This window comes from Cervus elaphus, chromosome 17, assembly GCF_910594005.1.
Source record: "Cervus elaphus chromosome 17, mCerEla1.1, whole genome shotgun sequence".
Taxonomy (NCBI): Eukaryota; Metazoa; Chordata; class Mammalia; order Artiodactyla; family Cervidae; genus Cervus; species Cervus elaphus.
This window is the reverse complement of record NC_057831.1, coordinates 749,168-893,346: the sequence shown is the minus strand read 5'-3', so window position 1 is coordinate 893,346 and position 144,179 is coordinate 749,168. Positions and strand designations below refer to the sequence as shown.

At 41.0% G+C, this 144,179-nt stretch overlaps 1 protein-coding gene and 1 pseudogene across 2 annotated transcripts; one reads left to right on the top strand and one right to left on the bottom strand.

Moving 5' to 3' along the window:
• The first annotated feature begins 43,992 nt into the window (after window positions 1–43,992).
• Window positions 43,993–68,218, top strand: APELA (apelin receptor early endogenous ligand). 2 transcript variants are annotated; one of them, XM_043871491.1, is made up of 3 exons: window positions 43,993–44,376; window positions 45,682–45,771; window positions 67,822–68,218. In XM_043871491.1, the coding sequence occupies exons 1-2, from the start codon at window positions 44,301–44,303 to the stop codon at window positions 45,768–45,770; spliced, it is 165 nt and encodes a 54-aa protein (XP_043727426.1). In that variant the 5' UTR covers window positions 43,993–44,300; the 3' UTR covers window position 45,771; window positions 67,822–68,218. The 2 variants fall into 2 exon arrangements, with proteins under 2 accessions (XP_043727426.1, XP_043727425.1); XM_043871490.1 differs by having other exon boundaries at window positions 43,997–44,376; window positions 67,827–68,218.
• Window positions 68,219–92,697: 24,479 nt separating this feature from the next.
• Window positions 92,698–119,914, bottom strand: LOC122673457 (annotated as a pseudogene).
• Window positions 119,915–144,179: the final 24,265 nt, after the last annotated feature.

Here is a 144,179-nt window from a genome sequence, read left to right as displayed (position 1 = left end):
TTTTGCAGCCAACGATGGAGAAGCTCTATACAGTCAGCAAAAACAAGGCTGGGAGCTGACTGTGGCTCAGATCATGAACTCCTTATTGCCAAATTCAGACTTAAATTGAAGAAAGTAGGGATAACCACTAGACCATTCAGGTATGACATAAATCAAATCCCTTATGAGTATGCAGTGGAAAAGAAAAACAGATTTAAGGGACTAGATCTGATAGACAGACTGTCTGATGAATTATGGACAGAGGTTCATGACATTGTACAGGAGACAGGAATCAAGACCATCCTCAAGAAAAAGAAATGCAAAAAAGCAAAACAGCTGTCTGAGGAGGCATACAAATAGCTGTGAAAAAAGAGAAGTGAAAAGCAAAAGAGAAAAGGAAAGATATTCTCATTTGAATGCAGAGTTCCAAAGAACAGCAAGGAGAGAAAAGAAAGCCTTCCTCAGCGAGAAATAAAGGAAAACAAAAGAATGGGAAAGACTAGAGGTATCTTCAAGAAAATTAGCGATACCAAGGGAACATTTCATGCAAAGATGGGCTCGGTAAAGGACAGAATTGGTATGGACCTAACAGAAGCAGAAGATATTAAGAAGCGGTGGCAAGAATACACAGAAGAACTGTACAAAAAAGATCTTCATGACTCAGATAATCACGATGGTGTGCTCACTCACCTTGAGCCAGAAACACTGGACTGAGAAGTCAAGTGGGCCTTAGAAAGCATCACTATGAACAAAGCTAGTGGAGGTGATGGAATTCCAGTTGAGTTATTTCAGATCTTGAAAGATGATGCTGTGAAAGTGCTACACTCAGTATGCCAGCAAATTTGGAAAACTCAGCAGTGGCCAAAAGACTGGAAACGGTCAGTTTCATTCGAATCCCAAAGAAAGGCAATGTCAAATAATGCTCAAACTACTGCACGATTGCACTCATCTCACATGCTAGTGAAGTAATGCTCAAAATTCTCCAAGCCAGGCTTCAGCAATACATGAACCATGAACTTCCAGATGTTCAAGCTGGTTTTCAGAAAGGCAGAGAAACCAGAGATCGACTTGCCAACATCCACTGGATCATTGAAAAAGCAAGATCGCTCCAGGAAAGCATCTATTTCTGCTTTATTGACTATGCCAAAGCCTTTGACTGTGTGGAGCACAATAAACTGTGGGAAATTCTGAAAGAGATGGGAATACCAGACCACCTGACCTGCCTCTTGAGAAACCTGTATGCAGGTCAGTAAGCACGAGTTAGAACTGGACATGGAACAACAGACTGGTTCCAAATAGGAAAAGGAGTATGTCAAGGCTGTATATTGTCACCCTGCTTATTTAATTTATATGCAGAGTACATCATGAGAAACACTGGACTAGAAGAAGCATAGGCTGGAATCAAGATTACTGGGAGAAATACCAATAACCTCAGATATTCAGATGACACCACCCTTATGGCAGAAAGTGAAGAGGAACTAAAAAGCTTCTTGATGAAAGTGAAAGAAGAGAGTGAAAAGTTGGCTTAAAGCTCAACATTCAGAAAACTAAGATCATGGCATCTGGTCCCATCACTTCATGAGAAATAGATGGAGAAAGAGTGGAAACAGTGTCAGACTTTATTTTTTGGGGCTCCAAAATCACTGCAGATGGTGATTGCAGCCATGAAGTTAAAAGACGCTTACTCCTTGGAAGGAAAGTTATGACCAACCTAGACAGCATATTATAAAGCAGAAACATTAGTTTGCCAACAAAGGTCCGTCTAGTCAAGGCTATGGTTTTTTCAGTGGTCATGTATGGATGTGAGAGTTGGACTGTGAAGAAAGCTGAGTGCTGAAGAATTGATGCTTTTGAAGTGTGGTGTTGGAAGAAACTCTTGAGAGTCCCTTGGACTGCAAGGAGATCCAACCAGTCCATCCTAGAGGAGATAAGTACTGCGGTTCATTGGGAGGACTGATGCTGAAGCTGAAACTCCAATACTTTGGCCACCTCATGTGAAGAGTTGACTCATTGAAAAAGACCCTGATGCTGGGAAAGATTGAGGGCAGGAGGAGAAGGGGACGACAGAGGATGAGATGGTTGGATGGCATCACTGACTCAATGGACATGAGTTTGAGTAAACTCCGGGAGTTGGTGATGGACAGGGAAGACTGACGTGATGTGATTCATGGGGTCAGAAAGAGTTGGACACCACTGAGTGACTGAACTGACAAAGTGCCTGAAGAACAATGGACAGAGGTTCATGACATTGAAGGGAGGCAGTGATCAAGACTATCCCCAAGAGAAAGAAATGCACAAAGGCAAAATGGTTTTCTTTTTTGTAAGGAGGCCAGACAAATAGCTGAGAAAAGAAGAGACGCTAAAGGCAAAGGAAAAAAGGAAAGATATACACATCTGAATGCAGAGTTTCAAAGAACAGCAAGGAGAGATAAGCATTCCTCAGTAATCAATGCAAAGAATTGAGGAAAACAATAGAATGGGAAGACGAGAGATCTCTTCAAGAAAAGTAGAGATACGAAGGGAATAGTTCATGCAAAGATGGACACAGTAATGACAAAAATCACATGGACCTAACAGAAGCTGAAGATATTAAGAAGAGGTGGCAAGGAAGAAGAAGAAGAGAAAACCCCAAAATTAGTAGAAAGAAAGAAATCATAAAGATCCAAGCAAAATAAATGAAAAAAAAAAAAGAAAAAAGAAAGAAAGAAAAGAAAAGAAACACTAGAAAAGATCAATACAAATAAAAGCTGGTTCTTTGAGAAGAGAGACAAAATTGACAAACTCTTAGCCAGATTGGTCAAGATGAAAAGAGACAAGAATCAAATAAACAAAATTAGAATTGAAAAAGAGAGGTTACAACAGACAATGCAGATACAAAGGATTACAGGAGACTATTATGAAAAACTATATGGTAATAAAAAAAGATAACTTGGAAGAACTCTGAGCCAGGAAGAAATAGAAATTGTGAACAACCCAATACAAGCACTGAAATTGAAGCTGTGACCAAAAATAACCCCAAAACAAAAGCCCAGGACCAGATGGCTTCACAGGAGAATTCTATCAAACATTTAGTGAAAAGCTAATGCCTATCCTTCTAAAACTCTTTCAAAAAATTGCAGAGGAAGGAACACTTCCAAACTCATTCTACAAGGCCGCCATCACTCTGATACCAAAGCCAGACAAAGACAACACACAAAAAAGAAAGCTACAGGCCCATATCACAGATGAACATAGATTCAAAAATCCTAAACAAAATTTTAGCAAACAGGATTCAGCAACACATCTAAAAGCTCATATATCATGATCAAGTTGGATTTATTCCAGGGATGCAAGGATTCTACAATATATGAAAACCAATCGATGTGATACACCATATTAACAAATTGAAAGATAACAGCCACACGATTATCTCCATAGATGTAGAAAAAGCCTTTGACAAAGTTCGGCACCTATTCAAGATTAAAACTCTTCAAAAAAATGTGCATAAAAGGAACCTACCTTAACATAGTAAAAGCCATAATTGATAAGCCTACAGCAAACATTATTCTCAATGGTGAAAAACTGCATTTCCCCTAAGATCAGGAACAAGACAAGGGTGTCCACTTTCACCACTATTATTCAACATAGTTCTGGAAGTCCTAGCTACAACAATCAGAGAAGAAAAAGAAAGAAAAGGAATCCAGATCAGAAAAGAAGAAGTAAAGTTTTCACTGCTTGCAGATGACACGATACTGTACATAGAAAACCTGAAAGAGAGTATCATCAAATTACTAGAGCTAATCACTGAACTTAGCAAAGTTGCAGGATACCAAATCAATACACAGAAACCATTTGCATTTCTATATACAAACAATGAAAAATCAGAAAGAGCAGTTAAGGAATCAATCCCACTCACCACTGCAGCAAAAAGAATTAAATATCTAGGAATAAACTTACCTAAGGAGACAACAGAACTGTACACAGAAAATTATAAGACACTAATGAAGGAAATCAAAGATGACATAAAGAGATGGAGAGATATTCCATGTTCCTGGGTAGGAAGAAGCAATACTGTGAAAATGACTATCCTACCAAATGCAATCTACAGGTTTAATGCAATCCCTATCAAATCACCAATGGCATTTTTCACAGAACTAGAACAAAAAGTTTCAGAATACATATGGAAACACAAAAGACTCCAAAGAGCCAAAGCAGTCTTGAGAAAGAAGAATGCAGCTGGAGGAATCAAGCTTCCCGACTTCAGGTTATGTTACAGAGCTGCAGCCATCAAGAAAGAATGGTGTTGGCACAAAAACAGAGATAGAGAGCAATGGAACAAGATAGAAAGCCCAGAAACAAGCCCATGCACCTATGGGTACCTTATTTTTGACAAAGGAGGCAGAATATACAATGGGGCAAATACAGGCTCTTCAATAAATGGTGCTGGGGAAACTGGACAGCTACATGTAAAAGAATGAAATTAGAACACTTTCTAACACCGTACACAAAGGTAAACTCAAAATGGATTAAAGACCTTAGTGTAAGACCAGAAACTATAAAACTCTGAGAGGAAGATATAGGCAGAACACTCGATGACATAAATCAAAGCAAGATCCTCTATGACCCACCTCCTAGAGTAATGGAATAAAATCAAAAGTAAACAAGTGAGACCTGATTGAACTTAAAAGCTTTTGCACAGCAAAGGAAACTATAAGCAAGGTGAAAAGACAACTTCAGAATGGGAGAAAATAATCGCAAATGAGACAACTGACGAAGGATTGATTTCCAAAATATACAAGCAGCTCATACAACTCAATACCAGAAAAACAAACAACCCAATCAAAAAGTGGGAAGAAGACTTAAACAGACATTTCTCCAAAGAAGACATGCAGATGGCTAACAAACGCATGAAAGATGCTCAACACCGCTCATTATTAGAGAAATGCAAATCAAAACTACAATGCGATATCACCTCACACCAGTCAGAATGGCCCTCACCAAGAAGTTTGCAAAGAATAAATGCTGGAAAGATTGTGAAGAAAATGGAGCACTCTGGCACAGTTTGTGGGAATGTAAGTTGATACAGCCGCTATGGAGGATGGTATGGAGATTCCTTGAAAAACTAGGAATAAAACCACCATTTGACCCAGCCATCCCATCCTAGGCATATACACTGAGGAAACCAAAATTGAAAGAGACCCATGTATCCCACTGTTCATTGCAGCACTATTTCCAATAGTTAAAACATGGAAGCAACCTAGATGTGTATCAACAGATGAATGGATAAAGAAGTGTGGTAAATATACACAGTGGAATATTACTCATCCATTAAAAGGAGTGAAATGCATTTGAGTCAGTTCTAATGAGGTTGATGAACCTAGAATGTTTTATACAGAGTGAAGTGAGTCAGAAAGAGAAAGATAAATACTGTATTCTAACACATATGTATGGAATCTAGAAAAATGGTAGAAGAATTTAGTTACAGGGCAACAATGGAGAAACAGACGTATAGAATAGACTTATGGACATTGGGAGAGGGGAGGAGAGGCTGAGATGTATGGAAAGAGTAACATGGAAAATTATATTACCATATGTAAAATAGATAGCCAAGAGGAATTTGCTGCATGGCTCAGGAAACTCAAACAGGGGCTCTGCATAAACCTAGAGGTTTGGGATGGGATGAGGAGGGAGATGGAAGGGAGGCTCAAAAGGGAGGGGACATATGTACACCTATGGCTGGTTCATGTTGAGGTTTGAGAGGAAACAGCAAAAGTTTGTAAAGCATTTATCCTTCAAAAAATTGATTTTAAAAAATAAAAATGTGGTAGAAATTAAAAAAAAAAAAGTGGCAAGAATACCCAGAAGAACTGTACAAAAAATATCTGCATTACCCAGGTAACCACAATGGTGTGATCACCCACCTAGAGCCAGACATCCTGGAATGTGAAGTCAGCTGGGCCTTAGGAAGCATCACTACGAACAAAGCTAATGGGGGTGATGGAATTCTAGTTGAGCTATTTCAAATCCTAAATGATGATGCTGTGAAAGTATTGCACTCAATATGCCAGCAAATTTGGAGAACTCAGCAGTAGCCACAAAACTGCATGAAGTTAGTTTTCCTTTTAGTCCCAAAGCAAGGCAATCCCAAAGAATGTCAAACTACTGCATAATTTCACTCATCTCACACACCAGTAAAGTGATGCTCAAAATTCCCCAAGCCAGGCTTCAACATTACATGAATGGTGAACTTCCAGATGTTCAAGCTGGATTTAGAAAAGGCAGAGGAACCAGAAATAAAATTGCCAGCATCCACTGGACTATTGAAATAACAAGAAAGTTCCAGAAAAACATCTATTTCTGCTTTATTGACTGCCCACAGCCTTTGACTGTGTGGATCACAGCAAACTGTGGAAAATTCGTAAGGAGATAGGAATACCAGACTATCATACCTGCCTCCTGAGAAATCTGTATGCAGGTCAGGAATAAACAGTTAGAACTGGACATGGAAAACAGACTGGTTCCAAACTGGGAAAGGAGTATGTCAAAGCTGTGTATTGTCATCCTACTTATTTAACTTACATTCAGAAAACTAAGATCATGGCATCCAGTCCCATCACTTCAAGGTAAATAGATTGGGAAACAATGGAGAAAGTGAGAGACTTTATGTTTTTGTGTTCCAAAATCATTGCAGATGTTGACTGCAGATATGAAATTAAAAGACACTTGTTCCTTGGAAGAAAAGCTATGACAATTCTTGACAGCATATTAAAAAGCAGACATTACTTTGCCAATAACAGTCCATCTGGTGAAAGCTATCGTTTTTCCAGTAGTCATTTATGGATGTGAGAGTTGGACCATAAAGAAAGCTGACCACCAAAGAACTGATGCTTTTTAACTGTGGTGTTGGAGAAAACTCTGTAGAGTCCCTTGGACTGCAAGGAGATCCAACCTGTCAATATTAAAGGAAGTCAGTCCTGAATATTCATCGGAAGGACTGATGCTGAAGTTGAATCCAGTACTCTGGCCATTTAATGCCAAGAACTGACTCATTGGCAAAGACCCTGATGCTGGGAAAGATTGAAGGCAGGAGGAGAAGGGGGTGACACTGGATGAGATAGTTGGATGACATTACTGGCTCTATGGACATGAGTTTGAGTAAGCTCTGGGAGTTGGTGATGGACAAGGATGCCTTGCGTGCTGCAATCCATGGGGTCGCAAATAGTTGGACACTACTGAGCAAATGAACTGAACTTAAAAGGGTAGACATTGAAATCTGTCCAAGTATAATTTACAAAAATTAAAAATATGACTCTCCACAGTGAGCTGTCACTTCACATCTTTCAGAAAGGCTGTCATCAAAAATAACAATAATAACATATATTGGTAAAGATGTAGAGAAATGGGAACCCTCCAATATTATTGGTGGAAATATAAATTAATGTTGCCATGACATTATGATGGCTTCAAAAAATTTAAAAAAAGAACTACCACATTATCCAGCAATTCCACTCTTGGGTATACATCTGAAAAAATAAAAACACTAATTTTAAAACATATAGGCACCCCATTGTCCATAACACTATTGCTTACCATTGCCAAGATATGGAAGCAACCTGAGTGTCCATCAACAGATGAATGGATAAAGAAGTTGGGATATATATATATATATATATATATATATATATATATATATATATATATATATAATGGAATATCACTCAGCTATAAGAAAGAATGAAATTTTGCCACTTGCAGAAACATATATGGTCTTGGAAGGCATTATTACTAAGTGAAATAATTCAGACAGAGAAAGAAGTACTGATGACATCACTTACGTGTGGAACTTAAAAAGTACAATGAATTTGAAGATATAGAAAAAAGAAGCAGGATCACGGGTACAGAAAACAAACTTATGGTTACTGTGTTGGGGACAGACATGTAATATAGGGGTGAGGAAGGAGACGCAAACTATTGAGTGTAAGATAGTCTCAAGAACATGTTAAACAACATGGGGAATATAGCGAATATTTCATAATAACTGTAAATGGAAAGTAACCTTTAAAATTTATAAAATCCTTAAATTAAAAAAAAAAAAAAAACTGAAAATTCCCATGCCTTTTACAAATTATAAAGTGAGCATGTTTCAAAAATTTATGTAACTCATTAATGAGAAAGCCAGAAGAATGGCAAAGCAGGTTCAAAGGACTATAGGGGAAAAAGAGTGTTCATAGTTTCTGAAAGGAAGCATGATGAAATAAGATTATTACATTAATTATACAACTGGTTAAGGTCCTACAGGACAATAAAAATGTAACCTTTGACTTATCTTTTTAATAGAAATTTTTCATATCACTACTGGACAAAATTCATATGGAATGCTCTTGGACAAGAATCTTTGCATTGTTACCGGTTTTCTACAATGTAGCATTATACCCCTAAAGAATAATAAAATAGTGTGATCAACAGTAAATAGTAAAACAAAAAAGGTAGATAGCTTTAGAAAATATGGTGATTCATGTGTGAGCCTGTTAGACAATGCTTCAATACAACTTTGTTTTCTTTCTTTTTTTTTTTTTCATTAATTTTTATTAGTTGGAGGCTAATTACTTTACAATATTGTAGCGGTTTTTTTTCATACATTGACATGAATCAGCTATGGATTTACATGTATTCCCCATCCTGATCCCCTCTCCCATCTCCCTCTCTATCCGATCCTTCTGGGTTTTCCCAGTGCACCAGGCCCGAGCACTTGTCTCATGCATCCAACCTGGGCTGGTGATCTCTTTCACCATAGATAATATACATGTTTCAAGGCTGTTCTCTCAAAACATCCCACCCTCGCCTTTTCCCACAGAGTCCAAAAGTCTGTTCTGTACATCTGTGTCTCATTTTCTGTTTTGCATATAGGGTTATCATTACCATCTTTCTAAATTCCATATATATGTGTTAGTATGCTGTAATGTTCTTTATCTTTCTGGTTTACTTCACTCTGTATAATGGGATCCTGTTTCATCCATCTCATTAGAACTGATTCAAATGAATTCTTTTTAATGGCTGAGTAATATTCCATGGTGTATATGTACCACAGCTTCCTTATCCATTCATCTGCAGATGGGCATCCAGGTTGCTTCCATGTCCTGGCTATTATAAACAGTGCTGTGATGAACATTGGGGTGCACGTGTCTCTTTCAGATCTGGTTTCCTCGGTGTGTATGCCCAGAAGTGGGATTGCTAGGTCATATGGCAGTTCTATTTCCAGTTTTTTAAGGAATCTCCACACTGTTCTCCATAGTGGCTGTATGAGTTTGCATTCCCACCAACAGTGTAAGAGGGTTCCCTTTTCTCCACACCCTCTCCAGCATTTATTGCTTTGTAGACTTTTGGATAGCAGCCATCCTGACTGGCATGTAATGGTACCTCATTGTGGTTTTGATTTGCATTTCTCTGATAATGAGTGATGTTGAGCATCTTTTCATGTGTTTGTTAGCCATCTGTATGTCTTCTTTGGAGAAATGTCTGTTTAGTTCTTTGGCCCATTTTTTGATTGGGTCATTTATTTTTCTGGAATTGAGCTTCAGGAGTTGCTTGTATATTTTTGAGATTAATCCTTTGTCTGTTGCTTCGTTTGCTATTATTTTCTCCCAATCTGAGGGCTGTCTTTTCACCTTGCTTATAGTGTCCTTTGTTGTGCAAAAGCTTTTAAGTTTCATTAGGTTCCATTTGTTTATTTTTGCTTTCATTTCCAATATTCTGGGAGGTGGGTCATAGAGGATCCTGCTGTGATTTATCTCAGAGAGTGTTTTGCCTATGTTCTCCTCTAGGAGTTTTATAGTTTCTGGTCTTACATATAGATCTTTAATCCATTTTGAGTTTATTTTTGTGTATGGTGTTAGAAAGTGTTCTAGTTTCATTCTTTTCCAAGTGGTTGACCAGTTTTCCCAGCACCACTTGTTAAAGAGGTTGTCTTTTTTCCATTGTATATCCTTGCCTCCTTTGTCGAAGATAAGGTGTCCATAGGTTCGTGGATTTATCTCTGGGCTTTCTATTCTGTTCCATTGATCTATATTTCTGTCTTTGTGCCAGTGCCATACTGTCTGATGACTGTGGCTTTGTAGTAGAGTCTGAAGTCAGGCAGATTGATTCCTCCAGTTCCATTCTTCTTTCTCAAGATTACTTTGGCTATTCGAGGTTTTTTGAATTTCCATACAAATTGTGAAATTATTTGTTCTACTTCTGTGAAAAATGCCGTTGGTAGCTTGATAGGGATTGCATTGAATCTATAGATTGCTTTGGGTAGTATAGCCATTTTGACAATATTCAATACAACTTTGAAAAGTCATGTGACATCCTTTAGCCCGCAGGCTTTGGATATTTATTTCTTAAATCAAAATAGCATAAAATCCCTTATGATTGTACAGTGGAAGTGACAAACAGATTCAAGGGATTAGATCTGATTGATAGAGTGCCTTCTCTTGTGTTGTTGGAAGAGGGTGTTTGCTATGATCAGTGTGTTCTCTTGGCAAAACTCTATTATTTATTTAAAAATATATTACAAGACTTTTTTTACATTGAAGTATAGTTGATTTGCAATGTTGTGTTAGTTTCAGGTGCACAAATATGTTCCATTAAAGGCTATTACAAGATACTGAATATAGTTTCCTGAGCTACACAGTTGGCCCTTTTAATTTTATATATAGTAGTGTGTATCTGTTAATCCCAGATTTCCAATTTACCCTCCTCCTCCTCTCGTCTTTGGTAACCATAAGCTTGTTTTCTGTGTCCATGAGTGTATTACAAGACTCCTCTTGAATGTAATAATTTACATTATTCTTTTTCCTCCTGGAAATAATATTTCTAGTTACCTTCCTCATATAGACATTATTCTAATTTAATATATATTTTTGATTCTTTTATTAATCACTGTTATTTTCTGCAACAACTAGTTTTAAATCAAAATGCTTGTCATAAGGCTCATAAATGTCTAAAAAATATTATTCTGCATTGAGTTTGCTAATCAGTATTAATAATACACAAGTGATAAAATCAACTAAGAATTCTTATCAACAGTTACAACATGTGAAGAGTTTTTCCCCCACATCAAGCATTTCTTGGATGTCCTCTACCCAGAGAGAGCATCAGATCACACAGGTTAAGGGTTCAGTCCTAAAACCTGGCCTGTCCCCCATCCCCCACCCTCTTTAGACTCAGCACAAGTCCAGGTTGTCACCTGTACTTCTGACCGACAAGCTTTAAATTACAGTTTTCAGGGACCCCATTCTTCAGGTTTGATTATTTTGCTGGACTAGCTCATAGAACTCAGAGAAACATTTATTTACTAGATCACCATTGTTGTTGTTGTTTTTTATTTATATTTATTTATTTATTTGGCTGCATTGGGTCTTAGCTGCCACACACAGGTTCTTATTTTGCAGCATGTGGGAATCTGGTTCCCTGACCAGGGATCAAACCTGGGGCCCCTGCATTGGGAACACAGTCTTAGACACTGGACACCAGGGAAGTCCCTATACTAGTTTTTTAACTGAAAGTTTATAACTTAGGAATAGCCAAATAGAAGAGATTCAAAGGGCAAGATATGAGGAAAGGACACTGAGTATGCATGGTCTCTGGGTGCCCTACTCTCCCCAAACCTCCAGTGCAGACGCTCTCCTTTTGAGTTTTTCTGGAGGCTTCATTACATATGCATGATTGGTTAAATTATTGACCATAGGTAATTGATTCAACCTCCCGTGGCTCTCCCCTCCCACTAAGTCAGAGGGTGGGACAGAAAGGTTCCAACCTTCTATTCTTGGTTGGCTTCTCTGGTAAGTGACTATCTTCAAGTGTTTTCTCAAAGTCACCTCATTAGCATAAATCCAGTAGTAATGGAAAGGGACTTGTTATAAATAATAAGATGCCCATTTCACCTTATAACTTTCAAGTGATGTTGGGAGCTGAGGACAAGAGACCAAATATTAATTTATTATTATTCTTATAGTTCAGGAAGCTCCAAGGATTTTGGAAGCTGTGAGACAAGAACAGTAGACAAAGGCTAAATATGTGTATGAAAAATATATTTTGTTCATCTAAATAATCAAATATGTATTTCTTATAGATCACAATATCACACAAAATATATTATAATTTTAATTAAAATTATTTAAAATAAAATATTTATTGGAAATGCATATCTGAATGCATTAAAATTGACAAGACAATTTTTATTGTCTTTTTAGTGGTAGTACATTAAAATAAGATTCTGAAAAGGAAAGAGAGATGCCTTTCCTTTGTAAATAGAAGAAAGATAATTTTGAAAAAGGAAAACCAGAAGGAAATTCTCATTCCTCTTTCATGGGAACATTTTGTAGAGATGAATTTTAGGAAACATATATATATGTAAATATCACATTTGCAATTTGTGCTCATGCTCAGTCATGCCTGACTTTTTGCATCCCCATGGACTGTAGCCCACTGGGTTCCTCTGTCTATGGGATTTTCCAGGCAGGAATACTAAAGTGGGTTGTCATTTTATCCTCCAGCATTATCTTCCCAACCCAACCCAGGGATCGAGCTAGTGTCTTTATTGGCAGGCAGATTCTTTACCACTAGTGCCACCTGGGAAGACCAACAAGATTAAACCAGTTGTCTGGTTTGTGTGTGTTATGTAGACTCTTTGTGACCCTTTGGAGTGTAGCTTGCCTGGCCCCTCTGTCCATGGGATTTTTAGTAAAAAATACTGGAGTTGGTTGTTGTTTCCTTGTCTAGGGAATCTTTTTGACCCGGGGATCAAACCTGTGTCTCCTGTGTCTTCTGCATTACAGGCAAATTCTTTGCCTGCTGAGCTATCAGGGAAGCCCCATTGATTCATAAGTGATTTATATTTTAAAGATAATAATCCTATAAATGACATACATTTAGCAAATACTTCTCAAGTTTGTTGATTGTCTTAACTTAGCATTGTATAGTGTTAGTCACTCAGTTGTGTCTGACTCTTTGTGACCCCATGGACTGTAGCCTCACCAGGCTCCTCTGTCCAAGGAATTCTCCAGGCAAGAATACTGGAGCGGGTTGCCATTTCATAAAAGGGTTTTTTTCAACATTTTATTATGAAAATTTACAAACACAGAAACATTACAAGAACAATATACGAAACAGATTTACCAAACAATTATGTTCAACAATATCTTAACAATTTGCCACCTTTCCTTTATTACATCCCTGTATTTTTGTTAAAACATTTCAAAATATGCTGTGAACAGCATTCCACTTCACATCTTCATGATTTAGCAGAGATATCCTATGATTTGAGACATTCTCATATCTCTAACACCAGCATCTTCATCACTTCAAATACGTACACCTAGTTTAGAGAAGTTTTTAGTTGTGTCACTAAAATTCTAAAAGTAAGTAAATAAATAATCCTGTTAGCCTTCAAAATCAAAGAAGATCTTTCAGCGACTAAGTTCTTCATTCTCATAAAATTTATAGCAAGCCTAGAAGAAATTATGGACATCACAAGTGAAAAATCATAAGATTTGTTCTTTTTTTCACCACAGCTGCAGGGAATAACAGGGCAACAGAGAACTCCCCCCAGGTTGTGAGAAGCCTAAGTCACCCTTGATCATCCCACTCCCTCTCTTTTTTCTAAATGTTCCTCATAAAGTAATTCAAATGGGCCCAACGGTTCAACAAAAGACCCCTGGGAATGAGGGCCTGAAAGGCGGCTTGAGAGTTGTTAACCTCATATAAACATGAGTAAACAGATCAAATAACAGCTTGAAATATTTAGTTCTACCCTCCTTGAATCATCTGGAAGTGCGAGTCACCTCTCTTCCAGTTGCCTGCCATCTCCTAGGCACAAAGGTGTCTGTGTCAAACATTGCCCAGCAGAGCAGTCCTCCTTTCAATATATCTTGGTGTAGTAAAAAAAAAAAAAAAAAAAAAAAAAAAAAAAAAAGCTTGTGTTCCCAGAGGGTTTTTTTTTTTTTTTTTTTTTTTTTTTTGGAACCACATATGTAATAAAGATAAATCTGTGTTCTTTTCCAATTTTTTATGTCTACTCAATATTCCACTAGAAGAGGAAAATTTTATCATTGAAATCTAAATTAAATGATGCACAATAGAGATTATAAAATGTGTGCTCATTTTAACCTTCTCATTAGTGTGGGTATTAAAGTTTGGGAGGAATTCAAGCATTTTATTTTTAACTGTGACTTAGAGGCTGGCAGTCGTTTAAGACTCAGCAGGTGCTCAATGACACTTAATGAAAAACAGAAGCATCTCCCTTTTGCCATGAATTCAAACAATTTAAAATTATTTCCAGTAATAAGCCTGAAACCCATTATGAAAACTGTGGGTTTTGTGCCCTGGAATTTACAACATTAGCAATTCCTTGGAACCAAGAACTTTGGCTGTATCAGCAGACAGGGAAGGAGGTGTCCACAATTCTGTTGCATCCAACAAGCCATCCACGTGGGCCCGATCCAGCCAGCCCAACTCACCAACTACACTGGTAGGTGTGGGTGGGTTTTCTCCTGTACTTGGCCACACTCCTTCCTGGCATTTAAGTTCAAATTCTATTTCAACATCCAGATGCTACTTTCCCACATCCTACTGACTCATAAAAAAGGCATGGATGATAAAAGTACTAGCTAATATTCATGTGTTTTGTTTTGTTTTCTTCCAGTTTATGGGCTCCCTTTCTGTAAACTGTCATGTTGCATGACATGTAAAAGACATGCAACCAAGTTCTGTGAATCTATTCTATCTTCTCGTTTTTCAGTATTTCACAGTGATCTTTCAAAAGACTATGAATAAGTAATAAAGCTATTTGACAGGTAATGAAAGTGGGGCATAAAGCAATTTCATTACTTTTTGAAGGTCATACAGGAAAATGATACTAGGTCTTATTACATATGTGAGAGAATTGAGACTATTACCAAAATTCTTGTTAATTTCATGTTTGAGCTGCTGAGTTCTTTAGGTTTGGTTCACGGGAAGGAGCAAGAGAACCCAGGTGACTCATGGAGCAGAAGACTGAGGAATGGAAGTCACACTGCTGAGTTTCAAGGCCATCACAATGTCTCTGGTGGAGGATGGAGGCAAAACTCTGGAAAGATGATCATTAGATAGTTGTAGTCAAAGTAGTGAGATTGGTAAGGACCCCTGGAATCACGAAAAGCTTAAGGCACGCAGTTCAGTGTATGATGCCATGTCCCCTAGATCTTCTCACCAGATGAGAATGCCTCTGTTTTGCTGCTTCCTCTGACTGCCAAATCTTCTGTTCCTCCTCACACACTGCACCCCAGGACAGGTGACACAGGTAGCAGCAGTGGGTTAATGGGTTGTGTCAACAGAAATAAAAGGGCTGCATGTCATACAGGTTTCACTCATGCTGACTATGCCATTCATCAGTCCTTATTAACTCAACTTGAATGCAATTTAAAATATAATTAATAGTAAAAGCTAGCATTTTTCTTACCAGGTTCTACACTGAGCACTTGCTATGCATTCTCATTTATGCCTCACTCTTTTCCTATTAGACTTGATCCCTTCTTGAAGCTTAAGAGCGCAGTAAACATTGGGGTGGAGCTAACTTTTGCACCAATCTTTCTGATGCCAGATTATAGAACTGTTTACTGTATTATACTGTCTTTACTGAAACAAATTGGCATATCTAAAAATTAAAATAAATGAGAGTGTAATAGAAAAGAAAGAAATGCATGAGGATATGTTATCCACATCTTTTGTAAAGGCAAATTCCATTCCCATGTGAAATATGCAGATTACGTTTCCTGCTGCTCACAGAAAATGTCACAATAAATGACATCAATAAAACGTTTTCTGCACTACATGCATGTACAGTCGGCCATTGGCTGAATGTGGCATCTAGCTGGTTCCACTGCTCCAGACGATCTGTAGGAGGTGAAGAGTCTTTAGAACTTTCCCCTGATTTGATCTCCCTTGGGAAATGGGTATTTGCCTTCCCACTGCAAATTACAGTCTCCTAATGCTGCTTGATTTAGTACCAAGAATCAAAATCAGTAACACATAAAGAAAGAATGAAAGATACAGGCAGCAGTTTCTTGGTGGAAATTATAATATATATTACTATCCACATTCCAAAGCTGGGAAGTGATGCTTTTTTCAAAGAGTATTTATGGGTAAGTCATCCTTGATGAAGATGACTTGAAGTCAGAGAGCATCAAAAGGACTTGTTGCCTTAAAATCAAAGGCAATTTGTTGAATTCCACGGACAGTATAATCTATGGGGTCACAAAGAGTTGGACACAACTGACGAACTTTCACTTTCTCTGTCTCTAACTTGACCACTATCATTGGGTAGCTAGGGGTTTCTAGATTGGCAGTTATAGCCCATTTAATCAAATGGGAAATTTGGAAATAAAACATAGACAAATAGTTAAACTTGTTTGGATTGTTCTATTATAAATCAGGAAATGCTAAAGTCTTTAAAACCCAAACTTTGAAGCACCTGATGCCAAAATACTGAAGGCAGCCTTAATAAGAGAGCTATAAAGTTACTAGTTGTTTTTTAAAGTTAATGTTTGCTGACTATTTTGTGACAATTGCAACATCTATTTCAAAATACTTTACTCAATACACTTACTGGAAGACACTTCTAAAAACTGTAGATCTATATCCTGGAGGAGGGCACAGCAACACACTCCAGTATTCTTGCCTACAGAATCCCATGGACAGAGGAGCCTGGCAGACTATATAGTCAACAGGGATGCAAAGAGTCAGACAGGACTGAAGTGATTTAGCATGCAGGCATGCACATAGATCTGCATGTTTAAGAACAACTCATGAAAACAGTGAAAAAGTACTGAGAGTCTCAATATGAAAACATCTTGAAACCTAGACGTTTATCTTTCTCTAGAGTGAGGAGTACCTGGAGAGATTTTAAAAACAAAGCAAAATTTCCCTTCTACATGAAAGTCTTGACTATAACTCCTCCTTCCCTTAAAATAATAGAAATAATATTGGTTCTTTTTCTTCTTGCATCTCTATAGATCCATATTAACCCCCCCAAAATGAAAAGCACTTTATACTTTAAAATTTGCCTAAGTTACAAATTGACTTTTCATATGTAAATTCTATAGAAGGAAATGGCTGAGAAGACTGATGGTCAGGAAAGAAGCAGGTAATTCAGTTAAGTCTGAATGTTTCTCTCCCACACACACACACACAAACACATATACACATTCTCATGTACTGTCTAAGCACTCCTGACTTGTCCATCTCACTATAGAATCAACATATTTTGATGAGATCAAGATAAAAGTTTTCTCTTTTAGAAGAGATGAAACTAATACCAACTACACTACAAGGCATACTTAGAATATGCTAGGACAGAGACAATTAGGAACAGTTTTGCAATTGAGTCATGTATGTGGAGTTGAGCTATTCTGGTAGATTCTTGTTCAATGATTTAAGGTTTAATTCACAATTTTTATGTTGTAAACACAAAAGAAATCAGTGAGTAGTCCAAGCACCAATGTTAATTAGATGGAGCCCATTGACTGCCCTTTCCTTTCTCTCACTGTATGTTCTACTCAAAATCTGGATTCTTTCCTAAAGCAACTCCATTAAGTAGGGGAAAGCTTTCTTAAGTTTGTTCCTTTCCATTCCTAAGTTTTTGTTTCTCTTTCTAAAAATGAATAAGAGCATATTTCCCTAGTTTGGAGTAATCCAACTTCATGCTGCTGCTGCTGCTGCTAAGTCGCTTCAGTCGTGTCCAACTCTGTGCGACCCCACAGACGGCAGCCCACCAGGCTCCCCCGTCCCTGGGATTTTCCAGGCAAGAACACTGGAGTGGGTTGCCATTTCTATCTCCAGTGCATGAAAGTGAAAAGTAAAAGTGAAATTGCTCAGTCATGTTTGACTCTTAGCGACCCCTTGGACTGCAGCCTACCAGGCTCCTCCTTCCACGGGATTTTCCAGGCAAGAGCACTGGAGTGGGTGCCATTGCCTTCTCTGAATCTAACCTCATAGCAGAATGTTATTTTTATAAATTATTCAGAGCTATCATTTAAAAAAAAAATCTCCCCCAAATCCAGATCTTAAATATCTTTTAAGGTTATCCATTACAGGGCAAAAGTTAGTGAGACCAGTTCTCTTATGTCTGACATGTTCTAAGTACAAAATGATAGAGCAAGTCAGTCATCAAACGTGTAGAATGACATATTCGTTAGAATATGGGGCAACATGAGAGTGAGAAGAATAGAGGAAAATATTTTTTAAAGAAAGGAAGAAAAATTCCAAAATTTTAATAGCAACTGCCTCTAAATGTAGGATTATGAGTTATATTTTCTTCTTTCTCATAATTTTCTACACTTACTAAGCTTAATGATATTTAGGGTGAGTGCAGAAGAACTATGATTCAAACTTCCAAAATCAAAAAGGAAGAGGCTCAGATGTTTTCAGTTGAAAGTCATAAGATAAGTTGCTATCAGACATCCTGTATTTGACATTTCTGTTGGAGTAGGCAGTTTCCGTGGAGAATGACAGGCAGTTTTGCCAACATCCATAAAATAATAACTGAATTAAAATACTTGCTAGTGTTTAAACACTAAGATTTCAGAGAAAGTAAAAAATAAAATGTAAGGGCCTTCCCAGTATCCCTCCTGCAGTTCTTGTCTGAAAACCTGGACACAGTTTTTAAACTAAAGTAATTGATTCCATCAGACCAAAGTGTTTCAGTTTCTCAGGGTTTACAAAAATCCCTAAAATAGGTACTATTAATCTAGTTTGTAAAGCACATAGACTGAAGCTTTACACATTTGCATAAATTAAACCTACCGTCATTGATCCAGGGCTGACCTTTGTCACTTAGCAGTTATTTTCTGATTCTCTGGACACAAAGGGAGGAGACAGTGTGTTTGAATGGGTCCTTGTGTCTTACATTTTGTGATCCACCAGACGGGTCTTCAGTGCACAATGAGTCGTCAGCCCTGGGGTGTATCCTCTGTTTTATGCAGATGGTGACAGAGTACTTTTGTGGGATTTCACCCTTAATTTTGTCTGCAGGCTGTGTAAATTAGGTGCTTTCATGAAGTAAGAAAAATAACTTCCTGACTACATTACAACACAAATATTTTCCCCTGAACTTAAAGTAGTTGAGTCAAAAAGGTGGTTTGTAGCCTGGGTGGTCAGAATACAAAAACATACACAAGAAAGATGAAGTTTATTCTGGAAAATATAATTTCCTAATCTGGAAAAGCCCTCAGAAATGTTAAATTATTATGATATGTTGTAGAAATGTTAAATTATATTCTGCTTGTTCTTTGTCCTTTTTTGCCTTATGATTATTAAAAATAAATTAGTTCTTTTAAAAACTTTTGAAGATTTTGTTACTTAGAGTTAGGCTTTTGGAACTTACAAAGGTTAGTGTATATGAACACAGGTGAAGGTACTTTCATGAAATATTATAGCAAAGTAGAGGATTTTCCTTCAGTAACAACAAAATCTTTAAATTCCTCTTCTCCACACCCATGATGCACCCTGGTATTCTTGTGGAGAAGCTTGGGTTTTCACATCTGATTGAAACAGCAAATACAGAGTGCAGATGCAGATCTCAGACAGAACCTCTTTGCAATTATTCAGTTATTCATCAAGTATCTATGGAGTGATGACCACGTACCATGCACTGCCCCAGGGTCTGTGAGTATAAAGTTTATTTTCTTGAGGCAAGAGACCCACTAAACAAACATATATTTAAAACATTTAAGACTGCATTGAATGTTCCAAAGATAAGAAAACAGGTAGTATAAGAGAGTATAACTAGAGGGAGAGCCAAGATCAAGAGGAAAAGCTATGTAGGGAGGAAACCTCCACCCTCTTAAGGTCCCTAGCTGGATCTGCAACTTAAACTGATGGAGTCTCAGGAGAAAAGCATTCACATTTATTTTATATGACAAAGGAGCCTGCTGAAGTAAATAGAGACCTGAAGAAACAGACTTGAGTATTTTGTGCTAAGTTTGATGAGGAGCTGGCACCAGTGGAAAAATACAATAGGTTTGAGAATGATGCTGAAAGCTCAGTTTCTCTTTATTTTTTTTTTTTCAATTATTTTTATTAGTTGGAGGCTAATTACTTCGCAACATTGCAGTGGGTTTTGTCATACATTGTCATGAATCAGCCATGGAGTTACATGTATTCCCCATCCCGATCCCACCTCCCACCTCCCCCCCCACCCCCCCACCCGATTCCCCTGGGTCCTCCCAGTGCACCAGGCCCGAGCACCTGTCTCATGCATCCCACCTGGGCCGGTGGTCTGTTTCACCATAGATAATATACATGCTGTTCTCTCGAAACATCCCACCCTCGCCTTCTCCCACAGAGTCCAAAAGTCTGTTCTGTACATCTGTGTCTCTTTTTCTGTTTTGCATATACGGTTATCATTACCATCTGAAAGCTCAGTTTCTCTTGTACCCCAGTGTCAAATCAAATCTCAGAGACAGAGTTTTGGGTGAAGTAGTAAAGGACCTCCTGGTGGCTCAGATGGTAAAGAATCTGCCTGCAATGAGGGAGACCTGGATTCGATCCCTGGGTCAGGAAGATCCCCTGGAGAAGGGAATGGCTCCCCACTCCAGTATTCTTGCCTGGGGAATTCCATGCACAGAGGAGCTTGGCAGGCAACAGTCCACAGAGTCGCCAAGAGTTGGACACAACTAAGCAACTTTCACTTGCACTTAGAAAAAGATAGCTTCATTGCTTTGCCAGGCAAAGGGGGACACATTGGGTTTGTGCCCTCAAAATCATGTGTCCCCACTTGGAGAAGATAGTGACAAGTTTTATAGTAAAAGAGGGCATGATCAGCTCGTGGGCATTCATTCTTCTGATGGATTGATAGTGAGATAAGTAGGAGTCAACATCATCAACCTTCAGGTTTAACTGGGCTGGGATCTACATGCTTGTGGGCCACATGCCATAACTTCTCTCACCTGGAAGGGGATTTAAGTATCTGCAAAATAGCCTAAGATATTGTTGTATGTGTCCTTTGATGGGGAAAAGCAACCTTGCCCCAAGTCTGCTCTTGCTGTTTCTTCTTTTCTCACATCCTCTTCCATCTCTAGTTAACGGCTGCGTGAACCTGCCCATTGGAACTTGGGGAAGGATGAATGAAGGCAGTTTCCTACAGTCAAAGAAATGGAGGACACAGAAAGTCCTTTTGCCCCGGAGCCTCACAGGGCTCCACAGTATTAGTCATGTGAGCTCAGTATAATAAACTGGGGGAATTGTCAAGGTCTGTTTTTCAGGATTCTTCCTGATGTTCCTTTGTCTTAGAAGATAAACATGTTCCTTTTCTCCAGATACAGGGAAGACACTTCTTGGATGAGAGTTTTATAACCTGTTTCATGGGAGATGGGAAGAGGGAAAGTTGCAGTGAACTTTTTCTTCTATCATCTTTTCAAATTCTTTCAACTTAAAATAGTCCATATGCCAGGTGCCATATTTTGGGGTATTGTGTCCAGAACTCTATCACTAGCCTTGTGAAGATCTGAGGAAGAGAATTCCAAGAAGGGGAAACGACAGGTGAAAGGACCCTGTAGCAGGAGAATGTGTGGATTTTATAAGCCATGAAACCCAGTAATGAAGAGGAGGAGTATGAAGTAAGGATAGACTGCAGGACACAGGATGTCGAAAGACCTGATAGATTTTCTTCTGAGAAAAATTTATGCAAATGTCTCTCACCATTTATGACTATGCTTTTGAGACTCAAAGTGATCTTTGTTCAAGAGGAGGCTCTTTTTAAAAAAACATATTCTAGGCTGTCGCTTTGGCCATTGATAAAAGAGAAATGAGAAATGGGGAAGTCATCCTTTCATATACCTGAGTTAACTTGAATTTTATTCAAACAAGAACAGCCTGTTTGTGGCCTATCAAACATACATTGCACTTCTTCTTTAATTATTAGAGAAAAGGGCACATTAACCAGAAGTAAAGAATGTCTATGTTAAAAACAAAGATTAAATGTTTCCCTGCCTGGGACACCAGTGCTAGTTATCCATGATAAGAGTCCCTTTCCAGGTGTCAAGGTCATCCTGACTCCGTGTTTGTGCTGGTATGGCTTTTTTTTGAAAATTTGAAGGCTGTCTTTCAGGTTATAGTCCTCAGTTTGGCTAAAAAAACAAAGCAACAACAACAACAACAAAAGACCTCTTTGCTTTTCCTATTATAGAGTTTTTTAATTAATTTATTATTTATTGAAGGATAATTGCTTTACAGAATTATTTTGCTCTATTCTGTCAAACCTCAACATGAATCAGCCACAGGTATACACATGTCCCCTCCCTCTTGATCTCCCTCCCATCTCCCTCCCCATCCCACCCCTCTAGGTTGATGCAGAGCCCCTCTTTGAGTTTCCTGAGCCAGGCGGCAAATTCCCCTTGGCTCTCTATTTTACATATGGTAATATAAGTTTCCATGTTACTCTTTCCATACATCTCACCCTCTCCTCCCCTCTGCCCATGTCCACAAGTCTATTCTCTATGTCTGTTTCTCCATTGTTGCCCTGTAAGTAATTTCTTCAGTACCATTTTTCTAGATTCCATACATACATGTTAGAATACAGTATTTATCTTTCTCTTTCTGACTGTATATATCTTCCCTCTGTATAAAACATTCTAGGTTCATCAACCTCATTAGAACTGACTCAAATGCATTCCTTTTTATGGGTGAGTAATATTCCACTGTGTATATTTACCACACTTCTTTACCAATCAATCTGTTGATGCACATCTAGGTTGCTTCCATGTTTTAACTATTGGAAATAGTGCTGCAGTGAACAATGGGATACATGGATCTCCTTTAATTTTGGTTTCCTCAGTGTATATGCCTAGGATGGGATTTCTGGGGCATGGTGGTTTTATTCCTAGTTTTTCAAGGAATCTCCATACCATCCTCCATAGCGGCTGTAACAATTTACATTCCCACAAACTGTGCAAGAGTGTTCCATTTTCTCCACAATCATTTCAGCATTTATTCTTTGTAAACTTCTTGGTGAGGGCCATTCTGACTGGTGTGAGGTGATATCGCATTGTAGTTTTGATTTGCATTTCTCTAATAATGAGCGATATTGAGCATCTTTCATGTGTTTGTTAGCCATCTGCATGTCTTCTTTGGAGAAATGTCTGTTTAAGTCTTCTTCCCACTTTTTGATTGGGTTGTTTGTTTTTCTGGTATTGAGTTGTATGAGCTGCTTGTATATTTTGGAAATCAATCCTTCGTCAGTTGTCTCATTTGCGATTATTTTCTCCCATTCTGAAGTTGTCTTTTCACCTTGCTTATAGTTTCCTTTGCTGTGCAAAAGCTTTTAAGTTCAATCAGGTCTCACTTGTTTACTTTTGATTTTATTCCATTACTCTAGGAGGTGGGTCATAGAGGATCTTGCTTTGATTTATGTCATCGAGTGTTCTGCCTATATCTTCCTCTCAGAGTTTTATAGTTTCTGGTCTTACACTAAGGTCTTTAATCCATTTTGAGTTTACCTTTGTGTACGGTGTTAGGAAGTGTTCTAATTTCATTCTTTTGCATGTAGCTGTCCAGTTTTCCCAGCACCATTTATTGAAGAGCCTGTATTTGCCCCATTGTGTATTCTGCCTCCTTTGTCAAAAATAAGGTACCCATAGGTGCATGGGCTTGTTTCTGGGCTTTCTATCTTGTTCCATTGCTCTCTATCTCTGTTTTTGTGCCAGCACCATTCTTTCTTGATGGCTGCAGCTCTGTAACATAACCTGAAGTCAGGAAGCTTGATTCCTCCAGCTCCATTCTTCTTTCTCAAGACTGCTTTGGCTCTTTGGGGTCTTTTGTGTTTCCATATGAATTCTGAAACTTTTTGTTCTAGTTCTGTGAAAAATGCCATTGGTGATTTGATAGGGATTGCATTAAACCTGTAGATTGCATTTGGTAGGATAGTCATTTTCACAGTATTGCTTCTTCCTACCCAGGAACATGGAATATCTCTCCATCTCTTTATGTCATCTTTGATTTCCTTCACTAGTGTCTTATAATTTTCTGCGTACAGTTCTTTTGTCTCCTTAGGTAAGTTTATTCCTAGATATTTAATTCTTTTTGCTGCAGTGGTGAGTGGGATTGATTCCTTAACTGCTCTTTCTGATTTTTCATTGTTTGTATAAAGAAATGCAAGTGGTTTCTGTGTATTGATTTGGTATCCTGCACCTTTGCTAAGTTCGCTGATTAGCTCTAGTAATTTGATGATACTCTCTTTCGGGTTTTCTATGTACAGTATCGTGTCATCTGCAAGCAGTGAGAACTTTACTTCTTCTTTTCTGATCTGGATTCCTTTTCTTTCTTTTTCTTCTCTGATTGTTGTAGCTAGGACTTCCAGAACTATGTTGAATAATAGTGGTGAAAGTGGACACCCTTGTCTTGTTCCTGATCTTAGGGGAAATGCTTTCAGTTTTTCACCATTGAGAATAATGTTTGCTGTAGGCTTATCACATATGGCTTTTACTATGTTGAGGTAGGTTCCTTTTATGCCCATTTTTTTGAAGAGTTTTAATCTTGAATAGGTGCTGAGCTTTGTCAAAGGCTTTTTCTACATCTATGGAGATAATCGTGTGGCTGTTATCTTTCAATTTGTTAATATGGTGTATCACATCGATTGATTTTGCATCCCTGGAATAAACCCAACTTGATCATGATATATGAGCTTTTAGATGTGTTGCTGAATCCTGTTTGCTAAAATTTTGTTTAGGATTTTTGAATCTATGTTCATCTGTGATATGGGCCTGTAGCTTTCTTTTTTGTGTGTTGTCTTTGTCTGGCTTTGGTATCAGAGTGATGGCGGCCCTGTAGAATGAGTTTGGAAGTGTTCCTTCCTCTGCAATTTTTTGAAAGAGTTTTAGAAGGATAGGCATTAGCTCTTCATTAAATGTTTGATAGAATTCTCCTGTGAAGCCATCTGGTCCTAGGCTTTTGTTTTGGGGGTGATTTTTTTTAAACCATAACTTCAATTTCAGTGCTTGTAATTGGGTTGTTCATAATTTCTATTTCTTCCTGGTTCAGTCTTGGAAAACTGAACTTTTCTACAAATCTGTCTATTTCATCAGGTTATCAATTGTATTGCCATATGGTTGTTTTTACAATCCTTTGTATTTCTGCATTGTCTGTTGAAACCTCTCCTTTTTCACTTCTTGTTTTGTTGATTTAATTCTTCTCTCTTTTTTTCCTGATGAGTCTGACTAAGTGTTTGTCAATTTTATCTTCTCAAAGAACCAGCTTTTAGCTTTATTAATCTTTCCTATTGCTTCTTTCATTTCTTTTTCATTTATTTCTGCTTAAGATTTCTTTCCTTCTACTAATTTGGTTTTTTTTTTTTTTTTTTTTGCTTGTTTGTTTGTTTTCTTCTTCTTCTTTTTTTTCAACTTGCTTTAGGTGTAAAGTTAGGTTATCTTTTCGATGTTTTTCTTGTTTCTTGAAGTAAGATTGTATTGCTATAAACTTCCCTCTTAGAACTGGTTTTGCTGCATCCAATAGATTTTGAGTTGTCATGTTTTCATGGTCATTTATTTCTAGAATTTTTTTTCTTTCACTTTTGATTTCTTCAGTAAACTGTTGTTATTTAGAAATGAGTTGCTTAATCTCCATATCTTTGTGTTTCTTACAGTTTTTTTCTTCTTCTTCTTCTTATAATTGATATCTAGTCTCATAGCATTGTGATCAGAGAAGATGTTTGATACATTTTCAATTTTCTTAAATTTAATGAGGCTTGATTTGTGACCCAGGATATGGTCTGTCCTGGAGAATGTTCCATGTGCACTTGAGAAGAAAGTGTGTTCTTCTGAATTTGGATGGAATGTCCTAAAGATATTAATGAGATCCATCTCATCTAACATATCATTTAAGACGTGTTTCTTTATTAATTTTCTGTTTTGATGATCTGTCCATTGGTGTGAGTACAGTGTTAAAGTCTCCTATTATTATTGTGTTACTGTTAATTCCTCACTATTTGATACTCCCTAGGCTTAGTTCTCTGGTAGTCTAGGGTCTTGGAGTCAGTGGTCCCATTCCAAAGGCTCAGGGTTTGATCCCTGGTCAGGAACAAAGATTCCACAAGTGGTTTGTTATGGCATTAAGGGAAAGTAAAACAAATATCCAAAAACGAGAAACCAGAGATGAAACCCAGACAAATGGCAGTTGCAAGATCAGGCAAATAATAATTAAAATCATGGAATATACACATATACATATATACCCATGAGCAAAGTGAAAACAGTCCAACAAAAATAAAATACAGTATTTGATCTGGTGAACAAAGGAAATAAAAAATTATTTTACCAGTTAAGAACAAAACTAACTTAAGCACAAACTGGAAAACAAAACTAAAGCAAGGTGCCAAGTGGGGAATAAAGCAATGAAAACAAAACTAATAAATATATTGAGAGGAAAGGAAAGAAAGAAAGAATACATATACAAAGTTAAATAGAGGTAGATGAAGAAGATTTATATACATTAAAGATTAACTGCAAGAGGAAAAGTACAGTAGGAAAGGCAAATGAAGGAATAAATGCAGAAAAAATGTAATAGTTTTTTAAAAAGTAAAAGTTAACATTATACAAAAGAGAAAAGAGAATAAAATGGAATAAGAAAGAAAAAAGGGGAAAAAAAAAGAAAACTCCATAGAACTGCAAAAGCCCAATGGAGAGGCAGAGGTTTTTAACAACAATAAAAAGTGTGGCTGAATATACAGATATACATATACACCTATAAGCAAAATCAAACAGTTCAACAAAAATTAAGTACAACAGATTTACCCGGCGAACACAGGAAACCAAAAAGGATATCTTCCAGAACAAAACTAATTAAAGTACAAACTGGAAAAGAAAACTAAAGCAAGGTGCCAGTTAGGGAATAAAGTAGTGAAAATAAAACTAACAAATATGCTGAAAGGACAGGAGAGAAAGAAAAGAAAGAATAGATATGCAAAGTTAGATAGAGGAAGATAAAAAAGATTTATATATGTTAAAGATTAACTTCAAGGGGAAAAAAACAGTAGGAAAAGCAAACAAAGGAATAAATGTAGAAAAATTAATAATAGATTTTAAAAATTAAAAATTGAAATTAAAATAAGAGAAAAAAAAAAAAAGAAGAGGAAAACTCCACAGAATTGCAAAAGCCCAAAGTAGAAGCAGAGGTTTATGACAGCAATAAAAAATGTTACTGAGGAAAAAGAAAAAAAGCTCAGAAGCTTAATTGTATTTCTTAGTGCCATAAAATCGACAGCTACAAGGGGGTGGGGGGAAGGGAGGAAAAAAAAAAAAACTCCAAAAGAACATAGAGAACAAGTCAAAAAATAAGAATAATATGTTTTTCTTGAGTCATGGCTGTCAGAGTCCTTTCTCTCACTGGGAATCACAGTCCACCTCACCCTCCTAGGATGCCCTCCAACATGTACTGATCTCTGGAGCTGCTGTGGGAGCTGCTCAGATCCTAATCTGGTCCTACTCCTGTGTGTTCTTGCCTCCAATGCCCACAGCTATCAGAGCTAGTGCCTTTTCTGTTGTGGGGGCTCTCAATGGCCTTTTATATATTCCATAGACACAGCCTGCTTAGTTGATCCTGTGGATTTAATCTGCAGCTTGTACAGCTGGTGGGAAGGTTTTGGGTTTTTTTCCTTAGCCACACTGCCCCTGGGTTTCAATTATGGTTTTATTTCCACATCTACATGTGGGTTGTCCCCTGGGGTTTAGCTCCTGAGGTTTCCCTGGAGGGCTTGGGTTTGCTCCTGTGAGGGCCAGGAGGTGGAGGTGGGGCAGCTGCTTGAGTCTCAGGATTTCTGGCAGCACCAGGTTCTCAGGGGGGTTGGCGGCTAGGGTAGCAGGAAATAGTGCTCCAGAAGGGTATGGCAGCAAGTATTGGCCAATACTCCAGTATTCTTGCCTGGAGAACCCCCTCTCTGACAGAGAAGTCTGGCAGGGCACAGTCTTCAGGGTTGCAAAGAGTTGGACAGGACAGAAGCGACCCTGTACACATAAACATAGGACCTTTTATTTTATTTATTTATTTATTTATTTTTTGCTGGTGGCAGCTCTGCTCCAACGAGAGCTGAGCATGAAGGTGGTGCAGCTGCTTGGCTTGCAGTGACCTTGGCGGCGCCAAGTGTTCAGGGACACAGACCGCCTCCACGGAAGGAGTTACGGCCCTATCAGAGTCTTTTTTCGAGCCTCATGTAGCTGGCGATCAGAAGCCTCTTTGGCCAGTCTTTCTCCATAGCTCCTCTCATTCAGGCACTTAGAGGGATCCCTTGCCTTGGGTCCTTCTCTCTTGTTCAGCATATCAGACACATAGAGGGGACCCCCCTGACTGGGGTCCTACTCTGCAGATTAGCACATCACACACTTAAGGGGCACCCTGGGTGGGGTCCTACTCTGTAGTTCAGTGAGTCAGGTGCTTGATGGGCCAGCCTCTCTACTGTTCAGCTGCCGATGCTGGCCTGTGGAGAGAGAGATGCTATGGTGATGGCTCCACCCTCTATGTAAGACTCAGCAGTTTAGCCTTGCTCCCATGGCTTCCTGACTTTCCTCCACAGGCATTTCTCACCCCAATCTCCTCACTCACATTCCTCTGACCCATCTCTCCACAGTCAATAGCAGCCTTCACACTGGGATTGCTTGACAATCCCTAAGCTCCAGCTCCCAGCCACTGCCCCTTCTAGGAAACCCAGGTTCCTGCCAGGCATATATTTGGCTGTGGCAAGGACTGTCTGATTCTCACTCTATTTAGGATGCCACAGATCTGCTGTTTCAGCCTTAAATATTTTTTCTTCTGACTCAAACAATTGCCCAACTGTGGAGATCAGACCCCTGCTTCAGTTCCCCCAGTCATCAAGGGCAGATCCAATCCTATTAACCCTCCTGTTTTTTCCCCTAGTGTTGGGGTCCTTTAATGGACCGGAACCTTGTGGTACGGAGTCGACAATAAGAAAGTGAAACAGAAAAAGAGGCTGATATCCCTTGGTTTATGCAGAGGACCAATAAAGTCCTTGACACAGGACTTGCATCTGTCACGAAGGCACCAGGCGCCCTCTTGAGGGGGTCTTAGAAGCCCGGGCAGAAAAGTGAGCACAACGGGTCTCCACGCTCCAGAGAGTCAGCCAGAAAAAGAGAGAGAGAAAGAGAGAGAGAGAGACAAAAAAGACCCGGGGACCCAAGCTCTGATGGAGCAAAGGTGCTTTAATGATTTTTCTATGAGTATATATAGGCTGCAGTACAAGAAACTTCTTTCGGGAATGATAGAGATCAGAAAACCAAACGTACAGCAACCATTACCAAGGGAACAAGGGGTAATGTTAGTCACAAGGTCAGGAGACAATCCGTATCTCAAGAAAGGGGAAGGAGATTAAGCTGTTTTGTCCTAAGGAGAATGTTTACTAAAGGAGACTCATGCTTGCCTCACACAATGACCTCAGTCCCTGGGAGCAGCATGCTGTTCCTCTTGAAGAGGGACAAAGGACTCATGAGAGACAGCACGTAGGAATCCTCCCGTCAAACATTCCCGGACACCCTAGTTCCTTTGTCCTACCAAGTGCTGCGTGGTTCTATATTCTTTTCCACTGGTTAGGTCCTCCTGTCTGCTCTAAGCTGGTGCTCTGCATGCACTTCTGTGTCTGAAGGTGTATTCCTGATGTATCTGTGGAGAGAGATGTACTCCACATCCACCTACTCCTCCACCATCTTATTCTCCCCTACAATGTCTAGATTTTTTATTGACTATATTTGCTGACACCACACTTACTCCGAACAAGCCCCAATATCCACTTGAAGTATTAGTCTATTTTTCAAGTGATTTGTATTTTCTAGCATTTTCTAGCTTAGCTTCTAAACTCTTTAGTGTGAAAAATTTAAACATAGAAGAAGAAAGAATAGTGTAACAGATCTTAGTTTTCAACAATGATCAACTATTTTTTAATGCAAGCAATGCATACTCTCTATAAACAAAACAAAACCCTCAATGATGAAAAGAGCACTTAAAATTGCCCTATAGAGAGAGAACCAATGATAACTACAGGATAATGCTACTTTTTTTTTTTTTTTTTCACATGCATACATAAGATGGGGATTTTGTGTTTCTTGTCTTTTGTTGTCAAGGTGAGTCTATGCTGTACATGCTATTTTGGAAGCTTAGACAACCTTTAGGGGAAGGCAATGGCACCCCACTCCAGAACTCTTGCCTGGAAAATCCCATGGACAGAGGAGCCTGGTAGGCTGCAGTCCATGGGGTCACTAAGAGTTGGACACAACTGAGTGACTTCACTTTCACGTTTCACTTTCATGCATTGGAGAAGGAAATGGCAACCCACTCCAGGGTTCTTACCTGGAGAATCCCAAGGACGGGGGGAGCCTGGTGGGCTGCCGTCTATGGGGTCGCACAGAGTCGGACACAACTGGAGCGACTTAGCAGCAGCAGCAGCAGCATGACACACTTAACTTGAAGAAAGTAAGGAAACCACCAGACCATCCAGGTATGACCTAAGTCAAATCCCTTATCATTACACAGTGGAAGTGACAAGTAGATTCAAGGGATTAGATCTGATGGACAGAGTGCCTGAAGAACTATGGATGGAGGTGCGTGACATTGTACAGGAGGCAGTGATCAAGACCATTCCCAAGAAAAAGAAATGCAAAAAAGCAAAATGGTTGTCTTTTTTGTAAGAAGCCTGTACAAATAGCTGAGAAAAGAAGTGAAACTAAAGGCAAAGGAGAAAAGGAAAGATATACCCATCTGAATGCAGAGTTCCAAAGAATAGCAATGAAAGATAAGCAAGCCTTCCTCAGTGATCAATGCAAAGAAATAGAGGAAAACAATAGAATGGGAGAAACTAGAGATATCTTGAAGAAAATTAGAGACACCAAGGGGAGAGTTCATGCAAAGATGGGCATAAAGGACAGAAATAAAGGACACAATAAAGGACAGAAATGGTGTGGACCTAACAGAAGCAAAGATATTAAGAAGAAGCAGCAAGAATACACGGAAGAATTATACAAAAATGTCTTCATAACTCAGATAACCACGATGCTGTGATCACTCAACTAGAGCCAGGCATCCTGGAATGTGAAGTCAAGTGGGCCTTAGGAAATATCACTATAAACAAAGCTAGTGGAGGTGATGGCATTCCAGTTGAGCTATTTCAAATCCTAAAAGATGAAGCTATGAAAGTGCTACTCTCAGTATGCCAGCAATATGGAAAACTCAGCGGTGTCCACAGGACTGGAAAAGGTCAGTTTTCATTCCAATCCCAAAGAAAGGCACTGCTGAAGAATGCTCAAACTACCACACAATTGCACTCATCTCAGATGTTAGCAAAATAATGCTCAAAATTCTCCAAGCCAGGCTTCAACAGTACATGAATTGTGAACTTCCAGATGTTCAAGTTGGATTTAGAAAAGGCACAGGAACCAGAGGTCAAATTGCTAACATCCACTGAATCATTGAAAGAGCAAGAGAGTTCCAGGAAAACATCTATTTCTGCTTTATTGACTATCCAAAGCCTTTGTGTGGATCACAACAAACTGTGGAAAATTCCGAAAGAGATGTGAATACCAGACCATCTGACCTACCTTCTGAGAAATCTATATGCAGGTCAAGAAACAACAGTTAGAAATGGACATGGAACAACACACTGGCTCCAAATCAGGAAAGGAGTACATCAAGGTTGTATATTGTCATACTGCTTATTTAACTTATATGCAGACCATATCATGCAAAATGCCAGGATGGATGAAGCACAATCAAGATTGCCAGGAGAAATATCAGTAACCTCAAATATGTAGATAATACCACCCTTATGGCAAAGTGTGAAGAACTAAAGAGCCTCTTTATGAAAGTGAAAGAGGAGTGAAAATGTTGGCTTAAAACTCAACATTCAGAAAACTAGGATCATGGCATCTGGTCCCATCACTTTATTGAAAATAGATGGGGAAACAAGGGAAACAGTGAGAGACTTTATTTTGGGGGGCTCCAAAATCACTATAGATGGTAACTTCAGCCATGAAATTAAAAGACACTAGCTCCTTGGAAGAAAAGTTATGAGCGACCTAGACAGCATATTAAAGAGCAGAGGCATTACTTTGCCAACAAAGATCTGTTTAGTCAAAACTGGTTTTTCCAGTCCTCATGCATGGATGTGAGAGTTGGACTATAAAGAGCTGAAGAATTGATGCTTTTGAACTGTGGTGTTGGAGAAGACTCTGTAGAGTCCCTTGGACTGCAAGGAGATCCAGCCAGTCCATGCTAAAGGAAATCAGTCCTGAATATTCATCGAAAGGACTGATGTTGAAACTGAAATGCAATACTTTGGCCACCTGATGAGAAGAACTGACTCATTGGAAAAGACCCTGATACTGGGAAAGATTGAAGGTGAGAGGGGAAGGGGATGACAGAGGACGAGCTGATTGGATGGTATCACTGATTCAATGGATGTGAGGTTGAGTAAGCTCCGAGAGTTGGTGGTAGAATGGGAAGCCTGGTGTGCTGCAGTCCATGGAGTTATAAAGAGTCAGACACAACTGAGCAACTGAACTGAACTGAACTGAACACTTTATGATTATCTGTGCCTCATTCCTTGTCTGTAGATAGCACTGAAAAAATTATTAAAAGAAATATGGTCTCCAAAATGGTGGAGAATCTCCTTAATAATTCTGCTTTGCAGTTTTCCTTCCACCCTATTTCACTGACATCAATGCATTAGATTTTTTCAAAGAATGAGACTAAACAGGAATCAGAGAAACAGAGCAGAAATATAGCAGAAAATTTAAAGTGAGGAGGTTGGTCACATTTTTCAATTTTATTTTTAAGGTGAGATTTTTATGGAAAATACCTTGTGTTGTCCTCTGCTGTAATCAGGGGGAACCACTGTTATGTTAACCAGCCTTTTCCCTCTCATGCTGAGATGTGATTAGATGCCTAGGAAACTATTTTGAAAATTTAAAGTTGTTTCCATGAGATTGTAATTCCAGCTCTACAACTTCCTTAAATGCATTTAACTCTGTGTGGCTTTAGTGTTATATTTTACCAGGTGCAACCATGTTGTATGGTAATTAAATTTGTGAACCATATTTTCCTTAAAGTAAACAAATAGACTCCATTGAAATTCCTTAATATGCAAGTTCCCTCCCTTTGTCTTTCTCCCTCTCCTTCTTTCTCTTTTCCTGATTAGGCTTCCCTTTTTACTTGGTACTTTTTTCTTTTCCTTTCAAAATGACTAGATTACCATAAACATTTTACACACACACACACCTGCAACACATCCAGTTGTGTCTGCTACTAACTGACTTCCTCCAAAAAGGACAAAGCGTCAGTTACAGGAGCCATCCTTCAGCTTGCAGTGGAGATCTGGCAAAACTGCTAAAACTGGTGGAAGCAACTGCCCTTACAACTCTGCAGATAATTAAGTAGCTGGATCCATATGTGTTGGCTTACAAAATTTTTAAAAAGAAATTAATGTGAGACTTTGCTTTCAGAAAGCAAAGGGACAGAAGTAAAAGACACACAGTTATCCCCCTAGTTTAGTTCTTGATAAGTTAATATTACATCTTCTGCAGAGATTTGTGCTTATATTCCAGAGTAAGTAGATGTCTTAAAGCAGTTCGCAACAAAGTAATATTCTAACTTAAATTATTAAATGTCTCTGAGCACGTACATATGTGCATATATGTTCTACTACTATAACCATTTTATTTCTGAAAAATAACATTTGACCGGGAGTTCATCAGTCAGAAGTCTAATATGATTTGTTCATTTGAAGACAAGATATGAATAAAACTTAAAATTCAAATAAAGTCTTGTTAAAAATATAAAATAGTTTTCACTGTAAATATTAAGGAAGGCCCCTCAAAATTAAACACATAAAAGGATCGTTTTATTCCTGCAGCTGTGGCGAGATAGCTAGCAACTCAGAAGAGGGACTCTGATGTCTCACTGTCTGAGTTCAAACATTTTATTGTTTCAATCCTGACCTTTATTTCTCTCCCTAGTAGCATCCTGCAAAAAATCATTTCTCTTTCCCAGAGAACCCAGTCTGAGTTCTAGTTATGTATGCTTCAAAAACTGTTTGTCTATACCTAATTTGTAAAACAGACATAAGTGGGTTGTTGTGAGGATTAAATTAGTTAATTTAAGGAAAAAGTTCTTAAATAATCTTTGGCATATAGAAGGTGATAGAGAGAAGCTTAATGGGACAGACACATTAAACTTGTGTCTAGCAAGAACCATTATGGTGCATGCATGTTCTATCATTAACTTGCTTTAACCTTCTGAAAGCCTTTTAATGCCAGTTTTCTCATTTGTATGAAGGAAGAGATTGAATTTCATTTCCAACATTCCAGTTCAGTTCAGTTGTTCAGTCATGTCTGACTCTTTGTGACCCCATGGACTGCAGCACACCAGGCTTCCCTGTCCATCACCAACGCCCAGAGCTTTCTCAAACTCATGTCCATTGAGTCAGTGATGCCATCAAACCATCTCATCCCCTGTCATCCCCAATACCCAAAGAATATTTATATTTCTAGGATCTTTATTGGACATCAGTAGTATATAAACTAGTTTGAACATTTTTGTGTGTGATATGGGCTCAACAAATCTGAAACAGTCACAATAATTGAGTAATCACAAACATTTCTAGTTCAGGTGCCAAGTTTGGGGAATGCAGAGGTAGCACCATAATAAATAATAATAAAATTCTCCTTCCAGCTGGGTCAAGAGACACGACAGGCAACTGTAAACAGGATCATTGTCAAGTAGCTTCTGTGGGTATTCACTGTAGAAAAGAGAGAGTTGAAAATTCTTCTTGATTAGATATTGGGAAGAGAGTCAGACAAAATGCACCAATGTTAGAGACCTCATCAACCACCCTGAGATAACATTAAATGGACTGGATTCTCTGGGAAAGAGAAATGAAATTTTGAACTCAGTTCAGTTCAGTTCAGTTGCTCAGTCGTGTTCAACTCATTGTGACCCCATGAATTGCAGCACGCCAGGCCTCCCTGTCCATCACCAACACCTGGAGTCTACCCAAACTCATGTCCATCCAGTTGGTGATGCCATCCAGCCATCTCATCCTCTGTCATCCCCTTCTCCTCCTGCCCTCAAACCTTCACAGCATCAGGGTCTTTTCTAATGAGTCATTTCTTTGCATCAGATGGCCAAAGTATTGGAGTTCCAGCTTCAGCATCAGTCCTTCCAATGAACACCCAGGACTGATCTCCTTTAGGATGGACTGGTTGGATCTCCTTGCAGTCCAAGGGACTCTCAAGAGTCTTCTCCAACACCACAGTTCAAAAGCATCAAATCTTCTGCACTCAGCTTTCTTCACAGTCCAACTTTCACATCCATACATGACCACTGGAAAAACCATAGCCTTGACTAGATGGACATTTGTTGGCAAAGTAACTCTCTGCTTTTTAATATGCTATCTAGGTTGGTCATAACTTTCCTTCCAAGGAGTAAGCATTAATTTCATGGCTGCAGTCACCATCTGCAGTGATTTTGGAGTCCAAAAAAAAAATAAAGTCTGACACTGCTTCCAATGTTTCCCCATCTATTTCCCATGAAGTGGTGGGACCAGATACCATGATCTTAGTTTTCTGAAGGTTGAGCTTTAAGCCAACTTTTTCACTCTCCTCTTTCACTTTCATCAAGAGGTTTTTTAGTTCCTCTTCACTTTCTGCCAGGAGGGTGGTTTCATCTGCATATATGAGGTTATTGATATTTCTCCGGGCAATCTTGATTCCAGCTTGTGCTTCCTCCAGCCCAGCGTTTCTCATGACGTACTCCACATATAAGTTAAATAAGCAGGGTGACAATATACGACTTTGACGTACTCCTTTTCATATTTGTAACCAGTATCTTGTTCCATATCCACTTCCAAATGCTGTTTCCTCACCTGCGTACAGGTTTCTCAAGAGGCAGGTCAGGTGGTCTGGTATTCCCATCTCTTTCAGAATTTTCCACAGTTTATTGTGATCCACACAGTCAGAGGCTTTGGCATAGTCAATAAAGCAGAAATAGATGTTTTTCTGGAGTGCTCTTGCTTTTTTGATGTTTCAGTGGATGTTGGCAATTTGATCTCTGGTTCCTCTGCCTTTTTGAAAACCAGCTTGAACATCTGGAAGTTCACGGTTCACATATTGCTGAAGCCTGGCTTGGAGATTTTTGAGCATTACTTCACTAGCGTGTGAGATAAGTGCAATTGTGCAGTACTTTGAGCATTCTTTGGCATTGCCTTTCTTTGGGATTGGAATGAAAACTGACCTTTTCCAGTCCTGTGGACACCGCTGAGTTTTCCAAATTTGCTGGCATATTGAGTGCAGCACTTTCACAGCATCATCTTTCAGAATTTGAAATAGCTCAACTGGAATGCCATTACCTCCACTAGCTTTGTTCATAGTGATGCTTTCTAAGGCCCACTTGACTTCACATTCCAGATGTCTGGCTCTAGGTGAGTGATCACACAATCGTGATTATCTGGGTCATGAAGATCTTTTTTGTACAGTTCTTCTATGTATTCTTGCCACCTCTTCTTAATATCTTCTGCTTATGTTAGGTCCATACAATTTCTGTCCTTTATTGAGCCCATCTTTGCACAAAATGTTCCCTTGGTATCTCTAATTTTCTTGAAGAGATCTCTAGTCTTTCCCATTCTGTTGTTTTCTTTTATTTCTTTGCATTGGTGTTACTAGGGAGCAAAATAAAGGTCAGGATTGAAAGGATGAAATGCTTGGAAATTGATCAACAAAGTTTTCTGTACTCCGTCAACTACACATCAGTTAGTGCGTAACCTCTGAAAGGTCAATTTAAGACATGGATGCTTTGGGCTTACATTTTTCTTTCTCATAAAATGCAACAAAATCCCTGCATATAACAACCATTCACTTCATCTTTATTAAATCAGTTAATGAACCCTCTAAAATTTTCAGCCAAAGGAAATTGAAGTAGAGCCAAACATTAGGGTTTCAGAGAACTTAGAATTTGTAAATTTAAAGACTAAATACTTCATATTTATAAAAAGAACTGATAAAATAACTTGGTCAAAGCCATATGACTTAGTGACAGGAGTTAGGACTAAAATTTCAATTATTTTAGCTTGACTCCTAAAATAATCCTATTCCCATCACACCAAATTACTTTCACTTTTGATAATGAACAAACTCATCACAAGCCAAGAGTCAAATGTCAAGTTTCTGTTCTATCAGTTGAATGTTAAAATCTAGACCATTTGAGCTCTGTGGTTCCAAAGAGATTCAAAATTCCAAGATTCTCTAAGTCTTAAATACACCCTCAAAGAATTCCAACAGAAAGTTTACTAGCAGCTTTATATCATACATAATTCATCCAATAAAAAAAAAATAACTGTTGTCTTGGAGTCATTTGGATTTATTTTGAAAATTCTTGAGACTATTTTTGACTAAAATAAACATATAAACAAGGTTAAAATAAGGGGTGAGAAGGTAAATCCAAAAACATCTCACTACTTTCTTTTTTTTTTAAGAAAAACATTACTAATTGGGATTTTTCCTATGCAATTGACTGATTTTTACCTAATTTATTCTTCATTACAAAAACATATAAAGATCATCTACATACGTTTTTAGCCTGCCACAATAACAAAAATTTTCTTGATGTCATATGGTCAAGAATTTTAACCCAGTAGCTTGAGTAACAATCGCCACATTGTAGTGGTGTCTGAATGTTCCACAGGTTGCTACCTCTATTCTTTTTGTTACTAATAGAAATGAGAGTCTGTGCTGTACTTAGCCACTCAGTTGTCTGACTCTTCTTGACCCAGGAATGGAACCAGGGTCTCCTACATTGCAGGCGGATTCTTTACCAGCTGAGCTACCAGGGAAGCCCAATTGAAAGTCTACAGCAAATAATTGTCCCCCACCCCCATCCCACCCCACCCCCCGCCGTGGTTTTTCAGGCATATGAGAGCTAGAAAGATATCTATACTCTCAATAGTGTGTGCCTTTTTTGGAGTTATGGTTTCTTGTGAAAACATGTGTTTGGGTTCAGATATTAGGTTTATGCAGCATTTATGATTGGTGATCTTTTTCCAACTAGCCACACATAGCCAAGAAGATCCTGGGAAAATTTTTGAGTGAGCATTTTACTGAATACATGCTTTAGCACACACAATGTTTTAATTTTATGCATTTGATATCTCTAACATGTCTAATTCACCATTTCCTCTAAGTAGAAAGAATGCAAATTTTTGTCACACATGTTTTCAGAATCAATCAATTTTTTATTTGCTAGGATTCTGTTTTCTACAATTTCTGTTATTAGTTTTATTCTTCATCATTAATTTGGGCCTCAAGAATAGCAGTAGATAATTAAGGGAGACCTAGGAGAGCTAATACAGGAAATGAAAACTGAAAGGCAGGGAGTTAGCATAGACCCAAAAGTGGTCAAAATGGAACTATGGATCAAAAGCCAGAGGTAGGTCAGTGTACTAGTGTGAAATCCAGAGAGTCAGAAAGCAGAGAAACAGAAGGAAATGAGGCCACAGGCAGTTAAATAAAGTCAGAGCAAGACTGGGAATGGGAAGTAACATCATCCACCTAAGCAATCAGGAATCAAAGAGGAAACTCTCTTGGGAAGGGAGACTCTAAATTAAGCAGTATTCTGTCTCCACCAGGATTAGTTTTAAATGTTTCCATCTATGGGCAGGAGCTAATCCCACCACAAAGAGAGACAGATGGTTAACCAGGAATCAAAAGCAGATCCTGTGTAATATTAACATTTACTTTCCTAGGATAGAGTGGAATTTTATTCAACAGTAAGTTAGATAATGAATATATAATAATGAAGATAACAAATAAAATTTCCTACAAGTTTTGGAGAATAGTTACAGAATATATCTTTCAGATTTTAATGGCAACCTAATTTCTATCTTTGTCTAGGTCAAAATCCATAAATAGCTATCCTAGTATTTGATCTAATTCTTGATTTTCTCTTTTTTCCCCCTATATATCTTTTCTAGAATTTTTTTTCACGTATTAATTTTCTTTATTCCTATAATCATTTCTGTTTCCCTCATAGCTCAGCTGGTAAAGAATCCACCTGCAACGCAGGAGACCCCGGTTTGATTCCTGGGTCAGGAAGTTCCCCTGGAGAAGGGATAGGCTATCCACTCCAGTATTCTTGGGCTTCCCTAGTGGCTCAGATGTTAAGGAATCCACCTGCAATGCCAGAGACCTGGGTTTGATCCTTGGGTTGGGAAGATGCCCTGGAGGAGGACATGGCAATCCACCTGAGTATTCTTGCCTGGAGAATCCCCATGAACAGAGGATCCTGGCAGGCTACAGTCCATGGGGTCACAAAGAGTCGGACACAGACACGACTGAGTGACTAAGCACATAATCACTTCTAGAGTCATTCTTGTTTTAAGTTCTCATTCATTTTTTTTTAAAGTTTCATGATTTCCAAATTCAAATCAACATGAATTCAATATTTCTAGGCTCCAGAGAACACATCGAAAAGAGAAAGGGAAAGTCTCTCCACTCAGGGAGTTTTTATCTCTGCAGGAGTCCACGTGTCCTCAAGAAACTGTCAGAGCAGGATGAATGTTTGATGGCACACAGTGGAGGCCCTAAGTGCTGTGGTTGAGAAAAGGCTCTGCTGACAGAGGACACTTTCCAGATGCCTAGAACAGAGCTGAAATCACGTTTAGTTGGCAAGAATCAGGAGACGTTTACAGAGGAAATCTAGTGAATTTATAAGAAAATTAAATTAGATAAAGTTTAATGAGTAAACACTGAGTTTAAGAGTAAGGACCATGTCTGATTCCTCATTTTATCCATACGTAGTACCTAGAACCAGACTCTGGAATATAGCAATAATTTAAGAACACAACAAATATTTATTGAACTTACCTTGAGTGATTGAATTAAACCCTGAACAACTAGTAGGATTTCAGTTAAGAAAAATTGGGACAAACAGAGCAAGTCTTTTCAAAGAAAAGAAACACATGGCATTAGCAAAAATAAGCAAGAGAAAATATGAGCTGTTAAGTTCAGTTCAGTTCAGTCGTTCAGTCGTGTCCGACTCTTTATGACCCCATGAATCATAGCACGCAGGCCTCCCTGTCCATCACCAACACCTGGAGTCTACCCAAACTCATGTCCATCCAGTTGGTGATGCCATCCAGCCATCTCATCCTCTGCCATCCCCTTCTCCTCCTGCCCCCAATCCTTCCCAGCATCAGGGCCTTTTCCAATGAGTCAACTCTTCCCATCAGGTGGCCAAAGTATTGGAGTTTCAGCTTCAACATCAGTCCTTCCAATGAACACCCAGGACTGATCTTCTTTAGGATGGACTTGCTGGATCTCCTTGCAGTCCAAGGGACTCTCAAGAGTCTTCTCCAACACCACAGTTCAAAAGCATCAATTCTTTGGCGCTCAGCTTTCTTCACAGTCCAACTCTCACATCCATACATGACCACTGGAAAAACCATAGCCTTGACTAGACAGACCTTTGTTGGCAAAGTAATGTCTCTGCTTTTTAATATGCTATCTATGTTGGTCATAACTTTCCTTCCAAGGAGTAAGCGTCTTTTAATTTCATGGCTGCAATCACCATCTGCAGTGATTTTGGAGCCCAAAAAACAAAGTCTGACAGTGTTTCCACTGAGAGTAGCCTAATTTGGATAGTCAGAAGTGTTTACAGAAAAAGCCTATTTGAGAGTTTAATGTTATTTTATACAAAACACCTTGGTTTCAGGATTCCAGTGAAAGTGAGCCCTGTACTGAGGACCAGGGGGCATAGATAGGACAGCCAGGCAGACCCTGTTTTAAGATGTCTGACCAAATGATCCTGAATGAGAAGCAGCCCAGGAGAGAGGCTGCAAGCTGGAGAGTGAACTACCATAGGGAGAGAGCGACAGGAGCAAAAAGGGACATGTGAGTGGAGACGAAGGTAAGACAGATGGGGCAGAACCGCAAGCCAAGCGGGTACAGGACTGAAAACAGGAGGAAAAAGCACTGAGCTGGGTGAACACAGGCCTCACCTTGCCTTTGCCATCAACTATTTAATTTCAGCAAGTCACTTCTCTGAGTTTGTTCTCTCGTCTGTAAAATGGAGATGAAACTCATCATATAAACATGATAATATGATGAGTTTCATCGACATTTGTGAAATACCTGACATATAGAGCATACCACCATGCAAAATAAGTGTGTTTATATAGAATTATATACAGAATATATTTATGTATAGAAAATATGAATATATAAAAGTATATTGATTTCCTAGGGCTGCTGTAACAAAGTACCACAAACTGCTAGTTTAAAACAACAAGTACTGCACTATCTCATCAATCCAGGGGCCAGAAAGCTAAAATCAAGTGTTAGCAGGCTTGATTTTTTCTTAGAGGCTCAGGGAGAACCTTGCCTCTCTCTTAACTTCTGGTGGTTGCTGGTGATCTTGGGTATCTTGTGCTTGTAGCTGCCTAACTCCAGCCTCCACCTCTGCTGTCATGTGGCATTCTCCCTGTTTGTCCTTATGTGTCCCCATGTTTCTCCTTTTCTCATTAGGACACCAGTCATTTTGGATTGAGGGCTCAGTCCACCCCACTACGGTTGCGAAGGTCCCCTGGAGGAGGACTTGGGAAAGTTAACAGATGGCACCACTCAGGCTCTCTAGCCCCATGCTGTCACACCCTCTTGCCCCATGTTCTGTAAAAAATGACTTTGCACGGTTATGTAATGGCTGAGATCACTTATAGCCCTGTGCAGGTGTATCAGGAGGTACTCATTCGGTCATGGGCTACTTTGTGTGGTATGCCTGCATGAGCTTCACCATGAAAGCCCTGGCTACATTGGAGCAACATCATGGTTATGTTATATGAGGTTATGTTTTGGCTGTTATGGCTATGTTATGGTTATGTTATGTCTGCTGCTATGGCTGCTGCACCAGTCAGGAGAGAATAAATGCATCTGCAGTTCCTACAGCTCCTGATATTTTCTTCCAGCCTCTTAACTTGCATCTTGCCTACCATGGGTTCAGTGAACAGTGTGCACAGTGAGATACAGCGAGACAGTTGGCACTGTGAGCAAGATCAGCAAGAGACAGGCCATGACAACCCACTCCAGTATTCTTGCCTGGAAAATTCCCATGGACAGAGAAGTTTGGTGGACTACAGTCCATAGGGTCACAAAGAATCAGACCTGATTGAAGCAACTTAGCATGCACACACTACCCTATTATGACCTCATCTTTTATTACATCTACAAAGACTCCATTTCCAAAAAAGGTCACTTTCTTGGGTTCCAGGCTGAAATGAATTTGGGGAGGACACTCTTGAACCCAGCATAAAAAGTATATTCTTAATGTACCCTTATTTTTCCAATAGCTTCAATAGGCTATTATTATAAGAACAAGGATTTGACTCTTAGAGAGGAAGAGAACCAAATGGTTAACAGTCTAGGTCAGGGAATTTGAATTCCACTATTCTCCTTCCTGTTTATGTAGCCTTAGAGGGTGCACTGTCTTTAGTAGTTGCTCTTCTCAACAGATCAACAGAGAGTTCAGTGTTTGGGGAGGATGATAGGGGCTTCCCTGGTGATTCAGAGGTTAAAGTGTCTGCCTCCAATGCAGGAGACCCGGGTTTGATCCCTGGGTTGGGAAGATCCCCTGGAGAAGGAAGTGGCAACCCACTCCAGTATTCTTGCCTGGAGAATCCCATGGTTGGAGGAGCCTGGTAGGCTACAGTCCATGAGGTCGCAAAGAGTCGGACACAACTGAATGACTTCACTTTAACTTTCAGAACAGTTATGTGTACAATGTACTTGCCACAGTACTGGCCCAAAGGGATGGTGCTCACCTCTTCACTCTAAGACCAACTTGTGCTATGTGTGTGTTTGTGGTGGGGATGGTGAGGTGGGCGTGGGGAGGGGTCTGGTCTGCTCAAGTGAATGAGACGACTCACTATTTCATCCAGCCACAGGCTAAATGCACTGCCTGCCGAGCCACTTGCACCCTTACAATTTACCCCTCTGCCACTAAGACTTCCCCAGGCTGACTTGTTCAATACTAACCTGAATGATTTGCACAGCTATTGGCCCATGTCCCACAGAAATGCTGGATCACTTATCACTGTTCCATGTCTACCATTTTAGTTTGCCCATCCGTTTTATATTTGATATTGAAGTGAAAGTGAAAGTTGTTCAGTCGTACATGGACTATACATGGACTACACATGGACTATACAGTCCATGGAATTCTCCAGGTCAGAAAGAGCAACAAAATTCCTGGCAATTCACAATTTGTTTATGCTTTAAATTTGGTATTTGGAATCTACCTGTATTCAAGTGTATCTTCACTATCATTTCAGTTTGCTTTATTGAAAGTACAGTCATTTTCATTTGTAACAGCTATATACAACAGGCAATAAATAAAACTACAAGCGATCTCGGAGCCTGTGTGAAAAAAATGACAGGAGATGCTTTTGTCTTGCTCATTCATAATTACTGTGTCTGCAATATATCGGCTGCCATATGTAAATCTTAACAGAATCCAGATTTCATGAGTTTATGGCTTGCCTGAACTTCCTTTTTTAAAATTCTGGGTGTACTGCAGATGAAAACTATCTACATTACTTTAGAAACTGCACTTTATAGAATAAAAAAAAACATTTTTTCCAATTTACTTCAGAACATTCTAAATTCTAGGAATGTTTATTGATGTAAACCCACATAGGTTAAGCTATTTTGAGACTTGGGGCAAACAGTCACCACTTAGCAATAGGTTTGGAAAACAAAGTATTTCGGCACTTGCTTTGCCACAAAGCATTTGACGGTTTAAATTAGAGCTTCATAATGCCTTCTGAAAAGAAAAACAGACTTCCTGTCATTCCTCTGGGTTTCTGGATGTGGCACCAATGTGCACAACGCAAAGTGTAAACAGATGTAAATGGTGAGGGAGGAGGCGAAGTCAAGTGTGTGCTATTGCACACAACTTCCCACAGCCTGATCAGACTCAAGCAGCCTCTCCCAGGGGCTGGCAGCTGACTCTTCCATCCGAATCTTGGACTCTTGGCGTCACCAATATTTACTTATGGAAATAAAGGGGCGTGGCCTTGGCGGGAGAGGCGGGTGGAGGAGGGGTCTGGGGCCTGGGGGCTCTGACCGCCTCAGAGCACCAGAAACCTTGTCTGCTGTGATCATTAACCTTTCTGGAAAACGCAGCTAGCTCTGCTCTGAGGTCTGTCTTTAGAATGTGAGGAGAGCCACACAGATACCGCACAGACTCTTCAAAGAGGGGTTACCTTGTGAGCTTTCGCTCCACTGTAGAGTGGCAGAAAAATGAGATTTCACCAGTTCTTTCTTCTATTTGTTATTTTTATGATGAGTCTTCTACTTATCCACGGACAAAGACAAGGTAGGACTTTGACACATTTGTAACGGAGTAACTTGATTTCATATCTGTTTGTATGAATGGGCTTCTGAGCCTGACTGTGTTTCTAGATGTTTCTTAGATGTTTTTAGACTTAGATGTTTTTAGACTTAGATGTTTTTAGACTGTGTTTCTTAGATGTGTGCTTGTTGGGGCAGGGGGTGCGGTGGGGATGAGGTGGGTGGTTAACGGGGGTTGGGAGTGAGTGTGTAGGAGTTCAGGAGTATGTTTTCTATCCTGTTAGGTCTGTTATTTGGCTATTTTAAAAAATAGCTGGCTTTTAAAATGATGATAAATATTCTACCACTGTTTTTCTAAATTCAAAGAAAATGGATCCCAAAACTATCATAGTTACATTGTCCTTATAAGTAAAAGGAGTTGTTATTTCTAGATACATAGTTAGATGTGTCACTTTAAAAAGTGCCATTTGTAGGTTTTTTTTTGGCGGGGGGCGTTATAGAGCAAAAAAAAAAATGTCAAAACTGTGTATGGTCAGGAAAATATTAAATTACTTGACACATTTTTCAAGGATCATATCTGTTGTGTTGTTCTTAACAGGAACTTAGTAAACAAAGTTATTTTAAAGTGTTTTTACTTCAAAACTAAACATCTAGGATTTCAAAGCACTGGCAAGTAAAAAAAAAAAAAAAATAGAAAGTTTTCTAAAGAAAAAAGCCAAGCCTAATTTAGAGAGATGATAACATTTCTATCCAAATATGTTAGATTATTTCCTTGATAATATACTTCTCCATTTACAACAGAAAATGGTGCCAACTGATTAGACATTCAGTTTCTGCCTTTTAGTTAACCAGAAGTTTGATCACTGAGATTAGTTCAAATGAGGTCTCCTGATCTGCCCTTTTTACATAAAAAAGAAAAATGTTTCAAATCAGCAACTCTGAAAGCAGATGATTCCTTCTTACTGTTTATAGGAATTGAATTGCTATTCAAATTGTTTCTCCTCTAAAATTACAGAACAACTTGGAAAATATTCTTGTGAAATATTTGTGCTTAATTCATGACATAAACTAAAAGGTCTAGGAGTGTCTAGAAAGAAGTCATGTAGGAGGAGAATTTTACTATTAGACTCCAGCATCAACATGAGCTGTTAGGAATACTTGCCATGCGTTTACATCCCATTAATGTTTTATATCACAAGCATATCTGAACAGATAGCAGATAATCACAGTACAATTTGGATCCAGAATATTCCCTCACAATCTTCAGATTAAACAGCGACTAATTTTCTGTAAATGCTCTAATATTTTCCTTCCCCTCCCCCACCCCCAGCTAATTTGGCAATGAGAAGAAAATTGCACAGACACAACTGCCTTCAGAGGAGATGCATGCCTCTCCATTCCCGAGTGCCCTTCCCCTGAGGTATTTCTGATGGAAAATGGTTTTGGCAATGTTTACATTTTGGCAATGTTCCAGATCAGCTATACCTGAGAATGTTTGTTCATATTTTGAATATGTGATAATGACTTTACTGTGACGTCCCTTGAAGGAATGCATACTATGGTTTGCATACTAACAGAAAAATGAAATGATATTTGGGAATTGCTCTAATAATTTGATGGGATAGATGAGGAAAATGTAGGAAAATCTTGATAACTGTTGAATCTGAGTGATAGTTATATGGGGATTAATACTATTTTGTGTGTTTGAAAATTTTCATAATTAAACATCAGGCACTAGGAGAATTTAATTAATAATAGAACTAGTGTTTTGAAAAAATCTGAATATCTCCCTATGTTATTCAGCACAAGCACATTTCCCCTGAGCACCATTCTAGGCTTGAAAATATTCAGACAAATGTTCCCAGCTCCACCAAGTGGATGATGTATTAACCTCAATATTTAATAGTATATTCTTCCTGAAAATATTTTCATATATAAAATCAGCCTAATGACATAGCAGTTTTCCAGCTTCGCTAATAGAATTAATATTGATGGTTGCATCTTTAAGGATGTGCTCTGAAGAGAATTTTGTTCCTGATTTTACACCACCACCATCACCAGTAGTGTTGCTTGAATCAATTAACTTCAAACATCACCCAAGTTTAAACTTCATACAAAAATAAGAAATTGACATTCCATTGTAATTATTTTAAGCTCTTCAATTCTAATGAAGTATATTTTCCTTTAAAAAATAGTCATAGAAATATCCCTTAGCCTGGTTAACATAACACAGGCAATTGCTAAATTAGTCTATTCATTTGGCCTGTGGACTGGAGCATTTATGGCACTATTAATTCAGGGGAATAATAGTTGCTTTTCAGTTCAGTTGCTCAGTCGTGTCCGACTCTTTGCAACCCCATGGACTGCGGCACGCCAGGCCTCCCTGTCCATCACCAACTCCCGAAGCTCACTCAAACCCATGTCCATTGAGTGGGTGATGCTATCCAACCATCTCATTCTCTGCTACCCCCATCTCCCGCCTTCAATCTTTTCTAGCATTAGACTCTTTTCAAATGAGTCAGCTCTTCACATCAGGTGGCCAAAATATTGGAGTTTCAGCTTCAACATCAGTCCTCCCAATGAATATTCAGGACTGATTTCCTTTAGGATGGACTGGTTGGATCTCCTTGCAGTCCAAGGGACTCTCAAGAGTCTTCTCCAACACCACAGATCAAAAGCATCAATTCTTCGGTGCTCAGCTTTCTTTATAGTCCAACTCTCACATCCATACGTGACTACTGGAAAAACCATAGCCTTGACGAGATGGACCTTTGTTGGCAAACTAATGTCTCTGCTTTTTAATATGCTGTCTAGGTTGGTCATCACTTTCCTTCCAAGGAGTAAGCGTCTTTTATTTTCATGGCTGCCATCACCATCTGCAGTGATTTTGGAGCCACAAATAAATAAATAAATAAATAAATAAATGGTTGCTGTAGCTGATGTTTAATACTGCTTTTCAAACCAGTAGTAGAGCATTACATAAAGGAAGAGCAATTCAGTAGTAAGCATTTATGAAGAGGGCTGAGATAAAAAGCCAAATTCTCTACACCTGCATCTGTAACAAGTTACTCTTTACTATCAAAATATGAAAAATAAATTTGGTGGAGAAATTCATAAAAATACAAGAGGAAGTTCTTGATCAGCCAATTATTAGAGACTAAAACATGCTTCAAAAGTTTTTTATATATCAAAAAATCCTTTGGTGTGTGTCAATAATGAACTTCAGTCTCAAATAAGTAATGGTAAAATCTGTGCTTAGAAGGAAGTTCAAGATTTTTCCAGGACTCTCCGAAAGTAACAAGAGGCATCTCACAGTAGCCAGGAAATTCCTGCATGTTCAGGAAAAGATGCCTCACAAATGCAAACAAAAGCCCTTTAGTCAGTCACAGGCTGTATTGGCTTTCTCCACAAACCACCTGCCCTAAAAACTAGGGCTGTAAGTAAACAAGATAGAGTAGTGAAATTTGAATGGTTAAAGTTAAGGAAGATTTTGACCTGTAAACCAAATTTGTAAACCAAAGGGAAACCTAAGTCAAAAGCCATATAAAACATTTAATAATGGCAATACTTTACAAAAGGTAGGTAATCCTTTTAAAGAACTGCTCAGGTTACAGCATCCATTTTCCCAGTGTTTAGGCTAGTCCTGCATTCCAGCAATAGTTCTTTGAAGAATGTGTAAAAGTCACATTTTGGAATCCAGTGATAGCATAAGAGCCAATGAAAGAGAAACATTAAGATAATTTCCCCGTGGGAAACTATATTCAACATCCAGTGAACCATAATGGAAAATAATGTGAAAAGGAATATATACATTCCATATATATATATGTATATATATATACACACTCATATATATATATATGATATGTATATATATTCCTGAGTCACTGCTGTACAGCAGAAATTAAAACATTATAAATCAACTATACTTCAATAATTTTTTTGTAAAAAAGGAAAAAAGATACTTTCCCAAGATCTTGCCAAACCAGTGCTCTAAGTGTTGTCTTCGGGTTTCATAACCTGATTCTCACTATCCTAAATGTCTGCATATTTTTCATACATCTTGCAACAAAGATACTTTGACAACTGGATAAAAATGCTATAAATGTTGAACCTGAGGCTGAACCTTCCTTCATTTGTCCACTTTGTTTTCTACATGCTTTAGATAAAATCACCTGTCATGACTTGATTCAGTTAGGGTCAAGGAAGATTGTAAAAGAACAGGTCAAGTAAACAGTTGACTTTGAATTTTTACAAATTAACCCTTTAGAGTGGTTTAGACTTTCAGCTCACTTGATGGAAAAGCCATGCTATCTTCACTCTATTTTTCCTTCTCCCAGTCTTTTTCAAAGATCACCAGTGATATTTCCTAATAGTCGAGTTAATTAAATACAAAAAATAATTAAAATAGTTAATTAAATGTGAATAAATAGTCAATTAAAATAGTTAAATATAAAATTTATTTTCTTGATACTCTTTTTTCTCAAAAATACTTTGGCAACACTTTCAGCTGTAAATGAATTAGAGTGAAGGAAAGCAAAAGAAGGATGTCAGGAAATCCAAATTCAAAGGTTGAAGTGAGAGCTACAAAGTGGAAATGAGGTAGGGGCTTTGGACTCTCTTGATATCTACTTCCAACAGTGTCATCTTGCTATAGGCCTGATTTTATTGCTAGTATGTGCTAAGGTAACTACACATCCTGTTAACACATACTTTTTCTATCTTTTTAATAATAGTCATAATACATGTTCATGGTATAATATTTTTTTCTAACAGTCTGGAAGAATATCAAGTCAAAAGTAAAATTCTTTCACACTCCCCTGTTGTCCATGCTCTTTTCTCAGAGGTAATGGCTATGAAAATAGTTTTGGTAAAGCTAAATTAACACATTAAAGGTAAATTAACACATTAATTTAAACTGAGACCCTTGATTGCCATCCCAATACAAGTGTTTATAGTTCTGTATTTTCTGCTTTTTAATAAAACCATTTTATTGAATTATACTTGATTTACAATATTAACTATAATATATAATATGTATAATATATAAAGTTATTGTTATATTATTATATTATATATTATTATCTAATCTAATCTAATCTAATCTAATATATATATATATTATGTATACAGCTTGTTTCAGGTATATAGCCAAGTGATTCAGTTATAAATTTTTTTCAGATTCTTTTCCATTATAGATTATTACAAGCTACTGAATATAGTTCCTTGTTGCTTATGTATTTTATGTATAGTAGTTGTTTCTGTTAATCCTCATTCTCCTCATTTTGTCCCTCATTTGTAACCATAAATTTGTTTTCTCTGTCTGTGAGTCTGTCTTATATATATATAGGTTCATTTGGATTATTTCTTTCCACTCCCACAGTGGGGCTTTGTATGCTTTCTCCACACCCAAACACTCTTGTGTGTGATCAACTTTGGTTCTGTCTGCCTTATTCTTAATCACTTAAAGTCATGGGCTTCTGACCCCCCATCCAGCTCTACCAAATCTCTGCTCTGCCTCCAAACTCTTTCTGTCTTATTGTGGCCCACAAAAGCCAACTTCTGCCTTCAGCGCAGAATCTCCACTTCAGTGGAGCATTTCACCTCCCACATTAGCAGGGCTGTCTGGAAATAACTCTTCTTACTTTTGGGTATCTCTCATTCCCATTCAGTTATATTTCAAACCTTTAATGACTTCTAGTTCCCTTAAAGTTTTTGACATCCTTATCCAACTCACAGCAAGAGATAATGCCTCTTCCCAGAGAAAATGAAGATAATCAAGGTTCAAAACTGTACACTGCCCTCAAACTAAATGCATCTACATCTGCGTAATGTCCTCTGTTTTCCCTTCCTGGTCTTTCATTAAGAGATTTCTCTCTTGGTTATGGTTAATCTCTCCACATCTCAGGAACCTTGATGCAACAATTACTCCCTTTCTTCCCCAGCATATTCAACATGTTAAGACTGATCTATTTCATCTTAAAAAAAAAAAAGAAAAGAAAAAAATGTGTGCCATTTATCCAATGGTGCTCTTTAGTGACCAACCCAGGTTCTTTTCTGCGCAGTCAGATTTCTTGAAAAAGTGGTACTTCCTTTCTTCCCATTTAGTTTCAGTGCACTGCTAATGTAGCATTCTGGGAAAGGTCTCTAGTGACGTCCTTCTTCTTGAATCCAATGAATACATCAGCTGTCTCTGTGGGTCAAATAGTAGGATGAACGTTCCTTGGTTCCAATGATACCATGCTCCTTTCTGACCATCTCTGGAGTAAATCACTATTCTTTTCAGGACCTGTACAGGGTATCCAGCTGCCTACCTGGAGTCACCTCCGCTGCCCTGCAGAAGCTTGAAGCCAAGGCCATAGTGGACACAGAGATATAAGTCAAGGCTTCCACACAGCTATTCCTATAACTCAGTTCTCTGTTCCAACACCATTCATGCCATCAGGAAGGATTTCCCAGATGATCTTCTATGTAAAAAAGAAGTACCAAAATAAAACCTTAAAACAGTTCTTCACCCTACCTAAGATACTTCAGTTTTCCTTTTATTGGATTGCTTTTCTCCATAAAACCTAATGCCCTCTGACATGCATAACATATGTTCACTGTTTTGTTTGATTAGTATCTTCCTCCCTTGTTGGAATGCAAGTTTCATGACAAAAGGAATTTGCTCTGGTCATAGCTATATACCTGGTAACTGTCAGCAACTCTTCAGAAATATTTGATGAGTTATTGAATGAATAGCTAAAAATATTCTTACTCAAATATTTCTCCTGTGTTCTCCAAATTACCATGTATTAGGCACTGTGCTGTGAGATATACATGTAACTGCCCAGCCTAAACTTCTGAGCACAGTGCCCCAGTGCTCAGTTGTATGTGATTGCTTAGCCTTTCATTTCTACTTGACAACCTGCTTCCTCCTTTTCGTCTCTGTGACTATCTCAGTGCCTCGTGTAGCTCTCCAGCATGACCTCCACACCTTAACTACTCACTCCAGCCTCCAGGTCTCTTTCTGGAAAGTCCATTTTTTGTTTTATCATATGGTCTTTTTTTTTTTTTTTCATTTATTTTTATTAGTTAGAGGCTAATTACTTTACAATATTGTAATGGTTTTTGCCATACATTGACATGAATCAGCCATGGATTTACATGTATTCCCCATCCGGATACCCCCTCCCGCCTCCCTCCCCATCCCATCCCTCTGGGTCTTCCCAGTGCACCAGCCCTCAGCACTTGTCTCATGCATCCAACCTGGGCTGGTGGTCTGTTTCACCCTTGATAGTATACTTGTTTCAGTGCTGTTCTCTCAGAACATCCCACCCTTACCTTCTCCCACAGAGTCCAAAAGTCTGTTCTGTACATCTGTGTCTCTTTTTCTGTTTTGCATATAGGGTTATCGTTACCATCTTTTTACATTCCATATATATGCGTTAGTATACTGTATTGGTCTTTAGCTTTCTGGCTTACTTCACTCTGTATAATGGGATCCTGTTTCATCCATCTCATTAGAACTGATTCAAATGAATTCTTTTCAATGGCTGAGTAATATTCCATGCTGTATATGTACCACAGCTTCCTTATCCATTCATCTGCTGATGGGCATCTAGGTTGCTTCCATGTCCTGGCTATTATAAACAGTGCTGCGATGAACATCAGGGTGCACGTGTCTCTTTCAGATCTGGTTTCCTCAGTGTGTATGCCCAGGAGTGGGATTGCTGGGTCATATGGCAGTTCTATTTCCAGTTTTTTAAGGAATCTCCACACTGTTCTCCATAGTGGCTGTACGAGTTTGCATTCCCACCAACAGTGTAAGAGGGTTCCCTTTTCTCCACACCCTCTCCAGCATTTATTGCTTTGTAGACTTTTGGATAGCAGCCATCCTGACTGGCATGTAATGGTACCTCATTGTGGTTTTGATTTGCATTTCTCTGATAATGAGTGATGTGGAGCATCTTTTCATGTGTTTGTTAGCCATCTGTATGTCTTCTTTGGAGAAATGTCTGTTTAGTTTTTTGGCCCATTTTTTGATTGGGTCATTAATTTTTCTGGAATTGAGCTTCAGGAGTTGCTTGTATATTTTTGAGATTAATCCTTTGTCTGTTGCTTCGTTTGCTATTATTTTCTCCCATTCTGAGGGCTGTCTTTTCATCTTGCTTATAGTTTCCTTTGTTGTGCAAGAGCTTTTAGGTTTAATTAGGTCCCATTTGTTTATTTTTGCTTTTATTTCCAATATTCTGGGAGGTGGGTCATAGAGGATCCTGCTATGATTTATGTCGGAGAGTGTTTTGCCTATGTTCTTCTCTAGGAGTTTTATAGTTTCTGGTCTTACATTTAGATCTTTAATCCATTTTGAGTCTAGCACAAAGACAGAAATATAGTTCAATGGAACAGAATTGAAAGCCCAGAGATAAATCCACGAACCTACGGACACCTCATCCTTGACAAAGGAGGCAAGGATGTACAATAGAAAAAAGACAACCTCTTTAACAAGTGGTGCTGGGAAAACTGGTCAACCACCTGTAAAAGAATGAAACTAGAACATATGGTCTTTTTAAACTGTAATGTCACACCTTGATTAAATGGGTTTGATTAGAGTGTCATACCTTGATTAAAATCCTTAACTGTCTGTAGCCTTCAGGACAGTGAGAACTTCCATAATTTAGCAAGCATCACTTTACAAAAGGTACCTCTCCAGGAGCACCTCTTCTCCCTTGTCCTCTCTCAGAGTGGGTAAGAGTTAAGAAGGGACTGCCTGAATTCTAGCTCTGGCCACGCAGCTCATCCCTTGTGAGCCTCCCTTCACTTTCAGGCCTGTAAAATTGAGCTAATAATGGAATGTACCTTATCATAACCATACCTACTACATAATAAGTGTTAAACAGATAGTATCTAGAATTATTACCATTACTTTAAAGTCAGTCCATTCTTCACATCTTACCTTATAGCTGTACTTCTGCTCATTTATTCTTTTCCATACTATCAAGTCATCCTTTGAGACACCTTCCCTGGTTTTGATACCTCCTACTGATTTTATTAAGGGCCCATTTTTTGCTCTCAGCACCATTTGCATACTTTTGTCAAAGTAGTGGACTCACTGCATTGTAATAATGTGTTAACTGACTGGACTCCTTTCCTCCCCCCACCCCATGGTGGAAATTCTCTGAAGGCAGAGTGTGGGTGTTCTGACTTTGTTAAATTAACATCTGTTAAGTGGGGCACAGTACAGAATAGTGAGCCTTATTTAAACAGCTGACCACAGATATGTTGAATAGAGAAGTTTATTACTAACAAGTCTGAAGGAAGCACCCAGCAGGCCTCAAGGGGCCACATGGGAAGGTAATTGGCAGAGCGCAGACAGAGAGAAGGGCCATCATGAGTGCATGTGGTGGTTTGCTTTGGATTCCTAGGCAATCGGTCAAATTGACTGATCAGTTCAGAACAAGAGTGGGGTTTTGGTTGGCCACAGGGAATCTTATCTAAGAGGCACATAGGTAAACAGATCCTAGGGGCAGGGAGGGTGTTGGTCAAAAGGGCTATTGGGTCTCTGCTTTTTAATATGCTGTCTAGGTTTGTCATAGCTTTTCTTCCAAGGAGCAAGTGTCATTTAATTTTGTGGCTGCAGTCACCATCTGCAGTGATTTTGGAGCCCAAGAGAATAAAGTCTGTCACTGTTTCCTTTGTTTCCCCATCTATTTGCCATGAAGTGATGGGACCAGAAGCCATGATCATAGTTTTTGAATGTTGAGTTTTAAGTCAACTTTTTCACTCTCCTCTTTCACTTTCATCAAGATGCTCTTTAGTTCCTCTTCACTTTCTGCCATAATGGTGGTATCATCTGCATATCTGAGGTTATTGATATTTCTCCCGGCAATCTTGATTCCAGCCTGTGCTTCGTCCCACTTGGCCTTTCACATGATGTACTCTGCATATAAGTTAAATAAGCAGGGTGACAATATACAGCCTTGATGTACTCCTTTCCCTATTTGGAACCAGTCTGTTATTCCATGTCCAGTTCTAACTGTTGCTTCTCGACCTGCATACAGATTTCTCAGGAGGCAGGTAAGGTGGTCTGGTATTCCCATCTCTTGAAGAATTTTCCACAGTTTGTTGTGGTCCACACAGTCAAAGGCTTTGGCATAATCAATAAAGCAAAAGTAGACGTTTTTCTGGAATCCGCTTACTTTTTCTATGATCCAACAGATGTTGGCAATTTGATCTCTGGTTCCTCTGCCTTTTCTAAAACCAGCTTGAACATCTGGAAGTTCACGGTTCACATACTGTTGAAGCCTGGCTTGGAGAATTTTGAGCTTTACTTTGCTAGCTTGTGAGATGAATGCAATTGTGCGGTAGTTTGAGCATTCTTTGGCATTGCCTTTCTTTGGGATTGGAATGAAAACTGACCTTTTCCAGTCCTCTGGCCACTGTAGAGTTTTCCAAACCTGCTGGCATATTGAGTGCATTACTTTAACAGCATCATCTTTTAGGATTGGAGATAGCTCAACTGGAATTCCGTCACCTCCACTAGCTTTGTTTGTAGTAATGCTTCCTAAGGCCCACTTGACCTCACATTCCAGGATGTCTGGCTCTAGGTGTGATCACACCATTGTGATTATCTGGGCCATGAAGATCTTTTTTTATAGTTCTTCTGTGTTTTCTTGATACTTCTTCTTAATATCTTCTGCTTCTGTTAATTCCATACTGTTTCTGTCCTTTATTGTTCCCATCTTTGCATGAAATGCCAAGCTGAACTTTTGCTTCCCTACATCTATGTTGGAAGTGTCTGCACTTCCAGGTATTGCTGCCTCATCTTACCAGGTTCAAACTCTGCCTCTCGCCCACAGGATTCTCTTCCAACTCTACTTTCTGTATGAGGCCCACCCTGATCCAAATAGTTTGAAATAATTTTCCACTCTCAACAATCACTATATTTTTACCAGTAGTTATTTAAAGGAATTTATCATATTCTACTTTATTTCATCAAATCATTAATACCAGAATATAAGCTCCTTAACAATAAGACTTGGGCCCTAATGTTTAGACTATAAACTTCTATAGTGTGGGAACAGCCTGAAAGTAGCTTTAAGTATAGCTTGCATGGAGTATAATATCTGTAGAATGTCTTTCTCAAAACTAAATATAATATAGAAAATTACTGTTTTCTTAATCATAGCCCAGTTGAAACTGTTTACCTCAGATTGGGGCTGGAACCCATGTGCTGGGATTCGAATCCAGCCAAAACCCAGCTTGGGACTCGAACCCATGTGACCATGACTTGAACTTAGCCAAAACCCACAGTACCTGGTTTCCTTTATTAGGAAGCTCAAGTTCTTGATGTCTTATCACAGAAAGAATTCAGTGAGAGAAAAAGTGATACAGAAGAAGATTTATTCAGATTCAGATAGACGCAAACTCCACAGACCTCTGTGCCATTGTAGAGGGTAAGTGCAGCTGCAAAATGTGGCATGGTTAGTTTGTATGGGCTGAATAATTTAATATGCTAATGAACAGGAGGATTTTCCAACTGTTTTGGGAAAGAGGTGGAGACTTCCAGAAACTGGGCCATCACCCATTCCTTGGTCTTTTGACAGTGCCTTGGATCTGTCATGGTACCTCTGGATGTGTCGTTGAGCTTGCTGACTGGGGATCAAAGTCTAGTCAAAGTTGAATTGTCTGCCATCTTGGATTCCTTGATTCTAATCTCTTTGTGTTGTGTCCTTGGACTACGTCATTCTTCCAAAACTTGGGCCTGTCCCTTTCCCAGTGTCCAAAGTCCCTTTCACAGTGTCCAAAGACCATGTCAGAGAAAGTCTTTAAAGTTCCTAATTTACTGATGATATCAAGCTCTTTTACAAAGACCCTGATGCCTTATGATAATGCATACAATGTATTTAATTTATAAATATATAAAATATAGTAGTTATATGTATATTTATTATTATAATGTTTATTCCCCTATACAAAAAAAATATATATGTATATATGATAGACTAAAGCCTAATTTCAGAGTTTTCTTCACTTTGGAAACTGATTCCTCATTAAAAAGTGTGTAATAATTCTTTTTGCAGATATTTAGTTAAAGTAGCTATTCTAGGGACTTCCCTAGTGGTTAAGACTGCACTTTTAATGCAGAGGGTGAGGGTTGCATCCCTGGTCAAGGAACAAGGATTCCACATGTCTCATGGTGCAGCCAAAAAATTAAAATGAAAATAAATAAATAAATAAATAAATAGAGTACCTGTTCTCTATCATGTTCAGGAATCTAAAATATCTTTGTAGCATAAGTTTTTTGTTCTGTTATTCAATTAGTGAATTAGTGATATCAGTTAAACTTAATTATTATATAGCAGTAATATATTTGAAAAATATGTTGTTCTTAATAGCAAAAGAATATTTAAGTGACGAGAAAAACAAAATCACTTTTTATTAACTTCAACATATTTCACTCTTGGATGTATTTTTTTCTTTTTAATAGTGATGTATGGTATTAAATGACACAGTTCTCTTCACATTATCATTAATATCAAAATGTTAGATGAATTCTAAACTTTCCTGATCTTAAAATTATAAGCAGTTATCAACAGAAACTGCAGCCTGGCTTGCTGCAGTCGTTGGGGTTGCAAAGAGTCGGACATGACTGAGCAACCGAACTGACTGACAGGTCAAAAGAAACGTTCAAAATCTTGTCAGTGTATCTAGAGTTCCTCAGAATATTGCTAATTTATAATTAAAATCCCTGATAAGATTTTAATTATAAATTAAATCTTGTTACCACTCAAAACAAAATAACAATGCAAACCACATATCTTCTGCTTTGCTTTGTTAAAATTCTATTAGAGAAGAAAAATAAGCAGAATATACAGTCTTTCCCAAGGGTTCCTCTACTGATTTCAGCCCTGGACACCTGTTGTCATATCCAGAACTAGGTCAGACACTGCCACTATTCCACCCTCATTCCAATGAAGCATTGATCATTGACTGGTCCCTTTCTTTGGCTAAGATTGTATAATTCATTATTTCCATAATTGCTGCCAGTATTACAGATTTTCCTGATACTCTGTCTTCATCTCATGGTTTCGGAAGAATTCTGAAATCTTCAGACAGGCATATTATTGCTGTTGGAGAATACACAAGCAGTCAGGTTGGAAATGCTTCAAATTCTTCATCCAGTCCCAAATTGTCTGGAAAAACCTGCATTTCTATGGTCAACTTGCTGCCATGCACTCCACAATAACTGTTTCTAACTTTTTCTACTCACTTTAAGTTTTAGACCATTATTTTAAAGAAGATGGCCTTGTCTCACATCATAGAGAAAAGAGAAGTTAGCACATGGTATATCCCTCAGCTTCCAAGTATAAAACAAGACTCCCACCTAATCCAGTTCCCACTGTACCCACACCAACCTTCCTTTTCCTCTATGTGTCATGGAAGGTATGACCTCCACCTATGCATGGATCCCTTTCCTTCTGACTTTCTCAGGAACCTCAAACTGCCAGATCATCTCAATGAGAATAAGCAAAGGTTATAGAACTTGCTATAGCAAGGGAGTCAGCTACTGTCACTTTTTGTCTATTATGAATAATTCTGTTCTGGATATTCATGTACAAGTTTTTGTTTGTACGTGTGTTTTCAGGTCTTTTGGGTATATATCCAAGAGTGAAATTGTTGGATTACATAGTTTTTCTATGTTTAATTTATAGAGGAACTGCCACAATGGTTGCAGCAATTTATATTCCTAACAGCATTATATAAGGGTTCCAATTTTTCTACATTCTTACCAACACTTGCTATTATAGCCATAGTAGTGGATGCTAAATTATATCTTACAGTGATTTTGATTACATTTCTCTAATGATTAACCATGCTGAGCATCTTTTCATGTACTCATTGACCATGTGTCTATCTTCTTTAGAGAACTGTCTATCCAAATTCTTTGCACATTTTTTTTTCAATTAACTTACTTGTCTTTTAATAGTTAGATGTAAAGTTCCGTTCAGTTCAGTTGCTCAGTTGTGTCCAACTCAATTCAACCCCATGGACTGCAGCATGCCGGGCCTCCCTGTCCATCACCATCTCCTGGAGCTTGCTCAAACTCATGTCCATCGAGTCAGTGATGCTATCCAACCATCTCATCCTCTGTCGTCCCCTTCTCCTCCTGCCTTCAATCTTTCCCAGCATCAGGGTCTTTTCCAATGAGTCAGTACTTTGCATCATGTGGCCAAAGTAGCCTCAGCATCAATCCTTCCAATGAATATTCAGGACTGATTTCCTTTAGGATTGAATGGCTTGATCTCCTTACAGTCCAAGAGACTCTCAAGAGTCTTCTCCAATACCACAGTTCAAAAGCATCAATTCTTCAGCACTCAGCTTTCTTTATGGTCCAGCTCTCACATCCATACTTTTATATATTTGAATACATAGCCCTCATCACATATATGATTTGAAAATTAGTTTCTTCCATCCTACTAGTTGTCCTTTCATTTTCTCAGTGTTGTCTTTTGAGCACAAAAGTTTTTAGTTTTGGTAAAGTTCAATTTGTCTGTTTTTTTTCCTTTGGTTGCTTGTGCTTTATATGTTGCATTAAAATACCATTGACTAATCCAAGGTCACAAATACTTACTTTATATTTACATTTATATTTCCTTCCAAGAGTTTTATAGTTTTGTCTTTTATATTTATGCCTGTAATATTTAGAGTTAACTTTTGTGTATGGTGTGAGGAAGGGGTTCAACTTTTGCATGAGGTTATCCAAATTCTCTAACACGATTTGTTGAAATTATTATTTTTCACCCACTGAATTACCTTAGCACTACTGGCACTACTGTCAAAAATTAGACCACGAATATAAGAATTTATTTCTGGACTTTCAGTTCTGTTTCATTGATCTGTATGTCACTCCTTGAATTAATCCTATAATAGTCCTATTGATTATTGTAATATTGTAGCATGTTTTTAAATCAGAATGTGTGAGTCCTCCAATTTTGTAGTTCTTCAAGGTTGTTCTGGTTATTCTAGTTCCCTTGAATTCCCATACAGATTTTAACATTAGCTTGTCAGTTTCTGCAGAAAGTCAGCTGTGACTTGGATAGCAGTATGTTTAATCTGGAGATCAATGTGAAAAGTGTTGCCATTTTTTTTTTTTAATTAATGAATTAGTTTTTGGACTGCGTTGGCTCTTTGTTGCTTCAGGTGAGCTTTCTCTAGTTGTGATGAGTGAACTTCTCACTGCAGTGGCTTCTCTTGTAGAGCATGAATTCTAGGTACACAGGCTTCAGTAGATATGGCTTGCAGGCTCAGTTGTGGCACAGGGCTTTGTTGTACCTATCATATGCTAAGTCACACACAAAAAAATCAATAATTTAAAAGGACTGAAATCATCAAGCAACTTTTCCAACCACAATGGAATGAGATAAGAAATAAACTACAAGAAGGAAAAAAAAATGCAAGAAACCATAAGCATAAGTAGGCTAAACAATATATGACTAAGCAACCACTGTTTAGTCATTGTTGAAACAAAAGAGGAAATTAAAAAATACCTTGAGAAAGAGAAGATGGAAATGTAATTATCCAAAATCTGTGGGACATAGCAAAAGCAGTTCAAAGAGGGAAGTTTATAGTGATACAATCCTACTTCAGAACCAAGAAAAATCTGAAGTAAACAATCTAACATTTTACCTGAAGGAATTAGAATAAAATCAAAACCCAAAATTAGTTGAAAAAAATGAAGAACAAAAATAGAATAAAGATTGGGGCAGAAATAAATGAAATAGAGACAAAAATTTTTAAATAAAAAAGATAAGTGAAACAGATTTTTAAACAAGTAATAAACATTTAGCCAGACTCATGAAGGAAAAAAAAAAAATTAAAGAGGGCCCAAATAAATAAAATTCGAAATGAAAAGGGAGCAGATACAACCAACACCACAGACAGAAATACAAAGACTCATAAGAAATTACTATGTCCAATGATACTCCAATAAAATGGACAACATGGAAGAAATGTATAAATACCTAGAAATGTACAGTCTCCTAAGGCTAACTAAATAAAGAAAAATAGAAAATATGTACAAACTAATTACCAGTAATCAAATTTATCAGTAATCAAAAAAACTCCTAACAAACAAAAGTCTAGGACCAGAGGCCTTCACAGGTGAATTCTACCCAACAGTTGAAGAAGAGTTAACACCTTTCTTCTCATAGTAATCTAAAACACTGAAGAAGGAACACTGAAAATCCTTCTATGAAGCCATAGTATCATACCCTGATACTAAAATCAGAAAAAGACACCAAAAATAAAATAATTATAGGCCATATCACTGATAAACATAGATGTAAAAATTCTCAACATAATATTAGCAAACCAAATCCAACAACCTATTAAAAGGATCACACATCATGATCAAGCAGGATTTATCACAGAGATGGTTCCATATCCACAAATAAATCAATATGATAAAACTGCATTAACATATTGAATAAAAATTGTATACTCTTCTCAATAGGTGGAGCAAGAGTTTTTGACAAAGTGCAGTGTCTATTTTTTTATTAAAAGTTCCAAAAGAGTGGGAATAGGGAGAATATACCTAAGCATAATAAAGATCATATATGACAAAAGCAGAGCCAACATCATTCTTAACAGTGAAAAGCTGAAAGCATTTCTCTAAGATCAGGAACAAGAAAAAATTGCCCACTCTTGCTAATGTAATTCAACATAGTATTAAAAGTCCTTGCCATAACACTCAGGCAAGGAAAGGAAATAAAAGGATTCTAATTTGGAAAGAAATAAATCAAACTGTTACTTTGTGTGGATGAGATGATGCTATATAGTAGTAGTCCCCAGCCATTGTGGCACAGGGGATGGGTTTTGTGGAAGACAATTTTTCCATGGACTTGGGTGGGAGGTTTCAAAATGATTCAAGTGCATTACATTTATTGTGTGCTTTATTTCTATTATTATTATGTATAAAAATAAAGTTCCACCTCAGATCATTAGGAATTAGGTCCCAGAGGTTGGGGACCCATGCTATATGCAGAATTCTAAGGATATCATAAAAGCTACTAGAACTCATCAATGAATTCAATAAAGTAGCAGGATACAAATTACACAGAAATCTATTGCATTTATATGGGCTAGTAGAAAGAGAAATTAAGGATACAATCCTATTTACAATTCCATCAAGAATAAAATACCTAGGAATAAATGCAAGTAAGGAGGTAAAATCTATATTCAGAAAACTACAAGACATTGATAAAAAAAGTAAAGATTAATACAAATTATAGATATACTATGTTCATGAACTGGAAGAATTAACATTGTTAAAGTTACCATATTACCCAAGGGAATCTACAGAGTCAATGCAATTCCCATCAAAATACCAACGGCATTTTCCTCACAAATAATTCTAAAAGTTCTATGGAAACGTAAGAAACCTTAAATAGCCAAAACAATCTTGAGAAAGAAGAAAAAGCTTTCAGTATCATGGTCCCTGATTTCAAACTGTATTATAAAGATACAGTAATCAAAACAGTATAGTACTGGCACAAAAACAGACACATAGACCAATGGAACTAAATGGTGAGGCCAGAAATAAACTGATGCACGTATGACCAGTTAATCTACAACAAAGGAGGCAAGGGTCTATAATGGGGTAAAGAGAGTCGCTTCAACAATTTAGGAGAACTGGACAGCTATATGCAAAAGAATACACTACTTTTAAAATATACTACAGTCAAAAAAAGAGAATATACTACTCTCAAAAAAAAAAAAAAACCCTACTTTTGACATATATAAAAAACTAACTCAAATGCATTAAAAACTTAAGTGTAAAGCCTGAAACCATAAAACTCCTAGAAGAAAAAATAGATGGTATGCTCTTTGACATCAGTCTTTGCAATATTTTTTTTGGATCTGTCTCCTCAGGCAAATGCAACAAAATGAAAAATAAACAAATGGGACCATATCAAACTAAAAAGATTTCACACATTGTAGGAAACTATCAACAAGCCAAAAATATAGCTTAGTCAATGGGAGAAGATATTTTTCAAAGGATAATGCAATAAGGGGTAATATTCAAAATATACAAAGAAGTCATACAACTCACAACAGACTGGTTCCAAATAGGAAAAGGAGTATGTCAAGGCTGTATATTGTCACCCTGCTTATTTAACTTATATGCAGAGTACATCATGAGAAACGCTGGACTAGAAGAAGCACCAGCTGGAATCAAGACAGTCAGGAGAAATATCAATAACCTCAGATTTCAGATGACACCACTCTTATGGCAGAAAGTGAAGAAGAACTAAAGAACCTTTTGATGAAAGTGAAAGAGGAGAGTGAAAAAGTTAACTTAAATCACAACATTCAGAAAACTAAGATCATGGCATCCAGCCCCATCACTTCATACCAAATAGATGGGGAAACAGTGGAAACAGGGGCTGACTTAATTTGGTGGGGGCGGGGGGGGGGGGGCTCCAAAATCACTGCAGATGGTGATGGCAGCCATGAAATTAAAAGACGCTTACTCCTTGGAAGGAAAGTTATGACCAACCTAGAAAGCATATTAAAAAGCAGAGACATTACTTTGCCAACTAAGGTCTGTCTAATCAAGGCTATGGATTTTCCAGTAGTCATGTATGGATGTGAGAGTTGGACTGTGAAGAAAGCTGAGCACCGAAGAATTGATGCTTTTGAACTGTGGTGTTGGAGAAGACTCTTGAGAGTCCCTTAGACTGCAAGGAGATCCAACCAGTCCATCCTAAAGGAGATCAGTCCTGGGTGTTCATTGGAAGGACTGATGCTGAAGCTGAAACTCCAACACTTTGGCCACCTGATGCAAAGAGCTGACTCATTTGAAAAGACCTTGATGTTGGGAAAGATTGAAAGCAGGAGGAGAAGGGGACGACAGAGGATGAGATGGTTAAATGGCATCACCGACTCAATGGACATGAGTTTGGGTAAACTCTGGGAGTTGGTGATTGACAAGGAGGCCTCACGTGCTGCAGTTCATGGGGTCGCAAAGAATCAGACATGACTGAGCGACTGAATTGAACTGAACTGAACATACAACTCAACATTAAAAACAAAGAAAAACAAATAACCTGATTAAAAAATAGGCAGAGGACCCGAATACACATTTTTCAGAAGACATACATTTAGCCACATACATATGAAATTATTCTCAACAATCTCCACTCATCAGGGAAATGCAAATCCAAACCACAATGAAATTTTATTAAGTGAAAATTAGTTATATTTTGCCCTACCATATATTTAAAATGCATTGCTTTTGTTGTTGTCATTCAGTCACTCAGTTGTGTCTGACTCTTTGTGGCCCAATGGACTGTAGAACTCCAGGCTACTATCTCCTGGCATTATCTCCAGGCAAATTATCTCCTGGCTACTATCTCCTGGCAAATTCATTGAGTTGATGATGCCATCAAACCATCTCATCCTCTATTGCCCCTTCTCCTCCTGCCCTCAATCTTTCCTGGCATCAGGGTATTTTCAAATGAGTCAGCTTTTTGCATCATATGGCCAAAGCTTTGAAGCTTCAGCCTCAGCATCAATTGTGCCAATGAATATGCAGGGTTGATTTCCTTTAGGGTTGACTGGTTTGATCTCCTTGCTGTCCAAGGGACTCTGAAGAGTCTTCTCCAGAACCACAGTTCAAAAACATCAATTCTTTGGTCCTCAGCCTTTTTTAATTGTCCAGCTCTCACATCTGTTGGGTTCAATCCCTGGGTTGGGAAGGTCCCCTGGAGAAGGGAATGGCTATCCGCTCCAGCACTCTGGCTTGGAGAATTCCATGGACTGTCTAGACAATAGGGTCGCAAAGAGTCAGACACAACTGAGCGACTTTCACTCTCACATCTGTACATGACTACTGAAAAAAACATAGCTTTGACTATATGGACTTTGTAGACAAAGTAATTTCTCTCTTTTTCAACACACCATCTAGATTTGTCATTGCTTTTCTTCCAAGGAACAAGCATCTTTTAATTTCCTGGCTGCAAACACCATCCACAGTTATTTTGGAGCACAAGAAAATAAAATCTGTCACTGTTTCCATTGTTTTCACATCTATTTGCATGAAGTGATAGGATTGGATGCCATGTATGTCAAGTTTTAAGCCAGCTTTTTCACTCTCCTCTTTCACCTCATCAAGATGCTCTTTAGTTCCTCTTCATGTTCTGCCATTAAGGGTGGTGTCATCTGCATATCCGAGGTTACTGGTATTTCTCCTGGCAATCTTGATTCCAGCTTGTGCTTCATCCAGTTTGACTCTTCTCATAAAGTACTCTGCATGTAAGTTTAATAAGCAGGGTGACAATATACAGTCTTGATATACTTCTTTCCCAATTTGGAACCAGTTCATTGTTCAATGTTTAGTTCTAACTGCTGCTTCTTGACCTGCATACAGATTTCTCAGGAGGCAGGAAAGATCATCTGGTATTCCCATCTCTTGAAGAATTTTCCACAGTTTGTTGTGGTCTACATGGTCAAAGGCTTTAGAGTACTCAATGAAGCAGAAGTAGATGTTTTTTGTTGTTGTTGTTTTTTTTTCCTGGTATTCTCTAGCTTTCTCTATGATCCAACAGATGTTGGCAATTTGATTTCTGGTCCTCTGCCTTTTCTAAATCTAGCTTGTCCATCTGGAAATCCTCAATTCACATAGTGTTGAAACCTGGCTTGAAGGATTTTGAGCATGGCTAGCATGTGAAATGAGTGCAATTGTACAGTAGTTTGAACATTCTTTGTCATTGCCCTTCTTTGAATTGGAATGAAAACTGACCTTTTCCAGTCCTGTGGCCATTGCCGAGTTTTCCAAATTTGCTGGCATATTGAGTGCAGCACTTTAACAGCATCATCTTTTAGGATTTGAAATTGCTTCTTGACCTGCATATAGGTTTCCTAGGAGGCAGGTAAGGTGGCCTGGTATTCCCATCTTTTTAAGAATTTTTCATAGTTTGTTGTGATCCACACAATCAAAGGTTTTTTTATAGTCAATGAAGCAGAAGTAGATGTTTTTCTGAAAATCTCTTGCTTTTTCTATGATCCAATAGATGCTGGCAATTTGATCTCTGGCTCCTCTGCCTTTACTAAATCCATTGCGTTCTAAATCTAATGCATTGCTAAGTACTTAGCAATAGTCTAATAGTACTAAGATTAGTACTATTCTAGTACTAAATTGTCTTATGGTACTAAGATTCCTCAGGACCATTTTTAAAAATTGAACTATAAAAATAGAAAGCCCAGAGATAAATCCACACACCTATGGACATCTTATCTTTGACAAAGGAGGCAAGAATATACAATGGAGAAAAGATAATCTCTTTAATGAGTGGTGCTGGGGAAACTGGCCAACCACTTGTAAAAGAATGAAACTAGAACACTTTCTAACACTATAGACAAAAATAAATTCAAATTGGATTAAAGATCTAAATGTAAGACCAGAAACTATAAAACTCCTAGAGGAAAACATAGGCAAAATACTCTCAGACATAAATCATAGCAGGATCCTCGATGACCCACCTCCCAGAGTAATGGAAATAAAAGCAAAAATAAACAAATGGGACCTACTTAAACTTAAAAGCTTTTGCACAATGAAGGAAACTATAAGCAAGGTGAAAAGACAGCCCTCAGAATGGGAGAAAATAATAGCAAATGAATCAACTGACAAAGAATTAATCTCAAAAATATACAAGCAACTCCTGCAGCTCAATTTCGGAAAAATAAATGACCCAATCAAAAAATGGGCCGAAGAACTAAACAGACATTTCTCCAAAGAAGACATACAGATGGCTAACAAACACATGAAAAGATGCTCAACATCACTCGTTATCAGAGAAATGCAAATCAAAACCACAATGAGGTTCCATCTCACGCTGGTCAGAATGGCTGCTATCCAAAAGTCTACAAACAATAAATGCTGGAGAGGGTGTGGAGAAAAGGGAACCTTCTTACACTGTTGGTGGGAATGCAAACTAGTACAATCACTATGGAGAACAGTGTGGAGATTCCTTAAAAAACTGGAAATAGAACTGCCGTATGACCCAGCAATCCCACTTCTGGGCATACACACCGAGGAAACCAGAATTGAAAGAGACGTGTACCCCAGTGTTCATCGCAGCACTGTTTACAAGAGCCAGGACATGGAAGCAACCTAGATGTCCATCGGCAGACAAATGGATAAGAAATATACACAATGGGATATTTCTCAGCTATTAAAAAGAATGTATTTGAATCAGTTCTAATGAGGTGGATGAAACTGGAGCCTATTATTCAGAGAGAAGTAAGTCAGAAAGAAAAACACCAATACAGTATATTAACGCATATATATGGAATTTAGGAAGATGGTAACAATGACCCTATATTCGAGACAGCAAAAGAGACACAGATGTAAAGAAGACTTTTGGAGTCTGTGGGAGAAGGAGAGGGTGGGATGATTTGAGAGAATAGCATTGAAACATGTATATTATCATATGTGAAATAAATCACCAGTCCAGGTTTGATGCATGAGACAGGGTGCTCAGGGCTGGTGCACTGGGAGGATCCGGAGGGATGGGATGGAGAGGGAGATGGGAGGGAGGTTCAGGATGGGGAACATATGTACACCCATGGCTGATTCATGTGAATGTATGGCAAAAACCTTCACAATATTGTAAAGTAATTAGCCTCCAATTAAAATAAATAAATAAAAATAAAATAAAATTTAAAAAAAATTAGATTATAGTTAATGTATGTTAGTTACAGGTATACAATATACTGATTCACAATTTTGAGATTTTATGCCCCATGTATAGTTATTGTAAAATATTAGCTATACTTTTCTGTGTTGTACCATATATCTTTGTAGTTTGTTTTATACATGATAGTTTGTACCTCTTGACTCCTTATCCCTACCTTGCCCTTCTCTGCTTCCCTGTCCTCACTGGTAATCACTAGTTTGGTCTCTTCATCCATTAGTTTGTTTTGTTGTTGTTGTTATAGTCATTAGTTTGTTGTATTTTTTAGGTTCTACATATAAGTGATATCATACAAAGAAAAGACAAAGTGTTCATCTTTCTCTGGGACAATTTTATTAGTTAGATAAAATACACCAAATTAAGATTTGGGTCCTGATACCTTTGATTTGATCCCAGTAACTTTCTTAGTGGGTGTAAGTATCAGGATCAATATCCAAAATTTTTTTAAAAAAATAATTAAGACTATCAGTGTGGGTCACTGAGTAAAGAAAGTTTGTTAGATGAAAAATAGTTTAACATAAAACCCCCTTTAATAGCATAAATTCAGACTTTTAAAGAAATACAGTGCTGTATTTATATTGAAAGGTAAGTAAATATGAAGTTACTTTCAGCACTGAAAAACCCTAGTAACTTTTCATAATCAATTGGCTATAAGAAGAAATTAAGAATGAGTAAATTGGTTTGCTGGATAACATTTCTTATTATATGTTTCTTTCTCCTTTGCTTCCAAGTATAGATCTTCTCTATGTAACTTCACTGAGTCTGTCAGAAGAAGACTGAAGGAAAAGATACCCACCCACATGATACTGTGATTGTTTGGAAGTTCCTGTATGGAAAGGAGTTTATTACTGGCATAGTTTATTGGTTTCACCTGGATTCTCTTCTGCCTGGTTCTCCTGTAGGGGGAAAATAGCAAATTCAAATACAATTCCAGTCTGAAGTATAATTACTTGCTTGCATAGCAAATTTTTTTTGTCTTTTTCTGCACATTGTTATTCTTACTTGGTTTAAGAAGAAAAACCATTTAATGTTTTAGAACTTTATAATAGTAAAATATACACAAGTTTAAAATTGTTCTTTCCTATTCTCATAATTTTCCAAAGGTATTAAAATTACTTTGTATATGTATGAATGTGTTTTTTTTTAAATCCTAAATTTGAGATCAATTGCATTGACTATCTGGTTTTGCAGAATAAGGAGAAAATAATTAGTTCATTATTTATATAGAAACACTAAGAAATAAACTGTTAATTGCTGCCAGTTTTATATAATAGGCTTTATGTTTATGAATGTATTTTTTTACTTTGAATACAATATCCATTTAAACTTGTAAAAGAAAGTCTAAAATATTAATTGTAATTCATTTCATAATACAACCAAAGTGTTCATTTCTGAACCTGTTCTTCAACATGTCATCATAAGAAGCCAGTGTTTGATTTCTTTTGAAATTCTGTTTAATGCCCTTTTTCTTCATTTGTATAGATAGCTTCTTAGAAAGGCCAACTTAGATGTAACATTTAAAATACACTTATGCCAGTGAAGTCTCAAGCAGAGCAATGTTTATGAGTGCACATCACTCTGCTGGGCTTTATATTGGTATTATTCAACTTGTAGTGGTGAGACATGTAAATAAAATATCAGAAGGAATTCAATAATATGATATCCCAAGAAAGGCACTATCCTAGGTCTGAATTATATTGATAATTAGTTGTTCTCAAGTTGTTAAGTATGCTTTTAATTTGTATTTATTCGAAGACTGTTAGCTCAGTGACATATTTTACAATAAGTTAATTCCAGGTATGAAGCTTACCTATTCATGTCTTGACTATAAATTTTACTTTGTAAACATTCTAGAATGGGAGAATCCATTAACCCTTAACTCCTATTTTTCCAAAATAGAAGATTGGAATTTATATATGAAGATTTTGAAATAGAAATTCTGATATGAAAATCTGTCTCCCTTTCATAGCTTATTCATAGTGTTTTGGGTGATATTACTGTTATGAAATTTACATACAAAAGATTTTTTATGAAATGTGTTATTTCATTATTTAAATTGTATATTTGGGGGAAACTCTAAATGATTTTCCAATGAATTATAATTCCTTCACACAAGTTCATTTAAGTAGAAACATAAGCTATTAACCATGATATTTATGTTTAAAACATAATGTACTTGTTTATGTAATTTGTACAAAAAAAAGATTCATACAGTTCAGATATATATCATGGAATATAAGCCACACTTCTGCAAGTACAAATTCTCACATTCACAGAAAAAGTTGAAAACAAGCCATAATTAAATGGTTATAGATTTCTACATACACAACTTCAGTAATTGTTTAATAAAACACTCACTGATTTGAGTGTCTAGTTGTCCTTACTTGTATAAGTTCCAAATGTTAAACATAGCATGGTAGAAAGGTTCTTGATACTTGTCTCTTTTTTCATTGTTCCTTTTCACTGGGACATTTTTGACTGATCATACCCTGCCAATGGAGATCTTTTACTTAATTCAAGATTATCAGAGGAAAGACAAAGTTCCTCTCAAAATTTATAAAAATCTCAACTAGTGGTATTTATGTTGAAGGTGGCATACTAGAACAAGTCCGTGGCAATAGAGCCATATATTTTATTCTTTACTGGCAAGATGAAGGGGGAACCATAGGAGTGTCAAATACATGTACTTTAAATTCTACCTTCCCTGTGATTTGGTGTTTGTTTTATTTTTCTCTTAAAAGTTCTTTGCAATTTCTAACATTTTCAGAAGACAAAAAGAAAATTTATACAATTTAATTAAGATGGCTAAAGAGATCAGAAGTAACTGTGCCACCTCAATTTAGGGTCATGGGTGAGTCAGTGAAGTGGAGCAGATAGAGAGTACTATATGAAAGAAGAGTTGTAAATGTTAATCTATTCTTTCTTGGTTCAGTCCTCTCTAAACTCTGTGAAATCAGTGAAGGTTTTGGTCCCTTCATCATTTTCATTGTCCTTCACAGAGCCAGTGATCACATGTCATATGTCCACAGTGTCCAGGGTGACGCCACCTCCGAGACCCAGTACCTGGGCTCACACTTCAAGTCTCCAGGGTTATCCCCTCCCAGACCTTGCACCTAGGGTCACATGTCCACAGTCTCCAGGGTGTCACTCCACCCCAGACCCTGTATATTGGTCACATGGCCACATTCTCCATGGTGACACCCCACCCAGACACTGTACTGGATTCTAATGTCTGCAATATCCAGGGTGACCCCCAAGACCATATACTTGGGATCACATGTCCACAGTCTCCAGGGCCAGCCTCTTCTAAGACACTGCACTTTGGGTCACAAGTCCATAGTCCCCAGGGTGACTGCCCCCTCCCAGAACCTGTACCTGGGGATATGAGTACACTCTCCAGGGAGACCACACCTCCCAGACACTGCACCTGGGGTCACACGTCCAAAATCCCCAGGATGTCCCACATTCCAGACCATGGCCTTGGGGTCATTTGTCCAGCTTCCAAGATGAACCCATCTCCCAACCCTGTACTTGTGGTCAAACATCCACACTCCCTAAGGTGACCCCAGCTCTCGGACACTGCACCTGGGTTCTCACATCCAGTCTGCAAGGTGACTTATCTTCCCAAACCCTACACCTGGGGACACAGGTCCACAGGCCCCAGGCTGAAGCTCTCCCAGACGCTGTACCTGTGGTTACAAGTCCACAGTCTCCATGGTGACCCCATCCCAAACACTACATGGTGTCACACATTCACGTTTCAGGGTGAGGACCTGGGTTTACAAATCCAACGTTTCCTATGTGACCCACATCCAGTCCCATACATAGGGTCACACATTCACAGTCTCCAGGGTGATGCCCCTTTTCTGTCCCTGCACCTGGGCTCACGTGTCCACAGTTGGCAGGGTGCCCCATATCACCAAACCGTGCACCTGGAGTCACATGTCAATAGCCTCCAGGGTGAACCCTCTCCCTAGACCCTGAACCTGGTGTCACACATCCACAGTCTCTGGGGAGAGCCCTCTCCCCAGACCCTGTCCACAGTGTCCAAGGTGACACCCCTCCCAGGCCTTACACCTGGGATCACATTTCCACAGGCTCCAGGATGAACTCCTCCCAGACTTTCCCCGAGGTCACATGTCCACAGTATCCTAGGTGGCACCCCTCACAGAAAATGTTTCTGGGGTCACATGTCCACAGTTTCCAGGGTAACCCCCCTCTCCCACCCTAGACCTGGGGTCACATGTCCACAGGCTCTAGGTTGAGTCCACCTCACCAGACCTTTTAACTCTGGTTACACATGTACATTTCCAGGGTGACCACCCCTCCCAGACCCTGAACCTGGGGTCCTGTCCAGAATCTCAAGTGTGACACCCCCCAAGATCCTGTATCTGGGGTCACATATCCACTGTCTCCAGGGTGACATCTTCCCAGACCATGTTCTGAGGTCACATGTTTACAGTCCCCAGTGTGACCTCTCCCAGGCACTGTACCTGGTGTCACGCATCCTCTGTCCTCAGGTGACCACCCCCTCACAGACCCTTCACCTGGGGTTTCATCTTCAAAGTCTCCAGGGTAACAAACGTCCCAGACACTGCACCTGGTCTCACATGTCCGCAGTGTCCAGTGCCCACCACACAAGAGCTTGTACCTGGTGTCACTGGTCCACAACGTCTAGGTTACCACATCTCATTAGACCTTTTAAATGTGGTCACACGTCCATAGTCTCCAGGGTGCCCACTACTCCCAGGCCCTGAATCTGGAGTCACAGGTCCACAGTTTCCATGGTGACACCCCCAGACCCTGTAAATGGGGTCACACATCTACAGTCTTCACGGTGACCCCACCAAACCAGACCCTGCAACTGGAGTCACAAGTCCACAATGTCCATGTTGACACCCTCCCAGACCCTGTACCTACAGTCACATGTCTAGAGTCCCCAGGGTGACCTCTCCCAGGCACTGCATCTGGGGTCACAGTACCACAATATGCAGGGTGACCCCTACCAGACCCTGCACTTGGGGTCACATTTCCACAGTACCCTGGGTGACACCTCTCCCCAGACCCTTTACCTGGGGTCACACATGCACAGTCTTCACAGTGACCACCCACAAACCCTGTACCTGGGGTTAAAGGTCTGCAGTATCCATGGTTACCCCCTCCCAGACCATATACATGGGGTCACATGTCCAGAGGCTCCAGGGTCAGTCAGCCTCTACCCCAGGCACTGCACTTTGGGTCACCTGTCCACTTTCTCGAGGGACATGCCCCCCGAACCTGCACCTGCGGTCACATTTCCACAGTGTATAGAGTGGTTCAGTCCCCCTTGACTGTGTACCTGGAACCACAGGTACAGAATCTCCAAGGTGACGCCCTGGTGTCACATGTCCACAGTCTTCAGTGTAACCTTCACAGACCCTGAATGTGGGGTAACATATCCATTCTCCAAGTGACCCTACCTCCCAGATGATTTACCTGGGGTCAGATGTCACAGTCTCCAGGATGACCTCACCTCCCAGACCATGTATCTGGGGTCACATTTCCAGTTTCCAGAGTAACCCCCCTCCCAGATCCTACACCTGGGGTCACATGTCCAGTATCCATGGTGAACCCCTCCCAGAACCCACACCTGGGGACACACGTCCAAAATCTCCAGGGTGACCCACCTCCCAGACCCTGCATGTGGGGTCATGGGTCCATAGTCTCCACGGTGAGCCTCTCCCAACTCTGTACTTGGGGTTGGATGTCCACTAGCTCCAGGGTGACAGCATCCCAGACCCTGGACGGAGGCCACATGTCTACAGGCTGAAGGGCGACTCCATCTCCCTGCACCTGGGGTCACACTCAAGCAGTTTTCAGGGTGACCCCCTCCTGACCCTGCACTTGGTGTCACATTTCTACTGTCCTCTGGGTGACACCTCTTCATCGTTCTGTACCTGGGGACTTATGTGCATAGTCCTCATGGTGATCCCCCTCCCAGATCCTGTACCTAGGGTTACATGAGCACTCTCTGCAGGTTGACCCCCTCCCAGACCCTGCACCTTGGTATCATGTTCAGTGTCTACAGGGTGACAAACCTTCCCAGGCACTTTACTTGGGGTCACATGTCCATAGTCTCCTGGATGAGCCCACCTCCAGACAATGTAACTGGGGTCACATGACCACAGTGTACAGGCTGACACCACCTCCCAGACCCTGCATCTAGGGTCGCACGTCCACACACTCCAAGGTGTCTCTTTGCCAGACCACGCACCTGTGGTAACCTGTCAACAATCCCAAGAGTGACCCCACTTCCAATACCCTGCACCAGCAGTCACATGTCCACAGTCTCCATGGTGACCCCCTCCCAGACCATATACATTGGGACACACGTTCACACTTTGCAGGGTCAGCCTCTTCTCCAGACTCTGCATTTTGTACCTCACGCCCACAGTCCCCAGGGTGACCCACATTCCAGAAACTGTACCTGTACTGTAGGCCCTGTGTTTACAGTCTCCAGGGAGACCCCACCTCACAGACCCTGCATCTGGGGTTTCACAGCCAAAGTCTCCAGGGTGAACCCACCTTGTGGACCCTGCACCTGGGTCACAGTATCCAGAGCAAACCCCTCTCGACCCTGGACCTGGGGTCACATTTCCACAGTGTCCTGGGTGACACCCCTCTGCAGACACTATACATGGCGTCACACATCCACAGTCTCCAGGGTGATTTGACCCCCCCAGACTGAGCAACTGGGATCACATGTCCACAATCTAGGGTAACTCCACCTCCCAGACCCTATACCTGGAGTCGCATGTCCACAGTCTCCTTGGTGATCCCTTCCCTGACCAGTCACCTGGGATCACGCCACCACTGTCTCCAAGAAGAGCCCCCTCCCCAAACCCTGCACTTTTATTAAACACCCACAGTCCCAGAGTGACCCCACCTCGCAGACTCTGTACCTGGGGTCACGTGTCCACAGTCTTTCATCCACCAGACCGAACAACTAGGGTCACGTGTCCACAGTCTCCAGGGTAACTCCACCTCCCAGACCCTATAACTGGAGTTGCACACCCATAGTCTCCATGGTGAACCCCTCCCAGACCATGCATCTGGGATCACTGACCACTCTCCCCAGGGTTCCCCCTCCTGACTGTTCACCTGGGGTCACATCTTCACAGTCTGTGGGGTAACCCCACACCCCAGACCCTGCACCTGGGGTCACATGTCCACAATTAGCAGGGTAACCCCAAGTCCCCAATGCACTATATCTGCATTCACAGGTCCACAGTCTCTATGGTGACCCCCTCCCATACCATGCACCTTGGATCACACGTCCACAGTCTGCAGAGAGAGCCCCCTCCCCAAACCCTGTACTTTGAATCACTCATCCACAGTCCTCAGGGTGACCCCATCTCCCAGACCCTGTACCTGGTGTCACATGTCCAGAGGCTCTAGGGTGATTCTGCCTCCAAGACCCGGTATTTGGGGTCACACGTCCACAGTTTCCATGGTGACTCCCCACAGACTCTTCACCTAGGGTCACATGTCCAGTCTCCTGTTAACCCCTCCAAGATCCTACACCTGGTGTCACATGTCCACAGTCTCCAGGATGACAATTATCTCCAGATCCTGTACTTGGAGTCCACATTCTCCACTGTGAGCCAGCTTCCCTGACCAAGTACTGGGGTATCACAACCACAGTCTCCAGGGTCACCAAACTTCCCAACCCTGCACCTGGGTTCTCAGATCCATGGTCTCCAGGGTGAAACCCTCCCATGACTTGCACCTGAGGGAACATGTCCACAATCTCCAGGGTGACCCTACCTCCCAGTCATGTACCTGGGGTCATTTGTCCACAGTCTCCAGGGTGAGAACCCTCCCCAGAATCTGCACATGGGGTCACACGTCCACAGTCCCCGAGTGACCCCAACTCCCAGACCCTGTACCTGGGATCACATGTCCACAGTCTCAGGGTGACCCCACCTCTGACACCCTACACCTGGGGTCCACAGTCCCCAGGTTTACCCCTCCCAGTGCCTGTACTTGGGCTTACATGTCCATAGTCTCCATGGTGACTGTCGAGTCCAGCTCAACAGCACAGGTTCCTGAAAGCACAGCATGGGAAAAGAATGAGAAACATTCAAGAAAGTTACAGAGGGGATCAGGGGACCAACACCGCCATGAGGTGAAGGTGCCCAAACTGATCTCATGTCTGCTTTATTATACTCTTTGAGACTAGCTTGTACGTGCTTACAGGAGCATGGCAGGCCGGATGGCCTTCAATGATAATCCTGTGCAATTAATATTTAGCATTTTTGTATCCCTGTTTTTCTGCTTCAAGGACAAAGACCTAGTTAATCTTTATGTTCCTCCCAGGTGACAAAGATAGTAACAGTCTGTTGATGGCTTTCCACTCCCAGGCATACATCCTGCTTTCCAAGATGTTTTTTTGTTCCTTCTTGGATTCCTTCAGGAGTGACATGCTGAGTCATGTCCTCTCAGCAAGATTGCTTAACTCTTTTGCCAGGCCTTTAAGTAGTCCTGTCTCCTACAGGTGATCCCCTCCCATATCCTGCACATTGATTACATGTCCAGAGTCTACAGGGGTACAAACCACCTCAGACACTTTACCTGGGGTCACAGGTCCCAATCTCCTGGATGAGCCCACCTCTAGGCACTGTACCTTGGGTCACATGACCACAGTGTGTGAGATGACAACGCCTCCCACACCTTGCACCAGGGTCACATGTCCACAGTCTCCACGGTGACTCTATCCCAGACCATGCACCCAGGGTAACCTGTCAACAATCCCAAGAGTGACCCCACTTTTCAAACCCTGCACCTGAGGTCACAAGTCCACAGTCTCCATGGTGACCCCCTCCCAGACCATATGCACTGGGACACATGTCCACATTTCCAGGGTCAGCCTCTTCCCCAGACACTGCACTTTGTGTCTCACATGCACAGTCCCCAGGATGACCCCACATCCCAGAACCTGTACTGGGGGACAAGCATGCGCAGTCTCCAGGGACATCCCACCTCACGGACCCTGCATCTGGGGTTGCACATCCAGAGACACCAGGGTGACCTCACCTTCTAGACCCTGCACCTGGGGTCTTATGTCCACAGTATCCAGGGTGACTTTCTCTTGACCCTGGACCTGGGGACACATTTCCACAGTGTCCTGGGTGACACCCCTCCACAGACATTGTACATGGGGTCACACGTCCACAGTCTCTAAGGTGATCCCGACCCCCAGACCAAGCAACTAGGATCACATGTCCCACAGTTTAGGGTAACTATCTCCCAGACTGTATACCTGGCGTCACACGTCTGCAGTCTCCATGGTGACCCCTTCCCAGACCATTCACCTGGGATTATACAATCACCTTATCCAGGGAGAGCCCTGTTCCCAAACCCTGCACTTTTAGTCACATGTCCACAGTCCCCAGGGTGACCTCACCTCTAAGATCTAGTAATTGGGGTCGCATGTCCACAGTCACCAGGGTGACCCCACCTCCCAGACCCTGCACCTGGAGTCACATGTATAGTCTCCTGGGTTACCCCCTCCCAGACCATATACATGTTGTCACAAGTCCACAGTCTCCTGGGTCAGCCTCTTCCTCAGACACTGCACTTTGGGTCACATGTCCATAGTCCCCAAAATGAACCCACCTCCCAGAACCTATAATGGGGGACATGTGTACTCAGTCTCTAGGGTGACCCCACCTCACAGACCCAGCATCTGGGGTCCCACACCCAAAGTCTCCAGGGTGATGGCACCTCCTATACCCTGCACCTGGGGTCACATGTCCACAGTATCCAGGGTGACCTCCTTTCGACCCTGGACCTGGGGTCACATTTCCATAGTGCCTAGGTGACACCCCTCTGCAGACACTGTACATGGGGTCACACATCCACAGTCTCCAGGGTGATCCCACCCGCTAGACAGAGCAACGAGGATCATATATCCACATTACAGGGTTACCCCACCTCCCAGAGCCTAAACCTGGAGTCGCATGTCCACAGTCTCCATGGTGACTCCCTCAGAGACCATGCACCCGGGATCATACGACCACTGTCTCCAGGGTGACTCCCACCCAACCCTGCACCTGGGGTCACATTTCCAAAAGCTGTAGGGTGACACTTCTTCCCAGATCCTATACCTAGGCTCACCCCTGCACAATCTCCAGAGTGACCCAACACCCCAGACCCTGCACCTGGGGTCACAAGTCCACAATCAGCAGTGTAACCCCAAGTCCTACACACTATATTTGGATTCGCAGGTCCACAGTCTCTATGGTGACCCCGTCCCATACCATGCACCTTGGATCACACGTCCACAGTCTGCAGGGAGAACCCCCTCCCCAAACCGTACACTTTGAATCACACATCCACAGTCCTCAGGGGGACCACACCTCCCAGACCCTGTACCTAAGGTCACATGTACAGTCTCCAGGGGGACACCACCTCACAGAACCTACACTTGGGGTCACATGTCCATAGTGTCCAGTGTGAACCCGCCTACCAGGCCCTGTTCCTGTGACACATGTCCACAGTCTCTAGGGTGACCCCCCCCTCCCAGACCCTGCACCTGGGGTCACATGTCCACAGTGTCCAGTGTGAACCCACCTCCCAGACCCTGCACCAGGGGTCACATATCCACAGCCTCTAGGGTGAACTCCCCCTCCCAGACCCTGTACCCAGGTCACATGTCCACAGTGTCCAGTGTGAACCCACCTCCCAGACCCTGTACCTGGGTCACATGCCCACAGTCTTCAGGGTGACCCTCCTCCCAGACCCTGTACCTGGGAAGAAATATCTTCCGTCTCCCAAGTGACACCCTCCCAGACCCTGTACCTGGGGTCACACCTCCACAATGTCCTACGTGACAGCCCTGCCCAGATCCTGAACCTGGCTTCACATGTCCAGAGTCTCCAGCATGACTTCCATCCCAGACCCTGTACCTGGGGTCACATGTCCACGGTCTGCAGGGTGACAATACTCCCCATATTTTGTGCATGGTGTCACATCCACATTCTCCAGGGTGACCCAACCTCCCTGTCCCTGTACTGGGGTCTTACAACCACAGTCTACAGGGAACCTCCCTTCCCACACCATATACCTGGGGTCACATGTCCATTATCTCCAGGATGACGCCACATCCCAGACCATGTACCTGGGGCCATATGTCTAATAGTCTCCCAGGTGAGCTCCCTCCCCAGAACCTGCACCCAGGGTCACATGCCGACAGTCTCCAAGGTGACCCGTCTCCATATACCCAGCACCTGGGGTCAAGCCTGCACACTCTCCAGGGTGACAACCCCTCCAGACCTTGCTCCTGGGGCTATACGTCCACAGTCTCCATTGTGACACCCACTTACTTACCAGACTCTGCACCTGTGGTCACCTAACCACAGTCTCCAGGGTGACAATACCCCCCAGACTGTGTACATGGGGCCACACATCCACATTCTCTAGGGTGACCCAACCTCTCTGACTCTGTACAGGGTATCACAACCACAGTCTTCAGGGTGACCATCCTCCCAGACCCTGCACCTGGCTTCTCATGTCCACGGTCTCCAGGGTAAACCCTTCCCAGACCCTTCACCTGTGGTCACACATTCACGGGCTCCAGGTTGAACCTTTAGAAGTACCTGCACCTGGGTCACATGTCCACAGTCTCCTTGATGACACCCCTCCCAGACCCTGTACCTGGGGTCACATTTCCAGTTTCCAGGGTAACCTCCCCTCCCAGAACCTACATGTGGAGTCACATGTACACAGTCTGCAGGGTGACCCCACCTCACCAGAATTTTTACTTTGGATCACATAATCACAGTCTATAGAGTGACCCCACCTCATCAGAACTTTTAGTTCTGGTCACATGTCCACAGTCTCCAGGGTGACACCTCCCCAGACCCTGTACCTGTGGCCACACATCCACAGTCTTTAGGGTGACTCACCACACCTGTTTGAGCACCTGGGGTCACCTGTCCACAGTCTTCAGGGTAACCTCCCCTCACAAACCCTACACCTGATGTCACATGCCCACAGTTTTTCAGGGTGACAACTTCTCAGACCTTGTACCTGAGATCACATGTCTTCAGTCCCCAAGGTGACCCCTCCCAAGCACTGTCTTTGGGTTCACAGGTCCACAGTCTCTTCTGTGACCTTCCTCTCATATGCTGTACCTGGGGTCACATGTCCACAGTCTCTAGGGTGATACCCTTTCCCAGACACTGTACATGGGTCACACGTCCACAGTATCCAGGGTGACAACACTCCCAGACCTGTTGTCATACTTCCGCAATATCCAGGGTGGTTTCCTATCCAGATACTTCACCTGATGTCACAGGTCCACAGTCTCCAGCGTGACCCACCTCACAGACCCTGCACCTAGTGTAACGTGTACACCATCTCCAGGGACCTCACTTTCCAGATGATGTACCTGGCGTCAGATGTCACTGACTCCAGGGTGAGTAACTTCTCAAGTCCCTGCACCTGGGGTTACACTTCCACACTCCTCAGAGTGACCCCACCTCCCAGACCCTACACCTGGGTTCAAATACCCACAGTCTCCAGGGTGACCCCACCTCCAAGACCCTGACCCTGGTGTCACTCACCCACAGTCTCCAGGGTGAACCCACCTCCCAGATCATATACTTGGGGTCACATATCCACAGTCTCCACGATGAAACCCTCCCAACCCTGCACCTGGGTCGCATGTCCACAAACTTCAGGGTGACATCCTCCCAGACCCTGGACTGGGGTCACATGTCTACAGTCTGAAGGGTGACCCCACCTTCCAGACCCTGCACCATCTCACACTTAAACAGTCTCCAGCGTGACTGCTCCTGATCCTGCACCTGAGGTCACATTTGTACAGTCCCCTGGATGACACCTCTCTCAGGTCCTGTACCTGGGGTCACTTGTGCATAGTCTCCATGGTGACCCCCCAGACCCTGCCCCTGGGGTCAAATATCTGCAGTTCCAGTAGATACTCCCCCAAGACCATAAACGTGGGGTCACACCTCCACAGTTTCCAGGATGAGCCCACCTCCAGACCCTCTACCAGGGGTCACATGTCCACAGTCTGCAGGGTAACCCCAACTTCTAGGCCCTATATCTGAAGTCACAAGTCCACAGTCTCCATGGTGGCCCCCTTTCAGACCATGCATCTTGGATCACACATCAGAGTCTCCAAGGAGAGCCCCCTCACCAAATTTGGCACTTTTAGTCACATGTCCACAGTGACTCCACCTCACAGACTGTTCCTGGGGTCACATGTCCCCAGGTACTACTGTGTGACCCCACCTCCAATACCCAATACTGGGGGTGACACATCTACTCTTAAGTCCCTGCACATGTCCACACTCCACAGAGTGAGTCCATCTCCCAGAACCCACATCTGGGGTCAAAGGTCCACAGTCTCCACGGTGAACCCACCTCCCAGACCATGTACCTGGCATTACATTTCCAGTTTCCAGAGTAAACCCGCCTCCCAGACCCTACACCTGGGGTCACCTGTCCATAGTTTTCATGGTGAACCTACCCTGGGGTACATCCACAGTCTCCCCAGACTCTGTACCTGGGATAAAACTTCCAGTCTCCAAGGTCACCCCCCTCCACACACCCTGCACCTGGGATCACACATCCAAAACCTCCAGGGTGACCCACCTCCTAGATCCTGCACCTACAGTCACATGTCCACAGTCTCCACGGTGAAACCCTCCTGACCCTGCACCTGGGTCGCATGTCCACAAGCTCCAGGGTGACACCCTCCCAGACTCCGGACCAGGGTCATATGTCTACAGTCTGAAGGGTGATCCCACCTCCCAACCCTGTACCCGCAGTCACACTTAAACAGTCTCTAGGGTGACTGCTCCTGATCCTGCACTTGGGGTCACATTTCTACAGTCTCCTGGGTGATTCCTCTCCCAGGTCTTGTACCTGGGGTCACATGTGCATAGTCTCCATAGTGACCCCCCTTGCAGATCCTGTGCCTGGTGTCAAATATCTGCAGTATCCAGGGTAACCCCCCAAGACCATAAACATGGGGTGACACCTCCAGTTTCCTGTATGAGCCCTGAAGGAGTCTTTTGGGGTCTAGAAAAGAAAACAACAGTCTCAAAGGCCCCTTGCTGAATCATCTAACTTCAGAGAAAACAAAACAGAACTTTAGCTCCACCCTGATGCTCCAGGCTGGTTGCATCTATCTGGGACTTATCACCCCCTGTCCAGAAACCTTCTACCCCCTACACCTGCCCAGAAGACTTATCACCCCCTGCCCAACTACAAATGTCATCTCAACAAAAGAATACTCAAAATATCCCGCCTGATTAATGTTTCCCTTATCGCTTCCACAAACCTCCCTATAAATATGAAGCCTCCCTGATCCCTCTTGGCGCTCAGCCTGGTCATTAGGCTGATTGCCACCCCTCCTTGCCTGAATAAAGGTAACCTACTTCTGTTGAGGTCGTCTTTCCTTTTCTGCCTCGCTGGAACTATGCCTTACAAGCCCACCTTCAGACCCTGTACCAGGGTCACATGTTCACAGTCTTAGCGTAACTCCAACTCCTAGACCCTATACCTGGAGCCACAGGTCCACAGTCTCCATGGTGACCCCCTCCCAGACCATTCACCTTGGATCACACGTCAGAGTCTCCAGGGAGAGCTGCCTCACCTAATCCTTCACTTTTAGTCACACGTCCACCGTCTCTAGGGTGACCCCACCTCCCAGACCCTGCACCTGGAGTCACATGTCTACAGTATTCAGTGTGACACCCTCTAGACCCTGGACCTAGGGTCACATTTCCACAGTGTCTACTGTGATACCCCTCGGGGCGGCCCACCAATGCATGCAAGGGCCTCCCATTGTTGTTTGCTTCCTTCTGCCAAAGCTAGCTTTGCTCCCCTCTCGGGCCTTTGGCAAGTCAGGGACCGGCCCGCCACCCCTCGCCAGAGGCCCTTGGGCGGTGCCAGGTGCCCTCGGCCAGGTGACCCCAGCATGGCACCCGGCCCCCTCAGAAGCACTCCTGCAGCCTCCTTCCCCATGGGTAGGACTGCGCTGACCTAGGAATATGTTTGCAAGGCTCGCAGAGTGCAGGCAGACACAAGGCCCTGACTCGGGAATTGAAGTCTGGGAGCAGGCCTGGAGTTCTGGCGCCTGAGGAGCCACACACTTGCTGCGTGATAGAGGCCTGAAAACACACTCTCTGGGGCTGCCTTTCCTGCCTCCAAGGATGATATCATCCCCTAGCCGCCTGCAGGCTAAGAGTCACCCCTGGCTGGGAAGCGTTGGCTGGGAGGTTATTTTGCAGTGGCAATGGCCTCTGGGGCCCCGCGCCCAGGGAGGGCTCAAATACTCCCAGGGAATGTCAAGGCAACCTCCACATGGCTGTTCCATCACGTTTGCTCTTCAGGAGAAAGCTCACAAGCCTAGGCCTGTCTGCACCGTGCTCGGATCCCGTGGGGAGAACACGCTGGGTGCCCACCTGGATCCCGGGCCTGGGGCCCTGAACTGGCATTTTTCTCATGGGGCAGGCCAGCAACTGCTTGCAAAGGCCTCCCATTCCTGTTTGCTTCCTTCTTCCAGAGCTAGCTTTGCTCCCCACTTTGGCATTTGGCAAGCCAGCCCGCCACTCCTTGCCAGGGGCCCATGGGAGGTAACAGGTGCCTTAGGCCAGGTGAACCCAGCATGGCACCCGGCCCCCTCAGATGCATCCCTGCAGTCTCCTTCCCCGTGGGCAGGGCTGCGCTGACCAAAGAATGTGTTTGCAAGGCTCGCAGAGTGCAGGCAGACACAAGGCCCTGACTCAGGAATTGAGGCCCTCAGAGCAGGCCTGCAGGTCTGACGTCTGAGAAGCAAAACACTTGCTGCAAGATAGAGGCCTGACAACACACTCTCTATGGATGCCTTTCCTTCCTCCAAGGAAGATAGCTTTCCCAGTCTCCTATGTGCTGCCACACAACTGGAATGCGTTTGCTTGAAGGTCATGATTCAGTGGCAATGGCCCCTGAGGCCCTGTGCCCAGCTAGGGCTCCCACACTCACAGGCAAATCAAAGCAACTTCCAAATGAGTCAGCTCTTCGCATCAAGTGGCCAAGCATTGGAGTTTCAGGTTCAATATTAGTCTTTCCAATGTATATTCAGACCTGATTTCCTTTAGGATGGAGTGGTTGGGTCTCCTTGTAGTCTAAGTGACCTTCGAGCACCTTCTCCAATATCACAGTTCAAAGCATCAAATCTTTGGCTGTCAACTTTCTTTATAGTCCATCTTTCACATCCATACATGACATATGGAAAAACCATAGCCTTGACTAGACGGACCTTTGTTGGAAAAGCAACGACTCAGCTTTTTAATATGCTGTCTAGTTTGGTCATAACTTTCCTTCCAAAGAGTAAGCATCTTTTAGTTTCATGGCTGCAGTCGCCATCTGCAGTGATTTCTGAGCCCCCCCCCCCCCCAAATAAAGTCTGCCACTGTTTCCACTGTTTTCCCATCTATTTTTCATAAAGTGATGAGACCGGATGCCATGATCTTAGTTTTCTGAAGGCTGAGCTTTAAGCCACCTTTTATACTCTCCTCTTTCACTTTCATCAACAGGCTCTTTAGCTCTTCTTCACTTGCTACCATAAGGGTGGTGTCATCTGCATATCTGAGGTTATTGATATTTCTCCTGGCAATCTTGATTTCAGCTCGTGCTTCATCCAGCCCAGCATTTCTCACGATGTACTCTGCATATAAGTTAAATAAGCAGGGTGACAATATACAGCCTTGACATATTCCTTTTCCTATTTGGAACCAGTCTGTTGTTCTATGTCCAGTTCTGTTTCTTCCTGACCTGCATACAGATTTCTTAAGAGGCAGGTCAGGTGGTCTGGTATTCCCATCTCTTTCAGAATTTTCCACAGTTTATTGTGATCCACACAGTCGAAGGCTTTGGCATAGTCAATAAATCAGAAATACATGTTTTTCTGGAACTCTCTTGCTTTTTCGATGATCCAGCAGATGTTGGCAATTTGATCTCTGGTTCCTCTGCCTTTTCTAAATCCAGCTTGAACGTCTGGAAGTTCACGGTTCATGCATTGCTGAAGCCAGGCTTGGAGAATTTTGAGCATTACTTTACTAGCGTGTGAGATGAGTCCAACTGTGCAGCAGTTTGAATGTTCTTTGTCATTGCCTTTCTTTGGGAGTGGAATGAAAACTGACCTAACAAATCTAGATGTTTTCAACTGCATATGCTAAAAGAACCAGCTTTGCAGTTTCCAAGGGGGGGAAAAAAAAAGTTTCATTTTAACCAATTTTCTCTGAAGTTCAAGGAATACCATGGCCATCCTGTATCAAAAAGTCATCTTTCCTTTATGTAGTCATAGTTTCATGCCTAAATTATAGACCAACTCGTGCTCAAATTGACTCATATCAGGGGCAGATCAGCTTATAAAAAGTTTGGATTGTCCCTCTGGAGGGAAGTGAAACTTTGGTTCCATGAGAAGAGTCTGAGGGCTTAAGGGAATTTGCAAGAGTGGGGGAAGCTTAGTCCATCCTACATGTACCATAATCTTAAATAATGCTTATTTACTTTCAGTTCAGTTTAATTCAGTCACTCAGTAGTGTCCGACTCTTTGCATCCCCATGAATCGCAGTACGCCAGGCCTCCCTGTCCATCACCAACTCCCGGAGTTTACTCAAACTCATGTCCATCAAGTCGGTGATGCCATCCAGCTGTATCATCCTCCATCGTTCCCTTCTCCTCCTGCCCCCAATCCCTCCCAGCATCAGGGTCTTTTCCAATGAGTTAACTCTTCGCATGAGGTGACCAAAGTATTGGAGTTTCAGCCTCAGCATCAGTCCTTCCAATGAACACCCAGGACTGATCTCCTTTAGGATGGACTGGTTGGATCTCCTTGCAGTCCAAGGGACTCTCAAGAGTCTTCTCCAACACCACAGTTCAAAAGCATCAATTCTTCGGTGCTCAGCTTTCTTCACAGTCCAACTCTCACATCCATACATGACCACTGGAAAAACGATAGCCTTAACTAGATGGACCTTTGTTGGCAAAGTAATGTCTCTGCTTTTTAATATGCTGTCTAGGTTGGTCATCACTTTCCTTCCAAGGAGTAAGCATCCTTTAATTTCATGGCTGCAATCACCATCTGCAGTGATTTTGGAGCCCCAAAAAATAAAGTCTGACACTGCTTCCACTGTCTCCCCATCTATTTCCCATGAGGTGATGGAACTAGATGCCATGATCTTAGTTTTCTGAATGTTGAGCTTTAAGTCAACTTTTTCACTCTCCTCTTTCACTTTCATCAAGAGGCTTTTTAGTTCCTCTTCACTTTCTGCCATAAGGGTGGTGTCGTCTGCATATCTGAGGTTATTGATATTTATCCCGGCAATCTTGATTCCAGATTGTGCTTCTTCCAGCCCAGCGTTTCTCATGATGTACTCTGAGCCTAAGTTAAATAAGCAGAGTGACAATATACAGCCTTGACATACTCCTTTTCCTATTTTGAACCAGTCTGTTGTTCCATGTCCAGTTTTAACTGTTGCTTCCTGATCTGCATATAGGTTTCTCAAGAGGTGGGTCAGGTGGTCTGGTATTCCCATATCTTTCAGAATTTTCCACAGTTTATTGTGAGCCACACAGTCAAAGGCTTCGGCATAGTCAATAAAGCAGAAATAGATGTTTTTCTGGAAAAACGTTACTTTTTTAAAAAATTTATTTACTTTACCGAAGTAAAAAATAGATGATAAAAACAAATATATATCACTGAAAGGTAAAGAAATTCATCATCTGTGATCGAAAGCTGCATTCTAAGAAAACTTTGTTCTCTTAATGTAGAGAGGAGACTAAATTCCAGCCTGGTACCAGCTTACCAGATAACAAACAAACAAAAAAATTGTTTATGGGTAAGCTTAGAAAAGTCTTTTCCACATATAATTTGAATTAGCAGCATTTTTGCAAAGGCATCTATGTGAAACCATAGAAGACATGTTTAAAACCTGATTAGATAGAAATTGACAAAGTAGTCTGGTCACTGCTGTGACTTGAAACACTTTAATATGATAACTAGAATTAGAACTGACAGCATTTGACCAGGACATATCAGATTTTTATGGATGTCACACAATTTCGAGGATACCTATATTAGTGACTGAAGGAGTCTTTGGGCGTAGAAAAGAAAACAACAGTCTCAAAGGCCCTTGCTGAATCATCTAACTTCGGAGAAAACAAAACCGAACTTTAGGTCCCACCCTGAGGCTCCAGGCCGGTTGTATTTATCTGGGACTTACCACCCCCTGCTCAACTACAAATGCCATCTCTCTCTCCTTCTCTTCTGCCTCGACCCTAAATATACCTTACAGTAACATCCACCATATAATATAACTTGGGAAGATCCATCACTCCTTCTGACAGCATTTCCCATGTAGTTTAACATGACAAATGAACTCAGGTTGTTTAATATCTCTCTTTGGGGAGGAGGGGTCTCAGGGGCCCTCTGAAGCATCCCAAAGTTAGCTAGAAGTCAATTATTTAGGAAGGTGTGTTCATAAATATCAAAAGGGTTTATAACAGTCAGGTAGGATCACATCAGTCACTGTGAAACAATACTTATCCACTTAGCCAAAGTTAACAAAAGATTTCAAAGGTAAACCTAGAACTTAAGATCACTTAAGAGATAAAGAAATTTAAAATCCATTAGCAAAGGCAGTTCAACATCTCAAGAAAACTTGTACTAGGCACAAAACTCTTTTTTGGGGGTCCACTTTCCATAAAACCTCCTTATCCCGTTCTGTACCCATTCCTTTGCTTCTCCCATCCTGAAACTGCCACCTGTAAGTCAGAACTACTTCGTTTTCCTTCACCAAATGCGATTTCATTCCTCGTACCTTCTTTAATAACAAGTCGTACATTTTCCTTAAGCAACCAAGAACTGACTTTTTTTTTTTTTCTTTAAGAACTGACTTTTATATTGGCATTCTATAGATTGGTGACCATATGTATCAGTGATAATATCTAAAAAAAAAAAAAAAAAAATGCTTTCTTACACTGAACATCTCAGGATGGCACCAGATACTATTCATGGGTAGTCAAAACTCTCTTTAGTTTCTGTGTAAGAGGAAGGTCCTGTCAAGTAGTGAATGTTTCAGAACCTTACTTTATTTGGCAGTGACCTAGCTATTCAATACACTGTCATCACTTAGTTTAGCACAACGATAGAAACTCAGGTAACCAAAATCTGGAGAAACTATTGTCAGTTCAGTTCAGTTGATCAGTTGCGTCTGACTCTTTGTGACTCCGTGGCCTCCCTGTCCATCACCACCTCCAGGGGCTTGCTCAAACTCATGTCCATGGAGTCAGTGATGCCATCCAGCCATCTTAACCTCTGTCGTCCCCTTCTCCTCTGCCTTCAATCGAGACTATTATAGACAGATATTTTAGAGTATAATTATTGTTAATAGTTTATCTAAAAGCTCATATCACATTTACAATTTTTAGGAGTTTTCTTTGTTGCTTTTAGAGGTACTGTCTTTGTTGACAAGCTTGTGACAGATATAACAATATAGCAATTTTTAACTTATAATAAACCTAGGCACTATGAAAATTTTGTGTTTAATGTTAATGACTCTAAGACATGCCTATAGTAGAGTAGTGGGAAAAAAAGTACTAGATTTTTAATGTTGACTATTTCCCAGTTCACGTGAATCTGAAATTCATTTAGGTCAATTTTTTTTTTTTTTTTTTTTTTGTATTTACAACTGCTTGATTTGTAAGGGCTTCCTTTTCTTTAGACCATTTCAATAAGAACTCACAACTTCAGCAATATTATCAAATAACAGAAGACTCACACTGAGACATACATAAATCCAGACAGACAGACAGAGATCTTCTAGTTTTCTGCTTGAGATTTAAAATATTTCTTTGAGTATATTACCAATTCTGAAACAGATCCCCAGTCCAGGTTTGATGCATGAAACAAGTGCTCAGGGCTGGTGCACTAGGATGACCCAGAGGGATGGGATGGGGAGGGAGGTGGGAGGGGGGTTCAGGATGGGGAACACATGTACACCCATGGCGGATTCATATCAATGTATGGCAAAAAACACTACAATATTATGAAGTAATTAGTCTCCAACTAATAGAAATAAATGAAAAGTAAAAAGCCCCCCCTCCCCCAAAAAAGAGACACAGATGTATTGAACAGTCTTTTGGACTCTGGGAGAGGGCGAGGGCGGGATGATATGGGAGAAAGGCATTGAAACATGTAAATTATCATATGTGAAACAAATCACCAGTCCAGGCTCAATGCATGATACAGAAAGCTCAGGGCTGGTGCACTGGGATGACCCAGGGGGATGGGATGGGGAGGGAGGTGGGAGGGGGGTTCAGGATGGGGAACACATGTATACCCATGGCGGATTCAAGTCAATGTATGGCAAAACCAACACAATGTTGTACAGTAAAATAAATAAAGAAATTAATTTAAAAAATATTTCTTTGAGCCCGTTTTTTTCCTTGGGGGGTGGGCAAGAATACTGGAGGGAGTTGCCATTCCCTTCTCCAGGAGATCTTCCCGACCCAGGGATCGGACCTACGTCTCCCACATTGTAAGCAGACGCTTTACTACCTGAGCCACCAGGGAAGTCCTGCAGGGCCATGGAAAGGGTTAACTTCAAGCTTTGCCCTAGGCAGACCTTTGTAACACGTTAATTGCTTTTAATTGGATAAGCAAAAGAACCAGCTTTAGGGTTTCCAAGGGGAAAACAAAAAAAAAAGGTTCATTGTAACTGATTTTCTCAGGTCATCTTTCCTTTCCGTAGTCATAGTTTTATCCCTAAATTATAGACAGATCAGCTGATAAAAAGCTTGAATTGTCTCTGTGGGGTGGATTTGCTCCTCACTGTGTTTCACCTGGCAGCAGTATCCCCCGAGGGCCTCTCCTGGAAGTGGGCGTGGGGGCAGGTCTCCACCAGGAGCTGGGCTGGGCGGGGGGAGTCCCAGTTGTGCTCTCAGGGTTCGCCATTGCAGCTGGGAATGCCCATTTCGTGGGCTCCTGGGTCCCCATAGATGGGCAGTCAGTGAGCGGAGCGCAGGGGTGGGGACCACAGGTGAGGGAACTGGGGCTCGTTGGAGCAGGGAACCTCGTATTCCTCCCTCTCTGTTGGCACAGTCTTGGAGCCCCCTAATCTGGCCTTCACAGAAAGGCCTCGCCTTGGAGTCAAGGCCTTTACCGCTTTACCCCTTCGCATAGAGCTCAGACCCCGGCGGTTTTCCCAAGCAGCCTCGTGCCTGCTGGAAGTCCACGTGATTTATCCTGCCTGGTGATTTCACCTGCTGGGACTCCAAAACCCTTAGTCTGGCCAGCTGGCCCAGGCTTGCTTCCAGCACTTTGTAGGCCAGCGGGCTGTTGACCACCTGCTGGGATGGTAAAGGGACGGGTCCGCAAACTGCACCCTAGAAACTTAGTAAGGTGCATGGATTTAAAAAACCTGGCAGCCACCCAGGTGGAAAAGAAGAGAGGAGGGCACACTGCTGCCCTTTCATGGGAGAATCTGTGGCTGTACTGCTGAGAGAGGGCCTTTCCATGGGGACCCTGTGCGATAAGTTTGGTGTTTTGGAACTGAATAATTAGAACATGTAAAAATTTTTAATTATGTGGTGATTTAATTAAAAAAAAAAAAAAAACAACAAAAAAAAACCAACAACAACAAAAAACAAGCTCCAAGTCTTTTGCAAATTGAGGTCTCATACTTGAAGGCCTATTTTCCTTCCACTGTGGCATTCTATGAAGAAATATGCGTTTTTTTGTTTTTTTGTTTTTTTTAAGAGGCAGAAAAATGAGGGAAACAGAAAACCCAGAGGTGCCCCTGTAGTTTGGCAAAGGCCTTAGGAGGTCACTTGTAAATGCTTCTGGCCATCGGGAGGCAGTCTCTTCCTGTGGATGATGGGCACAGAGCTCTGCAGGCTTGTCCTTTGCACGGATGTTCTTGTTTGTGGAAATCCAGCTCGGAGCCATCTCCTGATGTGTAAGAATTTCCCAGACTATATTCCTAGGCAAATCCCGCAGGGCCAGGGGCTCCTTCCTTCATTGTATTTGTCTGTTTGACTGAAAACCAGCAATGACATATTTTTCTTTCAATCTGGTCTATCATCCAGGCCTTGGAGTAATATTTCCCTCCCCCTCAATAGGCTTGGGTTCCAGGGATGAATTATAGTCAGTTGTCCATGATTTTGCAGACGAGGAAACTGAAAGCCAGAGAGGGTGGAGGACTATCCAGGGGAGAATGGGATATCCTTCCAGGAACCCTGGCTCCTGGGTTTTTAATCAGCTTCCTACCCAGCCTGGTCCTTAACTGGCAAGTGTTGACGTTGAGAATAAACTATTGGTGGAAGTGTAAAAGGCTTTTTTAAAGAAGGTGCCTACCAGCTGTGCATCTTACGGAGTATTTTCATTGTGCTCCCCAACCCTTGGAAAGTGCTGGGCACAGGGCAGATGCTTCATAATTTTTAGTGAATAAGTTCAATTACACATAATTATATCTGTAGTGTCAGCAACACTATGAGGTATATTAGAACAGTGATTGTCACAGTTGGTACTTCACAGATCAGTGAAGAAAGAAAACTTTTTATTAGGAAGACTGTAAGAGAATTGCTAAGTTTTAAGTTTATCCCACAAGGATTTTTTTTAAAAATGACACAATTCTTTCTGCTTATCACCAAGGAGGTCTTTTGAGGACCCCGCGCAAGGGAGGTTCTATCTCTTGGGACACCCCTGCTTCAGCATCTCCCTAAACCAGCAATCTGGGACAGCTGAGTACACTTGAAGTTCCTTCCTTGACCTAGGGAGTTTTTTTGGAAGACAATTTTTTGACAGACAGTGGTGGGGGTAGGTTTTGGGGTGTTTCAAGTGCAGGCCATTTATTGTGCACTCTATTTCTCTTTCTGTTCCCTGGTGGCTCAGTTGGTAAAGAGTCTGCCTGCAATGCAGGAGACCCGGGTTCAACCCCTGGGTTGGCAAGATTTCCTGGAGACGGAAATGACAGCCCAGTCCAGTATTCTTGCCTGAAGAATTCAATGGACTGAGCAGCCTGGTGGGCTATAAAGGGTTGGACACGGCTCAGTGACTGAACACTTATTTCTAGTATGTTTCATCAGCTCCACCTCAGATCATCAGGCATTAGATCCTAGAGGTTGGGGGCCCCTGCTTTAGTTCCCTCTTTCATCTTCTACACAGCTCCAGCCTGCTTCCTCCTCCTCTTCCACCTACAGAACTACCTGCCAGGCTTATCTGAGTGTGACTAAGAGTCTCCATCTCCTTCCCTCACTTCCTTTCCTCTGAGTCCCTTCTCCTAACTGGGTTTCCCTGATCTCCACTTAGGCACTTTTGCCCCAGGTGGTGCTAGTGGTAAAGAACCTACCTGCCAATGCAGGAATCCTATCCCTGGGTTGGGAAGATCCCCTGGAGGAGGGCACAGCAACCCAGCCCAGTACTCTTTCTTGGAAAATTCCCACGGACAGAGGAGCCCGGCTTCTCATTGCAGCACTTCCTCTGGTTGCAGAACTTGGGCTCTGTAGCATGCAAGTACTTCAGTAGTTGTATAGGGGCTTTGTTGCCCCTGGGCATGTAGAATCTTCTAGGACCAGGGACTGAACCCGTGTTCCCGGCATTGGTAGGCAGATCCTTTACCACCGGACCACCAGGGACATTTCCCGTTCCCTTTCACTAGAGAATCATATTTAAAACATACATGTAGGAGCTAAATATGCTCACCTGACAATACTTGGAAATACATACATGTATTCTACCTTACCTTTGAACATATTCAGTTAAAGGTAATTTGTGATGCTGTCTCCATGGATCTTGTAACCTTTCTTTTGTTTATCCGTAACTTCCCACACCAGTGGTAAGATAACTGGCTTCCACCACTTGTGACGTATAGAATTCAGTGCTTGCCCCATGTGGTTACTGAAAAAACTGTCAGACTGTCTTCCAAAGGGGGCTGTGCATGCATCCCACCAGTATCTTGAGTATGTTTCTGTAGGAGAGTTTACTATCAGTATACCCTCCATGGCCAGGTGTCTACTTCAATCTTTACCAGTTATGAGTGGGCTTGTTTGCTCTAGTGTTCTTGGACAATTTGAGTAAAAATTCTTTGTCCGATATGCATTTTCTAGGAAAATGATTGTATTTATTTTTGGCTGTGTTGGGTTCATGTGTGGGCTTTTCCCTAGTTTGGGTGAGTGTGGGCCATAACTAGTGGTGTGCAGGCTTCTCACTGCAGTGGCTCCTCTTGTAGTGGGGCACAGGCTCAATATATACAATAAACCAAACCAAATCAAATTATTAAGAATTAAAATAGCTCATTCAGAGGAGTTAAAAATCACAGAACAGAATACAGAAACAACCAGGGATTTACAACTAGAAAAAACTGTTAATTATATATATCCTAGTCTTTAAAATTCTATTTTAAGTTATTTCTTATTCAAAGATTTGCTGAATCTTAAAGATTCATTTTTACCTGAGATGGAAGAAAAATTCTTAAAGCCCATCACTTCAAGTTTTGGTTTGATTGTTTCTAAGAGGTCTGGAAGCTGAAATAAATACACACTTTATATATTCAGTTACTTTTTATTAATCAAAGGAAGAGACAATTCTATATGGACCTACAACTCTAGACTGTTATTAATTAATGATAAAACTAAACTCAGAACTTTCAGTAACTTTCATCACAAGAAAACAAAATTCTTCATTAATGCTTTCAGTAGAAAATAATTCAACAACATGGAAAATCGTATTTTCATGGCTATTAACACTATTCTGTAGCTCCCCTCAATACCAAAAAAACCTTATGATAAAGGCCATGTTTTTGCTCAACACATACAGTATTTGTCCAAGCACGACAAAACACTTAAACCTGAAAAAAGCAGAATTATGTATCACAGCACTTAAACACATTCTGTTCTTAAACAAAGTTCTGTTAATGGTAAAAGCAAGAACATGAAACCTACGTGGAGGACACAGGAAGACGTTTTAATAGTTCAGAACTTTTAAAGGATAAGTACTGGGTAAGTAGACTAGAAACAATTAGAATCCAACCCATTAAAGACCGTGGCTCCACAGGGTGAGCTGAGCTAATGAGGGCCTGGCTTGCCCTGGCCTGTGGCGTCACTGCTCAGGGGAAGCCGGGGCTCCAGGCAGGCACGCGGTAGACAGGCTGCTACCCGAGGAGGAGAGCGTGCTGGGAGGCAACGCCAGAGGGAGGGGAAAGGATGCTCTCTCTCAGGGGCCCTGGGCCCACAAGCCTAAACCCCATGAGGCCAGACAGTGAGAACACAGGCTGCTACCCGAGGAGGAGAGCGTGCCAGTCGGGGGTGGAGGCAACGCCAGAGGGAGGGGAAGGGTGCTCTCTCTCAGGGGCCCTGGGCCCACAGGCCTAAACCCCATGAGGCCAGTGAGAACACAGGCTGCTACCCGAGGAGGACAGCGTGCCAGTCAGGGGCGGAGGCAACGCCAGAGGGAGGGAAAGGATGCTCTCTCTCAGGGGCCCTGTGCTCACAGGCCTCAACCCCATGAGGCCAGTGAGAACACAGGCTGCTACCCGAGGAGGACAGCGTGCCAGTCATGGGGTGGAGGCAACGCCAGAGGGAGGGGAAGGGTGCTCTCTCTCAGGGGCCCTGGGCCCACAGGCCTAAACCCCGTGAGGCCAGACAGTGAGAACCCTGAACCCCACACTTAGAATCCTCTGTGACACAGGCTCGCCCGGTCCTGAAGCCTGTCCAGGTCTGTGACCACACAGACAAGCTGAGTGCTGGAAATGGAGATGATGGGCTTTGTTTCAGAAGGGCCACTTGCTTGGTCTTTGCAATTTCCTTGGGTGATAGAAAGATCTTTGCTGCCAGTTACCAAAGGCTTTTTAATATCCTTAGCACTTTCATTAGAGGTAGGATTTCAGCGATAAAATGTTTCCACCTGCAAGATACATGAGCATGTAACTCAACACAAAATGCCAGCTGTCCACAAAGTATTAAGTCAAAGTTAACTCAAGAAAGGATACCACATCCTGTCTCTCCAAGGTAGGTGTGAAAATCAGAAACAGGACAAACTTTGATCCTATGTGCATTTTCCCTCCTTGACTTAAGTAACAGTCAGAAAGAAAGCAAGAGGTCCCGAAACTAAAGGAAAATTAAGATCCGGAACATCATAGGTTTTAAAAAGTTAATTAACTGCTTAAGGTAAACAATTTACTGTATTTACTTAATAAATTATTATCATAAGGGTAAAAAATAAAAGTCTCAACCTCAATTATGCTTCCAATCATACAAACGACAAAAGTGTTCTCTGCATAATGGACTGCTACAAGGGAAAAACCCTAAGAGAAGAGCACTTGCATCAAGAAAAGAATGGAAATATTCTAGGTGTAAGAATAATCACTGGCTGGCATCTTGCTGGGGATGATAAAGCAAGCCCAGGCCTCAGAGAATCATATCAAGTCCACGGTGTCCCAGGAACTGCACAATCTTCATGAACAGTTTCATAGGGCAGGGTGCTCTACTGAGACTCCTCTGAGTAGAGGGAGGCAAAGGAGGAAGAGGAGAGGAACTTGGATGGAGCACCATTATCTGCTGGGCACCTTCGTTATCAGTTTGCTGGGCAAGAAATCTCTTTACTCCTCACCTCACAACAAGCATCTATAGAAGCTGTGTTCCTATTTTACAGATGAAGAGTCTGAGATTCAGCCAATTTCCCTAAGACCACAAAATTAAAGAGCAGCATGGCTGAGGTCTGACTTTGACTTGAAGCTGTGCTTTTTCCACTGAAACACTCTCCTCCAGTTGACAGTGTGCTTCCGTGTCCATGGATGATGGCTTCTCCGTGTCATCTTCCCTACACTTCCGCTCATGCTCCCTTATACTCATCACCTTGCACTGGCCGGGGTGTGTGTCTATCACTGAGCTGTCTGTGCAGTGGACCTGGTGGGGCCAGGTGCTCAGCACTGGACCACTATGGCTTTATGCACAAAAACTAATCAGTCATCATAGGCATGTGAATACCTAATACAGCCAAGCTGAAAAGGGTTTCTGAAACGAAGGGAAGGTTAATCAATTTTACCACCTTCTAATCTCAGTCATTTGGTGTTTTTCAATTTCCAAATATTAAGGAAAAAATATGCATATTTTTATCATCTTCATTAAAATGATCATCTGTTTTATGGTGTCTCTGTATTGGAGGCACCATCCAAAGATTCTGCTTTTCCTAAGGGAAAATGAGGTCAATGTGGTGCTTTTCAAAAAGACAAAGCAATGAATATGTGACATCTGATGCCCCTAAAGGTCACATAAACAAGAGTGAAAAGGAAATCCAGTGAAAAGGATAAAAACTTGGGAAGTTGGGCTATAGCCCTTGCATCAACCTCTCATGACCACATGGGCTTTAAAAATCTTGGCACGTTTAACTTAACCTATCTTTAATTCATTTCAGTCTTGATCAGGGATGAGCACCAGCCAGCCCTCACCTCCTTGACAAATATGGAGTACCGCGCCAGAATCTGCAGCGCCAGGCTCCACAGTCTCCACAGACGATGCGCCAGCAGCAGCAAGAACATCTTGTCAGACCAGCACCTCTGAGGGCTGCTCCACGTCCTGTGAGAAGCCAAAAGGCAATGCGAGCTCCCAGCTAGACGTAAAAACGCGCAGTTAAGGAGTCGCAGCAGAAGGGCTAACGGCTAAAATTTTCAATGGACAAGCCAAGAGTGAAGCCAATGACATTCTGAAGAATCTTATGAGGTCAGCGAAGCTTTAGGGAGGCGGCAGGGACAGCAAAGAGGCCTGTAACACTGTTTTCTAATTTTACATGACTCCTTCTCCCAGGTATTTGAAACATATTAAACATATATAACAATCAGAAATAATCAGTTAACAGGTACTTTATAATAAAGCAACAAATGCAAATTGGAGTGATAGTCACTTGCAAGGGTTTAATCTTTGGTTTTGAATTTGTCCTGTCTTCTCTTCCACTCCTGAATATGCTATTTAAATATAGGAAGTCAATTACACATGGCTACTTTTGCAAAGACAGCTGAAAATGAACTTTTGAGGCTGAAAGAGTGCAGTTTAGATGGAACTTGGCCGCACAAAAGGGAGCACAGTGGAGTGGGGCTTTGTGGCCACAGGAACAGCCACCTGGGTGAGCAGGCACCAGGGACGCCTAAAGCATGACTAGCTGCAAACACGTCTGGAAAGCGTAGGCTGACCCCAGCCACCCGCCCACTGTCCCAGGACTGGGCCAAGGGCTCTGGAGGCCTGAGGCAGCAGTCCGAGCTGAGAGTCATCCTCTGGAGGGAAGGGTCATTCTGATCCTTTCCCTCAGCTTGAGAGGGAAGTGGAGGGTAGCCACAAGGCTACAAAAAAAGGCGGTCACTTAAGCACAGCAGGGGTTACATCCCCTCGACACATGATATTCAGAAACAAAAAATGTGGTCTCTGTCCCGTGTTCTTAAAGCATCCTTTACATTATCTCTCTATAGCCAGAAGCTCTAGAAAACTTTTTTCAAAAAAGAATTTAAACTATATCTTCAGGGTCTAACTTACTTCCCTGGTGGCTCTGACGGTAAATCATCTGCATGCAATGCAGGAGACCTGGGTTTGATCCCTGGGTCAGGAATGGCTACCCACTCCAGTAATCTTGCTTGGAGAATTTCATGGACAGAGGAGCCTGGTAGGCTACAATTCATGGGGTTGCAAAGAGTTGGACACGACTGAGCAAGTAACATTACTGAAAGACAGCAAAAGGTCAAAGTGCTCCCAGGGCGCTAAGGCCATCAAGAAGACTTGGTGAAAGGAATTAACCCACTTAATGATAGCCTGTGTCACTCTGAGGATGTTACCTGGTGCCTCTTCCAGGACATCTGTAATTGCTGCTTCTATGGATCCTGCTATTTCTCTAAATCTGAGAGAAAAACAAGAGTGTAAATGGCTGTTTTCTCTGCTTCAGGTGCCTGTCCCCCCAACCTCCCCCTCCCCAGGCAATAGGACCAGTAGGGCCAGTGCCTCAGAGATGCCCCAACAGCCCTGATGCCTGGCCTCCAGACTTTTTTTCTTACTGAGCAGGAAATAAACTTATCTGAATTACTTGACCAGGAAGCCATTTCTGGCAAGTCCCACCACCTATAATCAGGTAATCACTTCAGGGCCGTAAGACTGGTTTTTCCAGTCCTCTTACCTCCACATTATCAGAAGAAAGCAAATGTCCCTCAAACTAAGAAATGCAGAAGCTATATTCTGTATCTTTGTTTGCAGCTTGAGACATACCACTGAAAGTAGGCAGTTAAGCTAGAACAAGTCTCTGCCTGGTGCTCATCAGATGTCTGCTGCCTGTCTCTCGTGCTGCTATTGGTAACTGCATGCCCACCTTGAGGCTCTCAGGATCTGCTTTCTAGATGGGTTTTCTGTTTTCTCTGCTGGGCCATTTGTCATTTCGCACCATCTTCTCAAAGACTTCTGTTTTAATATCTGATGTGGACACATTTTTATGACTGTGAAATGAAACTGTGTGTGTATTTATTTCCTTAATTAGCTGCCTATGTAGCATCCTCCTTCCCACCTATATAACCCTTCCATGTTCATACTTTCTTTACCATACATTCTTCTGTCACCGACTAGTTCCCTTGCTACCAATAAATTCTGACACATACTTAACATCAGTTTACCTAATGCATAATCTTGGTTTTTTGGATAGCACTTATATGCTTTTTAAAAGCAATTCAGAGACTGATCTTCAGGAAACTGGAGAGTAAACGCAGCAGCACTTCATAGAAAGAGCAGCAGCCCTGCCCTCAAAGGCACGAGTGGCCGAGAGCAGAGGACCCTGGCCCACCCTGCCTGCTGGAGCCGGCCGCTCCCCACAGCCTCCCTGTGCCACACGCAGGAAAGAACTCAGCGACTGCCCCGTGAAGCCTGCGAAAGGCAAGTCTCTTCAAGCAGCAGGGAGAGGCACGGAGGGAAGAAATGGCAGAAGAGCAGTGGAGGAAGAGAAGGGAGCACTGGAGAACCGCAAAGAAGGCGGTGCTCCTGAGCACACTGGGGAGGAGAGGGCAGGGGCCGCCCTGCAGTGACGAGAGCAGACCAGCTCTGCATTCCCCACAGACCCCGAATCCCACCGTTTGCCCACATCTGTTAACACACGAAACACAGGAAGGAAGCTTCAGCACAGAAAAGGCCTGACACCAACACAGCATTGTTCAGAACACGGAGAACCAGAAGACACCTTCACAGCCCCAAGGAAGAGAAGGTTTCCGTAACATGCGGCACAGTTCCTACTGAACGCAGCGTGAAGAGAGGTCAGCTGGAAGTTCTGCGGCCATCAGAGGAACAGGTATAACTCAGTGTAAGTAAGGACACAGGATAAAACTACGTATGCCACAACAATCTGAAAGCCAAACGAGAAAGTGCAAGACACAAATGCAGCAGACCCTAACATTAATGCCTTTTAAACAGACGTGCACATGACGTGTGACCAGGTGTGAGATCCCTAAGACTAAAACTGTCTATGTCGTGTGACCCAGCTGTCCCCTCTCCCTACCCTCCAGGAGTCCAGCACCAGCCCCTCAAGTAGCTTTGCTGGCCAGTAACTTCCAGGATTGAGGTGTTAGGTCGTAGGTGTTTTCTTCTTAGAAGATAAACAAAGTGAGATGTTACTTTGGTGAAATTTGAAAAGTTATGTTGTAGTTTTCACAGGTATATGGGATGCCATTCTACTCTTGATAGAGGATTTGCAACAAAGGCAACCCAAAATAGAAACACTCCCAAACTCTTCCATTTGGGTATGGGGATGATCTGGAGACACACACCCCCTCCCCCACGCACGGCTCTACTGACGCATGGACACAACCTGAGGAGGGTGGAGGGGAAGGAAGGCGCATCAGTACCACACAGACTCCACGCTGTCAAGCAGCTACACCACGCTAAGCATGTGCTGAATGGAGCAGACAGAGAACACACGTGACCATCCTGGGAGCATGCACCATTCTAGCAAGAGTTCAATCAAAAGACACACCACTGCCTGTAGCACTTAGGGCGCTCACACCCAGATTCCAGGTAGCCGCTGATTTACCACCATTTGAGACTGCTGGGGGCCCATGTGCATTTAATCTCTTTCTATGAAAACGAATGCCTAACCCCACTTCCCAAAACTCCTGGAAGAACAAATGAAGTGTTGACATAATAGGGGACCAGAGACAGAAGGGGTGCCCGTGTGCTCACAGAATGGAGGTGGTGGGAGGGGTGCCTTTTTTTCCTGAAGATGACGGGGATGTCGGCACAGAGTCAGACCCGGGACTATCTGATTGCTACTGAGAGTGCAATATTAGCACCGATATTCCTTCCTAGAAATTTGTTGAAGCATTACCACCCTACTGGCGTTTAGCTTACTTTAAATGACCCTGAAGTGAATCAGATAGCAATACAGCTTTGACACCAGCCATGTCTGCAGAACATTCTGTTATGCCAGAGAATAAATAATCCAACCACTGACAAAAATCAACAGAATGGTGTTCTACAAAGTAGTATCTGAACTTCTTTTTGAGTGGAAGAGCAAATGCACTGAGAACAGGTTCCACACGTCATAACTTAAACGTAACTTTTTTAATTTCATCAATTTTAAATAAAACTATTCACAAAGAAAAGTTAAGCAATTCCTTTGAATGCTTATGACTAAACTCTGGTGAAGATTAAAAATGTCTTTCATGGGATGGGCTGAGTTTCAGCATAGTTTAAGACTCAATTACCAGCTTTGAGAGAACCTATGAGGAGAAGAGAACGGGCTGAGGCCAGGCTGTGCTACCCTGCAGGGCCCAGAGCTCCAGAAGGCAGAAGGACACGACAGTGCAAGATTCCCAAGTGTGGGGTCTGGGATCTGGGGAAATGACTAGATAAGAGGTGTCTGGAGGCAGTAAACAGGAGTATGGGCTGTGATGGTTATTAGATATCTAAAGCAATCTAAGCCAAAACGTAGACTACAGGAGACATGGAAAGTTTAAATTTTATTTCTCTACTGCACTCTTAAACTATAAAATGATGCTTCACCATTTTAAAATTTTCTCACAAACCAAAAGGGCTTCTTGCCCTGGCTACATCTTGATCATCACATAATGATTACGTCCCATGCAGTTCATGAGTATCTCAGACAAACAGATCCTTAATTTCTTACCTACATTATAATATAACCTTGAAAAATTAAAGCTCCGTATTGTATGTAAAAGAGCACCATACTAACGGTCTGACAGCTTAGATTTCATCATCAAAAGATGATTATATACATTCTGAATCATGGCAAGTAATTACAAGTCAAGGGATTTAATGTATTTCCCTCTCTGTAATTATTCCTCAGACCTCCAGGGAAGGACTGCATCATAATTAAGGAAAGCATCCAGCAATTTAAACAAAAAGCTTGCAAGTCTTTAAAAACCATTCTAATTAAAATGCTCGAGTTAACATCATTCTATGGAGGAATTTACTGTGATCTCACTCAAGAGAATCTGCAAAAATGGCTGTATTATCATCTCTTTTTCTAGGGGAACATACATTGTTAAGAATTTATCCTAAATTGCCCCCAAATTGTCTACAGGACCACTTACTGACACTGGTGATATCATTATGCTATCTGGAAGGAAAGTGTCACCATTTTCCAGAACACTCACCAAGATTACAAAGGAAGCCAAAAGAATAACTACAATTCTTATAAATTGATGGATGGAATCAGCTACAAAGAATATTTCAAGAAAGAATACTTTTCCTGATTCCCTCTGAGGATAAAAATGTTACAGGTGAGCAAAACTACAGATGAAGGATAGGTCTGCTATTTGAAGCAAGTGATGAAAGAGGAAAATGGAGAGGAAGAGCTGCTAGGTGACCAGCTCTCTCTGTCTCTTCATGGTGAATGAATGCATAGCACCTGGAAATGAAGCTGGGCCTGGTCTAGCTCCCTTGGAGTCCAGCGTTCTCAGCTTGCTAATGACAAGAAAGTAAAACTTAATCCTTTTGTCATACAGGGCAGAACTTTGGCAATCATGATACTTCTTGTGCATTTCTGCTCTAAATTGTTTCCCAAGGAATAATATGCTGGTCTTCAAGAAGGGGCTGTGAGATGGAGTTCAGTCCATCTGAACTGGTGTTCAAATTCTATTTCAGAAGGGTGGAGGTGATGGGAATAAATTACTGACCTTATTTGAAAATAAACAGGCAAGTTCCATTTATTATTGAAGCTGTGATAGGCAGGATGTGCTCATAATCTTTTTACACTGGCCTGTGATCCACACTGCCGTTCAAATGTTCTTACAAAATCCATACTTATGGTATATTTCTAAAATAAGAACAAACAGGTGGAATTTTCATTTTAAGGAAACTAACCAGAATCGGGATCATATACTGAAAAATGGAAATCAAGATAAAGATCAACACAGAGAATCACAGGTTTAAGATCTCATTAGGCCCTTACAGGATCTTCCTCTGAAGATCCCCACACTGAGTAATGCCCAAAGTGGTTCTCTGACTTGCTCAAGGTCTTAGGTGGCAAGCCCATCAAGAGACCCAGGTATTCTAAGTCCAGTGGTCTTTAAGTGACAGCTCTCACTCATCTTCTAGGGCACCCCTAACTGTCCACTGGAACCACGAGAGATCACAGATTAAGTGGTATAATTTTCACTGCCTTTCGAGAAGAAGTAGAAAATTTAAAGAAAGGGAAGAAAGGAGGGAAGAAAAGGAAAGCAATTACTCAAACCATGTGAGTAATTACATCATTTTTATAGATGGGACAGCATGAAGACTGATAAGGGGAATCTAGCAACCTCACTAAGAGCAGCAGGTAACACTTACTGAACATATATCATCTGGACACAGTGTTTACAATTGTGCTATTTAATTTAACCCAGAAAACTACACTACTAGGTTAACTGCTTGTATTATCATCTCCCGTAGAGATGACACTTCCTCTTCTGCTCAGGCTCAGAGAGAACTGACTCAGAAACAAAGCAAGGAAACAGAGGAACCAGAAGCCCAGTCAGTCAGCAGTGCAAACCTGCAGCTGCATGTCCTTTGGCAAGGGCTCTCAGTCCCCAGGCTCTGGGGAGAACACTGCAGGATTTCCCACGGACTTCTCACTGAAGAGAAGCTCTCTTCTGGGTCACCAAACCAATCGCCTAAATATGATGTCTGTGATTACATGGGAAGTGTAGTACAGTAAACACCATATAGTGTTAAATTCCTTTCAGCTGGTTTCAAGCTGCTGCTGCTGCTGCTAAGTCACTTCAGGCATGTCCGACTCTGTGCGACCCCACAGACGGCAGCCCAGCAGGCTCCCCCGTCCCTGGGATTCTCCAGGCGAGAACTGGAGTGGGTTGCCATTTCCTTTCCCAGTGCATGAAAGTGAAAAGTGAAAGCGAAGTCGCTCGGTCGCATCCGACTCTTAGCTACACTTATAGAATTCCCTGAGTGTGGTCTAGATGTGAGGAGCTGAGAGAAAGAAAAGTATTACTCATCCCTTTTGGGATAAAACTACACCCCTGCACATAATGGATGTTAAAGGAATGCAAAAATAATTCTCTCTTCTCAAAAGTAAGTCCCATTAACACTGAAAACTGAAAGCATTTCTTGCAAGAAATGTAACCACAACCATTAAGTATTGGTTTAGAATTCTAAAGTCAACATTTCATCAGAAAGCTTCATTTCTGAGCTGAAAAATCTCCTGAGTCTAACATGATCAATATGATTCTCTAAAGAGGGATGTAAAGAGTAAATTGCTAATGCTTAAGACCATTACTTCATTCTGCTTATGGTATCAATTTTTAAAAGCCCTACTTTATTTATTTACAAAGATCTATTTTATAAAGTCACAAAACTCAGTGTCAACAAGTTTCAACAACTTGTTGAAAATCATATTACTTAATTATATGGTTCAACATACTGTAACAAGGGCCAAGAGAACAGATAAGTGGTATTTCTGGGATAGTAAAGTTCCAAATTTGGTGTCTTACCTGTTGTGAAGTTATTAGGCCCAGGCTCACCACACTCAACTTGTGCCTCTCTGCTGCTACTGCTAAGTCACTTCAGTCGTGTCCGACTCTGTGCGACCCCATCCCTGGGATTCTCCAGGCAAGAACACTGGAGTGGGTTGCCATTTCCTTCTTCAATGCATAAAAGTGAAAAGTGAAAGTGAAGTCGCTCAGTCATGTCCAACTCTTCGCGACCCCATGGACTGCAGTCCACCAGGCTCCTCCGTCCATGGGATTTTCCAGGCAAGAGCACTGGAGTGGGGTGCCATTGCCTTCTCCGTGTGCCTCTCTACACTTTATAAATTAGTAAGCAAAGCAACCAAGCACAATTAGAAAGAGAGGCAAATAGAGCTTCTAGAAATGAAAATAATGATAAATTTGAAACAGGTGAAAAGGAATTTACACACAACTGAAGAAGGAATTCTTGAACTAGAAGAAAAGTCCCAAGAAATTACTCAGAATGTAGCACAAAGAGATGAAAAATAAAAAAAGTAAATTCAGGAAACATGAAAGAGAAAGTGAGGATAATTAATTAAGAGTTCTAAAAGCAAATAATAAAGGAATTAGACAGAATCACAATTGAGTTAATGAATAAAAATGATACAGAAATGATTTAAAAAAACCACCAATCCTCAGATTCAGAAAACCCAACAAATCTTAAATTCAGCAAATAAAAAGAAGTCCACACTAGATATATCATAATGAAATAGCACACCAAAGTCACTGGGAAAATTTTAAAAGGAGCCAGGGGAAAAAGCCGTTATAACTACCAAGCAACAACAGCAACAACTACTTTCAAGTGACAAAGTTCAAAGTGCACAGAATTCTACTTCCAGCAAAACTACCTTTCAAACATAAAAGGTATAAAGTTATTTTCAAACAAATATTGACTGAGGGTTTATCATAAAAAAGTGAAATTTATTATCAACAGAAATTCATAACAGATGAATTTTTGGAGGAAGGAAAATGATCTAAGAGAAAAGGTATAACATCCAAGAAGGAACAATAAGCAAAGGAAATGATAAAATGTGGAATATTTTTGAGAGGAGGAGGACGGCCATGTTGAAGCAATAAAAATAATGCCCAATTGGGGGGCATAAAAAAATCAAAATAGAAATAAGACCCTGGTAACTATTACATACTATGGAATGGCATGATTGGCATCTAAGATCCTTGTGCTGTGTGGGAGGCTGAAGAACACCAGTAACTTTAAATTCTGTTAAGTAAACACTAAGGTTACTTAATACACACATAAACAGAGGGCAGAACTTCCAAATTAGTAGAGTGGTAAAAGAGAATAAATGAGAAAAACAAATTCCCGAAAGTGCACAATATAAAGAAGGTGGGAAAGAAAAAAAGAGAGAGAGACAGAAAGGAAAAGAAGGAAGAAAAATGGGACAAATAGGAAGAACTAAAAAAACTGCAAATATATCAATCACTATGATCATTGTAAAATTTAATAAATTACCTAATTATAAGACAAAGATTGTCATATTGAATAAAAAAATAAAAAAACAAAAATCAAAATCCAGAGCAGGAACAGGAGGAGAGGCACCAAGAGGCTGAGCAACAGGGAACTGAGCAGGCGATCGGGGTGCAGACTCAGGCCATTTGGCCTAGAGTCTTCATTCTTCTCCAGGACACTACATAACATCTTTAAAAAATGGAAAATTAACATATGGGTTTACTTTTGATATATCAACCACGAAGTCCTTTAAATAAAAAACATGATTTTTTTTAAAAAAAGAATTATCAAGGCCTCCTAATCTTTCAAATTATATAGGACATTTTTATACTACATTAATAATTATAATATTAGTTATATAATATATACTACAATCCAATTACTACTTCTTGTTTTCCTTCAAAGCAATATAGCAGAGATCTGCAAACTTAATTTTTCATCGAAAACAACTGTAAAGAGATTTGTTTTCAGCGGTCCTTAAGATCTTTTTTAAAACTTAGATAAAAACATCCATATCTAGTCATAATTGCTTCTCAACTGAATTCTACCTTACATTCTAAAAAATATTCTTAGTCCCCAAAGTATCAGAGACTATGACTTGAATAAAATAATGTGTGTATTTTTAAGGTAAATGCTGGCTCTGCAACTCAGATTGTGATTTTCAATAAACCACAGAACCAAGACTGTGCAAAAAAGACATGACTATCTCAGGTTAACAACTGCAAGAATCACGACAACAGAGGGAAAGGTACCTAGTGAAATCCATCAGGATTCCCAGGATTAAAAAGCAAGGGTAATTTTTCTTCTAATCCTCGTACTATTTCTGGCCAGACAGAATTCACCAAAAAGTCATAGCCAGGAACAGTATTGCCCTTTTCACTGTAAGATAAGAGAAAAATTTCAGTCAAATACACCAGAAACATCCATTTACAAAAAGCAAAATTCCATTGTGATGTTTTATTAAAATAAAAGTTCCTTAGCCTACCTTTTAAAAACAACTATGTTTGTCAATTATTTTGTTTTTAGGCCCAAACTTCTATTTCACTCCTTGATCTCATTCTCACCTAGAACCTGACACATCCTCTGTGTCCTGACTCCTACAATTATCACATAGCAGACAGCTGGGGTCAAGAATAATGGACAACTATGCCGACTTGCTGTGGCAGTTGTCTCCCCTAAAATGGGCTACCATGTTTATACACCATCTTGAAAAAGCAGCAATCTAATACCACAAGAAAAACAATCTTTGTATTCAACCTTAACACCACTCAACTCTAAAACACTGTAAATCACACTAACTTACCAATTACTAACAGCTTTGTGACTCAGCTATCTCTGATTACCTTCAGGTCTAATGTTCTATGACTATTTCATGTAAAATCTGGGTTACAAATCTTAATACAAAAAAACTGATAACATTCATGGTTTTCATATGCACATGCTTTATTTTGCATTGTAAGCAAAAAGACCAAATTCTGAGTTTCTAATTCACACACTTAGGTGAGAGAGAACACTGAGATAAAATCAAGCTCTCAGGAGCCACAGAACCTGAGTTCAAATCTCGGGTCATTTAACTTCTCTGTGTTTTGGTTTCCTCATCTTTAAAATCATAGGATCATTATATGGAATAAGATTGGTAAAACATTTAGGATGGTGTATGGTTTGTAAAGCATTTAGCATTTACTAACATATAGTAAGTGCTATGTTAATAGTGTTAAATACACAGTACATAAATAAAAAAGGTGGGTTCCTTAAGTTTCTCTCTACTTAAAAATCTGTAAATATCTTTAGGCAACAGCATCTCACTGACCTACCCACTTTGCTGCATTGTTAACATGCTCTATATTAAGGTACTTTTTTTTTTTTTATATTCGATGAGGGAAAGGAGATGCCTATGTCCCACATACCCAATTCCACGTATCATATCATATACTTTTAATCCCAATAAGAACTAGCTCTAATAAGGTATAGGAAGAGAGAACAAAATTGAAGATTTTAGAATACAAATACACACAATATGAGCAAATGAATGACAAGATCACCTCATTTCCAAACTAAATATACAATTAAAGCCTCAAAAGGAAAATTTAACTCTGCAAGATCAACAGTTAGAAAAGCTAATTTATGTCCTCTGGAAAATAACTCCTGAACATCACTGGTGTTGCTGGGTATACAGAGCACCCAAAGGCAGATGCTGAGCAAGGGAGGGTCCAGGGCAACAAGATGATGTGGCGTGAAGCAAAGGCAGATGACCTACCAAGGTACAGTCTAGATACTCAAATTTCTGAGCTTTCTACATGAGTTCTGCCACCCTGAAAACTGTGGAAAAGAACAAACATGTGAGGCATAAAACTTGACATTTCAGGACCAAGACTAGGCTTGTCAAATCTAATGATTGGTTGTTTCGTTACTGTGGCCTCTCTTATTTCACATGTTGACTTCTATTAAATTCTTACCCCAAATTCAAATCCAACTAAATCTTCATGATTATGACACAAAAGTGGCAAAACAAAGCTTCATATGAAATCTTCTAGTGGAAACAGAGAGGGTACTTCCCAGTCAATCAGTACATTTATTCCCCAGGTTTCTCTTTTCAAAAAAAAAAAAAAAAATTTCAAGGCTAAAAATAATTTTCATTCCATGAAGAAAGGGACTTGATTTGCTTTTCTAGTGCTGCAAATTGACTGAGTCTTCCATTTCGCAAACATTGGATAGTTGCTGTCTTAAGACACTGTGCCAGGGGTGGGGGGTAAGGGCTGTGCCGGATGGGAGCAAGCTGTTAAGATGGAAACTAGTCCTCAACAGAAGTGAGAGCAACACGCAATCGCCTGCAGAGAACAGGATGAAAGCCAGACTTCAGGATGGAAGGTGGGAGGTCTCTCGAAGGAAGTGGCATCTGCGTTGGGGCTTCACACGGGATGACAGATCAACAAAAAGAAAGGGAAAGGCAGAGGACTCTGAGGAAAAACACAGACCCGCCAAATGTGTGCCGGGGACCAGCGGAGCAAGGGAAGCCCACAGAGTGCCACACACAAGGACCACTGAGGCCGGAGTGCACAGGGCCTCGTACGCCATATCAAGACGCCTAGACTTTCCTCCACACGCGACAAGAAGCCACTAAAGACTTAGGAAGAAGGCAGTGCCTACATATCAGAATTGTGGGTCAATGTGACAGCCGAAGGGCAGAGGGGAAGGGTGAGAAGGGAGAGGGTGGAGGCAGGGAGAGGAGGTGGGCAGATCCTGTTATTCTGGATAAAACTATGACAAAGGCCCGGATCAGGCCAGTGGTGATGGTGAAAGGCAGCCAGGTGTTTATGAAATAAAGCGAAAAGTATGGAAATCAGGCAAGAGGAGGGAAAATTGAAGATGACTTTAACCACAATTAATATAAAACTTGTTGAATTACACTGAATTCCTATTTATAAACAGACTACAACATTAGACTAATGGAAGGAAACCAACTTTTATTTCACATGTAATTGAGGAAAAAGTACACAAAAGGGGAAAGTATGGGTTGTGAATTCACAAAGATGTACCCCTTACCTCTGCCCTACTCATTACAGTTTCCTTCTGAGGTGATGACCCACATCCACCTCATAGTGCCATGCTAACAATTCACCAGGGGAGCCCATAGAACCCGACCCAAATGAGGCAGCAGTAATCAGCAGGCGCAAGTTCTGAGTACAGCTGCTTAAACTACCTTGAGATAGCTCCTCTGTGACCTCTCGAAGAAGGCGGCAGTGATGGGGAACGAACTCCAAGAGTTTATCATACATGAGCTGGAGATCACTCAGATGACTATCAACAATCTGCTCTAGAATCACCTATTAAACAAATAGCATTTTAAAAAAGCATCTCAAAGAGAGCTATGAATTACACACTACAGGAAAAATAGAGAAAACCTCAAAAGTATGCTTCCTCATGCCCCCTCCTCCCCAGCTAACATGTTTTCTAACAGTAACAGCTATACTTAGAACTAGTTTCAGGATTTGGAAGCACAGCTCTGACCCAGGGGAGACACAGGCTGGGTGACAGAGACTGGCCTGAAGCTGGAAAGCCAAGCATATTTGCCTCCTCCCCTCCCGAGACTGAAAACAAAGTAAAATGACAATTTCCCATAAGCACAGCCCCTCCTTGTACTGACCTCGGCCTTTTCTTCTACCATAATTTAGATCAGGGGAAAGTGTGAGACAGAGAAAGATGGAAATATATATTTTATTTTACTTTATTATTTTATCTTTTGTGTTAAGGTTGAGAGTCAAGAGGTTAATGACAAGCATACGAATTAAAAAAAATTAAAATGTGGCCTTGGTTTATTTAATATGCCACTGAAACATCAAATGTTTCTCTCATTTAGCACATTAGGTTCAGTTCAATGAAAAACAAAGGCATAAGTTAGTAATGATTTTCACTTACTGAGACAGAAATAATGTAGGTAATTTGTCTTTTTCATTCTTATCAAGTTAGGTAAGAAATATAACAGGATAGGAAGAGAGGAAACTGACAGATCATTTACTTTTAGTAACTCTAATAACAGCTGAAAGGATTACTGAAGTCAATCCTTACATTTCATTTTTATCAATGGGATTCCATGTCCCCCATTTATAAATGGGAGGCTTTCATCCCAAAGTCATGGTGAACAGGGCTTTGTACTTACTGGACAGGAAGAGCATCCACACCGACAGAGGACTGAAGACAGTCTGCAAACACTGAGGACGGGCTTGTGACTTTTATCAGTTTGAACCAGATGAAGCTGCTGCTTTTGTGTGTCAGAAGACGTTGAGTACTGGCAACTTCATATGGTACAGTCTACATCCTGGCTGCTCAAAGGCAGAATATGCTTACTTTCCGAAGTGCAACTGCATCCTTGGAGATGAAGGACACTGGGTAGTCAAGTTCTGGACTTAGGGTATTACGCTGCTAATTTGCCTATGAAAGTCCTGCATCAGTGACTATTTCCTCCCTCGCACCTTCCTGGCTAAGAGACTCCTCAGTATTCAAGACTTAGGCCACATCTCTGTGAAGACAACCTTCAGCACAGATTTTCCATGGTCAGGGTTTCAGCAGGCTCCCTCACCAGGAACTTACACTGCAGTTTTGGTATCTGCTTACTTGTTCCATTTTACCCACTAGACCGATAGCTAAAAATTCATTTTAAGAATTTAGTGGCAAATAATTTACATACCATAAAACTGACCTAAAAATGTTTTGATACATTCCTTCTCTCTAGGCAAGAGCCTCCTCCCACTAAATTAACAGGATCCCTGGGATATAGCATCACTAAAAAACACTTGAGAAGGTGCCTGACTCCTGCATGCTGGTTGTCACCACCAGGGACCAACCTTTTCTTCCAACTGATGGTACTACAGTAACTGAGAATCTTTACAATCTTTACAGAAAGGCCTCTAAACTACCCCTTACACCCAGTAAAGCATCCAAGACAGAGCAGATGCTCTATGAACATCTGCTGAATGAAGGCCTTATTCAACAGTACCCAAACCTCATCTACGTATGGTTTCATGAGGACTTGACCAACTAACACCTCTGCATCCTGAGTCTTGTCAATTGTGGCCTAAGGCCGTAAGCAGTACCGAATAATATCGACACTGCAAGTCTGAAGACCTTCTAATAGAGGAGGCCTTCCAGTGACTGTTGTAACATGGCTGTAATACCAGCTATACGCTGCAAGAAAGACAGGTTAAAACGCTTCAGCTGTAATCATTTGTAAAGATCCAAACACACACATAACAAACTCCTTATTCCAACAGAAGACATGTAAAATTAAATATTCACATTTTCTGGAGAGGAATAATGAATCTCTCCTCCTCCTCACATCTCTTTGTAAGTTAATCTTTGCTGTATCAAAGGAGGATTTAGATATCACTTCAGAATGAGGTTCTTTTAAGCTACAGAGTAAATCTGACAAACATCATGATTCTAAAGTCCAGTCAGGAGTTTTGGATAAATTAAATCTGACTAAATCATATAGTGTGTCAAGTTACATGAAATTTAGAATTAATTTTACCCTTATAACTCAGAGAACATGCCTGTGTCTTTACATAAAATCTATAATATGCGACACTTAGGAGGCAGGGGCCTAAAAAACAAAAACTGAAAGAGAAAATTCAAAGCTAGTTTCAAAATCCTGCAGATCAACAACTGTCAGAACAATACAGGCATCCCTTGGTGATACTGCAGGTGTGGTTCCAGGCCACCACAATAAATTGACTACTAGCACAATAAAGCCAGTTATGGGGGTTTCTTGGATTCTCAGCAGATATAAAGGGTATGTTTATACTGTACTACATACAGTATATTGAGTTTGCAAAAGCATTATGTGTAATAAAAACAAGATATAGACTTTAATTACTTTAATTAAAACATGCTTTATTGTTAAAAAATGCAACCATCATGTGAACCTTCAGTAAGCTATCATCATTTTGCTGGTAGAGGTTTGAAATACTGTGAAAACTTCTAGAATGAGATACAGACATAACAGCACTTGAAGTGAGCAAGTGCTGTTAAAAGGGTACTAGCATGGTGATAGACCTGCTTGATGCAGATGCAATAAACCTTCAATTAAAAAAAAATGCAATATCTGTGAAACACAATAAATCTAAGGGCAATAAAACAAGGTCTGCCTGTACCAGGTAAAATCAAAATTATTTAGCAAATTCCTAAATACTAAAGTGTGAAAAATCTAAAACAACAGTTACTGGTCTTATTTTGTCCAAAAGAGGCAAGCCTTTGCTTTGAACAGCATGAAACTGTAACTGATTAAATTCTGTGGCAATTCTCTCTAACATTTGTCCAGTCAAAAGCGGGCTAGTGGAGACGATTAAAAAGAGTTAATTCCTAAAGGTTTTTAATTTCCAAGAATATATCACATGATCAGCAATCCTGATGCTTTCATTGTGCTTTTCCATAGCCCCCTTGTTATAAGGTAGAAGCTATAGCATCCTTTGTGCCATGAGCTTTTACAGCATGTTCTAGGACAGTGGAAAACTAGAAAAGTTAAGCATAAGCCCCTGAGACTGCCAGGCCCCGACCACAGGGTCCAGCCAAGAAGCAAGAGCTGGCCCAGGCCAGTGTGGGTATTTACATCTCCTCCCCCAGCCTATCTCATTCAGGGCCTTCTTCATTGTTAACTTCCCTTCCCTCTCTCTAGCTCTACCTGGTTATTTACATTGCCCTGGTTTTCCCTCCTCTACAACTCAGAGTTGCTGATCTGAATTTTTAAAAAGTCCTCGAAGGTGATTCTGAGCAAGAAACAGCATAATATCTATTACATTAAAGATGGAATATCACAAAGGAACAGTATTATAGAAAAAGACATTGTGATGCATTTCTATCAAAGGAAGAGGAGGAATGGACAAAAATGGAAAGAAAACAGGAAGGCAGGTATGGTGGATGTCGAGTGAGGATAAGCTGGGAGGAGCTGCCAAGGCAGCTGAAGGCAAGAGACTCAGAACGGTTTGAGACAAACAGCCCCCCTGGATGGGTCAGAAGGGATGACCCATCAAATGGGGTCACAAACAGTCGAACGTGACTGAGCAACTCAACTGAACTGAGGGCCTACTACATGCCAGGTATGGGCTGACGGCACCTCAGTGTCAGACAACCCTGCCGGAGGAGTTCCCGTTAGCTTCCCCTGTCAATGACACCAGGAGCTGAGTTCCATGGCTCAGGCTGCAGAGTGGAATATACAGCACGAATCTGTCCATGGTGCTTCCCATGGTGCTGGTATGAGCTGCTCATTTTCTGAGTCACTCACCTACCTGGCTGATTTAAAATTCAGACTAGAAAGATAAGAAGACAGCTGCAGTATGTAACAAAGAAAATGGTCATCTTTTTCTAATTTCACAAGTTTTTTTTTTTTTTTTTTCTTGTTGACAAACGTTAACTAAATGTGCCTATCCTGTCTCTTAATGATATAATGCTAGGGTAAGATACATAAGTGGCAATACTCTGGCCATTACTCTGGTCTAAATGAATTTAGGAAAGATGAAAGCTATTTCATATCTTGAAGATCAACAAAATTTTGCCAGTGCTTCTATAAGGCAATTCCAAAGATTAAAATTCTTCCAATAAAAGCACACTCCTCTGATTCCCCATGAAGTGATGTATTGGAACTGTGGCCCATAACCACAATGGCTTTATAAGGATGTATTATAAACTTTACCACCTCACACCCTCCACTTTCCACAAGCTACACTCAAAAACACTGAGCCACAGACTTGGCGTTTCTTCTTTTTCAGAAATGAATTTTAACTTAAAAAAAAAATTAGGCTAGATGTGAAGTATTAATTTATGTAATATTTAGTAAAGAAAACACTAACCTGCTTGCTTCTAGTGCAGATGTTTCTTTAGAATGTTGAGAATTTAAGCTTTTTTCAATTTTCTCAACTGGTCGAATAACCTGTATAAGCCACAACACACATATCTATAAAGTAATAATTAAGCAAAGAACAAAGTTATCACAATATTTCATCTCAATCATCTTATTTTCCCATTCTAAATACAGGGAAATACAAAGCAAAAAGTCAAAATAAGAGTATGTATGGCATTCTATATTTTGAATACTTCGACATAAAACTGAATTCCCAAGAATGCAAATCTTAATTTTAGGTGTCAAGAAGAAGCACATTTTCAATATTCTACTGCAAGTTTATAGTTAAAAAAAGAGAAAACTAGAATTTTGTTTTCTCATTTCCCACACTTTTATTCCTTTCTTTCCCTATCTTAAATGAACCTCTCTGTAGGTATTACATTTATTTTCTTATGACCCTTTTTCATGTTATAACTGTAGCTTCTGATCATCTTTATCCTATTGACATGTATATGACACAATTATATGCTTAAGCATCAGTTCATTAAAGACATTATTATACAACCTTATCAAAGAAGTTGAGCATTATAAAAAAACCCACCCTTAAAAGCACAGAAAGACATAAAGCGCTCATGAAACAAACAGTTCCCAGAACTATACAGTAGTATAGCACCGGGAATTCTATCCAGTGCTCTGGGGTGACCTGAATGGGACAGAAACCTAAACACGAGGGGACATGTGTGTGTGTGACGGGTCCACTCTGCTGTGCAGCAGAGACTAAAGTGCTGTAAAGCAACTGGACTCCAGTAAAAATCACTCTAAAAGAAGACAAAATAAAATATGTGGGTAGTTACTGAGCACCCACTGTGCACCAGACACTGACCCAGGCAGGGAGGACACGTGAACAGAACAGGCAAAGAGCCCCTGCTCTCACAAGGCTTACAGCCTTCCCCAGAAAGGCACTGCATTCTTGAAATCTCTGGACAGAAGCTGATAATCGTCTCAAATTCTAGTCCCCTTATATCCAATAATAATGGACATATATATCATATATTACATTACTACAATATATACAATAATGGATATGTAATAATATATGATAATGTAATATTATATACATTAAAGTCAGAAAATAAAATCAAAACATGAGACTGCTAAAAATTAAAAGTAGTGCATGCAGAGGTACAGTTAAGAAGTGGAAACAAAAGAAGTAAATGTGGCAGAACGAGAGAGCAACACACGTTTTTCCACCTGCAGCAGAACACTGGAAGAGCTGGCCTTAGAAGGCCTACTTGCTCCCGAATCACTAAAATTTGAATATCTTCTTCACAAGGGTGCTGAGAAATTAGTTTTATGCCTGTTAAACTGTAAAATGCTTCACTGATACCAGTTATTACTGTGTCTTATTCTGGAAAAATTAAGGAATGTTAATTTTGTGTCCATTTGGGTACCTCTAAAATTCTGCTTTATTTCAAATAGTTAACATGACATTATAAGCACAGAAATAGTTTTGGGAGGATAAAAAAAGTTTCATATGGTGAGAAGTTGAGAAGACATGAGGCTTTTAGCTGGCATGTAGTATAAGAAATCTACATTTAAAATTTTTAATGTTATCATTAATAAAGCACAAGAACAATATGCAATATTCTTTGTCTTTTTCCTCAATTAGTTAACTTTACCACACCCTTATTAATAGGACTTTAATCAGCCAAGGAGTGAGAAGACCTGGGTTCTAGCTCTGGCTGAACCCCTCAGGAGCCTGGCTGAATGCTGCTGCCTAAAGAGAAAGGAAGATCCTGCACTCCTCTCTGCAGAGGTACCAAGAGGAGTATATCACACCACATCCAGGAAAGTGTCGTTAGCTCCAAGGTGCTACCATAAGCCCGTGTTTAACAGTATGATACTCAAGGATACCTTTTTTCCCCTAATGTCCTCTCATTTAGACATTCGTTCATCTACTGCCCAAATTCCTTCACTGACAGACGACCGAAGACTCTGTAAAAGAATAAAGAAAACGTATTGCAGAAATTGTTTCATGCCATTACGAAACTTTTACATGAAATTCCACGTAACTTAATTATCTTTGGGCCAGTATTATGTAGACATTGACAAAAATACATAATATCAAATACAACTACTGTTGAGGGTACTCATGATTCGAGGGCAAAATGCCATATAAAGCCAAGATCACAGAGGATTAATGGCCAAAAGAAAAAATAATATTGGGTTGGCAAAAAAGTTAGTTAACTTTTTTACCATAAGATGGCTCTAGTAGTGCTTGGCTGTCTTTAATTTCATTAGAAATAATTTTGTAAGACTGTGTTGTGACAGCTGTCATATCAGTGTGCATTAAAAAAAGAAAAATCAAGACTACTGAATTTTTGTGTAGTCATTTTAATATTAAAGGAGAAAAAAAGGAACATGTTCTGCATATTATGCTTTATTATTTCAAGTAAGGTAAAAATACAACTGAAATGCAAAGTGATATTTGTGCAGTGTATGGAGAAGGTGCTCTACTTGACTGAAGTGTCAAAATGGCTTGCAAAGTTCTGTGCTGGAGACTTCTCACTGGATAGATTTGGCCACGGTTGAAAAGAGCAGTTGAAGTTGACAGCATTCAAATCGAGACCTTAACTGAGAACATGAATGCTATACCATGCAGGAGATGTCCAACATACTCAAAATATCCAGATTGACTGTTGAACACCATTTGCACCAGCTTGGTTATGTGAATCGTTTTGATGTTTGTGTTCCACATAAGTGAAGCGAAAAAAGAACCTTCTTGACCATATTTCCACAGGGAATTCTCTACTTACACATGACAAAAATGTTTAATTTTTAAAGCAAATCGTGACAGGAGAGAGAAAAGTGGATTGCTGTTGTTGTACAGTTGCTCAGTTATCCCCGTGGACTGCAGCACGCCAGGCTTCCTGTCCTTCACTATCTCCCAGAGTTTGCTCAAACTCATGTCCACTGAGTCGATGATGCCATCCAACCATCCCATCCTCTGTGGATACTGTACAATTATGTGGAATGGAAGAGCTCATGGGGCGAGCAAAATGAAGCACCACAATCACACGTAAGGCTGCTCTTCATCCACAAGTGATGCTGTGTATACGGTGGGATTGGAAGGGGATTCTCTATAATAAGCTTCTTCTGGAAAACCAAATGATTAATTCTAACAAGTATTTGCTCCCAATTAGACAAACTGAAGGCAGCACTAGACGAAAAGCATCTGGAATTAGTCAAGAGAAAATGCAAAATCTTGCATCAGGATAACTCAAGACCACGTTTCTTTGATGACCAGGCAAAAACTGTTACAGCTTGGCTAGGAAGTTCTGATTCATCCACCACAGTCACCAGACATTGCACCTTCAGATTTTCACTTATTTTGGTCTTTACAAAATTCTCTTAATGGAAAAATTTCAATTCCCTGGAAGACCATAAAAGACACCTGCAACAGTTCTTTGCTCAAAAATATAAAAAGTTTTGGGAAGATGGAATTATGAAGCTGCCTGAAAAAAAAAGGCAGAAGGTAGTGGGACAAAACTGTAAATACACTGTTCAATAAAGTTCTTGGTGAAAATGAAAACTGTCTTTTATTTTTACTTAAAAACCAGTGGAACTTGCTGGCCAACCCAAAACATATACAATCACCGTCATACGTGGTCAGAGTACAGAAAGAACCATCTGAATCAAACACTAGGAAAATCTGGCGCAGGGGATGGAACGTGAGTCTGACTTGGAGAGCCCGTGGAGGCTGATGGTGGAGGAGAGCAGTCACTGGAAGACAGAGGGTGGAAAGGTGCAACTGACAGGGCGTACTCAGGGTTGCAGGGTGCACCCGGGTACAGAGCAGGCTTCATTTTGGAGAGAAGTAGAAATAAACGGGGGTGGGGGAGACTTAGGAGAATTTTAGACTAGATTCTATCAGGAACTAAACAATCCTTAAGCACTGATACTTCATGATGCCATGTTGTTCTAAGGATGTTACGAATCAAGGAGTAAGGAACAGAATGGCCAGGAAAAGGCAGCTCATAGGTGGAGAAACATGTCCAGAAGCTAATAAATTAAACAAATATGAAGAATCGGGCCAAAACAAAGGTAAAATAAATGATTAGAATAAAGTAGACATGGCAACTCACTCCAGTACTCTTGCCTGGAGAATCCCATGGACAGAGGAGCCTGGCAGGCTACAGTCCGTGGGGTTGCACGAGTCAGACATGACTTAGCGACTAAACCACCACCACCAGACAAATCACAAAAATTTTATAGAAAAGTGAATTAATTCATTCAATAAACATGAAATGTCTACCAACTGTCAGCCAATGAGGATACAATGATGAATTAGATAGAAACAGTCTTATCCCTCAATGATCTTAGAATCTCGGAGAAGCTTCTTGAGTTGAGATTAAAAAGGCAGGTGAGGTCTTGGTTGATGAGGAGAAGGGTAGTGATAAAGACAGCCGCAGAGTGAGGGACGGTAGGTGGTGCTGGCCGCTGGCAGTGTAGGACAAGAGCCTGAAGGCATGAGGGCAGTCGAGGAAGTTCAAGCACAGGTGGGCAGAGTGGAGAGAGTTCAGAGACAAGAGTGGAAGGTTAAAAAACGACGGGGTTCGGGAAATGTCATGGCTACAGGTTGGGAGAAGGAAGAGGAGTCCTGAAAAGGAGGCAGGAAGGCCACGCAGAGGCTGGTGTGGAATCCAGCAGCAGACCAAAAACTTCTCTTCCATTCCAACAAAAGGCACTTTAATAAGCTTTGTAAAATTCAAACAAGACACGAACTTTCAAACAATCTGCTAGTTCAAGGCACAGCTCACAACTAAACCTATTTTACGAATTTCTTCTTGCCTACCCTCCTCAGGACTTCTCAGCCCTGACGTTCCCATTGTCCTGCATTTCCTACAGCTTTATCCAAGCAGAACCTCTTTACTACATTATCTACTGAGAGCCCTGCATGTGCCAGGTACTGTCTTGAGGCAAGAAGCATAAGGCCATGTGGTCTGGCGTGGTCCAGTGCTGACACACGCAGAAATGATGGTGCAGTGCTTCACAACGAAGGGAGGATGGAGGGCGAGGTGCCTAGCACAGCCCAGAGGGTGAGGGGAGGACAGGGCGGCAGTTTTCTGTTGGAGGTGATACCAAAACTCCCTCTCCACTGTTCACCCGGATGAAGTCCCTGTTCTCATGGCTTAGGGGCAGACAGTTCCATTCCCTAGGGAGAGATGTTCTCAGAGAAACTAGGTATTACATGACATTTATCTTACCCTTCAGTTACATCAGGGATTAAATGGCTGGTATAAACTGGTCCATGAATCTAACTACATATAAAATATTGTCTGGAAAAATACTTGTAAAATGACAAATTTTAAAATATAAGTAAGCCAGTTCTAAGCTGGAGACCACTTATACATGGGTGAGGTGGTATTAACAAATTTAAATTTTGAAATACCCTTCTCCTCCTCCCCGACATTTAAAAGTGTCTACTCTTGAGAATTTGCCGTCTTCAAACCAAGCATGTTTCTTAGCTTGTAATATCACATGCAAATCATTTACATTTTGAAAGTATTATACTATAATCATGGAACATTAAAAAACACCAATTACAACAATCTAACAGATTAATAAATGAATTATTGGAGAAGGCAAACAAGTGTAATATGCTTTATGGTAGATTGTTGACAGTTACTTGGGGATGTACCAGAACCTCTTCTCATAACTGTCCCAAAGGCGCAGAAAGCTGACTAAGGTCCTTGTTCATACCGACCTAAAGGCAAATCATGTTGGCACAGACACATCAGGGCCAGGATTAGCAGTGAAGCCTGTGCTTAATGATCAAAGCAGTATTAGACGTAGGTTATTCTTTCTGTACAGTTATATGCTGCTAAACTACGTAACAAAAATGTTATTTGGCCATAAATATTGTTCACTGAATGTGAAAAACCTGTTGATATATAAGAACTATAAAAATAAGGAAAGTCATAATAAATCAAAAATTCCTATGCACAATTTGCCTTTGGGTGAAATTTTAAATGACTTAAAAAACTAACAGGAAAAATAGCTATCTCTGTTGTTTATGATATTCAACCAGCTGATATAAAAGTCTGATGGACTACATCTCTCCTAAGCATTATTACAATCCTTCATAAAAATCCAAATTAAATAGGATGGAAATAAAATCTTCAGGGTTTCTAACCCTACTGGAACATTTATCTTAGTGGTGTATTTCCCAAAAGCAAATATGGCTCATTATTCTCAATGCTTCTTGAAACTCCCATAGAGATGGCTATTTTCCATACCTCTTTTGACAGACTTAAAAACAAAATATGAACAATACTTTCACAAGTATGAAAACTCAAGTATTTCTAAACAACTTTTCCAAGTAATTGATATACTTCTTATAAACAATTCCTACATTTTTATAAAATGTATAAAAATAGGCTTCTTAATGATCAATATTGGTCAATGTTTTCCCAACCTATCTCTGGCTAGCACATGCTCCTGAAAGTAAATGAAACATTTCCTTAGGAAGAGTTGATATCTGCTTTCGGAAATTAGTCTAAACTGCTGAGATTTCAGGGGAATCAATTAGCAACTAACAAAAACACTTTTGGTATTGCTACCCTTACTTTTCACCACTTCTTAATAAGTCATTCAAAAAATAATCAAACTAAACACAAAACGTGTGTATCAAGAAAGTTTCATTCCTTTATTAATCAAGATTAGCAATCCCTTCAAGTTTCTGGGGGAAAAAAATAACTAAAAGGTTTCTAAAAAGACTCAGAGCTGTTAAGAATAAACATGAGTGAGAAAAAAAACTGTGCAGTACATGTGTAAATACACTGACAGGCAGGAACTGTGGATTTCAAGTTTACCAGGTTTGTTGACAGGTTGACAAAGTCTGCGTAGTCCTTGTTGATGAGCTCAACCATGGCTGTTTTAAGCAGCTTATAGTAGAGCTCCAGGTCATCTCTAAGTGCTTCCAGCTGGACTCGCTTCCAGGTGGACAGTCAGACACAACTTGATCGACATCAAAGTCTTCCTGAAAATAAAACCAGAAAAAAAGAATTATTGCAACAATATCACATTTTACGTATACAAATAAAAGGAGAGAGAACAACAGAGAAACGCTATTCTATTCATTTGAAAGGTTAACTGCTGTCAGGATAAAGCACTTTAAAACACACAGACAGAAAGGTGCTCACACACTGTCAAGGTGCCAAGAGGGAGGCCCCTGACCAAGAGCATTCTCTCCTGCTGCCTAAGTCCCAAAAGGGATTTCATTTGTTTTTAACTACACACATTAAATAGGCTCTTCTCAGAACAGAAATAGTTCCTTTTCCCTTAAGTTTTAAAAGTAACAAATATTCACTGTGACAAATTCAACCTATAAATAAAGCCATCCCTCAGCATCCATGGGGGCCTGTTTTCAGGACCCCCAAGGACACCAAATTCTAGGTATGTCCTAGTCTCTAAAATAAAATGGCACAGCATTTACCTACACTTTAAGTCATCTCTAGATTATATAACACCTAATAAAATGTAAATGTTATATAGATCATTGGAAATACTTTGTAAAGAGTTGCCAACTATTTGTCGCAGCAAATTCAAATTTTGTGTTTTGAAACTTTCTGGAATTTTTTCCCAAATATTTTCACTGTGAGGATGGATGAGGTAACATCCATCACACAGTTACAAATTTCCTCTTCTTGCTATGGCAAATTTTAAGATTTACTCTCTTAAACTTTCAAATATACAGTACAGTATTATTAACTATAGTCACCATGCTATACATCACATCCCCATGACTTATTTAACTGATTAACTAGAAGTCTGTACCATTTGACCCCTTCACCCATTTCGTCCATTCCCCACCCCCTGCTCTGGCAACCACCAATCTGTTCTCAGTACCTTTGAGTTAATTTTTGTTTTGTTTTTTAGATTTCACATAAAAGTGAGATCATGATCATCTTTCTCTAACTTATGTCATGTGTATTAATGCCCTCAAGGTCCATCCACATTGCCACAAATGGCAAGATCTCTTTCTTTTTAAAAAATATTTTGATTTATTATTTTTGGTTGTGCTGCAACTTCAGTGCTGCATGCAGGCTTTCTCTAGTTGTGGCGAGCAGGGGCTACTCTGTGTTGCGGTTTGCAGACTTCTCAATGTGGTGGTTTCTCTTGTTGTGGGCTACGGACTCTAGAGCACAGGCAGAGCAGCTGTGGCCCAGAGGCTTAGCTGCTCTGTGGCATGTTGAATCTGCCCGGACCAGGGATCAAATCTGTGTCCCCTGAATTGGCAAGCAGATTCTTAGCCACTGTACTGTTGTAGAAACCAGTACTCGAGAAACCAAGCACCACACTGGGAGAGTTGGAGAACTCACGTTTACTATGCCAGCGGGCCCAGAGCAGTTAACACTCTAAGCTCTGAGCCCCAAACAGAGGGGTTACAGAGTTTTCACAGACAGACTATAGCAGGCAACACTAGCTGCTTATAGGCTGGTTTAAACGAAGCAGTTTCATGTGCACGGGAACAGCAGTCAAGATGGGGAGGGGAATGCCTGACCTTTATACAGAAAGGCATGATTAAGCAGGTTTACAGGGGCTGGGGAATTGCAAAGAGCAGGACAAGGGTGGTGAGATAAGCTCCAGTTCTTCGTATCTTAAATCCCCACTTTCTGAGACTGCGTGACCTACCCGATCCAGACTTTGCAAGGAGCAAGCTGAGTTACATAGGCAGAACGAGCAGGAGGTTATGTCAAATTTTAACTTTTCCTTTTCAGTACCACCAAGGGAGTCCAGATTTAGTTCCTTTTCATGGATGAATAATATTCCTCTCTGTGTGTCTGGTGTGTGTATATCATGGTTTCTTTATCTATTCATCTGTCGATGGATACTAAGCCTGCTTCCATGTCTTGACTATTGCAAGTAATACTGCAGTGAACACTGGGGACCTACAGGTGTAAGCCTCACTGGCCACCAAAGCCAGGTGACCTAGATGTGTCTCTGGGCAGCAATTGCAAACATCGGGGCACCAGACAAGTACCCAAGTTCCTTTCTAGGAGATACTGTCCAGCTGGAATGAGGCAGAGAGGGCATAGACGGCTCCTGCCAGCCTCCAAGCCCCCAGAGAGTGTTAAATGAGAGGCCGGCCCCTCAGGCTGATGCTTTAAGATAAACAAGCCTCTTTCACAGAAAGTCTGGGCCCTTATCAGCCGTTGTCCCTGTGCCAGGCCCCAGGAGGGTGACCAAGTTCATGCTGCCCTCCAAAAGCTGTTTCTCACATCCTGAGCCTGGTGGGTCTTGCAGATGCCAGTTCCACTGACTTTCAAAGGTAGATGTTTGGGGGCTCATCTCCCAGGTGCAAGTCTTTAAAGGAGGGGTGCTAAGTTTAGGATTCAGACCCTTCACTTCTCAGGGAGCAGCTGGGGATGGTAGCTTCCTTCCAATTGTGGGTCATGCTGGGAGTGGGGTGGATGGTGAGACCATGTCTCAGCCTCTCCTATTCACCTTGATGTGAGTTGTTTGCCAGATGTGCAGGAGTTGCTCAGAGGAGGAAACTATTACATGAGTAGCTACTGATGTCATGTGTCCATGGGAGGAGGTAAGTGTTGTAGGATCCTCCTTGAATGAAACCCTTGACCTTTTTCTATGTTCACACACACATGCACAAACACACACACATACACAGAATCTTAATAAACCTTTTCTAAGCTATTTTCTCCTTTTACATATAGCTTCAATGTCTTTTCATAATATATATTAATTGGTATTGACATTTTATATGGATGTTGAGTATTCAACTGAACAGATGTTCAAAATCTTTCAAAACCAACTTCCAAGCATTGTTCACAGAATCCTTATGTCCTGTTTCCCTTTATAACATTCTGATGCCCCTGGTAGGCACACAGGCATATAGACAGCAAATTACTGTCTACTTATGACTTCGGTACTAACTGAGCTGTTTAGTTATCAAGTATCAGGTATGATGATTCCAAAACTTGTTAAGGCCACTTATACTTATCACCAAAATTACATAATTTTATTAAACATTGTATAAACCAACAAAATATAAGTACACAGTGATAACTGTTTTCATGAAAACTAAGGCAGATGCTTTGCAAAGACCTGATACTGAGAAACTGATAAGACAATTGTTGCTGAATTATATTAAATGTATGAGATGACCATGAACCAGGTAGTGCTGTGGGAAGGAGGATCATACAAATCTTGAAGGATTCTATACCAGATTCTCTGCAAATGCCTTGGGGTTCTCATTCAACTTCAAGTACAACAACAACAACAAAAAATTGAATTCACAGACAGATTTTCAGAGAAAAGAGTTTTGAGCCACATCAATGTAGAACAAATGTACACATATGTTAAGGGCAACATGCACCATTCCGTAAGAGTACTTATAAAAACTGACTTTCTTAATTAATCACCCAAACACCTGCCATAATAGTGTCAAATAAGAGATTTCTTACCAAACTATAATTTCACAGCCACCTAGTGAAAAACCATCTGTTTCTTTTACTTCTTGAGACTACCTAAGATAACACCTTAGACTCACAGTTACACAACAATCACAGAAAGAATGTGGGGGCAGGACTCAGCCTGACATCTTGGCCTTGGTACTGACCAGCCGTACAACTCTATGCAGAGCACTCGGCTGGTTATTTTGAAAGTATGAACTTCAAGTGGATGAAGCTCAGAGCTGAACTTCATGATGGCATTCTAAATCATATAACTTGAGCTCTAACAAATGCTACTAGGCAATATTAGTGCTCAGTTTGCCATTTATATATTTGTTCTTGGATAAACAAATGTTGCCCCGCACAAGAAAAAATGAGAACACCTATAAATATCGGATCAGGCAGCTTTTGCTCTGACAGCAAATGACTTCAGACTCACAGTGGCATGTAATAACTGCCACATTTCATTTCCCATACAGTTTCACTTTACATGGTAGATTTACTAAACATCCAGAAATTGAGATTACTATCTAGAAAATATTCACATGGAAGAGAATGAATTTAGATACCAACTTCACACTATACACAAAAATTTAACTCAAGATAGATTAAAAGACAAATAGAAGAGCTAAAACAATCAAACTCTTAAGAAGAAAACAGGTGAAAATCTCTGTGTCCTTGAATTAGGCAGTCATTGACACAAAAAGCATCAAGATAATAGATAAACTGAACTCAATCAAAATTAAAACTTCTGTGTTGAGCATCTTTTCATGTGTTTGTTAGCCATCATCTGTATGTCTTCTTTGGAGAAATGTCTGTTTAGTTCTTTGGCCCATTTTTCTGATTGGGTCATTTATTTTTCTGGAATTAAGCTGCAGGAGCTGCTTGTGTATTTTTGAGATTAATCCTTTGCCTGTTGCTTCGTTTGCTATTATTTTCTCTCATTCTGAGGGCTGTCTTTTCACCTTGCTTATAGTTTCCTTTGTTGTGCAAAAGCTTTTAAATTTATTTAGGTCCCATTTGTTTATTTTTGCTTTTATTTCCAATATTCTGGGAGGTGGCTCATAGAGGATCCTGCTGTGATTTATCTCAGAGAATGTTTTGCCTATGTTCTCCTCTAGGAGTTTCATAGTTTCTGGTCTTACATTTAGATCTTTAATCCATTTTGAGTTTATTTTTGTGTATGGTGTTAGAAGGTGTTCTAGTTTCATTCTTTTACAAGTGGTTGACCAGTTTTCCTAGCACCACTTGTTAAAGAGGTTGTCTTTTTTCCATTGTGTATCCTTGCCTCCTTTGTCGAAGATAAGGTATCCATAGGTACGTGGATTTATCTCTGGGCTTTCTATTCTGTTCCATTGATCTATATTTCTGTCTTTGTGCCAGTACCATACTGTCTTGATGACTGTGGCTTTGTAGTATAGTCTGAAGTCAGGCAGGTTGATTCCTGCAGTTCCGTTCTTCTTTCTCAAGATTGCTTTGGCTATTCAAGGTTTTTAGGGTTTTCTATGTAGAGGATCATGCAAGTCCTGCAGCTCAATTCCAGAAAAATAAATGATCCAATCAAAAAATGGGCCAAAGAACTAAACAGACATTTCTCCAAAGAAGACATACAGATGGCTAACAAACACATGAAAAGATGCTCAACATCACTCATTATCAGAGAAATGCAAATCGAAACCACAACGAGGTACCATTACATGCCAGTCAGGATGGCTGCTATCCAAAAGTCTACAAGCAATAAATGCTGGAGAGGCTGTGGAGAAAAGGGGACCCTCTTACACTGTTGGTGGGAATGCAAACTAGTACAGCCACTATGGAGAACAGTGTGGAGATTCCTTAAAAAACTGGAAATAGAACTGCCGTATGACCCAGCAATCCCACTTCTGGGCATACACACTGAGGAAACCAGATCTGAAAGAGACACATGCACCCCAATGTTCATTGCAGCACTGTTTACAAGAGCCAGGACATGGAAGCAACCTAGATGCCCATCAGCAGATGAATGGATAAGGAAGCTATGGTACATATACACCATGGAATATTACTCAGTCATTAAAAAGAATTCATCTGAATCAGTTCTAATGAGATGGATGAAACTGGAGCCCATTATACAGAGTGAAGTAAGCCAGAAAGATAAAGACCAATACAGTATACTAACACATATATATGGAATTTAGAAAGATGGTAACGATAACCCAATATGCAAAACAGAAAAAGAGACACAGATGTACAGAACAGACTTTGGGACCCTGTGGGAGAAGGCAAGGGTGGGATGTTCTGAGAGAACAGCATTGAAAGAAGTATACTATCAAGGGTGAAACAGACCACCAGCCCAGGTTGGATGCATGAGACTACTGCTCAGGGCTGGTGCACTGGGAAGACCCAGAGGGATGGGATGGAGAGGGAGGTGGGAGGGGGGATCAGGATGGGGAACACATGTAAATCCATGGCTGATTCATGTCAATGTATGGCAAAAAACACTACAATATTGTAAAGTAATTAGCCTCCAACTAATAAAAATGAATGAAAAAAAAAAAAAAAACTGTGTTAAAACACATTATTTACAAAGTGAGAAGACAACCCAGTGAATGGGAGAAATTTGCAAATCATGTATCTGACAAGGGTCTAATATCCAGAGTATAAAAACTCTTACAACTCAACATTTAAAAGACAAATAAATATGCAAACCCTATATGCAAGACAGAAAAAGAGACACAGAAATACAGAACAGACTTTTGAACTCTGTGGGAGAATGTCAGGGTGGGATATTTCAAAAGAACAGCATGTATACTATCTATGGTGAAACAGATCACCAGCCCAGGTGGGATGCATGAGACAAGTGCTCGGGCCTGGTGCACTGGGAAGACCCAGAGGAATCGGGTGGAGAGGGAGGTGGGAGGGGGGATCGGGATGGGGAATACGTGTAAATCTATGGCTGATTCATATCAATGTATGACAAAACCCACTGAAATGTTGTGAAGTAATTAGCCTCCAACTAATAAAAATAAAATAAAATAAAATAAATAAAAGACAAATAAACCAATTAAAAAATTAGCAAAGGATCTGAATAGACATTTCTCCAAAGAAGATATACAAAGAGCCAATCAGCATATAAGAAAGTAAAAACAACTCAAGAGTTTGGCTGGGATGTGGAAGAGAGTGATATGAAAATGACTAGAGGCAGGAGGGTCAAGAGGAAGAGAACAAAGCAGGAGCGTGTTTGAAAGCCACTGGGGATGAATGAGGTCAGAGGAGAGAGGAATCAGAGGGTGGGAAGAGTACCAGGGGGTCTGGGCTCTAAGCATGGGGAGGAGTCGGGTAGGAAGGACCAACCTCAGGAAGGAAAACCTCTTTTCCAAACAGGTGAGGTGGAGAAAGGGGATGGGTACATACACAAGAATGGAGCTGTCATCAGTTAAGATGAAGAAGTTCCCATCTAATGGCACTATTTTTTCTATAAAATAGAAGTCATATGCTGAGACAGAAGGACAGATTTCAACAGCACACCTAGGTGAATGGGTCTAACTTAACTTTGTTAGCAGCCTCTTCCCTCCTGCACTACTAGTATCTCATGTCCTATTTCATGTATTAGTTGGCCATCAACCCTCGCTAAGGATTTTTGTATTTTTTAAGCTGACAAAACTAATGATATGATGTCATCACCACCTCTACTACCAAGTGACAGAGGTCCCCAGGTGATGGTACCTCTACTCCCATCTGCCACTCTTGTCTTCTGATCACCTACATCTTTCACAAATCTGTCCTCTGCTCTGTATTTCTCATTAGATCTTACAAGGACGACTGAAGCATTTTAAGTAGCCTTTTTTCTCTATGTTCAGAAAGGTAGTTGGTTGTTTCTTAAGCATTTATTAAACAACTTCCTAAAAGTCTGAGATACCACTATGACACTGAGTTAGGACTGAAATACATATGCAAGAATGGCCCAAATCAAAATATTAGCTCATCAGTTCAAACGCAACCTAATTTCCCCTTGAAACAGAAGCCTATATTAACCTGAAGTAACCAGTGGCACAGCGTACTCTAACACGGGTTCAATGCAACAGACATGACTACGTCATTTCCTGCTTTCCACCTGACTGTAACTCATCAAGTGCAACCCCCTCAGTGCAGTACATGAGAACTACTTGCAGTCCCACCCAGCTGTCTCTCTATTTTTCCAGTCTCAATTCTGGTCATCTTCCCAGCCTCTCTGGACTAAGTCCAGTTTCTCAGCACACACTGTGGTCTTTCTGTGATCATACTCAAAAGCCTAAATCTTATCTACCTTGTACTATCCAGTCTAGACTGCTGGTGGACACAAAGCAGGTGGTCGATCAGTGACGTGAAGTGATAGACACTCAGTCGTGTCCAGCTCTCTGCAACCCCATGGACTATAGCCCACCAGGCTTCTCAGTCCATGGGATTCTGCAGGCAAGAAGACTGGAGTGGGTTGCCATTTCCTTCTCCAAGGTGATCAATGAGTGCCTGTTTATTAAATGAATGATTGCTACCATTGTCCTAACAGGATCTCATCATGTGTGTGACAAAGTTTCCTTTGACTGGAAACAAAGTTTCCAATGACTGGATTTTTTTGAGTAACCTCCACTCTCCTAATGCAAATCAGACATTCTTTAACTTTCTCACAGGCACAAATTACAATATGCATTGAATCAGACAGACTTAAGAAACATAACCCCAAAGGCAAACTCTCTACCTATCATTTCTGCCATATGACCAAAACTTTTAAAATGTCTCTCTGAAGGAAACATACATTGCAAGTAACCTTTATCTCCAAGTCTCACTTAGAAAATCAACATTTAACACAGGGTGGCTGTCCTATGTATTTTGCTTTTACATGTGAAGTGGTCACATTTATTAGCACTACAAATTACAGAGCACATTCAGAGGCTTAGGAGGCATGAAAGAATATGAAACTGCTGCCATTTCAGCCACCTCCCCAGTTTGCTCTCCCCTTCCTCAAGGTCTACTACAGAACTTATTTTGAGGTTTCTACTTTCTGAAGCCTCTCTTCCCAAAGGCTTTCTATCAGTTCAGAGCAAGAAACATGGTGGGGCTAGCAAGTCAGAAAGAATGCTGGTGCTGAGCCTGAAGGAAGCCTTGAAGAAGGCAAAGTTGGTCAAGCTAAGCTCTCTGTATTCTGAGATTCCCGAACAGAACAAAGCCCCTCATCTCTGCTTGTGCCTTGGCTGCCTAGCACACCTCGCCTCATCACGCTTTCTTCCTACCCTTGCTCCAGGACAGTTCTCAGCCAGCGGATGGAACAAAGCGTTTCTGGATCGGCAAGCTCACTTGGTACTCCCTTTCAAATGACGCCCTTCATCACAGAGGTTTAGCAGAGAGATCACTGTACAAGGACAAGAGCACATTATTCCTGGGTCTAGATGGCCTGCATGATAAAAATGACATGGCCACACTGGAGAAGATCCAGATGTAAACGCTTTTTTCTTAAACTGCATCACTTAACTTTTTTGCTACAGCTGACACACTGCTGTGCCAGTCCCAGGCGTGCTGCAGAGCAGCTCGTCTGTGTGCACGCGTGGACCCACTCTGCCCTGGGCTCCTCTCCCACGTGGGTCACTGAAGTGCTGGGCAGAGCTCCCTGTGCTGCACAGTGAACCTCTGCTGATCTGTTTTATGTATGGTAGTGTGTCTATGTTAATCCCAGTCTCCTAACTTATCACCTCTCCCCATGCTTCCCCTTTGGTAACCAGAAAGGTCCGGCTAGTCAAGGCTATGGTTTCTCCAGTAGTCATGTATGGATGTGAGAGTTGGACCATAAACAAAGCTGAGCACTGAAGAATTGATGCTTTTGAACTGTGGTGCTGGAGAAGACTCTTGAGAGTCCCTTGGACTGCAAGGAGATCCACCCAGTCCATCCTAAAGGAGACTGGTCCTGAATATTCACTGGAAGGACTGACGCTGAAACTCCAATACTTTGACCATCTGATGCAAAGAACTAACTCACTGGAAAAGGCCCTGATGCTGGGAAAGATTGAAGGCGGGAGGAGAAGGGTACAACAAAGGATGAGGTGGTTGGATGGCATCACCAACTCAATGGACATGAGTTTGAGTAAACTCTGGGAGTTGGTGATGGGATAGGGAGGCCTGGCATGCTGCAGTCTATGGGGTTGCAAAGAGTCAGACACAGCTAAGTAACTGAACCATAAATTTAATTTTGAGATCTTTAAGTCAGTTTTGTAAGTAAGTTCATCTGTTATCACTTTTCAGGCTTCCCAGGTGGCTCTGTGGTAAACAACCTACCCTCCAATGCAAAGAAACATGGGAGACGTGAGTTTCACCCCTGGGTTAAGAATATCCCCTGGATAAGGAAATGGCAAACTACTCCAGGATTCTTTCCTGGAGAATCCCATGGACAGGTTTCAAAGAGTTGCTTAAGACTGAGCATACACGCATGCACGTATCATTTGTAAATGATATATTTGTCTTTCTCTGTCTGACTTACTTCACTTAGTATGATAATCTCCACGTCCATCCATGTAGCTGCAAATGGCCTTATTTTACTCTTTTTGATGAACAATATGGAAGTTCCTTTAAAAACTAAATATAGAACTACCATATCATTCAGCAACCCCACTCCTGGGCATATATCTGAAGAAAATCATCATTTGAAAAGATACACGCACCCTAGTATTCATTGCAGCACTATTTGCAATGGCCAAGACATGGAAACAATCTAAAAGTTCACAGGAGTGGATAAAGAAGATGTGGTGTTGTTCAGTCCCCAAGTCATGTCTGACTCTTTGCAACCCCGTGGACTGCAGCACACCCGGCTTCCCCGGCCCTCACCATCTCCCCAAGTTTGCTCAAGCTCATGTCCATGTGGTACATACTACTCAGCTATAAAAAAGAACAGATGTAAATACTGTTTAAAACCAGAGACTGTGAACTGAATGCAAGCATCAAAAAGATAAACTAATGAAGCTAAAAGGCAAAAAACATACTAAGTCTTGAAGTCATTAAAAAAAAAAAAATGACAACTTCAGTTTCCTAACAGAAAAAAAAAAAAAAAGACTTAAATTCAGTTGCTCAAAAGTTTAAGTGTCTACTGAGCCAAAACATTTAACTTTTTAACACTGAAAGCAGCCACTAAGTGGTATCAAAAAGCCCAATCCTTAGAAATAAAGCATACCTGTATTTCTTGATGGTGTATGTACAGTTCCAGAGCATTACCCCAAAAGAATATGTAAAGTTCCTCCCAGCTCTGATTCAAATCTTGGACACTTTCAAGGCTGTGCCGGATAAACCTTTAATATCCATCATATTTCAACTCTTCATGTAAGCTGACATTTACCTTCAGACCAACCTCAAGTTCACCTTATAAAAAGTAGAGTAACTTTAGAGAAGCGAAATGGTTTACTTTGTTGTACTGCAACAAAATCAGTAATAAAATTCTAATCTTGTAAATATCCCATTCAGAAACTTTATGCGAACGTTCAGGAAAAACTCTCGATTGAGTGCCTTTTCCACCCACCTAATCCCTGGGTAGAGACGTGGGTCCAGAGATTTAGTCAATACACTGGTACTGAGCTTCTAGGTGCAAGGCGGCGATCGACAAACTTCTGTCTGCCCAGGATCTCGCAATTCCGACTGCACTGCATGGGAACAGGTCGGGTAATAACAGGAGCTTTTACACCTAGCTCAAAACCACTTGCGCACCACTTCAGGCCTTTTCATCACTATGCACCATTTCACAGAAGTGCTTTCTCACAGCAGGCTGCCCCAGCCCCACCTGAGGCCAAAAGACTCACTGTGATGGCAGCGAGGTCCCGCCGGGGGCAGATCCGGGACGTGCGTGGCCCAGCAGCTGGAGGAGGCCCCAGAGGGAAAGGAAGACAGGCCACCCGCCTCGGCTCGGGGAGCGCAGCCCCTCCAGGCGCACCTTCATGAACTCGTCCTTGTCGAAGCACAGCGTGTCCGGCCCCTTGGGAAGGTTCTTCCTACTGTTCTCCATCCCGCTGGACGCCACCTCTCAGCGCCAACCGCCGGCGAGGGGAAGAAGGAAGACCGTGTGCGTAGCGACCGGGCAGCCGCAGCCAGAGCTAGTTGCCCCGGCAACAGCGTCACTTCGGCCAACCTGGCAGCGGCAGCGCCGCGGCCAATCAGCTAGGGCTCCGCCGCACGGCCTCCGCCCGCCGCCGCGAAGAGGGGCATGGGGATCTCCGCTGCCACCGCGCTGTAGGTCATGCTGCCTCCATGCGGCGGAGGGCGGCACTGCAGCTCAGGCCGGCTGGGTTGGGCTGTCTGGCTCCCAGTGCGGTAGGTCTGAGGCTGAAGAGCACTGGCTAGAGGAGTCTGGGGCTTCCTCTCCAGCCACCGTTGTCACTGGGAAAAATCTATCTGCAACATTCTTCCAGGATCTCCTCCCTGATCTTGCCCCAGGGTCTGGCTCAGATCCAGGTGGGAGGTCGGAATAACCTTGGGTCTTCACTCTTCTTAAGGGAGCACCTTTGAGTAACTCTGGTCTTCACTCTTCTTAAAGAGCACCTCATCACCCAGCTAGTCAGAACATAGCACAAAAATACATGTGCATACATATTTATTTTTAATCTCCTTAAAAACCACTCACAACCTAGAAGTTGAGTTTTATGTTTTATTTGGTGAGAATTTTTAGGACTTCAAGTCTGGGAGACAGCAGCTCAAGTGACCCTGAGAGAACTGCTCTGAGGAGGCAGGGAGGTGGGGGACAGGTTATATAGAAGTTTTGCAACAAAGTGTAGGTAGTCTGAATGTCAAAAATGTTTTGTAACTGAAAGAAAACCAGATATCCCAAGTTGAGAAATTTAGTGCTTTTCTATGTAAAGGAAGAGGCAAGAGACTAGGCTTACTGAAATTATTCCTTTGATATGCCCCTCAACTACCTGGGGCCAGTAGCCTGTTTTCACATCCTGAGCTTCCTCAGGACTCACCATAGGGAATGGCTGCAGTTTGATGGCTACTAGATGGCAGGCACTATTTCCATCCTGAACACCCTCAGGGCTCACTAGCTCACCTTCCATGGTGGCTGCAATTGCTGATGACTGTGATATCCTTTGTTTATTCATATGGCAGAAATTATTCCATATCTCCTTCCTCAGTGATCAATTCAAAGAAAAGAAAGCCTTCCTTAGTGATCACTGCAAAGAAATAGAGGAAACCAACAGAATGGGAAAGACTAGAGATCTCTCGAAGAAAATTAGAGATACAAAGGGAACATTTCATGCAATGATGGGCACAACAAAGGACAGAAATAGTATGGACCTAACAGATGCAGAAGATATTAACAGGAGGTGGCAAGAATACACAGAATTATACAAAAAAATATCTTCACGACACAGATAATCATGATGCTGTGATCACTCACCTAGAGCCAGACATCCTGGAATGAAAAGTCAAGTGGGCCTTAGGAAGCATCACTACAAACAAAGCTAGTAGATGTGATGAAATTCCAGTTGAGCTATTTCAAATCCTGAAAGATGATGCTGTGAAAGTGCTGCACTCAACACTCCAGCAAATTTGGAAAACTCAGCAATGGCCACAGGACTGGAAAAGGTCAGTTTTCATTCCAATCCCTAAGAAAGGCAATGGCAAAGAATGCTCAGACTACCACACAATTGCACTCATCTCACACACTAGTAAAGTAATGCTCAAAATTCTCCAAGCCAGGCTTCAGCAATGCCTGAACCGTGAACTTCCAGAAGTTCAAGCTGGTATTAGAAAAGACAGAGGAACCATAGATCAAATTGCCAACATCCTCTTGATTATCAAAAAAGCAAGAGAGTTCTATTTTTGCATATTGACTATGCCAAAGCCTTTGACTGTGTGGATCACAATAAACTGGAAAATTTTGAAAGAGATGGGAATACCAGACCACCTTACCTGCCTCTTGAGAAATCTGTATGCAGGTCAGGAAGCAACAGTTAGAACCGGACATGGAACACAAGACTAGTTCCAAATCGGCAAAGGAGTATGTCAAGGCTGTATATTGTCACCCAGGTTATTTAACTAATATGCAGAGTACATCATGAGAAACGCTGGGCTAGAAGAAGCACAAGCTGGAATCAAGATTGCTGGGAGAAATATCAATAAACTCAGATATGCCGATGACACCACCCTTATGGCAGAAAGTGAAGAACTAAAGAGACTCTTGGTGAAAATGAAAGAGGACAGTGAAAAACTTGGCATAAAACTCAACAATCAGAAAACTAACACCATGGCATCTGGTCCCATGACTTCATGGCAAATAGATGGGGAAGCAATGGAAACAGTGACAGACTTTATTTTGGGGGGCTCCAAAATCACTACATATGGTGATTACAGCCATGAAATTAAAAGACGCTTGCTCCTTGGAAGGAAAGTTATGACCAACTAAGACAGCATATTAAAAAGCAGAGACGTTACTTTGCCAACGAACATCCATCTAGTCAAAGCTATGGTTTTTCCAGTAGTCAGGTATGGATGTGAGAATTAGATTATGAAGAAAGTCGAGAGCCAACGAATTGATACTTTTGAACTGTGGTGTTGGAGAAGACTCTTGAGAGTCCCTTGGACAGCACGATCAAACCACTCCATCCTAAAGGAAATCAGTCCTGATTATTCATTGGAAGGACTGATGCTGAAACTGAAACTCCAATACTTTGGCCGCCTGATGCAAAGAACAGACTCATTGGAAAAGACCCTGATGCTGGAAAAGATTGAAGATAGGAGGGGAAGGGGACGACAGAGGATGAGATGGTTGGATGGCATCACTCACTCAGTGGACATGAGTTTGGATAAACTCCAGGAGTTGGTGATGGACAGGGAGGCCTGGGGTGCTGCAGTCCATGGGGTCACAAAGGGTCAGGCACGACTGAGTGACTGAACTGAGCTGATTCCATTTTTCACTAGGAATAGCAAATTTTTGTGTTTGAGGCCAGTGTCCATGTGATTGGGCTTACCTGGTGGCTCAGTAATAAAGAATCCGCCTGCTAATGAAGGAGAGGTAGGTTTGATCCTTGGGTTGGAAAGATTCCCCTGGAGAAGGAAATGGCAACCCACTCCAGTATTCTCACCTGGAAATCACTTGAACAGAGGAGCCTGATGGGCTAGAGTCCATGGAGTTGCAAAAGAGTTGGACACAACTTAGAGACTAAACAGCAACAGCAAATCAATGTGATCATACACCCAATCATATTTTCTCAGACTTTCTCCCTCCTCTTGCCCCCATACATCCCTATTTTTTTTTCTGACATTTTTCTTTCTTTTTCTCTTCTTCACTTTCCCAAGGTCCCTGCCTCTGGCTCTGAATACCATGATCAAATGATGAGGATTCACTTTTCTTTTTTTTCTCCTTGAGACTGATAACTCATCCTGCAAACCTCTCTTGACACTCTTCACCCTGAAGCTCTTCTTCCTGCAGACTTTGCCTTTATACACCAGGTGTAGGCTGCTCCTCCCAAGGCTGTTGTCACCTTCCAGATAACGTTAACCCTTAACAGTACCTAAGAAAGAGTGCGGCAAAGGAAGATAACACCTCAAAATGAGATTCTTGCATTCAAGTTAGTGCAAACAGCACACTGGTCACATTTTTAAAACATGGATATAGGTCTGGGCCAGAACTGTCTTTGAGTGTTTTGAGTGTCTCCTGCAGATGCATGGGTCAGCAGTGGCCTGCTGTCGGGACAGGGGCTGCAGCTTCAGCAGACTGGGGAAGCACAATGTGTGAGCCCCACCATAGAACCACTGAGTAGACAACCCAAAAACTGAAGATCAATTATACCAAAGAAGTTCTCACACTTTTATGAAAGTTCTAAGGCCCACAACAGATTTCCCAACGTGGGGATCCAGCAAAGAGACTGAGAACCCTCAGGGAATTTGACCTTGAAGGCCAGTGGGATTTGATTACAGAACGTCCATGGGACTGGTGAAAGAGACTCTTAGAGGGCACAAACAAAACCTTGTGCACACTAGGAACCAGGAGAAAGGAGCAGTGACCCTCACAGGAGACTGAGGCAGACTTGCCTGTGAGTGTCCAAGAGTCCCCAGGGGAAGCATGGGTCAACATGGCTATTGTGGGGTCAGGGACACCGAATACAACAGTCCTGGCATAAACCATTTGGAAGGAGGTTGCCATTAACCCTACCATAGCTCAGCCTCAAGCCAACTACAGGGAGGGAACACAGCCCCACCCATTAATAGAAAATTAGATTACAGATTTATTAACCATGTCAGAGCAAGACCCAGATTCCTTGACAGCCAATGCCTCCAATCAGGAAGCCTCTACAAATCTCTTATCCTCATCCATCAGAGGGCAGACAGAATGAAAACCAACATTACAGAAAATTAACCAAACTGATCACTTGAATCACAATCTTATCTAACTCAGTTAGATTATGAGCATGCCGTGTAGGGCCACGTATGATGGATGGGTCATGGTGGAGGGTTCTGACAAAACGTGGTTCACTGGAGAAGGGAATGGCAAACCCCTTCAGTATTCTTGCCTTAAGAATCCCACGAACAGTAAAAAAAAAAAAAAAAAAAAAAAAACAAAGGCAAAAAGATATGACCCTGAAAGATGAACTCCCCAGGTCAGTAAGTGCCCAATATGCTACTGGAGAAGGGTGGAGAAATAGCTCCAGAAAGAATGAGGAGGCTGAGCCAAAGCAAAAACAATGCCCAATCGTGGATGTGACTGGTAATGAAAGTAAATTCTGATAGTGAAAAGAATAATATTGCATAGAAAGCTGGAATGTTAGGTACATGAATCAAGGTAAGTTGGAAGTGGTCAAACAGGAGATGGCAAGAGTGAACATCAACATTTTATTTTATTTTATTTTTAAGTTCATAGAGATTTTTTTTCATTTATTTGTATTAGTTGGAGGCTAATTACTTTACAATATTGTAGTGGTTTTTGTCATACATTAACATGAATCAGCCATGGATTTACATGTATTCCCCATCCCGATACCCCCTCCCACCTCCCTCTCTACCCGATCCCTCTGGGTCTTCCCAGTGCACCAGGCCCGAGCACTTGTCTCATGCATCTCACCTGGGCTGGTGATCTGTTTCACCATAGATAATATATACGTTTCGATGCTGTTCTCTTAAAACGTCCCACCCTCGCCTTTTCCCACAGAGTCCAAAAGTCTGTTCTGTACATCTGTGTCTCTTTTTCTGTTTTGCATATTGGGTTATTGTTACCATCTTTCTAAATTCCACATATATGTGTTAGTATGCTGTATTGGTCTTTATCTTTCTGGTTTATTTCACTCTGTATAATAGGCTCCAGTTTCATCCATCTCATTAGAACTGATTCAAATGAATTCCTTTTAATGGCTGAGTAATATTCCATGGTGTATATGTACCACAGCTTCCTTATCCATTCGTCTGCTGATGGGCATCTAGGTTGCTTCCATGTTCTGGCTATTATAAACAGTGCTGCGATGAACATTGGGGTGCACGTGTCTCTTTCAGATCTGGTTTCCTCGGTGTGTATGCCCAGGAGTGGGATTGCTGGGTCATATGGCAGTTCTATTTCCAGTTTTTTAAGAAATCTCCACACTCTTCTCCATAGCAGCTGTACTAGTTTGCATTCCCACCAACAGTGTAAGAGGGTTCCCTTTTCTCCACACCTTCTCCAGCATTTATTGCTTGTAGGCTTTTGGATAGCAGCCATCCTGACTGGCGTGTAATGGTACCTCATTGTAGTTTCGATTTGCATTTCTCTGATAATGAGTGATGTTGTGCATCTTCTCATGTGTTTGTTAGCCATCTGTATGTCTTCTTTGGAGAAATGTCTGTTTAGTTCTTTGGCCCATTTTTTGATTGGGTCATTTATTTTTCTGGAATTGAACTGCAGGTGTTGCTTGTATATTTTTGAGATTAATCCTTTGTCTGTTGCTTCATTTGCTATCATTTTCTCCCAATCTGAGGGCTGTCTTTTCACCTTGCTTATAGTGTCCTTTGTTGTGCAAAAGCTTTTAAGTTTCAATCGGTCCCATTTGTTTATTTTTGCTTTTATTTCCAATATTCTGGGAGGTGGCTCATAGAGGATCCTGCTGTGATTTATGTCAGAGAGTGTTTTGCCTATGTTCTCCTCTAGGAGTTTTATAGTTTCTGGTCTTACATTTAGATCTTTAATCCATTTTGAGTTTATTTTTGTGTATGGTGGTAGAAAGTGTTCTAGTTTCATTTTTTTACAATTGGTTGACCAGTTTTCCCAGCACCACTTGTTAAAGAGGTTGTCTTTTTCCCATTGTGTATCCTTGCCTCCTTTGTCGAAGATAAGGTGTCCATAGATTCGTGGATTTATCTCTGGGCTTTCTATTCTGTTCCATTGATCTATATTTCTGTCTTTGTGCCAGTACCATACTGTCTTGATGACTGTGGCTTTGTAGTATAGTCTGAAGTCAGGCAGGTTGATTCCTCCAGTTCCATTCTTCTTTCTCAAGATTACTTTGGCTATTTGAGGTTTTTTGTATTTCCATACAAATTGTGAAATTATTTGTTCTAGTTCTGTGAGAAATACCGTTGGTAGCTTGATAGTGATTGCATTGAATCTATAGATTGCTTTGGGTAGTATGGCCATTTTGACAATATTGAGTCTTTCAATCCATGAACATGGTTATGTCTCCATCTGTTTGTGTCCTCTTTGATTTCTTTCATCAGTGTTTTATAGTTTTCTATGTATAGGTCTTTTGTTTCTTTAGGTAGATATACTCCTAAGTATTTTATTCTTTTTGTTGCAATGGTGAATGGTATTGTTTCCTTAATTTCTGTTTTCTCATTGTTAGTATATAGGAATGCAAGGGATTTCTGTGTGTTAATTTTATATCCTGCAACTTTACTATATTCGTTGATTAGCTCTAGTAATTTTCTGGTAGAGTCTTTAGGGTTTTCTATGTAGAGGATCATGTCATCTGCAAACAGCGAGAGTTTCACTTCTTCTTTTCCTATCTGGATTCCTTTTACTTCTTTTTCTGCTCTGATTGCTGTGGCCAAAACTTCCAAAACTATGTTGAATAGTAGTGGTGAGAGTGGGCACTCTTGTGTTGTTCCTGATTTCAGGGGAAATGCTTTCAGTTTTTCACCATTGAGGGTAAGGCTTGCAGTGGGTTTGTCATATATAGCTTTTATTATGTTGAGGTATGTTTCTTCTGTTCCTGCTTTCTGGAGAGTTTTAATCATAAATGGGTGTTGAATTTTGTCAAAGGTTTTTCCCTGCATCTATTGAGATAATCATATGGTTTTTATCTTTCAATTTGTTAATGTGGTGTATTACATTGATTGATTTGTGGATATTAAAGAATCCTTGCATTCCTGGGATAAAGTCCACTTGGTCATGGTGTATGATTTTTTAAATATGTTGTTGGATTCTGTTTGCTAGAATTTTGTTAAGGATTTTTGCCTCTATGTTCATCAGTGATATTGGCCTGTGGTTTTCTTTTTTTGTGGCATCTTTGTCTGGTTTTGGAATTAGGGTGACAGTGGCCTCATAGAATGAGTTTGGAAGTTTACCTTTTTCTGCAATTTTCTGGAAGAGTTTGAGTAAGATAGGTGTTAGCTCGTCTCTAAATTTTTGGTAGAATTCAGCTGTGAAGCCATCTGGTCCTAGGCTTTTGTTTTCTGGAAGATTTCTGATTTCAGTTTCAATTTCCTTGCTTGTGATGGGTCTGTTAAGATCTTCTATTTCTTCCTGGTTCAGTTTTGGAAAGTTATACTTTTCTAAGAATTTGTCCATTTCTTCCAAGTTGTCCATTTTATTGGCATAGAGCTGCTGGTAGTAGTCTTTTATGATCCTTTGTATTTCAGTGTTGTCTGTTGTGATCTCTCCATTTTCATTTCTAATTTCGTTAATTTGGTTCTTCTCCCTTTGTTTCTTAATGAGTCTTGCTAATGGTTTGTCAATTTTGTTTATTTTTTTTAAAAAAACAGCTTTTAGCTTTGTTGATTTTTGCTGTGGTCTCTTTAGTTTCTTTTGCATTTATTTCTGCCCTAATTTTTAATATTTCTTTCCTTCTGCTAACCCTGGGGGTCTTCATTTCTTCCTACTCTAATTGCTTTAGGTGTAGAGCTAGGTTATTTATTTGATTTTTTTCCTGTTTCTTGAGGTAAGCCTGTAATGCTATGAACCTTCCCCCTAGCATTACTTTTACAGTGTCCCATAGGTTTTGGGTTGTTGTGTTTTCATTTTCATTCATTTCTGTGCATATTTTGATTTCTTTTTTGATTTCTTCTATGATTTGTTGGTTATTCAGAAGCGTGTTATTTAGCCTCCATATGTTTGAATTTTTAATAATTTTTTTCCTGTAATTGAGATCTAATCTTACTGCACTGTGGCCAGAAAGGATGACTGGAATGATTTCAGTTTTTTTGAATTTACCAAGACTAGATTTATGGCCCAGGATGTGATCTCTTCTGGAGAAGGTTCCATGTGCACTTGAGAAAAGGGTGAAGTTGATTGTTTTGGGGTGAAATGTCCTATAGATCTCAATTAAGTCTAGCTGGTCCACTGTGTCACTTAAAGATTGTGTTTCCTTGTTAATTTTCTGTTTAGTTGATCTATCCATAGTTGTGAGTGGGGTATTAAAGTCTCCCACTATTATTGTGTTACTATTAATTTCCTCATTCATACTCATTAGCGTTTGCCTTACATATTGCAGTGCTCCTATGTTGGGTGCATATATTTTTATAATTGCTATATCTTCTTCTTGGATTGATCCTTTGGTCATTATGTAGTGTCCTTCTTTGTCTCTTTTCACAGCCTTTGTTTGAAAGTCTATTTTATCTGATATGAGTATTGCGACTCCTGCTTTCTTTTGGTCTCCATTTGCATGAAATATTTTTTTCCAGCCCTTCACTTTTAGTCTGTATGTGTCCCCTGTTTTGAGGTGGGTCTCTTGTAGACAGCATATATAGTGGTCTTGTTTTTGTATCCATTCAGCCAGTCTTTGTCTTTTGGTTGGGGCATTCAACCCATTTACATTTAAGGTAATTATTGATAGGTATGGTCCCGTTGCCATTTACTTTGTTGTTTTGGGTTCACTTTTGTATAATCTTTCTGTGTTTCCTGTCTAGAGAAGATCCTTTAGCATTTGTTGAAGAGCTGGTTTGGTGGTGCTGAATTCTCTCAGCTTTTGCTTGTCTGTAAAGCTTTTGAATTCTCCTTCATATCTGAATGAGATCCTTGCTGGGTACAGTAATCTAGGTTGTAGGTTATTCTCTTTCATTACTTGAAGTATGTCCTGCCATTCCCTTCTGGCTTGAAGGGTTTCTATTGATAGATCAGCCATTATCCTTAGGGGAATCCCCTTGTGTGTTATTTGTTGTTTCTCCCTTACTGCTTTTAATATTTGTTCTTTGTGTTTGATCTTTGTTAATTTGATTAATATGTCTTGGGGTGTTTCGCCTTGGGTTTATCCTGTTTGGGACTCTCTGGGTTTCTTGGACTTGGGTGGCTATTTCCTTCCCTATTTTAGGGAAGTTTTCAGCTATTATCTCCTCGAGTATTTTCTCATGGCCTTTCTTTTTGTCTTCTTCTTCTGGGACTCCTATGATTCGAATGTTGGGGCATTTCACATTGTCCCAGAGGTCCCTGAGGTTGTCCTCATTTCTTTTGTTTCTTTTTTCCTCTCTGCTTCATTTATTTCCACCATTTTATCTTCTACCTCACTTATCCTATCTTCCATCTCCGTTATTCTACTGTTGGTTCCCTCCAGAGTGTTTTTGATCTCATTTATTGCATTATTCATTTTTAATTGACTCTTTTTTATTTCTTCTAGGTCCTTATTAAACATTTCTTGCATCTTCTCAATCTTTGTCTCCAGGCTATTTATCTGTAACTCCATTTTGTTTTCAAGATATTGGATCATTTTTATTATCATTATTCTAAATTCTTTTTCAGGTAGATTCCCTATCTCCTCCTCTTTTGTTTGACTTGGTGGGCATTTTTCATGTTCCTTTACCTGTTGGGTATTTCTCTGCCATTTCATCTTGTTTAGATTGCTGTGTCTGGAGTGGCCTTTCTGTATTCTGGTGGTCTGTGGTTCCTTTTTAATGTGGAGGTTTCACCCAGTGGGTGGGGTTGGATGATTGGCTTGTCAAGGTTTCCTGGTTAGGGAAGCTTGTGTTGGTGTTCTGGTTCGTGGAACTGGATTTCTTCTCTCTGGAGTGCAACAGAGTGTACGGTAATGAGTTTTGAGATGGGTCTATGTGTTAGGTGTGACTTTGGGCAGCCTGTATGTTGATGCTCAAGGCTATGTCCTGCGTTGCTGGAGAATTTGCGTGCTATGTCTTGCTCTGGAACTTATTGGCTCTTGGGTGGTGGTTGGTTTAAGTGTAGGTATGGAGGCTTTTGGATGGTGTCTTATTACTTAATGTTCTGTGTAGTCAGGAGTTTTCTGGTGTTCTCAGGTTTTGGGCTTAGGTCTCCTGCCTCTGGTTTTTAGTTTTATTCCTCCAGTAGTCTCAAGACTTCTCCAACTATATAGCACTGATAGTAAAACTTCTAGGTTAATGGTGAAAAGATTCTCCACCGTGAGGGACACCCAGAGAGGTTCACAGAGTTCCATGAAAAAGAGGAGAGGGAGGAGGGAGATAGACATGAGCAGGAGGAGAAAAAGGGGGACTCAAGAGGAGAGAGACAGATCTACACAGTTCTCTGTTCCCAAAGTGTTCTTGGCAACCCAGACACCCACAAAGATTCACAGAATTGGACTGGGAATAGAAGGAGAAAGGAGGAAATAGAGGTGTTCTGAGGTAGAAAATGGAGAGTCAAAAGTGGGAGAGAGTAATCAACACACTCCTGAGTAAAAATGGGAACTGAATATTGGATTCTTAAATGTCTAAAATCTAGAGTAGAGGTTAGACTCTTAAAAATACAATATTAAAAACAAAAACAAAACACAAAAATTTTAGAAATATATATGAAATTTGGTTTAAAAATAGGGCTTCTCTCTTTTTTTTTTCTTGCAAGGTTATGGTGAAATGAAAATGAAAATTAAGGAGTAGTAGAGGAGTAATAGAGGACCTTAAAAGAAAATAAGAGAAAAAGAAAAGGAAAAAAAAACAAGAAAAAAATTTTTTTCCTAATTAAAAAAATCATAAAAACATATGAAAATAAAAGTTAAGGAGTAATGGGGGGAGTAATAGGGAATTTTAAAAGAAAATAAAAGAGAAAAAAATAAAAAAGAAAAGAAAGGAGAAAAAAAGATTTTAATAAATAAAAAAAAAAGGTAAAAACATATCTAGGAATTTCTCTTGAGCTGTTGCGGTCAGTGTGGGTTTGGCTCAGTTTCAGATAGCTCCTCGTTCCAGTTTACACTTCTCGATATCTACAGGCCCCTTCTGGTGTAGTTGGTGTTACCTACAGGGATTTTAATCTGTTGCACTGGTCCCTTCTGAAGCGGTTCCATTTGTTTATTTGGCTTCTGTTTGCCGGTCTCTTCAGTGCCTAATTTCTGACCTGACACAGGCAGGTGGAGGTGGTCTCTTGTTCAGGTTCGCTCGTTCCGTCGCGCTGTGGGGAGGGAGGGGCGCTGCTTTCCCCGTCTACGCTGCTCAGGCTCCTGGCTGCTCTATATGGAGTGTGCCCTGCGTTGCATGTGGTTCCAGTTTTCAGGTATTCCACAAAAGCGCAGACTCCGTTGCACCTGCGTTTTGTGACTTCCGCAGCCCGAGCAGCTCAGGCAGCCAGGAGCTTGATGGGCGCACTCTCCTCGGGTGCGGTGCGCCTTCTCCCCTCCGTGGCCCCAGCCTCAGTTTCTGCTCGCACCAGTTGGATGGGTGGGCCTTGTGTTTAGCCACGACCCTCCCGGCGGATGTCGACCATCCAGAGTCTCAGGAAGTCTTTGGTTAGAAACTGGAGGCCTGTTTGCAGTGTGGTAGGGGATGCCATCTTTGGGGCTGAGTTTGCCCCTTTCCCCTCCCCCCTGCCTCCTGCCTCCAGTGGGGCTGGGCCGGTCCACAGCTGGCTAGCTCTTTTCTGGACTTGCTGAGAGCCTTTGTTCTGTGAACGGCCGGCAGTGTGTTCGGGCCGGTTAATTTTCTCTCTCTCTTTTGCTATGCCACAGTTCAAGTTGGTATTTCACGAAAGCTCCCTCCAATTGCCCTCAGGGCACTTAGGCCCAGTCCTTACCCTAAGCAATGACGCCTGCTCTTCTCCGTTCTGCCTCCACTTGCTGGTGGCGGATGCGGGTGTCTGGGGTACTTTTCTGCTGGGAGTTGCTTTTAGGCACGTAATCTGTGGGTTTTATTTATTTTTCCTCCCAGTTAGGTTGCCTTCCGAGATTAGAAAACTTCCCTGGGACCCGCCAGTGCGAGGGTTTCCTGGTGTTTGGAAACTTCCTCTGTTAAGACTCCCTTCCCAGGATGGGTCTCTGTCCCTAGGTCTTTTGTCTCTCTTTTTATCTTTTATATTTTGTCCTACCTCCTTTTGAAGACAATGGACTGCTTTTCTGGGCGCCTGGTGTCCTCAGCTAGCGATCAGAAGTTGTTTTGTGAAGTTTGCTCTGCATTCAATTGTTCTTTCAATGAATTTGTAGGGGAGAAAGTGGTTTCCCCATCCTATTCCTCTGCCATCTTGGCTCCTCTCCTCTCTTGCCTTTTCTATGTTCCAATGGATGTTGACAATTTGATCTCTGGTTCCTCTGCCTTTTCTAAATCCAGCTTGAACACCTGGAAGTTCTTGGTTCATGTATGTTGAAACCTCACTTGGAGAATTTTGAGCATTGCTTTGCTAGCATTGAGATGAGCGCAATAGTTTGAACATTCTTTGGCAGTGCCTTTCTTT

What these genes read in the sequence shown, in the direction of transcription:
- APELA (XM_043871491.1), top strand. Translation starts at nt 44,301, where the DNA reads ATGAGATTTCACCAGTTCTTTCTTCTATTTGTTATTTTTATGATGAGT. An exon ending in TATCCACGGACAAAGACAAG is followed by an intron (nt 44,377 to 45,681) that starts GTAGGACTTTGA and finishes CCCCACCCCCAG; the next exon opens with CTAATTTGGCAATGAGAAGA.